The sequence below is a fragment of the Coregonus lavaretus genome (assembly GCF_964263955.1).
Source record: "Coregonus lavaretus genome assembly, chromosome: 13".
Lineage (NCBI taxonomy): Eukaryota > Metazoa > Chordata > Actinopteri > Salmoniformes > Salmonidae > Coregonus > Coregonus lavaretus.
Genome location: NC_140000.1, coordinates 8,310,008 through 8,441,773, shown reverse-complemented (window position 1 = coordinate 8,441,773; position 131,766 = coordinate 8,310,008). Strand labels below are relative to the sequence as shown.

The following is a 131,766-nucleotide window of genomic DNA, read 5'->3' as shown; positions in this document are numbered from 1 at the left end:
CCTCTCACAGTTGAAGTGTACCTATGATAAAAATTACAGACCTCTACATGCTTTGTAAGTAGGAAAACCTGCAAAATCGGCAGTGTATCAAATACTTGTTCTCTCCACTGTATATCTGAGATACTCCATTTAGTTTGATATGTTAGGTTTTGTATGGTATGTGTTAATCCATTATCCATTTCATGTATGTTACGGTTTAGAATTTGTATGATATGTACCAAATTGCAATTCGTACAATATGGGACAAATTTTCTAAAAACGTACAATATGTTACGAATTTGTAAAATTTATGAAATGTTACGAATTCCAATTTCTTGTTGCTAACGTTAGCTAGGTGGCTAGGTGGCTAAAGCTAACATTAGCTAGCTCACTGCTGCTACTCACTGTTTATTATCTATGCATAGTCACTTTACCCCTACCTACATGTACAAATTACCTCGACTAACCTGTAACCCCGCACATTGACTCGGTACCGGTACCCCCTGTTTATAGCCTCGTTATTGTTATTTTATTTTGTTACTTTTTATTTTATGTTTTACTTTAGTTTATTTGCACCTGTTGTATTCGGCGCATGTGACATTTTTATATCTTTTTTTATATCTTTTATTTATTTATTTACTATGTTACATCTAGTCTATGAGACCAGTCTGATATGTTCCTATCGCTACATTACATGCATTCTCTGTCTTCAGCTCCTCCACATCTCTCTCACTGGCTGTCACTCTGACCTCCAGTCCTAGAATATGATGTAAAAAGATACAAATAAACTGTTGATGACTTCAAAACCCAACTTAGTTATTTGTTAATTACAGTAATCAAATAACATAAGTTATAGCTGCCTCAATTTACCTGCATTTTCTCCCTCCAGTTCCTCCAGCTTGTTCTTGTAGAACTGTAGTTCATTCTTAGTGACACTCAGCTCCACTCTCTGGTTCACCACCTCTTTCTGCAGCTCTTCCACCTGGCTCTCACTGGCACTCAGTCTGGCCTTCAAACCTGCAATAACATGAAGAGAGGCTTTTTAATCCATACTGAATGAAGAATGTGCAATCCAATCCACTGCAAACATACACTGAAATTCAAATGAATATCCTCTTTCACCTGTGTTCTCTCTCTTCAGTTCCTCCACCTCTCTCTCATTAGCTGTCACTCTGGCCCCCATGGCTGACAGTTCTGCTGCTTGGACTGGAATTATAAGAAAAATGTGAGGGGCTCTTTATCTGATGTATATCAATTTACAAACTAGATCCTTTTCAGATACTGTATATACATAACGTAGTACCTGTTTTCTCACTCTCCAGTTCCTCCACCTTATTCTTGTAGAACTGCAGTTAATTCTTAGTGACACTCATCTCCACTCTCTGGTTCACCACCTCTTTCTGCAGCTCCTCCACCTGGCTCTCACTGGTGCTCAGTCTGGCCCCCATGTTCCTCAGCTCCACTCTCTGTTACACCACAATGTCTCTCAGCTCCTTCAGCTCAGTCCAGATTTCAGGCTGGGTAGTCAACTGTTCAGCATCCCTCTCTCTGCTCTCTCCTCCTTCACTGACCCCTCCTCTCTCTCCCTGAGCCCATGTCCCAGACAGACAGAACAGCAACACCTGCAGAGCTACAGCACCCCTCATTCTGAAACAATGTCTCTTCAGAACTAATGTAGTCTACTGGGCTCAGTCCCCTTCTTTATATACACACTGGTGTTGGTGTCCTCGTGGAACATTTTGGGAACATAGCCAAGGGCTGAGTGATGTAACAGAACACAGGTAAAGATAATTTCATGCCAAGTCATTCAAATGTGCAGTTGTTTAAGGCCATGGGAGAATCCCACCTGTTACTTTGTTACAGCTACCCCTTTATTCCTTAAAGTTTGTATAGAAATCTCTGTGTTTAGTAATGCTTTTTGTTTTGTTTTTGTTTTTTCAACTTCTATTTAATCACGTTGGTCAATTGAGATGCCATTTTTATTTGTATTGACAACCTGGTCAAGAGGCAAGTACACAGCAAAGACAATGTGTAAAGGTAAAATTACAACAAGTTCAGATCAATACACAAACAATCATTATTTTAGTAGATCTCTGTAAAGTATTTTCTGTATTAGTTTGTCAATCTGTTCACAGTTGTGTTTACTACACAATATACAATATAGAATACAATACAGTACAATAGATAGGTAATTGGTATTTTTGCAGTCACAATGTCATTGCTCTATCCCTCATGGCACTTTTATGTTTAACATTTATCTGTGTTTCAGCTCACTGTACACCTGTCTGTATTTCTGTCTGTCTGTCTGTCTGTCTGTCTGTCTCTGTGTGTGTGTCATATCACTTGATGGTTTCATTTCAGAGAGACAAATAATCATGTTATTTTACTAAATGCTATACAGTATATCCGCCTCACTCTGAAATAAATAATTAGTACTGCTAGGTTTTACACAATCAAATGTAACAAATAACTACATTTTTAATAAAGAAATGTAAAAATGCTACATTTGAGACATCAATATTTTTTTTTATGATTTAAAAAATGTTTAAAAACAGTAATCTATTATGTAAAACTTTTGCATTTAGCAGATGCTCTTATCCAGAGCGATTTACAGTAAGTGCATTCATCTTAAGATAACTACGTGAGACAACCAAATATCACAGTCAAATATACAGGATACAACATTCCATTCCAGCTAAATAATTGATATATAACGTTTTGCAACAAAAAAACATTTTTGTACACATCTAAAATTTGAGAAGAGTAATATTTTACACACACATTAAGGTACCCACCCATAAGAAATAATATCTGATGAAAAAACACAAATGTGAAAAATTAGTGGATTTATGGCGCATAGTCGGAACTAGGTAACTCGAATATTTCCGACTTGCTAACTGGTTGAATGCGGCACGTGTATAACTAGCCTACACCAGTTGTCAAGTCAGACATTTTCGAGTTTCCTATTCTGACTAGCATGTTAACGCGGCAATAGGGTTTTGGAAATATACTCTTCAAATGTAGCTCAGGAGTCCATGGTAGTTTATAAATCTTTAAAACATTTCTGACAGGTTTCAAGGACCCAGATTAAGCTTTCTATTTAACAAAATTCAAGATCATGATAATTTGTTTTAATGGGAATGTATTATAATAGGCTTGTCCTGGAGTCATAGGTATATTTTCAGTTTATTTCAGTTTTCGTTTTTGGTCACCTAGATCTAGGTCTATAGCCTAGATGACTGGGTTAACATTAATTGACAAGTGAATTTGTTTTGCTGCTTACCATATTTGAAGGATATAATGCACAAAAAAAACATGTGAAGTTATGAAAAGATCAAGTAGATTTTCCTGTATTAGTCAGGGTTTGATAAATGTGGTTTAACTTCAACGTTCATATTATTCACATTCATTGAAAATATGATGAGTAAAATGTGATTCCCCTATGCCCATTACTTGAGTAGGTGGCTACTTGTCAACATGTGTTCGACCAGTCTATTGGTTAAGAGCCAGACAATGGTAAACGATGTCTGTAAATGGGCGAGTTCGTTTTGCATGGCCCGGTGCCACAGGTAAGTGGCGATTTCACTTAAGGACCAATGGAATGGTCTAAAATGTGCAGACGCGCCCAATTTCTGTCAGTTCGCGGCGGTTCTTATTGGCAGTTGTGTCAGGGCATCTGCATCAAATAAAATTGTTCCTCAATCCTCTTGTTCAAGTCAGTCAGTACGATAAATTATATTTTTTACATAGGCCTAACGGTTTACATTCTATATTTCAATTAAAGTTGTAAAGTTAGATTTATTTAGCTCATCAATCTGTAAGGAACCAGTCATGTTTTTCTACCAGAGCGTTTTGAATCGTCATACAGGCTGCTTCTCCACAATATGGTGAGTAGGCCAAGTTGCTAAAAGATTGCGGTTGATATTTGATATGTAGGCTAGAGAACCGTTTCATTTGGATGAAGGAGCAATATTAATGAAGTATGGGGATAATAGATCATTCGATTCTCATTATGTTTTTGTAACTTTGTCATAATCCTACCCGAGCTCCACGGCATAGCCTAGTTTGACTATTACCTGCTTATCATGCCTACCTAGCCTACTGTATGATCAATTATAGCTAAGTCAGCCTAGACTACTTCATGAAAGATGAATGTAGGCCTACCTTGCAATGAATAAGACACAGTTATAACTCTATTATAATAATGTAACACTATTATAATATTAGTTAGGCCTATCCTATATACATTTATCTAAAATGGTTTTCTGATATTTCTCGTGCTGTTAAATCTAGCTGCTAGTGTCTGGGTCTGGGGTCATGTAAAGGAGAACAGGTGCAACAGCCAGACATAACAATGATAGACCAGGTAAACACAGAGGAAACATAAAGAAAACATTTGTGCTCTTCTCATTGTCAACAGAGACACATCAATGAATGCCGCTCTAGAATTAAACTGAGACGCATAAAATGACAAACTTTTAAACGTTTAGGAAAATATTAGAGAATAGGAGAGAGATCATCAGTCTGAAAGCTTGAAAGAGAAGTTTGATTTCCCCGCCAGCCTCTCAGTCCAGCAATTTCAATGTACCGCGAACCCGAAGAGCGCACGCTCTGCTACTTTTGTCCAATCAGAGCGCTTCAGAGGTTTCCGGTCGACATTACTGTCCAATCATACCGCTTCCAGTGTTTTTTCCATATCAGTGCAGTGAAACGGAGCAGTGCGGGCTATCGCAAGGCAGGCGGGCTATCTGATTGCTGATATCCATTTGTCTGTAATGATGGAAATATCTGTCTGTTGTGTGGTGATTCTAGGCTGGCTGCCACCAAAGGGATAAAGATCCCACGAAAAGATTTCCTGAAAGTCAATGTCCAACGAACATGGTAAGAGATGGTTTGCCTTTGCCTGTTTGTCATTGAAAAACTTTTGCTTCATACATTCGTTTCTGGTGGGATTATCATCATCATCATCCTTGTGTATAGCTAGCTTCAGTGTTCTACAATTGAAAACGTATATAAATATAGGCTACTGTTTAATTTTTAGTTTTTTAATCATTCCTTTCTTAGCCCTGTGCTATAGTAGTCTACATGGATGCCATCATGCCATATCCCATTTGTTGTGCACCTACAGTGATGACATCATGGACTATGTGCTGGTGCGAGTCCCGCCCCCTCTGCCGGGATTGCCCCGCCCCCGTTTCTCCCTCTACCTCTCCTCCCAGCTCCAATATGGTGTCATCATCGTCTTCCACCGCCAGTGTGGGATGCTCCTGGGTAAGAGGGAGAGGAAGAGAGGGGGAGTCATAGAGGGAGAGGAAGAGAGGGGGAGTCATAGAGGGAGAGGGGGGAGTCGTAGAGGGAGAAGAAGAGAGGGGGAGTCGTAGAGGGAGAGGAAGAGAGGGGGAGTCATAGAGGGAGAGGAAGAGATGGGGAGTCATAGAGGGAGAGGAAGAGAGGGGGAGTCATAGAGGGAGAGGGGGGAGTCGTAGAGGGAGAAGAAGAGAGGGGGAGTCGTAGAGGGAGAGGAAGAGAGGGGGAGTCATAGAGGGAGAGGAAGAGATGGGGAGTCATAGAGGGAGAGGAAGAGAGGGGGAGTCATAGAGGGAGAGGAAGAGAGGGGGAGTCATAGAGGGAGAGGAAGAGAGGGGGAGTCATAGAGGGAGAAGAAGAGAGGGGGAGTCAGAGAGGGAGAGGAAGAGAGGGGGAGTCATAGAGGGAGAGGAAGAGAGGGGGAGTCATAGAGGGAGAGGAAGAGAGGGGGAGTCAGAGAGGGGGAGTCATAGAGGGAGAGGAAGAGAGGGGGAGTCATAGAGGGAGAAGAAGAGAGGGGGAGTCAGAGAGGGAGAGGAAGAGAGGGGGAGTCATAGAGGGAGAGGAAGAGAGGGGGAGTCATAGAGGGAGAGGAAGAGAGGGGGAGTCAGAGAGGGGGAGTCATAGAGGGAGAGGAAGAGAGGGGGAGTCATAGAGGGAGAAGAAGAGAGGGGGAGTCAGAGAGGGGGAGTCATAGAGGGAGAAGAAGAGAGGGGGAGTCAGAGAGGGGGAGTCATAGAGGAAGAGGGGGGAGTCGTAGAGGGAGAAGAAGAGAGGGGGAGTCGTAGAGGGAGAGGAAGAGAGGGGGAGTCATAGAGGGAGAGGAAGAGATGGGGAGTCATAGAGGGAGAGGAAGAGAGGGGGAGTCATAGAGGGAGAGGAAGAGAGGGGGAGTCATAGAGGGAGAGGAAGAGAGGGGGAGTCATAGAGGGAGAGGAAGAGAGGGGGAGTCATAGAGGGAGAGGAAGAGAGGGGGAGTCAGAGAGGGGGAGTCATAGAGGGAGAGGAAGAGAGGGGGAGTCATAGAGGGAGAAGAAGAGAGGGGGAGTCAGAGAGGGGGAGTCATAGAGGGAGAAGAAGAGAGGGGGAGTCAGAGAGGGGGAGTCATAGAGGGAGAGGAAGAGGGGGGAGTCATAGAGGGAGAGGAAGAGAGGGGGAGTCAGAGAGGGGGAGTCATAGAGGGAGAGGAAGAGAGGGGGAGTCATAGAGGGAGAAGAAGAGAGGGGGAGTCATAGAGGGAGAGGAAGAGAGGGGGAGTCAGAGAGGGGGAGTCATAGAGGAAGAGGGGGAGTCAGAGGGAGAGGAAGAGGGGGGAGTCGTAGAGGGAGAAGAAGAGAGGGGGAGTCATAGAGGGAGAAGAAGAGAGGGGGAGTCAGAGAGGGGGAGTCATAGAGGGAGAGGAAGAGAGGGGGAGTCAGAGAGGGGGAGTCATAGAGGGAGAGGAAGAGAGGGGGAGTCATAGAGGGAGAAGAAGAGAGGGGGAGTCAGAGAGGGGGAGTCATAGAGGGAGAGGAAGAGAGGGGGAGTCAGAGAGGGGGAGTCATAGAGGAAGAGGGGGAGTCAGAGGGAGAGGAAGAGGGGGGAGTCGTAGAGGGAGAAGAAGAGAGGGGGAGTCGTAGAGGGAGAGGAAGAGAGGGGGAGTCATAAAGGGAGAGGGGGAGTCGTAGAGGAAGAGGGGGAGTCATAGAGGGAGAGGATAAAAGAGGGGGAGTCATAGAGGGAGAGGGGGAGTCATAGAGGGAGAGGAAAAGAGGGGGAGTCATTGAGGGAGAGGAAGAGGGGGGAGTCGTAGAGGGAGAAGAAGAGAGGGGGAGTCGTAGAGGGAGAGGGGGAGTCATAGAGGGAGAGGAAGAGAGGGGGAGTCATAGAGGGAGAGGGAGAGGAAGAGGGGGGAGTCATAGAGGGAGAGGGGGAGTCATAGAGGGAGAGGAAAAGAGGGGGAGTCATAGAGGGAGAGGAAGAGAGGGGGAGTCATAGATGGAGAAGAATAGAGGGGGAGTCATAGAGGGAGAAGGAGAGAGGGGGAGTCAGAGAAGGAGAGAGGGGGAGTCATAGAGGGAATGCGAGGGAGGGAGAGAGGGAAGGGGAAAGAGAGGGGGAGTGAGTAGGAAAAGAGAAGGTTGGAGAGAGGGATGGTGCAGGTAGGGGAGAATAGGAGGTGTGGAAAAGACAGTAGTGTGACAGTAGAGTTATGACCTCTGACCTGTGGTGTGACACAAGAGTTATGACCACTGACCTGTAGTGTGACAGGAGAGTTATGACCTCTGACATTAGGGTGACAGGAGAGTTATGACCTCTGACCTGTAGTGTGACAGGAGAGTTATGACCTCTGACCTATAGTGTGACAGGAGAGTTATGACCTCTGACCTATAGTGTGACAGGAGAGTTATGACCTCTGACCTATAGTGTGACAGGAGAGTTATGACCTCTGACCTATAGTGTGTGTGTTTCCAGAGGAGATCCAGCAAATCCTGGACAGACTAGCCAAGACCAGAACCATCCAGAAGATCGACGTGGATGAGCCTGACAGGTGGGTACAACAAACCCTGTTTCTCAACTCTCATGTTCTTCCAGGGGGAGAGAGAGTTGTCTGGCGAGGGCGCTGACACAAAATGTCTGCCATGAATTAGGATCTCTCTCTCTCTCTCGCTCTCTTTCCCTCAGACATGCTCTTTCTCTTCCTGACGCGTTGTCTCTCCTGGAGGAAAGTGGGTGGGCCGCGCACCCCTTCTTTGGAGAAATGCATTCTGGGTACGCCATACCCAGCCCCAATACACTAATACAGGTACATCAGACAGTGGCTCAAATGACTGTGTGTGTGTGTGTGTATGTGTGGTAAATTGACACATCTCGTCTTTCTCTGATCTCTTGTTCTGTTCCTCTTCTTGTCTGTCAGCTGGGTGGAGAGTTTAGGAGGGATGCCACTCCTGAACGCCCCCTGCTTCTGAGTCCAGGAACTCCCCCTCAGGACGGTGAGAGAGGAGGGGGGAGTTCAATACATTAAGGGGAATGGGAGTGGAGGAAAGGAAGAGTGGTCATGAGTTAAATGGTAATCCATTGGGTTTCCTTTATTGTTGTTTATGGTCTTATCCCTCATTCATTCCCAGGTATCACGGCATCTCCAGACTCCATCACTCTGATAGAGACTGAACCCATCACCATCCCCTCAGCAGAGGTACACCTGTCAATCAGTACAGCTGTCAATCAAACTAACCTTCCAATCAAACCATCTCTCTCTCTCGCTGGCAGTTTGAAGGGGCGGAGCTCACTGAGGTCACACATCAAGACATGGGGATGATTGACTTGCTGATGGACCAGTTGGATCACTTCCCAGAGGGTGAGTGACAGGTGAATTCTCCTCTGTCCCTGCCGCCTGTACACAGGGCAGCTGTAAAAATGAGTCTGTGTTTCAGGAGAGATGGAGACAGAGCGAGAGAGGGGCCCAGAGAGAGAAGAGGGGGAGAGAGAAGGAGAATCTGTGGGAGAAGGGGACTTGGAGAGAGAGGGAGAAAGTGAACAAGAAATAGAAAGAGACAGAGAAGAAGAGATAGAGAGGACAAGAGAGCTGATTGGATCCCTTATTGGGTAGGTTAATGTATACTGACACACTCACACACACACACAGTAACTTTGGTTCCTGCTGTCTCCTCTGTCAGACTGCCGCCCACCACCCTATCCAGCGAGGACCCCACAGTGCTGCCTGATGAGGAGACAGAGTTGCTGCCCATGGAGATGTCTGCAGCGCTGGCAGAGGAGAGGACCCCAGTGTCTGTTCCTCTGCCCCCTTCCACACCCGGTGAACCAGAGGAGAGAAGGATGGATGGAGAGAGGGAGAGATGGAGAGATAGCCCCACCCTACAGGATGTTACTCCCCCAATGAAGCGACCTCGCAGGAGGCAGCTGCTCTTCATCGACCAGGAAACACAGATTACCCAGGAGGCACTGCAGCAACAGATAGACAACACGCTCATACAGACCAGGCCCCTGGTACACACACACACACACACACACACACACAAATACATACACACACACATTTGAACTATACACCCAAAACTGTTATCATTTACAAGGTATTCATAAACAAGTTAATCAGTTAGTGAAAGTGTGAGAGTAATTAAGATGTGTGTTCCAGGTTGTAATCAGTGGTCTCTCTAAGAGAACAGTGTCTCCAGCTGATCTCCTTGGTAACCCATGCACCAGTGAGTATCAACTCTCATACTCTCTCTTTCTCACTGTTAAACAACCTTTAATCAACACTGAAATAATGTTAGGTCTCTATTCCTCCTCAGCCCTCCCTCCGGAGCTGCTGTTGCCATGGAAACAGGTGGCGGTCGTCACAGCGCTCACTGGCTCCGCCCTGCTGGTAGGGAGGACAGAGACAGACTCGGAGTCAGAGAGAGAGAGGGATAGAGAGAGAGTGATGGAGGCAGCGGAGGAGGGAGACAGAGAGCAGGAGGAAGAGCTCAGCTCTAAAGAGGTGAGGAGGGATCAAACCGTTTTTTAGGTGACTACACATGTGTGCACCTAATAACTGGACAATGACAATATCGACAATTATCCCTGTGTGTGTAGGTACCTAGAGAGTTGGCAGAGTCAGGCCTGTCCCAGCCTGATGTTTCCAGTAAGATATTACAATACTGTAGTATAATTCCATAGATCATTCATATGGCTGGGGGACTGCAAGATGCTTGGTCATCTTGCAGACAGTGCTCCCTCTCCATCTCAAGATAGATGTTAACTCTGTGTGTTCCTCCAGCTCGGTCGCCGCTGTCCCTGGAGGGCTCTGATAGAGACATGTCCCGGGAGATCTCCCCTCTGGACACACCCGAGAGCAGAGGGTGAGAGGAGAGGGAGGAGAAGAGTGGGGAGAGGGGAGGAAGGGAGTTGTATATTGTGTGCAACTGGTAGTTACATACATGATAATGTAATATTGTGTTGTGTTCAGGTCTCCTGTCCCCAGGTCTGTGTCCAAACTGATGGACATTCCAGAGGAGGGCGAGGGACCGCTGGAGAGAGAGCCAGAGCACATACCCCTGGCTGACCTATCAGCAGAGCTACTGGAGTAATAATCTAGCTATTACATCGTCAAATTATAGTTTTTTTTTTCTTCTTCTAAAGAGCTCACTCACCCTCTTTCTGTGTGTTTATCCAGCACAGTGACAGAGCCTCTTGAGGATCATGAAGGGGTGCTGTTCCACTCTCTGCTGCCCCCACTGGCCCAACGCAGTAGTGTCACTCACTCATTCTGGACCCTACTGGGTAAGACAATGCAGATGTGTGTGTGTGTGTTTGTGTGTGTGTAACAGTCAGATGTGTGTGTGTGTGTTTGTGTGTGTGTAACAGTCAGATGTGTGTGTGTTCTCTACAGAGATGGTAACTGCCAGGAGACTATGTGTGCAGCAGGATGAACCTTATGGTGACATCATCATTTCACCTGGACCCAACTACGAGGAGGGGAATGAGAGTGTGTAACACACACACACACACACACACACACAACTGGAGATACTGTTTCTTCAAAGATGACTTTCAAATAGATCTCACACAGATAGTTTGATTGTGGTAACAAAAAGAGACGACAGTTGACCTGTTCCTCTTTGCTTATCGTAATTTAGGAGTTGCGTTTTTGTTGGTCATTTATCAGAACCTCTTATCCAAAGCAGCTTACAGTAGTGAGTACACACATTTGTCTTACTGGTCCCCAGTGGGAATCGAACCCACAATCCTGGCATTGCAAGCGCCATGCTCTACCAACTAAGCCACACAGGATATTTTGTAAAGTTTTTAAAGTTTTAAAGCAGGTTTTGCTTTGTCTTATTATATTATGTGACTAAAGACTGAAGACTGAATTTAATATTCAATATCACATTTAAAAAAAGCATTTTAAATGACTTTTCCGCCATTTCTATTTACATAGTATTTTTACCTAATCTTTGCCTGTGCTGACATGTAAAGGGCTTAGTGTGTTTCAGTGTTGCTGTTTTTTAAAACTTGTTACAGGTGTTTGTTTCTGTGAATAAACATGTAAAACTATTTCTCTGTGCTGTGTTTGTGTCTGGCAGACCCAAGTCAAAATCTAAAGGAGTTAAAAGTAGAATTTTATGTACAATGTACTCATGATGAACCACAATTGGAAGAAAAACATTTAATTGAATGATTAATAGCTTATATAGACTATAGCACATGAGTTTTCACAAATCATCTCTTGTACTGTACACAGATGGCCGACCGGTAGTTGGACATTAACTCTACACATTTCATGCACTTTAAACGTTGGTACAATGCTGTATTAATAATGAGACGGGACACCAAAGTGTTAGCTTCAGGAAGGTCTTTAGTAAGATAAAACCAGATACAGAACATCATTGGTACTGCATTACATCATGCTACACCTCCTTTTAGTTATAGCAGAGGAAGACACAACACATTTTAGAAATATGGTAAAAATCTTAATAAATATATTTAGTGTTAGCTTCAGGAATGTCTTTAGTAAGATAAGTACTGTAGTACAGCATGCTACAAACGCCATAAAACCTGAACTTGTCTATTGTGTACATCTGTGTAAATCACTCATAATGAATGGCTATAAAATCAAGGCATGTTACAAACAAATATAATCGTTTTATAGATCATTTACACTGTTACAAATGTATGGATTACAAAATTTCCCCACAGACACAGTTGTCGTTTTCTTTCATTCACTTGACAGAAGACATCGTCCTCAGAGTAACATAATGAATACAATAATAAAGAATGTAAAACTGTTCTATATTGTTCTGTTCTGGCTCTGACAGGCCTGTGGGACTGGTATGTTTCCCTGCCTGAGGTGGCGCTCTTGGGCTGTGGCAGGAGATCTCTGGGAGGGGGGAGGGGGGACAGTTGCGCCCCTGGTCATTCCTATACTTTCTGTCCCATGCCACTCTACTTCCCAGTAACAACACCCAGTAAGAAAAATAATAATAATACGCCATTTAGCAGACGCTTTTATCCAAAGCGACTTACAGTCATTTGTGCATACATTTTTACATATGGGTGGTCCCGAGGATCGAACCCACTACCCTGGCGTTACAAGCGCCATGCTCTACCAATTGAGCTACGGTGGCCTACACAAAACCTGTGGCCAGCATTGAAATCTGTCTGGGTGAACAGGATTAGGGTTGAATGGCGGGAACCCGGTTACCGAGATTTACCGCCCCAAAACCACTCCCTTTTCCCGGGATAAATAACTGCGAGAAACCGGTAAATTATAATAAATTATTTATGTGAACAGCATGCCATGAAATGGAACTGTTAAATGATATGCAATGTCTAAATCTGACTTCTCTACAGCGTCTGCATGATGAATCAACGCTCAGGGTGGGGACAGACAGCCCATCTCAGTATGGAGCGCAGTTCACAATGCATGTAGACCTATCATCTCATCATGGTAACTCCTTGTGACAGGTAGGCCTACATTTTCTGCAGCATAGCCTATGCTACAGTAATATAAAGACCGAATGCCCGTCTAATTTACCCATCTCCATCTGGCTTTTTGAAAGATTATACTTTTTTCAATTGCAGCTGCATAGTTTTAAAACAGCCTACCACTCGAATATCGTTGCTTGAAATCAGTGCACGCGCGAGCACTCTCGCCCAGTCTTTCTCTCTCTCCATCAACTCCATTCAAATTGCATCCAAAATAGATAATCCTGTTCTCGATTGATATATAGCCCTATATATAGATGTCGTAGCCTACCTCTTTCAGGGAATACATTAAATCCAGTATTAGCCTTATATTTAGTTAATTAATTATGGGTTATGCATAAAAGCGTCTAATTTACAGTATATACTTTTTCTCTTGCGCAATACGCACACACCTGTGCTCCGCTGGCCTCGCCTTAAACAACGCTCATTAGCTCTTGCAATCCCATGCAGGAAAAGCTAGACTAGAATAGCTAGCTGGACATTATATGTTTAGCATTTCTTATACCAATAAACTATTCGAAGAGGGACATAAGCTCTTTTTTGCTGATTGTTAAGTACAGCAGCCAATAGAACTCACGGGTAATTTGAAAGAAGAGCGAACGCGTGCGATGGCGGTAGGCTATAGCAGTTATTTATTCAGACCCATAATCATTCAATCTTCGTGAAGAGAAATTAAAGCATTCTGCATCCAATTCTAGTCCTATATTATTCAAGTGTCATTAGAATGATGAAGATAAGGACAACAAAACGTATTTCATTTAACTGTTGAAAGCAAGGAAGGAATAAAGCAACAATAGAGAGAAAGCGGAGGTAGGCTAATAACATTAGGGGAAATATTATGAAAGGTATATATGCGACAGCCTACTAATTATACAAATAGGCCCTATTATATTTCAAAATTAAAATCAAATTCACTAGCCTATACTTGTAACTTTGTTGGCCGCATGTGCTGCATCAGAATCGCAAGTTCTCTTCTTCTTTATCATGGTTTGAACAATGTGCGTAATTCCAGTCCATATAATACAATATAATACAGCACAGTACAGTAATACAGTTCACACTAAAAAAGATTAGCCTACTGGATCTAGTTTCATTTATTTACCCAAGAGAGCATATAGCTAGCTACATCTATGGGCTTTTATGTTTTTCTGTCGTGCGTAATGTGCAGTAGCCTATATCATACATGTATTGGATAACAGCAACCCTAATCAGGATATGGTTGCTCCTCTGTCTACACAAAACCTGTGGCCAGCGTTGAAATCTGTCTGGATGATCAGAATACCGTTGCTCCTCTGTCTCCCGTCACCTTTCTGTTCCCCTCCGACAGGGAGAGGTGTCAGTGGGCTGTGTTTGGGTCCAGTGTCAGCTCATAGGCATCTGATGAGGGAGACAGAGAGACTAATTACATTACAAATAATTACATGTTTTGAGTGTATTTTTGACAAATATGTTTGATTGATAGTGATCATGAGATCCTATGTACTATTCATTAATGAAATAACTGACAAGAGAGTTCCCAGAATACCTCCTTCTAAATATGATCTCCCTTAACTCACTGTGTGTGTTTTTGTGCTGGTCAGGTCTATAAAACAAACATAATTACACACTTACATTTCTTCAGGCCAGATACTTGTAGATACCAGTGCTCTGCATGATTGTTCACACTGTAGGAGAAAGAGATTCACAGTGACACAAACAGCATGTGTTTGAAGTTCAGTGTGGAAAATAAACACCTTAACAGGAGGCCTATACTGTTCTAGAACTGTCAGGAGGAATCAATGATTTGTACACATACCTTATTTAACTAAAATACTCATTTTACATCCATACATTGTATTTCTACCTGAGTTTTACATTACAGTCTGGATGCTCCAGTGCAGCAGAGAGAATCTTCACTCCTGAGTCTCCTACGTGACTGTAGTCCAGATTCAGCTCTCTCAGGTGTGAGGGGTTTGAACTCAGTGCTGAGGCCAAGGAAGCACAGCCTTCCTCTGTGACTCCACATAATGACAAACTGCAGGAAGAGAACATTCAATGAAGGATTTGGACTCACCTAGTGGCATAGCTGCACCCCATGTCAAATATGATCACCGGTATTCAGTTGACCAATTATTGCACAAAAGTATGAAGCCATTAATACAATTAAGGGGCCATTGTCATTCACATTCAAACATACAATGTTTATAAAAAAAAAAATCCTATGTCACATAATACTTTACACTCCAATTGTACACACGTAAGAACTTCCAGTTTACAGTGTGGACTCCCCAGTCCAGCAGAGAGCAGCTTCACTCCTCATTATTTTTCAGGTTCAGCTCTCTCAGTTGAGAAGAGCTGAGAGTAGAGGCCAGTGCTTCACAGCATTTTTCTGTCAGGTTGCAACCCATCAGTCTGTATAAGAAATGAAGACAAAGACATGGATTTACTTTTAGTTTTTTCAGTATCAAACCATTAGCTACACAAGCATCTGATTACAAATAATATGCAATGAGAGCGATTAGAGTATTATACAGTAATATAGAGTCTACATAGTTGTGTCAGTGTCACAATCTACAGTAACGTCAGTAATTGTGTCTCTGTTTTAATCTCCAAGATAATTAATAACAAAATAATGATGAAGACTTAAAGCACTGATAGGTGGGAAAAAGAAACCATGGAGTGATGAAACTGGCTCTGCAGTGGAGATTCACCCTGGTAAATATCTTACTTCAGCAGATCATTCGAAACTAGGAGATATGAAATATAAGACATTACAACAATGTGAGATTGCTTCTCTTACAGTACATACAGTGAGGGAAAAAAGTATTTGATCCCCTGCTGATTTTGTACGTTTGCCCACTGACAAAGAAATGATCAGTCTATAATTTTAATGGTAGGTTTATTTGAACAGTGAGAGACAGAATAACAACAACAAAATCCAGAAAAACGCATGTCAAAAATGTTATAAATTGATTTGCATTTTAATGAGGGAAATAAGTATTTGACCCCCTCTCAATCAGAAAGATTTCTGGCTCCCAGGTGTCTTTTATACAGGTAATGAGCTGAGATTAGGAGCACACTCTTAAAGGGAGTGCTCCTAATCTCAGCTTGTTACCTGTATAAAAGACACATGTCCACAGAAGCAATCAATCAATCAGATTCCAAACTCTCCACCATGGCCAAGACCAAAGAGCTCTCCAAGGATGTAAGGGACAAGATTGTAGACCTACACAAGGCTGGAATGGGCTACAAGACCATCGCCAAGCAGCTTGGTGAGAAGGTGACAACAGTTGGTGCGATTATTCGCAAATGGAAGAAACACAAAAGAACTGTCAATCTCCCTCTGCCTGGGGCTCCATGCAAGATCTCACCTCGTGGAGTTGCAATGATCATGAGAACGGTAAGGAATCAGCCCAGAACTACACGGGAGGATCTTGTCAATGATCCCAAGGCAGCTGGGACCATAGTCACCAAGAAAACAATTGCTAACACACTACGCCGTGAAGGACTGAAATCCTGCAGCGCCCGCAAGGTCCCCCTGCTCAAGAAAGCACATATACAGGCCCGTCTGAAGTTTGCCAATGAACATCTGAATGATTCAGAGGAGAACTGGGTGAAAGTGTTGTGGTCAGATGAGACCAAAATCGAGCTCTTTGGCATCAACTCAACTCGCCGTGTTTGGAGGAGGAGGAATGCTGCCTATGACCCCAAGAACACCATCCCCACCGTCAAACATGGAGGTGGAAACATTATGCTTTGGGGGTGTTTTTCTGCTAAGGGGACAGGACAACTTCACCGCATCAAAGGGACGATGGACGGGGCCACGTACCGTCAAATCTTGGGTGAGAACCTCCTTCCCTCAGCCAGGGCATTGAAAATGGGTCGTGGATGGGTATTCCAGCATGACAATGACCCAAAACACACGGCCAAGGCAACAAAGGAGTGGCTCAAGAAGAAGCACATTAAGGTCCTGGAGTGGCCTAGCCAGTCTCCAGACCTTAATCCCATAGAAAATCTGTGGAGGGAGCTGAAGGTTCGAGTTGCCAAACGTCAGCCTCGAAACCTTAATGACTTGGAGAAGATCTGCAAAGAGGAGTGGGACAAAATCCCTCCTGAGATGTGTGCAAACCTGATGGCCAACTACAAGAAACGTCTGTGTTAGTAGACCTCGTAACAGAGTCTGATTGGACTCCAGAGAGAGGCTGAGAAGGAAGCGGATGAAGAGGTCCATGTGTCCATTCTCACTCTTCAGAGCGTTATCCACTGCACTCTTATGGAGGATGGTTGCAGAGATTTCATTGGACGTCAGAGGGTCATTGGGCGTGGTTTCCTGTTCTGCCATCAGATTTACATTGTTGTTGTTGAACGTGAGAAAGACATACAGAGCAGCTAGAAATTCCTGGATGCTCAGATGCACAAAGCAGTACACCTTTGTCTGGTTCAGCCCACACTCCTCTCTGAAGATCTGTGTACACACTCCGGAGTACACTGATGCTTCTCCAACATCGATGCCATACTCACTCAGGTCTTCCTCGTAGAAGATCAGGTTGCCCTTTTCCAGCTGTTGAAAGGCTAGCTTCCCCAGTGCCAGAATGATATTTTCATTTAATGGTGGTTCCATCTTGTTCGCTAGTGTACTTCAGATTCATCTGTGTGGTCTGAAACATCAGGAAGTGTGTGCACATTTGAGTCAGCGTTTTGGGCATCTTCCCACTCTTTGCTTAAACTAAAAGTATCTCCAGAACAGAGGATTAAATCCAACAGAATAATGGAATGTGGCACATGATGTAGAGGCTTCTTGATGACTTCATGTGTGTGATGATTCTTCTGGCCTGGTTTGGATCAGTCATTCTCTTGATGAAGTACTCATCCTTCTGTGGGTCATTGAACTCTTCGCACCCATGTTACCTGGTCAACACAATCTGGAGGAATGCGATTGGCTGGTGCAGGTCGGGAGTTAATCCAGATGTGAGCATAGGGAAGCAGACTTCCCTGGATGAGGTTTGTCAACAGCACATCCGCTGAGGTTGGCTTTGTGACATCACGCCAGGTCTTGCTCTCAAAATCTAAAGGAAGACGGCATTCATCCAAACCATCAAGGACAAACACAACATTGTACTTCTTGAAGTCTGAGATTCCAGATCCTTTGATCTCTACAAAAAAAGTGAAGAAGAAGTTCCATCAAACTCTTTTCCTCCATAATATTCAGCTCCTGAAAAGGGAGTGAAAAGATGAGCTGGACATCCTGGTTTTCATTTTCTTCCACTCAGTCCAGAATGAACTTCTGCACAGAGACCGTTTTTCCAATGCCAGCGATTTCCTTTGTCAGCACAGTTCTGATATCCTTGTCTTGTCCAGTTAATGGTTTGAAGATGTCATTGCATTTGATTGCCATCTTGTGTGTCTGGTCTCTGGCATGCTATCTCAATCTGTCTCACCTCATGTTCATTGTTGACTTCTCCACTTCCACCCTCTGTGATGTAGAGCTCTGAATAGATCTTATTGAGAAGTGTTGGGTTTCCTTGCTTAGCTATACCTTCAAACAAATACTCAGACCGCATCTTCAGATGAGATTTTAGGTTATGTTGGCACAAAGCAAGCTCTCCATAGTGACCTATCAATGCAGAAAGGTTTCATATGAAAACGTTAACATCATGCAGGAAGAGTGTAGTATATAAACAAGTTAAAGTGACTCCCTTATCAATATGTGAATCACGCTGTCATTCCTTTTTCATGCAGACAAACTTTGATAGTAAATTGGAAGTATTTCCACAACTTGGTTAGAAGTTATGGAGAAGAATCTGGGGCAAATATATGCTTTAAAAACTGTGGGAAAACAGCTTCAAGTGTGGAAACATATTTCTATACCATTCCAATAAACTGGAAATCTCTGATGACATCCAACAACTCTTTGCAAACTGCAGAATACACAAATGAATCTTCCTACAACACTTGACTTCTAATATGTTGGTATTTCTCAGTGAATGAGAGAGTATAGGACTTCTCTCAACTCAGTGTAGACATAAAATCAATATTAAAATAGATAGCTCTTACTTTTCTCCAGTGTGTCAGCAAGCTCTTTCTGGTTCATGCTCTTCAGGACATGAATTCTGATCTTCAGAATTGAACAAATACACAACATGAACAACTCTGTGACCTCGATTAATTGAATACACAAATTGAGTCAGACCAGTTGACCAAGATGAATGAATTGCTTTCGCAAACTTGAGCGGGTCGAATAAAATCAGTCTTGTACAAAACGAGTCAGACAAAAACAGTTGAATCAAACAGATTGATCAAGCTGATCAAATGAGCAACCTGAATGAGACAGATGAAACTTCCAACTTCACCAAAACTGAATGAATCACAGCCGCTCAAGCAAACCATTCACCCCCACAGGCTGAGCAGACCTACTCGATCTAACGTTTTCTCTATATATTGCAGCACTTGCGGCTATTTCACTTCTGTTCACCTACTCAGGATGATCAGCGCTACTTCCAATTATTACATCACCTACTCAGGATGATCAGCGCTACTTCCAATTATTACATCACCTACTCAGGATGATCAAAACTACTTTTTCCTAGCGGCCTTCTCTAATTATTGCATCACCTCCACAGGATGAGCAGAACTCTTTTAAACGTATGTACAGCCTACCCGAGCAGCCTCTAACGATGCACTTCCTCAACACGTTAGAGCGGTAACCATAGGCAACCTATTCACACAGTCCCTCTGGATTTCTAACCTTAGCCGTCCAAAAGCTGTATTCATAGGCACCTGTCTATGCAGTCCTCTAGTGCTATATTTTCTTAATATACCTAGAGCGGTATTCACAGGATTTTGAACTTATATACAACGCCTATCCATAGGACGTAATTAGCAAGCCACCTGCCCGTTCAGTCCTCTGGAGTGCTATCCTTAGCTTCTCCAAAGTGATAGCCACAGGATTTAAACTTAAATACAACCATCAACAATATTCAACAATCAATAACATGGCATGCATGCTTATTTCTCATTCCAACAAAAACTCTGTACTTTTCCTAAATGTAGCCCTTACTACTGGAGAACCCCTGGTACCTGACCTTTAGAATCAACTGAGCAAATCACACAATTTATATGCTAAAAGTAAGAACGTACCTTACATCCAGGGGTGGTGTGTTCATTAGGGCGATATGGGCGACGCACTGCCAAACGGGAAAAGGAAGGGATTTTTTTTCTAATCAATTATATCACGGCAACAGTAGTTATCAGTGTTCTAATCTAGACGTCTGATCTGCCACTAAATGTCCAATCAGGCTAAAGTCGTGCTTCAAATGGCCCCGCCCCTTTTGGGGCGATTTCAGTCAGGTTGAAAATCGCCCAGGAGTCTCTCATAGACTATCATGTAAAATCTTTTTTTTTTCAAATATCAGAGCTTTCAATACAATCTCTATGGGTTCCGGGAGGGCTTGCACTTACGCGCTTTCATCATACGTAACATAAGTAACCATGAACATAACTAAGAAAAGAGCGGGTAGCAGCGTCAATCAATTCACGTACAACTGTCAAGATGGCTAGCTTTGCGAGGCAAAGATGAAACTGAGGGCTCCACCAACCCTGGTATTTTTCTTGGACTTGTCAACTTTGTGGCACAATTAGATGAGGTGTTTGATGACCATCTTAAAAATGCTAAAGTTTTCAAGGGCACATCAAAGACCATTCAAAACGAGCTACTGGAGTGTATGCTAGCGGTCATGAGGGAACATATTGTGGAGGAGGTGAAGTCGGCGAACTTCGTAGCTATCCAAGCTGACGAGACCACGGACGTTTCTACACAGACACAGCTGGTGCTTGTGCTGAGGTACATAGATAGCAACCACAAAGTGCAGGAGCGCTTTTTTGAGTTCCTTCCCATCTCGGAATCAACCTCAGTCTCAATCGCCAGTGTGCTTTTGGAGAGACTGAACGGTCTTTTTGCCGACGACGAGAAAGTCAAACTCATTGCGCAAGCTTACGATGGAGCCAGTGTGATGAGGGGAGAGAAGGCTGGTGTGCAGCAAAAGGTGCGTGAGCATTTCAAGAATGCCCATTACGTGCATTGCTATGCGCATCAGCTGAATTTGATCATGCAGCAAGCTAGAACAGTTTCAGTACAAGTAATGTAGCCTCTCTCTCTCTTTGTCCCTCCCTGTCTGTCTCTTTAACACACACACGCCCAAATCAGTTCACAGTTGATGTTGTTTAAAATAAAAAATATAAAAAATCTGTTCATGTTCATTTTTACAAATCTATACAATTGGCCAGAATATGGTTGTTCATTTTTACAAAGCCATACAGATAGCTGTGTTTACCTTTTCTATAAATTATTTTCAAATTCTGTTTTCAGGCAAAATGTCTATCACTGTTCATTTTCACAAATCTATACAAGAGGGCAGAATATGGAAGTCTATAAAAATGTCTTATTACCAATAACTTGCATCAATGTTTTCAGTAGCCTCTATCAAAAGCTCCTGCTTGCTTGTTGTGAATTATGCTCAGGTGCACATATTTCCAATTCAACCATGAGGCCTTTTTGAAGCAAGTAATGTGTATATCAGTATTGACTTATATGCTGCCCGTCTTCATGTTGTTGCTGGACATATCTTTTTTAAAATGTGTGTAGGTCACCTAAATCATCAGAAAAATTGCCCCCCCTGAGATTTTTTTCAGGAGCCGCCACTGCTTACATCTGTTTACAGTGGCCACCGTATTTGTGTGATTCGTCCAGCCTCCTCCAGTTGGCGCAGCACCCCTATGGTCTCTTTTTCCAGTCCCTTCGTGGTCGCCAATTATGTTGTAGAAAATTGTCCTTAAACTTCTTAAAAAATCAAAGTACTTCCAGAGTTTTTGTAGAATTAACATAGACTTTATTACACAAGCAATAGAGCCGAGCTGGTCTGCAGAGCAACTAACTTCCCACCACTCAGCTCTCAGTTTATATACAGTTCTATTCCTGCTCATTTTACATACTATTTAGCTTAATCCCTCCCTGTTTAGTTCCTCCACCATTGTTTCCAAATCTTCACCTTTTGACCGCTCCGCCCACTTTCTTAGTTTATGATAGTGGCGAAATCTGACTTCTCTTCCTTCTACTTATTCAGTCTCCTCCTTCTATGTATTCAGTTTGGAAACAATAGTTGCGGGACCAATGCTTGGTGAGCTCGGCATCGCTCTAGGCATGCTGATCAAAGCGTAGCCATTAACTAGCTATAATTATTCAGCACTACCAAAACTTTATGAAGCTGGTTACTAGCTAGCATAGAAGCTGTAGCTAGCTGTCTGCAAAAGTGAACAACTATTTTCCCTCTCTGTGAGAAGAAAATTGTCAAAAACAAGGTAATGAAAGCGGTACCTTATGACATTGCATTGCTAGGTACCCAATCAGAATGTATTTCTTGATTTTAACTACTAAATATTACATAATTACATCCCCCCTCCCTCCCCCTCCTCAGATCATGAGTGCACAAGGTATAATAGCCTTGGACCCAGTGTGCACTACTGGCAGGCCTGGACGTGCTACATTGGCAAAACCGGGCATGGTAATTAATAATAATAATAATAATAATAATAATAATAATAATAATAATAATAATAATAATAATTTTGGGGGTGCTTATATTTATCATGTTACACACAAGCGTGTAATGAAAATGTGTTTTATTGCATATCCCAACTCCCCCTGAGACACCCGCAGGGAGTGGGGTCACAGCCAGGATCGCCATTGTAAAGCGCCCCGGGAGCAATTAGGGTTAAGTGACATGCTCAAGGCAACAGATTATTTTTATGGGGAAACAAAACTTGGGGGGGCACAAATTCTATCTGGAGGGGCCATGCCCGGCTTTGCCACCCCATAGCACCGGCACTGATTGTCCACAAAGCATAATCCTGCCACAAATACATGGTAAGATTACTTAAAAAGGACACCACAAATCAGTTATTAACAGAATATGCCCCTAACGTCAACAATACACCTTAAATAAATAAAACATTGATTTTAGAAAATGATGAACTCAAAATGGATAATTTGATTATTCTAGCTAGTAAATAGTTCCTGAAATACTCAAAAGGGCCAGGTCCCCAGCAAGCAAAATTTGGCATGTGACTTCTATCTAATTTACAACAACAACAAAAAAAATGTTTAGAACATGCCATATAACTATACTATATAACTACCAATTGGTCTACCAACAAGTCATCATGGAAAATAAGTACTATTTTATACATCCTTTTCTGGTTACTAAAAAGACGTGAACAAAACCTGACCATGACGTCAGAAAATCTATCATAATGACGTCATGGAAACCAGTTTTGCCCACTGGGTCAGTACCAACAGACAGTCAGTGGGTTAGTATTGCGGCCCTCCATGTACGGCCCGGGGCAGAGGCATAAGGAACACGGGGAGATGAAGCTGCACCATGAGGAGTGGAGGAGAGCCATGCTGTCTGCATCATAGAAGGACACCCTCTCCCTGTCACAGTCTAGGTACAGCCCCACCCTACGAGGCCAGGACTGGGCCTCAGCCTGAGTACCTGGGTCAGCACCAGCAGCCATCAGGGGCGTCTCCACACCATCATGGCTGAACACCAGGCCCTTCTCAGGCTTCAGGTGCAACATTATCTCCCTCTCTGGAGACAGGACAGGCTCTTTGCCGGAATCTTCCTTCACCTTCAGCCCCACCCCCCAGTCCAGCTTCCCCCCCACCTCCACTTCCCAGTAGTGCTGCCCTGTCTGGACGGTCTCTGTGGAGATGACGGTGTTGGTGGCGGCGGCGTAGTCACGGTAGTAGTTGAAGCCGAAGCCGCCCTTCCGGTCTGCGTGCCTGACACTGGCCCCACCCTCTGATAGCTTTAAACAGGGATCATCACTGCTGCTAAGGGTGAGGCGCTCAGGAACTGAGGGGAAGAGTTCAACAGACAGAGAGAAAGATGGCGTTAGACACACACACTTTCCCCTGTTGTCTCCCTCACCTGGTTTCCCTAGTCAGTCTTCATTCTCACCTGGTTTCCCCTGTCAGTCCTCATTCTCACCTGGTTTCCCCAGTCAGTCCTCACTTTCACCTGGTTTCCCCAGTCAGTCCTCACTCTCACCTGGTTTCCCCAGTCAGTCCTCAATCTCACCTGGTTTGACGACCTTTAGCATCTCCTTCCACATGCAGAAGGGCAGGTGAGTCTCGTAGAGGCCGAGAGTGAGGGAGTCAGGGGTCACACACAGACTTCTAACCCTTGACCTGTACCTGAGACAGACAGGGTTGAAACCACCACAATAAGTTCACCTTATTGGAGATAGACTGGCTAGAACAAACATTTCCTATCAAAGCAATGCTTCATCATGGGGACACTGGTGGCCATATTGGTCTAAAAGACACAACACATCTCTCAGAAGGCAATACAGGGCCTATACATATATTTGCTGATGTCATTGTGTTCATGTATGTATATTTAATGTTTCTGCACTTACTCAGGTTTTGCTGTGTCCTTCATCTTCATCCCCTCAACAACAGGAAGGCCTTTCTCACTCCACCACTGTGAACACACACACACACCAATCAAATCACTTATTATGAAAGACAGACTACAAGACAACCCGTAACTAGACTCTGTGAGACTCCTCCCACCTCTAGAAAGTGGTCAGACTCAGGTATCTCCAGAGCAGACTGCAGAGTCACTTCCATCTCCCTCCCAATCATCAGCCTGTTCTCGATCACACAATCATTCTTCAGCATGGCCGCCACAGCTTTCTTCTCATCCCTCTCCAGCTCCTCCTTCACCTCCTCCTCCCTCCTCCTCAGGAACTGGTGCAGCTCCTCAAAGCAGGAGGAGATGTGAGCCGACAGGCTTTTAGACTTCTCCTGTGATGGGGGAGAAATGTTTGACTGTAGGACACACCATTTTCTTCAAGCTTTACTAAAGTCAAATTCACAGGTTAGTAAATGATTCAATACAATAATACATACAATACAACTTTATTGTCAATTAGTTACAGCCAACAGAAATGTGTTTTCTGCTCCATTCTCAACCCCCCCAAGACAGCACACATCACAGATACAGTTGAGACGAGCACATGGTCAAGCTGCAGTGCAGCACCCCTGGATGGATAGCATGTTTTGTCGTTAAGGGCCTTGCTGAAGGGCACAATGGTAAGGGAATGTCTTGAGGATGTGAACCCAGCAGCCCTCCAGTTGCCAGATCAATTCAGTTAGTTTAGGCTAAGATGAAATCTATTAGCGTGGTTGATTGTTCGGACCAACTGGGGACATTTCGTTAGTCCCCACGAGGTCAAATGCTATTTCTAGTGGGTTTAGGGTTAAGGTTAGAATTAGTGTTAGGGTTAGAATTACGTTAAGGGTTAGGGTTAGGACCTAGGGTTAGGTTTAGAGTTAGGGTTAAGGTTAGGTTTTTGGGTTAAGGTTAGGGTTATGGTTAAGGTTAGGGTTAGGGTTAGGGTTAGGGTTAGGGTTAGGGGTTAGAGAAAATAGGATTTTGAATGGGACTGAATTGTATGTCCCCACAAGGTTAGCTGTACAATACTGTGTGTGTGTGTGTGTGTGTGTGTGTGTGTGAGAGAGAGAGAGTGAGAGAGAGAGAGAGAGAGAGAGAGAGAGAGAGAGGGGGGGGGGGGGGTAGCGAGAGACTCAGGGAGAGAGAGCTGTAGAGAGACTCAGGGAGTGAGTGAGTGAGAGAGAGAGAGAGAGAGAGAGAGAGAGAAGGGTAGAGAGAGAATCAGGGAGGGACTGAGAGAGTGAGAGAGAGAGAGAGAGAGAGAGAGAGAGAGAGAGAGAGAAAGAGACGCCCTCACCTGGGTCTTTATGATCTCAAAGGCCTGCTGTTGGTTCAGTCCTTCCATTTCACGGTTCTCCTTCACCAGGAACCCAAGAGCTCCCTTCAGAACATTCTAACAACACAGAGACCAGGATTCAATCAAATGCCCGCCTACCAAGCGGGCAAAACATTTTAGTGGCCCCCTCTTGACGGCGGAGAGAAACATTTACGTTTTTAAGTTCATTTCCTGCAATTCTACACATTTTCCCATGGAGTGTAGAGACAATTTTCCAGTTTTAAAGCCTTTTACATTTTTGCAGCGTTAAAGCTTATTTCCTGCAATTCTACACATTTTACCATGACTTATGCTGTGAGAGTGACTAAGAAAATCAATGGAGGCACCCTGGATGTCAGGACCCCTGGGCATGTGCCCTGTGTGCCCGGTCAGTATTTGTCTATGATTACTACAAGTTTAGATAATGGGGTAGACTAACTTACCAATGAGTGACTGTCAGTGACTGACAAAACAAGATACAAACTGCTGATGCGCAACCACATTTTGAACTTACACTTTGTGTATTCTACTATTCGAACTCTCAACAGTAAGTTGAGATCTCGAATGAGTTCCTAAAAAAATGTAACTATAATAATAATAATAATAATTATTATTATAAAAATAATTATTATTATAATAATTTTGGGGTTGGGGGTAGGGATGAAAATGTCTGTCAATTTTGCTGCCGACTATCTGACCCTCATTAACCAGTCAACAAACGGTTAAATATTTTCCAACCAGAAAATAACGTGACAAACAGAAAATACAATCAGAGATCTGTATATAATGACGAGATGCTTATGTTTCTGCCCTGACAATGGGAGTGGTCCCAAGGCGGAAAGGCAATCGACAAATTTAGGCCCAAAATACGATCATAGAAACGCATTGGACCTCTCGCTTTGCCTCTTCCTCTCTGATACTATGCATGCATACAAGGAGCAGACATGTTTCATTAACAGCTTAATGGAAACATGCAACGATAGCAAGCCTATCGTCTTACAGTCAAAAGGCTATAGTCTATTATTGAACATGCAACTCCTGTAATGAAGCAGCTAATTAGCAGCTAAACGTCATTTTCAAACATTTGCCAAAATGCAATTAGCAGAAAACACAGTTCTTAACAGCGCACCTAATGCGAGCAGTTCCATATGTGACTGAGATGAAAACCTCCATTAGTAATTTAGAAAGAGGGGGAATCTAATAGCAACTACTGTGATGGGTTGCTAATATGACTAGGATTGTGGCTTTGGCTTCTGGACAACGAAAGAAAGTTGATATGAAAACCAATAGAACAGGAGAGAAATGCTGGTTAATGGCGTGAGGAAGCCTTTATAAAATAATTGCCTCCACGTTTCTAGGGATGGATTTTCGCAAGGCTACTTTGAAGCAAGGTAAGACATGACTCATTATTTGAAGTAAAGTAAAACGTTAAGGTTTCAAACAATTATAATGCCTCAAGCTCACATTGCAAAGTGGTGGTTGACGCGCTGATAGTCAACGGTAGGCAGGCTATAGCCTATGCATCCAAATGGTGAATGGGAGGCACTCTTTACGAGTTGAGATTGAGAAATAAAAATAGCTCCTTTTGAATCGTGAGAAATAAAAATAGCTCCTTTTGAATCGTGGCCACAAGTTTTTAACTTGCGATTGCATTTAGAATTGTTATTTGTTGCGCAATGACTGTGCTTACAAAAGCAGGTTTCACTCCTTGGTAGGCGATTCCACTCCACAAACAAGGCTCTCTGTATGCTGTGATAAATGTGGTAAATAAAATGCATGAGGACTAACGAAAGTACACACGCACCAATTTAATTCCACAAAATTATGCAAATTAACCTATAGACCGATAAGCATGACCTGTCCAATGTATTTTCGGTGGCTAACCGATTAACCGCTAACATCCCTAGTCGGGGGCCCCCTAGCGGCCGGGGACCCTAAGTGACTGCTTATGTAGTTTATGCCTTTAGCCGGCTCTGGTGTGTTGTCTACAATGCACCACCTTTGACATTTAAAGGTAATTTCCGCTTGAGCTGACATCAGCAGCGTTTACTGTGAATGCGATCTCTGTAGACGTCTGGATAATTGTTTTTAAAAGGTGCATTGTCGGTGTGCAATGCGCTTGTCTACAAAGCAATGTGCCTCTGATTGAATCCAGGCCAGAGAGCCAACAGAGCTCTAGAACAGACACATACCACAACACTCCTTATGACAGAAAGAATGCATGGCATGTAGCCTATTTTTGGCATGGGTGTAAGGATGTGTACATATTTACTGATTATATTTATGACAGAGAGAGAGCGAGAGAGCGCAAGATTGAAAGAGAGAGATTAAAAAGAGATTAAGAGAGAAAGAGACTTTGCAGGTTTTATCCAGTTACTGTTGTGTAGAACCTTGAAACACAGATTGAGGAAATTCAACATATATAGACTTGGAAACCTACAGGCAAGCAAAGTTATATAATAATCACCTCTTACCATTTTAAGAGGTTCACACAGTAGTATAAGTACAATTATGAGGTTTAAAAAGAACTGTGCTGGCCATAGACCTACACACCTTACTGATCTTTGCTGCCTCTTTCACGGGTGTGAACGTGTGTCCCCGGTGCTTTTCTCCATCCCTGCAGATCACACACACCAACCTCTGGTCTGTCTCACAGAACAACTTGAACTTCTCTTCGTGCTCCAGACACACCAGTTCTGCGGCTACAGTGCGTCCCTGCGTTGCCTTTGGTCCCCTCGCTGCAAGGCCGCTCTCCTCCTCCTCTCGGGCCGCATCTGCCATATTGGTCAAGACACGGTGAGCCCGGAGATCCTTCAGGCTGAAGGGGCCCCGGCACTCTGGGCAGCGGCTCTGGCTCTTCGCTGAGCTCTGCCGCAGGTGAGAGCTGATGCAGGGGCGGCAGAAGGTGTGGTCGCACGGCAGACTCACCGGGTCAGTGAAAACGCACAAACACACTGGGCACTGGAGCTGCACAGACAGGACTGATGTCATATCTGTATTGAAGTTCTCTCTCTCTTTCTTTGAAAACCTCACTTTCTTGATCCTTGGTGTTCAACAGGTGAAGAAAGACATTAAAGTTTCACTTCTGATTCCCTTTGTTCAGAGTTCATACTTTCACATGACAACACACTCTCTCACACCCTGTAAAACCGGCTGGACTGGAAATGTTCATGTTGGGGCCATCTGTTTAGGCCTACCTAGTCTTAGATAAGAGGTACCACAGAGAAACCTGTTGCCTCTGCCAGGCTATTGGTTCGTTCCTAGGCTAACTAGCAACTTTTTAAAGCAACACAATACCATAGTGTAACACTCTATAGTGTGTCCCATCAGGCTATCCTCCTGGACAAGCTTATCCTATTGAGGCCCAAGATAGAGCCAGTCAGCATACTACACCAATCCATCCACTTAATAAAAAAGCTAAATAATGTAGGCGAGATCAGCATTAGACAGACTTCTATTAGCAATCTTTAAAGAGAAAAGGAGTGATCTAAACAAGTTTGACTCTCCCATGGAATTAAACACCCCAAACTTTGAAGGACATTGAAGGACATTGTATTAACTAATATTTTACCTGTGTTCTGTTACATCACACAGTCCTTTGATATGATCTCAAAATGTTCCACCGAGGACACCTGTTAAATTCCGTATTGGTTCAACAACACCAGTGTGTACAGTGCCTTCAGAAAGTATTCAACCCACTTGACTTTTTCCACATTTTGTTGTGTTACAAAGTGGGATAAAAATGGATTTAATTTCATTTTTTTGTCAAAGATCTACACAAAATACTCTGTCAAAGTGGAAGAAAAATTCAAACATTTGTACAAAATAAAACAACCAATATATCTTGATTAGATAAGAATTCAACCTCCTGAGTCAATACATGTTAGAATAACCTTTGGCAGCAATTACAGCAGAGAGTCTTTCTGGGTAAGTCTCTAAGAGTTTTCCAGACCTGGATTGTGCAACATTTGCCCATTATTATTTTCAAAATTCTTCAAGCTCTGTCAAATTGGTTGTTGATCATTGCTAGACAACCATTTTCAGGTCTTGCCATAGTGTAGACTTTCTAGCAGATTTAAGAAACATTCACTGTCTTCTTGGTAAGCAACTCCAGTGTATATTTGTCCTTGTGTTTTAGGTCATTGTCCTGCTGAAAGGGGACAATCTCCCTCTGTGCATAGCTCCATTCTGTTTATTTTTATCCTGGAAAAACTCCCCAGTCCTTAACTACTGTATTCCAAACATACCCATAACATGATGCAGCCACCACTATGCTTGAAAATATGGAAAGTAGTACTTAGTAATGTGTTGCATTGGATTTGCCCCAAACATAACACTTTGTATTCAAGACAAAAAGTGAATTGCTTTGCCACATTTTTTTGCAGTATTACTTTAGTGCCTTGTTGCAAACAGGATGCGTTTTGGAATATTTGTATTCTGTACTGGCTTCCTTCTTTTCACTCCGTTAATTAGGTTAGTATTGTGGAATAACTACAATGTTGATCTATCCTCAGTTTTCTCCTATCACAGCCATTAAACTCTGTAACTGTTTTAATAAAGTCCCCATTGGAATCATGGTGAAATCTCTAAGCAGTTTCCTTCCTCTCCGGCAACTGAGTTAGGAAGGATACCTGTATCTTTGTAGTGACTGGGTGTATTGATACCCCATCCAAAGAGTAATTAATAACTTCACCATGCTCAAAGGGGTATTCAATGTCAGCTTTTTAATTTTTTTTACCCATCTACCAATAGGTGGCCTTCTTTGCGAGGCATTGAAAACCTCCCTGGTCTTTGTGGTTGAATTTGTGTTTGAAATCACTGCTTGACTGAGGGACCTTACAGATAATTGTATGTGTGGGGTACAGAGATGAGGTAGTCATTCAAAAATAATGTTAAACACTATTATTGCACAGAGTCCATGCAACTTATTATGTGACTTGTTAAGCCAATTTTTACTCCTGAAATAATTTAGGTTTGCCATAACTCAAGACATTTCAGCTTTAATTTTTAATTAGTTTGTAAAAATTTAAAAGAACATAATTCCACTTTGACATGATGGGGTATTGTGTGTAGGCCAGTGACAACAAAACTCAATTAAAAAATGGTTTTATTCAGGCTGTAACACAACAAAATGTGGAAAAAGTCAAAGGGTGTGAATACTTTCTGAAGGCACTGTATACAGTGCATTCGGGAAAGTATTCAGACCCCTTTACTTTTTCCACAGTTTGTTACGTTACAGCCTTATTAAAAATTTTATTAAATTAGTTATTTTCCTCATTAATCTACACACAATAACCCATAATGAAAAAGTGAAAACAGGTTTTTAGAAATGCTTGCAAATGTATAAAAAACGTATTTACATAAGTATTCAGACCTTTTGATATGAGACTCAAAATTGAGCTCAGGTGCATCCTGTTTCCATTGATCATCCTTGAGATGTTTCTACAACTTGGAGTCCACCTGTGGTAAATTCAATTGATTGGACATCATTTGGAAAGGCACACACCAGTCTATATAAGGTCCCACAGATCTGTGTATCGTCCCACAGCATGTCAGAGCAAAAACCAAGCCATGAGGTCGAAGGAATAGTCCGTAGAGCTCTGAGACAGGATTGTGTCGATACACAGATCTGGGGAAGGGTACCAAAAAATTTCTGCAGCATTGAAGGTCCCCAAGAACACAGTGGCCTCCATCATTCTTAAATGGAAGAAGTTTGGAACCACCAAGACTCTTCCTAGAGCTGGCCGCCGGGCCAAACTGAGCAATCGGGGGAGAAGGGCCTTGGTAAGGGAGGTGACCAAGAACCCAATGGTCAATCTGACAGAGCTCCAGAGTTCCTCTGTGGAGATGGGAGAACCTTCCAGAAGGACAACCATCTCTGCAGCACTCCACCAATCATCTCTGGAGAGACCTGAAAATAGCTGTGCAGCAACGCTCCCCACCCAACCTGACAGAGCTTGAGAAGATCTGCAGAGAAGAATGAGAAAAACTCCCCAAATACAGGTGTGCCAAGCTTGTAGCGTCATACCCAAGAAGACTCAAGGCTGGAATCGCTGCCAAAGGTGCTTCAACAAAGTACTGAGTAAAGGGTCTGAATACTTATGTAAATGTGATATTTCCGTTTTTTTTTTTTTTAAATACATTTGCCAAAAAAAATTAACCTGTTTTTGCTTTGTCATTATGGGGCATGGGGTCAGGAAGAGAGAGGAGAGGTCAGAGAGAAAGAGAATGACATCACTCATCTACAACACTCAACTGGGTTACAATGAAGGGGAGAGAGCAGGGAGAGAGAATTTGAACTGGGGAGCCCAAGGACTGATGCTACAGAGATGACCCACGGACAGGCGACCAACCAGACCACCACCACCCCTGACATCTGAGCTGAAAGAGCTGAGAGAAATGGTGGTGAAACAGAGAGTGGAGCGGAGGAACCGTACATAGTCTAGTCACATCAGTGTTAGACCTTACAGAATCAGAATCACCTTTATTCAAATACATTTCCATGTACAGGAATTTGACTGTGTGAAATGGTGTTGCCACAATAAACGGAATACACAGACAATAAACGGAATACACAGACAATAAACGGAATACACAGACAATAAACAGAATACACAGACAATAAACGGAATACACAGACAATAAACAGAATACACAGACAATAAACGGAATACACAGACAAACGGAATACACAGACAATGTTTCTTCCTATATGGAGAGTTTTTATGGCTGTTATTTGTCGCGATTCTTGCCCAGGTTGTCTCTAAACATTTGATTTGCAATGCATTTTTTGAAAGCATTATACATAGTATAACATTACACTGATTCTTTTTTTGCCCTATAATGTTTTTTTTTTTTATTGCCCATTATTTCAGCCCAAGCAGCTGCAGAACTGTCCACCATGGGGGCCAGAGTAACAGCTAGTGAGAGAGAGGTGGAGGAGCTGAAGAGAGAGAATGCAGGTAACAAACATACAGTATGTCTGACTATGAACAAGGGATTTGTTTTCATTGGTTGAAATAAGGATCACCTGATGTTTGTTTTGTTCCTCATGCGCCCAGTACAAGCGGCAGAACTGTCAGCCATGGGGACCAGGATGACAGCCAGAGAGAAAGAGGTGGAGCTAGAGAGAAAATGCAGGTGTAGTGCTGAATAATATGTAACAATCTACGTTTAATAAATAGTAAAACCATGTCCAATCATTGTGAGTTTAGCTGACTAAGATCAAGAAATGGTCATGAGGAGCAAACACTAAAGACAAATGTATTTAATTAAACAGATACAAGTTACCACAGAGATAATACATCCATATCGATGGCACCTAAGTTCTCCTCAGAGGACAACTTTCAGATAGGTACCAAACATGGATGCAATAGTGTTCTTCTAACACACATTTCTGTAGTCAATTCTCTGGTTACTGTTAGAGAGAGAAATAAATGTTGTCCTCTTAACCGGGGAGGGCTGTCCAGACCCTAAAAGTATTGTGTTTTGTTGGACCATTTGCAATGAGGCCAGAGGGGACAGAGAGCACACAAGTTATGGCCGGGCCTACACAGGTAAGACAAACAGATGTTCAGAAAAGTCTCATCTGTCACCTTGTCTTGCAAAAAATAGTACCTGCTATTTCTTATAGAAATGGGAGCATAGAATACATTTCTCAAAAATGCTCAATATTGGTCTGGATCGTTTATCCTTGTTGCATGGTTTTCACAAAATGTTTCTCCCCGGTGTTCAGAGACCAAAGGTGTCTTTCTTTGTTAGTTTAAGTAACACTGCGGGACCCTTCAATACTGACACCACCCTGGTCCACACCAATGTCGTCACCAACATCAGCCAAGCCTACAGCCTGGTTACAGGTACTGCTTACACACTGAATAAAAATATAAACGCAATATATACGTGTTGGTCCCATGTTTCATGAGCTGAAATAAAAGATCCCAGAAATCTTCCATACGCACAAAAAGCTTATTGCTCTCAAATTTTGTGCACACATTTCTTTACATCACTGTTAGTGAGCATTTCTCCTTTGCCAAGATAATCCATCCACCTGACAGGTGTGGCATATCAAGAAGCTGATTTAACAGCATGATCATTACACAGGTGCACCTTGTGCTGGGGACAATAAAAGGCCACTCTAAAATGTACAGTTTTGTCACACAACAACATGCCACAGATGTCTCAAGTTGAGGGAGCGTGCAATTGGCATGCTGACTGCAGGAATGTCCACCAGTGATGTTACCAGAGAATTGAATGTTCATTTCTGTAACATAAGCTGCCTCCAAAGTCATTTTAGAGAATTTGGCACTATGTCCAACCAGCCTCACATCCGCAGACCATGTGTAACCACGCCAGCCCAGGACCTCAACATCCGGCTTCTTCACCTGCGGGATGGTCTGAGATGAGACAGCTGATGAAACTGTGGGTTTTCACAACCAAATAATTTCTGCACAAACTGTCATAAACCATCTCAGGGAAGCTCATCTGCGTGCTCATCGTCCTCAATAGGATCTTGACCTGACTGCAGTTCGGCGTCGTAACCGACATCAGTGGACAAATGCTCACCTTCGATGGCAACTGGCACACTGGAGAAGTGTGCTCTTCATGGATGAATCCCGGTTTTAACTGTAACAGGCAGATGGCATCATGTGGGCGAGCTGTTTGCTGATGTCAACGTTGTGAAGAGTGCCCCATGGTGGCGGTGGGGTTATGGTATGGGCAGGCATAAGCTACGGACAACGAACACAATTGCATTTTATCGATTGCAATTTGAATCCAGAGATACCATGACGAGATCCTGAGGCCCATTGTCGTGCCCTTCATCTGCCGCCATCACCTAATGTTTCAGCATGATAATGCACGGCCCCATATCGCAAGGATTTGTACACTATTCCTGGCAGCTGAAAATGTCCCAGTTCTTCCATGGCCTGCATAATCACCAGACATGTCACCCATTGAGCATCTTAAGGATGCTCTGGATCGACGTGTACGACAGCGTGTTCCAGTTCCCACCAATATCCAGCAACTTCGCACAGCCATTGAAGAGGAGTTGGACAAAATTCCACAGGCCACAATCAACAGCCTGATCAACTCTATGCGAAGGAGATGTGTCGCGCTGTGTGAGGCAAATGGTGGTCACACCAGATACGGACTGGTTTATCTGATCCACACCCCTACCTTTTGTTTTTAAGGTATATGTGACCAACATATGCATAACTGTATTCCCAGTCATGTGAAATCCATTGGTTAGGGCCTAATGAATTTATTTCAATTGACTGATTTCAGTATATGAACTGTAACTCAGTAGAATCTTTGAAATTGTTGCATTTATATTTTTGTTCAGTGTACATGTATGAAGAACCATGTCCACAGGGCCCCATCTACAGACACTGAGACCAACATCACTACCAGACTGCTCCAGTGTCTATGAGAGACAGACAGTATTGATCCCTCTGTCTTCCCTCTGATACAGGTGTCTTCACAGCTCCAGTGAGAGCAGTCTACTACTTCTGATTCAGCACCATGATACCAGCAGCTCAACATTGGGGTCATCTGAGTTCATGGACATACGTTTTGTTCAATAATCAACCGGGTTTAATGTGGGCACAACAGTACATTAGTACTGGGGGTTTTGAGAATGTATCCAGTGATGTGACTCTAGAGCTGGAAGAGGGGGACTTGGTCTACATGAGTCTCCCCTCAGGCAATAGGCTCATTGATAGTTACAATAAACACAGCACCTTCGGTGGCTTCCTGCTCTTCCTCGTGTGAGGGAAACACTACTACAGCTGTAATGAGCCCAAATGTTATCAAAGCCTGGGGTACGCTGAAATCTTTCTGTATAAAACATCATCATTAAAAACTGTGTGTTGAATGTGTGGAAAACAGGATTTTATTCAGTTGTGAGAAGAATACAGATTGGTCTGAATTCACAGACACAGTCAAATACAAGTGGGCATATAGACAAAACAGTAAAGAATTACAATACTAAAATACCTCAGCAATTGGCAGCATAACATTTCAGAAAACAAGATGGAGGGGAGGAAGAAAAGAGAAAGGGGGAGAGAGACTCTTGTGGGTGCAGGTGTCCCCAGGTTAGCATGGTGTGTCCTTACAGCAGTCTTCTTCTACACTCAGAGAGGAGACAAGAGTTATAGAGTGGTCTCTTCCAGCTGTCTTCCCTCTGCACTCCAAGAGAGATAAGATGAAGAAATAGAGGGATGAGATGTAGGTATAGAGTGTGGTTCACTATAGTAGTCTCCAGAAGAAGAGAGAGGGGGATGAGATGGAGGTATAGAGTGTGGTTCACTATAGTAGTCTCCAGAAGAAGAGAGAGGGGGATGAGATGGAGGTATAGAGTGTGGTTCGCTATAGTAGTCTCCAGAAGAGAGAGGGGGATGAGATGGAGGTATAGAGTAGTGTGGTTCACTATAGTAGTCTCCAGAAGAAGAGAGAGGGGGATGAGATGGAGGTATAGAGTGTGGTTCGCTATAGTAGTCTCCAGAAGAAGAGAGAGGGGGATGAGATGGAGGTATAGAGTAGTGTGGTTCACTATAGTAGTCTCCAGAAGAAGAGAGAGGGGGATGAGATGGAGGTATAGAGTGTGGTTCACTATAGTAGTCTCCAGAAGAGAGAGGGGGATGAGATGGAGGTATAGAGTGTGGTTCACTATAGTAGTCTCCAGAAGAAGAGAGAGGGTGATGAGATGGAGGTATAGAGTGTGGTTCACTATAGTAGTCTCCAGAAGAAGAGAGAGGGGTATGAGATGGAGGTATAGAGTGTGGTTCGCTATAGTAGTCTCCAGAAGAAGAGAGAGGGGGATGAGATGGAGGTATAGAGTGTGGTTCACTATAGTAGTCTCCAGAAGAGAGAGGGGGATGAGATGGAGGTATAGAGTGTGGTTCACTATAGTAGTCTCCAGAAGAAGAGAGAGGGGATGAGATGGAGGTATAGAGTGTGGTTCACTATAGTAGTCTCCAGAAGAAGAGAGAGGGGGATGAGATGGAGGTATAGAGTGTGGTTCACTATAGTAGTCTCCAGAAGAAGAGAGAGGGGGATGAGATGGAGGTATAGAGTGTGGTTCACTATAGTAGTCTCCTTTGGTCCCCTCGCTGCAAGGCCGCTCTCCTCCTCCTCTCAGGCCGCATCTGCCATATTGGTCAAGACACGGTGAGCCCGGAGATCCTTCAGGCTGAAGGGGCCCCGGCACTCTGGGCAGCGGCTCTGGCTCTTCGCTGAGCTCTGCCGCAGGTGAGAGCTGATGCAGGGGCGGCAGAAGGTGTGGTCGCACGGCAGACTCACCGGGTCAGTGAAAACGCACAAACACACTGGGCACTGGAGCTGCACAGACAGGACTGATGTCATATCTGTATTGAAGTTCTCTCTCTCTTTCTTTGAAAACCTCACTTTCTTGATCCTTGGTGTTCAACAGGTGAAGAAAGACATTAAAGTTTCACTTCTGATTCCCTTTGTTCAGAGTTCATACTTTCACATGACAACACACTCTCTCACACCCTGTAAAACCGGCTGGACTGGAAATGTTCATGTTGGGGCCATCTGTTTAGGCCTACCTAGTCTTAGATAAGAGGTACCACAGAGAAACCTGTTGCCTCTGCCAGGCTATTGGTTCGTTCCTAGGCTAACTAGCAACTTTTTAAAGCAACACAATACCATAGTGTAACACTCTATAGTGTGTCCCATCAGGCTATCCTCCTGGACAAGCTTATCCTATTGAGGCCCAAGATAGAGCCAGTCAGCATACTACACCAATCCATCCACTTAATAAAAAAGCTAAATAATGTAGGCGAGATCAGCATTAGACAGACTTCTATTAGCAATCTTTAAAGAGAAAAGGAGTGATCTAAACAAGTTTGACTCTCCCATGGAATTAAACACCCCAAACTTTGAAGGACATTGAAGGACATTGTATTAACTAATATTTTACCTGTGTTCTGTTACATCACACAGTCCTTTGATATGATCTCAAAATGTTCCACCGAGGACACCTGTTAAATTCCGTATTGGTTCAACAACACCAGTGTGTACAGTGCCTTCAGAAAGTATTCAACCCACTTGACTTTTTCCACATTATGTTGTGTTACAAAGTGGGATAAAAATGGATTTAATTTCATTTTTTTGTCAAAGATCTACACAAAATACTCTGTCAAAGTGGAAGAAAAATTCAAACATTTGTACAAAATAAAACAACCAATATATCTTGATTAGATAAGAATTCAACCTCCTGAGTCAATACATGTTAGAATAACCTTTGGCAGCAATTACAGCAGAGAGTCTTTCTGGGTAAGTCTCTAAGAGTTTTCCAGACCTGGATTGTGCAACATTTGCCCATTATTATTTTCAAAATTCTTCAAGCTCTGTCAAATTGGTTGTTGATCATTGCTAGACAACCATTTTCAGGTCTTGCCATAGTGTAGACTTTCTAGCAGATTTAAGAAACATTCACTGTCTTCTTGGTAAGCAACTCCAGTGTATATTTGTCCTTGTGTTTTAGGTTATTGTCCTGCTGAAAGGGGACAATCTCCCTCTGTGCATAGCTCCATTCTGTTTATTTTTATCCTGGAAAAACTCCCCAGTCCTTAACTACTGTATTCCAAACATACCCATAACATGATGCAGCCACCACTATGCTTGAAAATATGGAAAGTAGTACTTAGTAATGTGTTGCATTGGATTTGCCCCAAAAATAACACTTTGTATTCAAGACAAAAAGTGAATTGCTTTGCCACATTTTTTTGCAGTATTACTTTAGTGCCTTGTTGCAAACAGGATGCGTTTTGGAATATTTGTATTCTGTACTGGCTTCCTTCTTTTCACTCCGTTAATTAGGTTAGTATTGTGGAATAACTACAATGTTGATCTATCCTCAGTTTTCTCCTATCACAGCCATTAAACTCTGTAACTGTTTTAATAAAGTCCCCATTGGAATCATGGTGAAATCTCTAAGCAGTTTCCTTCCTCTCCGGCAACTGAGTTAGGAAGGATACCTGTATCTTTGTAGTGACTGGGTGTATTGATACCCCATCCAAAGAGTAATTAATAACTTCACCATGCTCAAAGGGGTCTTCAATGTCAGCTTTTTAATTTTTTTTACCCATCTACCAATAGGTGGCCTTCTTTGCGAGGCATTGAAAACCTCCCTGGTCTTTGTGGTTGAATTTGTGTTTGAAATCACTGCTTGACTGAGGGACCTTACAGATAATTGTATGTGTGGGGTACAGAGATGAGGTAGTCATTCAAAAATAATGTTAAACACTATTATTGCACAGAGTCCATGCAACTTATTATGTGACTTGTTAAGCCAATTTTTACTCCTGAAATAATTTAGGTTTGCCATAACTCAAGACATTTCAGCTTTAATTTTTAATTAGTTTGTAAAAATTTAAAAGAACATAATTCCACTTTGACATGATGGGGTATTGTGTGTAGGCCAGTGACAACAAAACTCAATTAAAAAATGGTTTTATTCAGGCTGTAACACAACAAAATGTGGAAAAAGTCAAAGGGTGTGAATACTTTCTGAAGGCACTGTATACAGTGCATTCGGGAAAGTATTCAGACCCCTTTACTTTTTCCACAGTTTGTTACGTTACAGCCTTATTAAAATTTTTATTAAATTAGTTATTTTCCTCATTAATCTACACACAATAACCCATAATGAAAAAGTGAAAACAGGTTTTTAGAAATGCTTGCAAATGTATAAAAAACGTATTTACATAAGTATTCAGACCTTTTGATATGAGACTCAAAATTGAGCTCAGGTGCATCCTGTTTCCATTGATCATCCTTGAGATGTTTCTACAACTTGGAGTCCACCTGTGGTAAATTCAATTGATTGGACATCATTTGGAAAGGCACACACCAGTCTATATAAGGTCCCACAGATCTGTGTATCGTCCCACAGCATGTCAGAGCAAAAACCAAGCCATGAGGTCGAAGGAATAGTCCGTAGAGCTCTGAGACAGGATTGTGTCGATACACAGATCTGGGGAAGGGTACCAAAAAAATTCTGCAGCATTGAAGGTCCCCAAGAACACAGTGGCCTCCATCATTCTTAAATGGAAGAAGTTTGGAACCACCAAGACTCTTCCTAGAGCTGGCCGCCGGGCCAAACTGAGCAATCGGGGGAGAAGGGCCTTGGTAAGGGAGGTGACCAAGAACCCAATGGTCACTCTGACAGAGCTCCAGAGTTCCTCTGTGGAGATGGGAGAACCTTCCAGAAGGACAACCATCTCTGCAGCACTCCACCAATCATCTCTGGAGAGACCTGAAAATAGCTGTGCAGCAACGCTCCCCACCCAACCTGACAGAGCTTGAGAAGATCTGCAGAGAAGAATGAGAAAAACTCCCCAAATACAGGTGTGCCAAGCTTGTAGCGTCATACCCAAGAAGACTCAAGGCTGGAATCGCTGCCAAAGGTGCTTCAACAAAGTACTGAGTAAAGGGTCTGAATACTTATGTAAATGTAATATTTCCATTTTTTTATTTTTAATACATTTGCCAAAAAAAATTCACCTGTTTTTGCTTTGTCATTATGGGGCATGGGGTCAGGAAGAGAGAGGAGAGGTCAGAGAGAAAGTTAATGACATCACTCATCTACAACACTCAACTGGGTTACAGTGAAGGGGAGAGAGCAGGGAGAGAGAATTTGAACTGGGGAGCCCAAGGACTGATGCTACAGAGATGACCCACGGACAGGCAACCAACCAGACCACCACCACCCCTGACATCTGGGCTGAGCTGAAAGAGCTGAGAGAAATGGTGGTGAAACAGAGAGTGGAGCGGAGGAACCGTACATAGTCTAGTCACATCAGTGTTAGACCTTACAGAATCAGAATCACCTTAATTCAAATACATTTCCATGTACAGGAATTTGACTGTGTGAAATGGTGTTGCCACAATAAACAGAATACACAGACAAACGGAATACACAGACAATAAACGGAATACACAGACAATAAATGGAATATACAGACAATAAAAGTAATACACAGACAATAAACAGAATGAACAGATAATAAACAGAATATACAGACAATAAACAGAATATACATTAGGCCTACTCCCTTCGCCAGTCTTGTTCCTCCCAAGGTTTCTTCCTATATGGAGAGTTTTTATTGCTGTTATTTGTCGCGATTCTTGCCCAGGTTGTCTCTAAACATTTGATTTGCAATGCATTTTTTGAAAGCATTATACATAGTATAACATTACACTGATTCTTTTTTTGCCCTATAATGTTTTTTTTTTTTATTGCCCATTATTTCAGCCCAAGCAGCTGCAGAACTGTCCACCATGGGGGCCAGAGTAACAGCTAGTGAGAGAGAGGTGGAGGAGCTGAAGAGAGAGAATGCAGGTAACAAACATACAGTATGTCTGACTATGAACAAGGGATTTGTTTTCATTGGTTGAAATAAGGATCACCTGATGTTTGTTTTGTTCCTCATGCGCCCAGTACAAGCGGCAGAACTGTCAGCCATGGGGACCAGGATGACAACCAGAGAGAAAGAGGTGGAGCTAGAGAGAAAATGCAGGTGTAGTGCTGAATAATATGTAACAATCTACGTTTAATAAATAGTAAAACCATGTGCAATCATTGTGAGTTTAGCTGACTAAGATCAAGAAATGGTCATGAGGAGCAAACACTAAAGACAAATGTATTTAATTAATATTGGATCATGAATGGATTCACTTACAAGGCATAAAGTTTAAGATACAAGGCAATACTGACATTAACAAAGCATAATTCTAGGCATACAGATCCTAAGGGTAACTTACAAGACAAAGCATGATGTAATCAGACCCACTAGGCTACAGGCCTATGGGCTAACCTAATAGAGGGAAGCATTTTCAAACAACCTTTTTCCATGAGCAGGATACAAGATAAGAGGGAGCAGAAATTACTTTCATTCCATGCATACCAGATCTGACTTGTTTATGTTCCTAAATCAATTGTGGACCAATCCACAGACCAAACCAAAGAAAATAAAAATAAGATATCCAATCAGATTGGACAGTGTTGAGAGTTGACCCTAAACAGATACAAGTTACCACAGAGATAATACATCCATATCGATGGCACCTAAGTTCTCCTCAGAGGACAACTTTCAGATAGGTACCAAACATGGATGCAATAGTGTTCTTCTAACACACATTTCTGTAGTCAATTCTCTGGTTACTGTTAGAGAGAGAAATAAATGTTGTCCTCTTAACCGGGGAGGGCTGTCCAGACCCTAAAAGTATTTTGTTTTGTTGGACCATTTGCAATGAGGCCAGAGGGGACAGAGAGCACACAAGTTATGGCCGGGCCTACACAGGTAAGACAAACAGATGTTCAGAAAAGTCTCATTTGTCACCTTGTCTTGCAAAAAATAGTACCTGCTATTTCTTATAGAAATGGGAGCATAGAATACATTTCTCAAAAATGCTCAATATTGGTCTGGATCGTTTATCCTTGTTGAATGGTTTTCACAAAATGTTTCTCCCCGGTGTTCAGAGACCAAAGGTGTCTTTCTCTGTTAGTTTAAGTAACACTGCGGGACCCTTCAATACTGACACCACCCTGGTCCACACCAATGTCGTCACCAACATCAGCCAAGCCTACAGCCTGGTTACAGGTACTGCTTACACCAATGTACACTGAACAAAAATATAAACGCAATATATACGTGTTGGTCCCATGTTTCATGAGCTGAAATAAAAGATCCCAGAAATCTTCCATACGCACAAAAAGCTTATTGCTCTCAAATTTTGTGCACACATTTCTTTACATCCCTGTTAGTGAGCATTTCTCCTTTGCCAAGATAATCCATCCACCTGACAGGTGTGGCATATCAAGAAGCTGATTTAACAGCATGATCATTACACAGGTGCACCTTGTGCTGGGGACAATAAAAGGCCACTCTAAAATGTACAGTTTTGTCACACAACAACATGCCACAGATGTCTCAAGTTGAGGGAGCGTGCAATTGGCATGCTGACTGCAGGAATGTCCACCAGTGATGTTACCAGAGAATTGAATGTTCATTTCTGTAACATAAGCTGCCTCCAAAGTCATTTTAGAGAATTTGGCACTATGTCCAACCAGCCTCACATCAGCAGACCATGTGTAACCACGCCAGCCCAGGACCTCAACATCCGGCTTCTTCACCTGCGGGATGGTCTGAGATGAGACAGCTGATGAAACTGTGGGTTTTCACAACCAAATAATTTCTGCACAAACTGTCAGAAACCATCTCAGGGAAGCTCATCTGCGTACTCATCGTCCTCAATAGGATCTTGACCTGACTGCAGTTCGGCGTCGTAACCGACATCAGTGGACAAATGCTCACCTTCGATGGCAACTGGCACGCTGGAGAAGTGTGCTCTTCATGGATGAATCCCGGTTTTAACTGTAACAGGCAGATGGCATCATGTGGGCGAGCAGTTTGCTGATGTCAACGTTGTGAAGAGTGCCCTATGGTGGCGGTGGGGTTATGGTATGGGCAGGCATAAGCTACGGACAACGAACACAATTGCATTTTATCGATTGCAATTTGAATCCAGAGATACCATGACGAGATCCTGAGGCCCATTGTCGTGCCCTTCATCTGCCGCCATCACCTAATGTTTCAGCATGATAATGCACGGCCCCATATCGCAAGGATTTGTACACTATTCCTGGCAGCTGAAAATGTCCCAGTTCTTCCATGGCCTGCATAATCACCAGACATGTCACCCATTGAGCATCTTAGGGATGCTCTGGATCGACGTGTACGACAGCGTGTTCCAGTTCCCACCAATATCCAGCAACTTCGCACAGCCATTGAAGAGGAGTTGGACAACATTCCACAGGCCACAATCAACAGCCTGATCAACTCTATGCGAAGGAGATGTGTCGCGCTGCATGAGGCAAATGGTGGTCACACCAGATACGGACTGGTTTATCTGATCCACACCCCTACCTTTTGTTTTTAAGGTATATGTGACCAACATATGCATAACTGTATTCCCAGTCATGTGAAATCCATTGGTTAGGGCCTAATGAATTTATTTCAATTGACTGATTTCAGTATATGAACTGTAACTCAGTAGAATCTTTGAAATTGTTGCGTTTATATTTTTGTTCAGTGTACATGTATGAAGAACCATGTCCACAGGGCCCCATCTACAGACACTGAGACCAACATCACTACCAGACTGCTCCAGTGTCTATGAGAGACAGACAGTATTGATCCCTCTGTCTTCCCTCTGATGCAGGTGTCTTCACAGCTCCAGTGAGAGCAGTCTACTACTTCTGATTCAGCACCATGATACCAGCAGCTCAACATTGGGGTCATCTGAGTTCATGGACATACGTTTTGTTCAATAATCAACCGGGTTTAATGTGGGCACAACAGTACATTAGTACTGGGGGTTTTGAGAATGTATCCAGTGATGTGACTCTAGAGCTGGAAGAGGGGGACTTGGTCTACATGAGTCTCCCCTCAGGCAATAGGCTCATTGATAGTTACAATAAACACAGCACCTTCGGTGGCTTCCTGCTCTTCCTCGTGTGAGGGAAACACTATTACAGCTGTAATGAGCCCAAATGATATAAAAGCCTGGGGTACGCTGAAATCTTTCTGTATAAAACATCATCATTAAAAACTGTGTGTTGAATGTGTGGAAAACAGGATTTTATTCAGTTGTGAGAAGAACACAGATTGGTCTGAATTCACAGACACAGTCAAATACAAGTGGGCATATAGACAAAACAGTAAATAATTACAATACTAAAATAGCTCAGCAATTGGCAGCATAACATTTCAGAAAACAAGATGGAGGGATCACGTGACCCTTGAACGAGATGGCCGCATGAACTAGGAGCTCCGCACAAGTAGTTTCCAATTCCTAATCTTACCTCCACTTCAAGTTTAAACTCATTTAGCTTTAGTCAAAAAGTCATGGCGGCTTCAAAAGGCAACACTACAGGGGACATTTTTACCCGGACTCGAGTACTAGCGACGGAAAAAGCCTCCAAGAAGCAGCTAGCTTCAGAAAAAGCTAGCGCCATTAGCCAGGAGAAAGAGGACCCGTCCCCCCCCGAGGCCCAACGAATGCCAACCTCGCACTCTGTCGAAGACATCTTTTCTGAGCTGAGATCCCAACGTACAGAACTCAACACTAAACTAGATGCCATTAACGCTCAGCTCAGTGCGATAGGGGGCAAGGTGACAATCCTGGAAAATGCCTTGCCTGACATAAACAACAAGATAACCATAAACGCGGGGCGCCTGGGCGAGGCAGAGGGGCGAATCCTATCCACGGAAAACTTATTGACAGACGCCATGGAAACAATAGCATATGCTAAAAAAAAAATAGAGCAGCTGGAAGAGAAAACAGAGGACCTGGAAAACAGGGGGCGAAGGAATAATTGTGTTCTATTAAATCTGGGCGAAAAAGAAGAGGGAAACATGCCACTGATCCGCTACCTGCAAGACAAACTTCCCGAGTGGCTCCACCTGTCCACCGACAGGCCCATAGAACTCGAGAGAGCTCACCGAGCACTGAGGCCCCCACCAGCAGCCAGACAACCACCGCGCCCAATCACCATACGTTTCCTGAGATTCACCGACAAGGAACGAGTCCTACAGGCGGCGAAAACCAACACCATTACAGTGGGAAACGCCAAACTCACCTTACTCCAGGACCTGTCAGCTGGAATACGCCGAAAGCGCCGAGAGTTTGACGAGGTGAAGAAATGCTCCATTGACCGAGGCATCTTTAGGGGATTCAAATACCCAAACGAGCTCAGGATTCTTCACCAAGGAGCCCTGCGACACTTCAAAACTCCCGAAGAGGCAAAACGTTTTTTGAAAGACAACCCCGGTCAATGAGAAATGGACCATTGACTAAATGCGATTAATGTGATTACTGTTATTACTAAAGGAGGTAAGACAACTTATAGCCGATATCCAAAGACCCACCGCCCTGCTAAATTTCATTATAGCCGTCCAATCTATATTTATGTTCCTTTAGCTGAGAGGGATAGGCCCCATATTATAACTTAGGCCTACTGTATGTAGGCTGGGCTATTGATTTTATTTTCTCCCTTTCTTAATGTGGTCTGGACGGGGGCTACGTTGTCAGTTACTCAATGCGGGCGGAGAGTTACTCAATGCGGGCGGAGAGGATGAGGCATTTCTTTGGTGGGGAGGGGGAGACGTTGTGCGTTGCTAACTGTTCCCGGTCTTTTTTTTTTGTTGGAACACAGAATTGTGACTGAGCGGGGAGGTAATAGATCCAACGGGATATGTCGAGTTGTTTGGGAACTTGGCTGGGGTGTTCAGAGATTGTTATTTTATGTAAACCATTTATTTTCCTTTTATGTGAACGCAGCTGTAACTACGATCCACCTTTACCCAGAGATGACTTGCACTAAAGTTCGATTACTGTTCGATGACGATGACTAGTACCTTAAATCTATTGACATGGAACTGCCACGGTCTAGGCCATGCAATAAAACGGAAAAAGATACTATGTGCTCTAAAAAAGGAAAAAGCAGACATCGCGCTATTGCAAGAGACACACCTCTGTGATGCTGAACATGCCAAACTCCGCAGAGCTTGGGTGGGACAGGTGTATTTCTCATCTTTCAAATCCAACAGTAGAGGTACAGCAATACTTATCCATAAGAATGTTCCATTCATAATTGACAAAAACATATCTGATCCGGAGGGGAGATTTATCTTGATAACTGGGTCACTGTATGGGCAACCAATTACTATCTTAAACATATACGCCCCTAACACAGATACTCCTGCTTTTATGTCGAAAATGATAACTCTGTTCAATGAGCATTGTGTTTCCTTTGGAGTGTTGGCCGGAGATTTTAATTGTACCCTGAACCCAACCCTAGACAAATCATCTCAAATCACCACCACAAATCCTAGATCTGCAAAGATGTTGAACTCTCTTACTAAAGAGATGGGACTGATAGATATCTGGAGAGAGACTAATAGCTCAGCTATGGACTATACATACTACTCTAATGTCCATAACACCTACTCCCGTATAGATTACATTTTTATCCCAAAGAGTTTCATAAATTCAGCCACGTGTACAATCGGACCCATAGCGCTTTCGGATCACGCCTTTGTCCACCTCCGCTTTGACCTCTGCAAAAACATCCCGAGATCAAAGAGCTGGAAATTCAACACCTCCATGCTATCAAACGAAGCATTCCATACATTGGTAACTACATGGATAGACAACTACACACAAGACAACAAAGATTCTCCTGTTTCTCCGGCCACAATGTGGGACGCTGCTAAAGCCACACTAAGAGGTCATCTAATTGCATATGCTTCCTCTAAGAAAAAAGCAATGGAAGCACACAGGCTAGATCTGGAGAGGGAGCTGGAACGCTGTGAAAAAGTACATAAACAATCCCCAGACAGCACCTCCTGGAGTCAACTTAAAGCAGCCAAAGCCAAACTGAATTTGGACTATACTCGGGAGATTAAAAAAAAAGTTTTCTTTACTAAACAGAAATACCATGAGTATAGCAATAGGCCTAGTAGATTGCTTGCTTATCAATTAAAAAAAGAGCAGTCAGAGCGTACAATTATGGCTATCCGAACAGCAGAGGATGAGGTCACATATGATCCAAAAAAGATCAATTTAACTTTTCATGATTTTTACTGCAAACTATATACCTCTGAGAGAAAACACACGGAGGCAGAACTCCACTCCTTCCTAGAGGGAATCTCGCTACCTAAACTATCAGAGACCGACCAAGAAGATCTCAACTCCCCCTTCACTCCTGAGGAGATCCTGGAGGCAATTACCTCCATGCCACCTAACAAGTCCCCAGGCCCAGATGGATTCCCCAGAGAGTTCTACAAAGCTTTTTGGCCCCAGCTTAGCCCTATTTTCATGCCAATGCTGGAGGATTTTTGCAAAAACGGAGTTCTCCCAGACTCAATGCACACAGCTCGCATTACAGTGTTGCTCAAAAAAGACAAGGATCCCCTATCCTGCTCCTCCTTCCGGCCCATAAGCTTGTTGGATTTCGACTACAAAATAATCACCAAATTGCTCGCCAAAAGACTAAACACTCTTCTTCCCAAAATAATAAAAGCGGACCAGACGGGATTTATTAGAGACAGATACTCTTCTGATAACATTCGCCGTCTTTTTGATATTATTGATCAAGTAAACGCACAGAAGACCCCTGTCCTGCTGGCTTCACTGGATGCTGAGAAGGCGTTCGACAGGATGGAGTGGAGCTTTCTGTTCTCAGTCTTAGAGAAGTTCAACATGGGCCCAAACTTTATTAAATGGATCAAATCACTATACTCTCATCCAAATGCCATGGTGACTACTAACGGACTGAACTCTGACAGATTCCCTTTGGGACGGGGCACAAGACAAGGGTGCTCGCTGTCCCCCCTGCTCTACTTGTTGGGGGCGGAGCCTCTGGCAGAGTTGATAAGGAGCAATCCAAGTGTTATGGGTGTTCCTGCAGGCGGCCTGCAGCACAAGATTTCGCTTTACGCGGATGATGTCTTGCTCTACATATCCAACCCTGAGAAATCCCTTCCTCCCATCTTAGATACAATTGCTCAGTATGGCACGTTTTCAGGTTATAAGATTAATTTTAACAAATCCACTGTCTGCCCTCTCAATATTATACTCACCAGTGCTATGAAGACACTATGCCCATTCCAATGGAAGACACAGGGGTTTCAATACCTTGGGATATTCATAACACCAGATCTGAATAGGCTTTTCAAAGAGAATTATCTTCCACTCCTGGATCAAATCAAGAACAACCTCCAAACCTGGATCTCCCTCCCAATTAGCTTAGTAGGAAGAATTAATGTAATCCGTATGAACATCCTCCCTAGACTGAACTATTTATTTCAGATGCTCCCATGCTATCTCCCAGCTTCCTTTTTCAAAACAATTAACCAAAGCATCACCAAATTTATATGGGGCAATAAAAAACCTAGGATCAAGCTTTCCACTCTATCGAAACCTGAATCTAAGGGTGGTCTTGCCCTTCCCTCCCTTCAATTGTACTACTGGTCTGCCCAAATCCGCAACATGCTAACATGGATCACAAACAGACAAGAGTCAACGTGGAGCCAGATAGAAGCCCAATCTTGTGGTTCATTGCCACTAAGCTCAACTATATTCATTGATAACTTTAGTGAAGTGGGCAACATAGCCAAAACATTTGTGATTTACAGTACCCTACGAGCGTGGAGGGACTGTAAGAAATACTTGGGCATCTCCTCCCAAATATGTTCTCACTCGCCTATAGTAGGCAACCCAGACTTGCCAAAAGCCCTGAGAGATGCCAACTTTAATCTTTGGCATACTCTAGGAATCAGGACCTTTTCAGACCTATTTCATCAGAAGACCACTACACTGAAATCCTTTCAAGAGCTCTGCAATGAATTCAATGTGCCAAGATCCCATTTTTTTAAATATCTACAAATTAGACATGTCATCTCCTCATTTACTTCCAAGAGGAGGTTTAGAACTCAGTTGAATGAAGTTGAAACCCTTCTTGTCACAGCACAATCCATTAAAGGCAAAATATCCTATATCTATAGACTCCTTTCTGAGAAAGGAGGATCCTCCTTTACTCCTTTGAAAATAATATGGGAAAAGGACCTTGGTCTGACTATCAGTGACGAGTTATGGGCGGAGGTTTGCGACAGGGTATACTGCTCCTCTACTAATGTAAAAATGAAAGAATCTAATTACAAATTTTTGTACAAATTTTATTACACTCCCCTGAGACTCCATAAAATGAAAACAGACATTTCTCCTAATTGTAACAGATGTACCTCTGAAAGTGGAACCTATATGCATGTATTTTGGAGCTGCAGAGAGATTGCCAGATTTTGGCAATCTATACATACTGCTGCACAGAAAATACTAGATGTACAGTTTGATATGACCCCGTGTCTCTATCTTCTTAATGCCCAGCAGGACTTTGTTCTTGATCCTGACAGAAAAAATTTGCTCATGACCATTACATACTTTGCTAAGAAATGTATTCTTCTATTGTGGGCCTCTAATACTTCTCCTACATTTAAAATGTGGATTGACCAGATTGTTGACTTTCTCCCCCTTGAAAAGCTCACTTATGACCTCCACAAGAGACAGCCCAAGTTTGATAGACTCTGGTCTCCACTACTCAACTATATTTCAAATTGGACAGAGTGAATGGGGGAATCAGGGAGATGGGCAGATGCGTGTTGTGTAAGGTGCTGTAAAACCTAAAAACTAATTATTGGCTCGTCATCTCAGCTAAGGCTGGAAATAGCTAATAAGAACCTTGATAGTGCTGCTGCAAGTTCTATAATTTAAATTTTGTTATAATTATTATTTGTGTGTGTATGTATGTATGTATGTATGTATATATATGTATGTATATATATATATACATATATAAAACATTTTTTTTTATTATTATTATTCTTTTAATTTTTTTCTTTTTTAATTCACATCTGTGAATGTGGAATGTGTTTGGTTGGTTGATTGAAAACTTAATAAAACTTTAAATTGAAAAAAAAAAAAAAAAAAAGAAAAAAAAAAAGAAAACAAGATGGAGGGGAGGAAGAAAAGAGAAAGGGGGAGAGAGACTCTTGTGGGTGCAGGTGTCCCCAGGTTAGCATGGTGTGTCCTTACAGCAGTCTTCTTCTACACTCAGAGAGGAGACAAGAGTTATAGAGTGGTCTCTTCCAGCTGTCTTCCCTCTGCACTCCAAGAGAGATAAGATGAAGAAATAGAGGGATGAGATGTAGGTATAGAGTGTGGTTCACTATAGTAGTCTCCAGAAGAAGAGCGAGGGGGATGAGATGGAGGTATAGAGTGTGGTTCACTATAGTAGTCTCCAGAAGAGAGAGGGGGATGAGATGGAGGTATAGAGTGTGGTTCACTATAGTAGTCTCCAGAAGAGAGAGGGGGATGAGATGGAGGTATAGAGTGTGGTTCGCTATAGTAGTCTCCAGAAGAAGAGAGGGGGATGAGATGGAGGTATAGAGTGTGGTTCACTATAGTAGTCTCCAGAAGAGAGAGGGGGATGAGATGGAGGTATAGAGTGTGGTTCGCTATAGTAGTCTCCAGAAGAAGAGCGAGGGGGATGAGATGGAGGTATAGAGTAGTGTGGTTCACTATAGTAGTCTCCAGAAGAGAGAGGGGGATGAGATGGAGGTATAGAGTAGTGTGGTTCACTATAGTAGTCTCCAGAAGAAGAGAGAGGGGGATGAGATGGAGGTATAGAGTGTGGTTCACTATAGTAGTCTCCAGAAGAAGAGAGAGGGGGATGAGATGGAGGTATAGAGTGTGGTTCGCTATAGTAGTCTCCAGAAGAGAGAGGGGGATGAGATGGAGGTATAGAGTAGTGTGGTTCACTATAGTAGTCTCCAGAAGAAGAGAGAGGGGGATGAGATGGAGGTATAGAGTGTGGTTCGCTATAGTAGTCTCCAGAAGAAGAGAGAGGGGGATGAGATGGAGGTATAGAGTGTGGTTCGCTATAGTAGTCTCCAGAAGAAGAGAGAGGGGGATGAGATGGAGGTATAGAGTAGTGTGGTTCACTATAGTAGTCTCCAGAAGAAGAGAGAGGGGGATGAGATGGAGGTATAGAGTGTGGTTCACTATAGTAGTCTCCAGAAGAAGAGAGAGGGTGATGAGATGGAGGTATAGAGTGTGGTTCACTATAGTAGTCTCCAGAAGAAGAGAGAGGGGTATGAGATGGAGGTATAGAGTGTGGTTCGCTATAGTAGTCTCCAGAAGAGAGAGGGGGATGAGATGGAGGTATAGAGTGTGGTTCGCTATAGTAGTCTCCAGAAGAAGAGAGAGGGGGATGAGATGGAGGTATAGAGTGTGGTTCACTATAGTAGTCTCCAGAAGAGAGAGGGGGATGAGATGGAGGTATAGAGTGTGGTTCACTATAGTAGTCTCCAGAAGAAGAGAGAGGGGGATGAGATGGAGGTATAGAGTGTGGTTCGCTATAGTAGTCTCCAGAAGAAGAGAGAGGGGGATGAGATGGAGGTATAGAGTAGTGTGGTTCACTATAGTAGTCTCCAGAAGAAGAGAGAGGGGGATGAGATGGAGGTATAGAGTGTGGTTCACTATAGTAGTCTCCAGAAGAGAGAGGGGGATGAGATGGAGGTATAGAGTGTGGTTCACTATAGTAGTCTCCAGAAGAAGAGAGAGGGGGATGAGATGGAGGTATAGAGTGTGGTTCGCTATAGTAGTCTCCAGAAGAGAGAGGGGGATGAGATGGAGGTATAGAGTGTGGTTCACTATAGTAGTCTCCTTTGGTCCCCTCGCTGCAAGGCCGCTCTCCTCCTCCTCTCGGGCCGCATCTGCCATATTGGTCAAGACACGGTGAGCCCGGAGATCCTTCAGGCTGAAGGGGCCCCGGCACTCTGGGCAGCGGCTCTGGCTCTTCGCTGAGCTCTGCCGCAGGTGAGAGCTGATGCAGGGGCGGCAGAAGGTGTGGTCGCACGGCAGACTCACCGGGTCAGTGAAAACGCACAAACACACTGGGCACTGGAGCTGCACAGACAGGACTGATGTCATATCTGTATTGAAGTTCTCTCTCTCTTTCTTTGAAAACCTCACTTTCTTGATCCTTGGTGTTCAACAGGTGAAGAAAGACATTAAAGTTTCACTTCTGATTCCCTTTGTTCAGAGTTCATACTTTCACATGACAACACACTCTCTCACACCCTGTAAAACCGGCTGGACTGGAAATGTTCATGTTGGGGCCATCTGTTTAGGCCTACCTAGTCTTAGATAAGAGGTACCACAGAGAAACCTGTTGCCTCTGCCAGGCTATTGGTTCGTTCCTAGGCTAACTAGCAACTTTTTAAAGCAACACAATACCATAGTGTAACACTCTATAGTGTGTCCCATCAGGCTATCCTCCTGGACAAGCTTATCCTATTGAGGCCCAAGATAGAGCCAGTCAGCATACTACACCAATCCATCCACTTAATAAAAAAGCTAAATAATGTAGGCGAGATCAGCATTAGACAGACTTCTATTAGCAATCTTTAAAGAGAAAAGGAATGATCTAAACAAGTTTGACTCTCCCATGGAATTAAACACCCCAAACTTTGAAGGACATTGTATTAACTAATATTTTACCTGTGTTCTGTTACATCACACAGTCCTTTGATATGATCTCAAAATGTTCCACCGAGGACACCTGTTAAATTCCGTATTGGTTCAACAACACCAGTGTGTACAGTGCCTTCAGAAAGTATTCAACCCACTTGACTTTTTCCACATTTTGTTGTGTTACAAAGTGGGATAAAAATGGATTTAATTTCATTTTTTTGTCAAAGATCTACACAAAATACTCTGTCAAAGTGGAAGAAAAATTCAAACATTTGTACAAAATAAAACAACCAATATATCTTGATTAGATAAGAATTCAACCTCCTGAGTCAATACATGTTAGAATCACCTTTGGCAGCAATTACAGCAGAGAGTCTTTCTGGGTAAGTCTCTAAGAGTTTTCCAGACCTGGATTGTGCAACATTTGCCCATTATTATTTTCAAAATTCTTCAAGCTCTGTCAAATTGGTTGTTGATCATTGCAAGACAACCATTTTCAGGTCTTGCCATAGTGTAGATTTTCTAGCAGATTTAAGAAACATTCACTGTCTTCTTGGTAAGCAACTCCAGTGTATATTTGTCCTTGTGTTTTAGGTCATTGTCCTGCTGAAAGGGGACAATCTCCCTCTGTGCATAGCTCCATTCTGTTTATTTTTTATCCTGGAAAAACTCCCCAGTCCTTAACTACTGTATTCCAAACATACCCATAACATGATGCAGCCACCACTATGCTTGAAAATATGGAAAGTAGTACTTAGTAATGTGTTGCATTGGATTTGCCCCAAAAATAACACTTTGTATTCAAGACAAAAAGTGAATTGCTTTGCCACATTTTTTTGCAGTATTACTTTAGTGCCTTGTTGCAAACAGGATGCGTTTTGGAATATTTGTATTCTGTACTGGCTTCCTTCTTTTCACTCCGTTAATTAGGTTAGTATTGTGGAATAACTACAATGTTGATCTATCCTCAGTTTTCTCCTATCACAGCCATTAAACTCTGTAACTGTTTTAATAAAGTCCCCATTGGAATCATGGTGAAATCTCTAAGCAGTTTCCTTCCTCTCCGGCAACTGAGTTAGGAAGGATACCTGTATCTTTGTAGTGACTGGGTGTATTGATACCCCATCCAAAGAGTAATTAATAACTTCACCATGCTCAAAGGGGTATTCAATGTCAGCTTTTTATTTTTTTTTACCCATCTACCAATAGGTGGCCTTCTTTGCGAGGCATTGAAAACCTCCCTGGTCTTTGTGGTTGAATTTGTGTTTGAAATCACTGCTTGACTGAGGGACCTTACAGATAATTGTATGTGTGGGGTACAGAGATGAGGTAGTCATTCAAAAATAATGTTAAACACTATTATTGCACAGAGTCCATGCAACTTATTATGTGACTTGTTAAGCCAATTTTTACTCCTGAAATAATTTAGGTTTGCCATAACTCAAGACATTTCAGCTTTAATTTTTAATTAGTTTGTAAAAATTTCAAAGAACATAATTCCACTTTGACATGATGGGGTATTGTGTGTAGGCCAGTGACAACAAAACTCAATTAAAAAATGGTTTTATTCAGGCTGTAACACAACAAAATGTGGAAAAAGTCAAAGGGTGTGAATACTTTCTGAAGGCACTGTATAAAGTGCATTCGGGAAAGTATTCAGACCCCTTTACTTTTTCCACAGTTTGTTACGTTACAGCCTTATTAAAAAATTGATTAAATTAGTTATTTTCCTCATTAATCTACACACAATACCCCATAATGAAAAAGTGAAAACAGGTTTTTAGAAATGCTTGCAAATGTATAAAAAACGTATTTACATAAGTATTCAGACCTTTTGATATGAGACTCAAAATTGAGCTCAGGTGCATCCTGTTTCCATTGATCATCCTTGAGATGTTTCTACAACTTGGAGTCCACCTGTGGTAAATTCAATTGATTGGACATCATTTGGAAAGGCACACACCAGTCTATATAAGGTCCCACAGTTGACAGTGCATGTCAGAGCAAAAACCAAGCCATGAGGTCGAAGGAATAGTCCGTAGAGCTCTGAGACAGGATTGTGTCGATACACAGATCTGGGGAAGGGTACCAAAAAAATTCTGCAGCATTGAAGGTCCCCAAGAACACAGTGGCCTCCATCATTCTTAAATGGAAGAAGTTTGGAACCACCAAGACTCTTCCTAGAGCTGGCCGCCGGGCCAAACTGAGCAATCGGGGGAGAAGGGCCTTGGTAAGGGAGGTGACCAAGAACCCAATGGTCACTCTGACAGAGCTCCAGAGTTCCTCTGTGGAGATGGGAGAACCTTCCAGAAGGACAACCATCTCTGCAGCACTCCACCAATCATCTCTGGAGAGACCTGAAAATAGCTGTGCAGCAACGCTCCCCATCCAACCTGACAGAGCTTGAGAAGATCTGCAGAGAAGAATGAGAAAAACTCCCCAAATACAGGTGTGCCAAGCTTGTAGCGTCATACCCAAGAAGACTCAAGGCTGGAATCGCTGCCAAAGGTGCTTCAACAAAGTACTGAGTAAAGGGTCTGAATACTTATGTAAATGTGATATTTCCATTTTTTTATTTTTAATACATTTGCCAAAAAAAATTCACCTGTTTTTGCTTTGTCATTATGGGGCATGGGGTCAGGAAGAGAGAGGAGAGGTCAGAGAGAAAGATAATGACATCACTCATCTACAACACTCAACTGGGTTACAGTGAAGGGGAGAGAGCAGGGAGAGAGAATTTGAACTGGGGAGCCCAAGGACTGATGCTACAGAGATGACCCACGGACAGGCAACCAACCAGACCACCACCACCCCTGACATCTGGGCTGAGCTGAAAGAGCTGAGAGAAATGGTGGTGAAACAGAGAGTGGAGCGGAGGAACCGTACATAGTCTAGTCACATCAGTGTTAGACCTTACAGAATCAGAATCACCTTAATTCAAATACATTTCCATGTACAGGAATTTGACTGTGTGAAATGGTGTTGCCACAATAAACAGAATACACAGACAAACGGAATACACAGACAATAAACGGAATACACAGACAATAAATGGAATATACAGACAATAAAAGTAATACACAGACAATAAACAGAATGAACAGATAATAAACAGAATATACAGACAATAAACAGAATATACATTAGGCCTACTCCCTTCGCAAGTCTTGTTCCTCCCAAGGTTTCTTCCTATATGGAGAGTTTTTATTGCTGTTATTTGTCGCGATTCTTGCCCAGGTTGTCTCTAAACATTTGATTTGCAATGCATTTTTTGAAAGCATTATACATAGTATAACATTACACTGATTCTTTTTTTGCCCTATAATGTTTTTTTTTTTTATTGCCCATTATTTCAGCCCAAGCAGCTGCAGAACTGTCCACCATGGGGGCCAGAGTAACAGCTAGTGAGAGAGAGGTGGAGGAGCTGAAGAGAGAGAATGCAGGTAACAAACATACAGTATGTCTGACTATGAACAAGGGATTTGTTTTCATTGGTTGAAATAAGGATCACCTGATGTTTGTTTTGTTCCTCATGCGCCCAGTACAAGCGGCAGAACTGTCAGCCATGGGGACCAGGATGACAGCCAGAGAGAAAGAGGTGGAGCTAGAGAGAAAATGCAGGTGTAGTGCTGAATAATATGTAACAATCTACGTTTAATAAATAGTAAAACCATGTCCAATCATTGTGAGTTTAGCTGACTAAGATCAAGAAATGGTCATGAGGAGCAAACACTAAAGACAAATGTATTTAATTAATATTGGATCATGAATGGATTCACTTACAAGGCATAAAGTTTAAGATACAAGGCAATACTGACATTAACAAAGCATAATTCTAGGCATACAGATCCTAAGGGTAACTTACAAGACAAAGCATGATGTAATCAGACCCACTAGGCTACAGGCCTATGGGCTAACCTAATAGAGGGAAGCATTTTCAAACAACCTTTTTCCATGAGCAGGATACAAGATAAGAGGGAGCAGAAATTACTTTCATTCCATGCATACCAGATCTGAGTTGTTTATGTTCCTAAATCAATTGTGGACCAATCCACAGACCAAACCAAAGAAAATAAAAATAAGATATCCAATCAGATTGGACAGTGTTGAGAGTTGACCCTAAACAGATACAAGTTACCACAGAGATAATACATCCATATCGATGGCACCTAAGTTCTCCTCAGAGGACAACTTTCAGATAGGTACCAAACATGGATGCAATAGTGTTCTTCTAACACACATTTCTGTAGTCAATTCTCTGGTTACTGTTAGAGAGAGAAATAAATGTTGTCCTCTTAACCGGGGAGGGCTGTCCAGACCCTAAAAGTATTTTGTTTTGTTGGACCATTTGCAATGAGGCCAGAGGGGACAGAGAGCACACAAGTTATGGCCGGGCCTACACAGGTAAAACAAACAGATGTTCAGAAAAGTCTCATCTGTCACCTTGTCTTGCAAAAAATAGTACCTGCTATTTCTTATAGAAATGGGAGCATAGAATACATTTCTCAAAAATGCTCAATATTGGTCTGGATCGTTTATCCTTGTTGAATGGTTTTCACAAAATGTTTCTCCCCGGTGTTCAGAGACCAAAGGTGTCTTTCTTTGTTAGTTTAAGTAACACTGCGGGACCCTTCAATACTGACACCACCCTGGTCCACACCAATGTCGTCACCAACATCAGCCAAGCCTACAGCCTGGTTACAGGTACTGCTTACACCAATGTACACTGAACAAAAATATAAACGCAATATATACGTGTTGGTCCCATGTTTCATGAGCTGAAATAAAAGATCCCAGAAATCTTCCATACGCACAAAAAGCTTATTGCTCTCAAATTTTGTGCACACATTTCTTTACATCCCTGTTAGTGAGCATTTCTCCTTTGCCAAGATAATCCATCCACCTGACAGGTGTGGCATATCAAGAAGCTGATTTAACAGCATGATCATTACACAGGTGCACCTTGTGCTGGGGACAATAAAAGGCCACTCTAAAATGTACAGTTTTGTCACACAACAACATGCCACAGATGTCTCAAGTTGAGGGAGCGTGCAATTGGCATGCTGACTGCAGGAATGTCCACCAGTGATGTTACCAGAGAATTGAATGTTCATTTCTGTAACATAAGCTGCCTCCAAAGTCATTTTAGAGAATTTGGCACTATGTCCAACCAGCCTCACATCAGCAGACCATGTGTAACCACGCCAGCCCAGGACCTCAACATCCGGCTTCTTCACCTGCGGGATGGTCTGAGATGAGACAGCTGATGAAACTGTGGGTTTTCACAACCAAATAATTTCTGCACAAACTGTCAGAAACCATCTCAGGGAAGCTCATCTGCGTGCTCATCGTCCTCAATAGGATCTTGACCTGACTGCAGTTCGGCGTCGTAACCGACATCAGTGGACAAATGCTCACCTTCGATGGCAACTGGCACGCTGGAGAAGTGTGCTCTTCATGGATGAATCCCGGTTTTAACTGTAACAGGCAGATGGCATCATGTGGGCGAGCAGTTTGCTGATGTCAACGTTGTGAAGAGTGCCCCATGGTGGCGGTGGGGTTATGGTATGGGCAGGCATAAGCTACGGACAACGAACACAATTGCATTTTATCGATTGCAATTTGAATCCAGAGATACCATGACGAGATCCTGAGGCCCATTGTCGTGCCCTTCATCTGCCGCCATCACCTAATGTTTCACCATGATAATGCACGGCCCCATATCGCAAGGATTTGTACACTATTCCTGGCAGCTGAAAATGTCCCAGTTCTTCCATGGCCTGCATAATCACCAGACATGTCACCCATTGAGCATCTTAGGGATGCTCTGGATCGACGTGTACGACAGCGTGTTCCAGTTCCCACCAATATCCAGCAACTTCGCACAGCCATTGAAGAGGAGTTGGACAACATTCCACAGGCCACAATCAACAGCCTGATCAACTCTATGCGAAGGAGATGTGTCGCGCTGCATGAGGCAAATGGTGGTCACACCAGATACGGACTGGTTTATCTGATCCACACCCCTACCTTTTGTTTTTAAGGTATATGTGACCAACATATGCATAACTGTATTCCCAGTCATGTGAAATCCATTGGTTAGGGCCTAATGAATTTATTTCAATTGACTGATTTCAGTATATGAACTGTAACTCAGTAGAATCTTTGAAATTGTTGCGTTTATATTTTTGTTCAGTGTACATGTATGAAGAACCATGTCCACAGGGCCCCATCTACAGACACTGAGACCAACATCACTACCAGGCTGCTCCAGTGTCTATGAGAGACAGACAGTATTGATCCCTCTGTCTTCCCTCTGATGCAGGTGTCTTCACAGCTCCAGTGAGAGCAGTCTACTACTTCTGATTCAGCACCATGATACCAGCAGCTCAACATTGGGGTCATCTGAGTTCATGGACATACGTTTTGTTCAATAATCAACCGGGTTTAATGTGGGCACAACAGTACATTAGTACTGGGGGTTTTGAGAATGTATCCAGTGATGTGACTCTAGAGCTGGAAGAGGGGGACTTGGTCTACATGAGTCTCCCCTCAGGCAATAGGCTCATTGATAGTTACAATAAACACAGCACCTTCGGTGGCTTCCTGCTCTTCCTCGTGTGAGGGAAACACTATTACAGCTGTAATGAGCCCAAATGATATAAAAGCCTGGGGTACGCTGAAATCTTTCTGTATAAAACATCATCATTAAAAACTGTGTGTTGAATGTGTGGAAAACAGGATTTTATTCAGTTGTGAGAAGAACACAGTTTGGTCTGAATTCACAGACACAGTCAAATACAAGTGGGCATATAGACAAAACAGTAAAGAATTACAATACTAAAATACCTCAGCAATTGGCAGCATAACATTTCAGAAAACAAGATGGAGGGGAGGAAGAAAAGAGAAAGGGGGAGAGAGACTCTTGTGGGTGCAGGTGTCCCCAGGTTAGCATGGTGTGTCCTTACAGCAGTCTTCTTCTACACTCAGAGAGGAGACAAGAGTTATAGAGTGGTCTCTTCCAGCTGTCTTCCCTCTGCACTCCAAGAGAGATAAGATGAAGAAATAGAGGGATGAGATGTAGGTATAGAGTGTGGTTCATTATAGTAGTCTCCAGAAGAAGAGAGAGGGGGATGAGATGGAGGTATAGAGTGTGGTTCACTATAGTAGTCTCCAGAAGAAGAGAGAGGGGGATGAGATGGAGGTATAGAGTAGTGTGGTTCACTATAGTAGTCTCCAGAAGAAGAGAGAGGGGGATGAGATGGAGGTATAGAGTGTGGTTCACTATAGTAGTCTCCAGAAGAGAGAGGGGGATGAGATGGAGGTATAGAGTAGTGTGGTTCACTATAGTAGTCTCCAGAAGAGAGAGGGGGATGAGATGGAGGTATAGAGTGTGGTTCACTATAGTAGTCTCCAGAAGAGAGAGGGGGATGAGATGGAGGTATAGAGTGTGGTTCGCTATAGTAGTCTCCAGAAGAAGAGAGAGGGGGATGAGATGGAGGTATAGAGTAGTGTGGTTCACTATAGTAGTCTCCAGAAGAAGAGAGAGGGGGATGAGATGGAGGTAGAGTGTGGTTCGCTATAGTAGTCTCCAGAAGAAGAGAGAGGGGGATGAGATGGAGGTATAGAGTAGCGTGGTTCACTATAGTAGTCTCCAGAAGAAGAGAGAGGGGGATGAGATGGAGGTATAGAGTGTGGTTCACTATAGTAGTCTCCAGAAGAAGAGAGAGGGGGATGAGATGGAGGTATAGAGTGTGGTTCGCTATAGTAGTCTCCAGAAGAGAGAGGGGGATGAGATGGAGGTATAGAGTGTGGTTCGCTATAGTAGTCTCCAGAAGAGAGAGGGGGATGAGATGGAGGTATAGAGTGTGGTTCGCTATAGTAGTCTCCAGAAGAGAGAGGGGGATGAGATGGAGGTAGAGTGTGGTTCGCTATAGTAGTCTCCAGAAGAAGAGAGAGGGGGATGAGATGGAGGTATAGAGTAGTGTGGTTCACTATAGTAGTCTCCAGAAGAAGAGAGAGGGGGATGAGATGGAGGTATAGAGTAGTGTGGTTCACTATACTAGTCTCCAGAAGAAGAGAGAGGGGGATGAGATGGAGGTATAGAGTGTGGTTCACTATAGTAGTCTCCAGAAGAAGAGAGAGGGGGATGAGATGGAGGTATAGAGTGTGGTTCGCTATAGTAGTCTCCAGAAGAAGAGAGAGGGGGATGAGATGGAGGTATAGAGTGTGGTTCACTATAGTAGTCTCCAGAAGAAGAGAGAGGGGGATGAGATGGAGGTAGAGGGTGGCCTCTTAAAGCAGTCTTCCTCTGCACTCTGTTGAGCCACAGCAGCACAGCAGCTCCTTGCCCTCCACACTGCCAACCTCGTAGTTATAGTCCCACGTCAACTCTGTCCCTGCCCGGATACGCCTGCACACACACGTTAGTAGATGACTCAAAATGGTCAACATTCACAAGTGCTCAGCACAAAACCACACATCAAATAATACATGTGTCTTTATCAGAGTAACAGGGTCTTACCACATCTACAGTGGGGAGAACAAGTATTTGATACACTGCCGATTTTGCAGGTTTTCCTACTTACAAAGCATGTAGAGGTCTGTAATTTTAAAAATCCAGAAAATCACATTGTATGATTTTTAAGTAATTAATTTGCATTTTATTGCATGACATAAGTATTTGATCACCTACCAACCAGTAAGAATTCCGGCTCTCACAGACCTGTTAGTTTTTCTTTAAGAAGCCCTCCTGTTCTCCACTCATTACCTGTATTAACTGCACCTGTTTGAACTCGTTACCTGTATAAAAGACACCTGTCCACACACTCAATCAAACAGACTCCAACCTCTCCACAATGGCCAAGACCAGAGAGCTGTGTAAGGACATCAGGGATAAAATTGTAGACCTGCACAAGGCTGGGATGGGCTACAGGACAATAGGCAAGCAGCTTGGTTAGAAGGCAACAACTGTTGGCGCAATTATTAGAAAATGGAAGAAGTTCAAGATGACGGTCAATCACCCTCGGTCTGGGGCTCCATGCAAGATCTCACCTCGTGGGGCATCAATGATCATGAGGAAGGTGAGGGATCAGCTCAGAACTACACGGCAGGACCTGGTCAATGACCTGAAGAGAGCTGGGACCACAGTCTCAAAGAAAACCATTAGTAACACACTACGTCGTCATGGATTAAAATCCTGCAGCGCACGCAAGGTCCCCCTGCTCAAGCCAGCGCATGTCCAGGCCCATCTGAAGTTTGCCAATGACCATCTGGATGATCCAGAGGAGGAATGGGAGAAGGTCATGGGGTCTGATGAGACAAAAATATAGCTTTTTGGTCTAAACTCCACTCGGCGTGTTTGGGGGAAGAAGAAGGATGAGTACAACCCCAAGAACACCATCTCAACCGTGAAGCATGAAGGTGGAAACATCATTATTTGGGGATGCTTTTCTGCAAAGGGGACAGGACGACTGCACCGTATTGAGGGGAGGATGGATGAGGCCATGTATCGCGAGATCTTGGCCAACAACCTCCTTCCCTCAGTAAGAGCATTGAAGATGGGTCGTGGCTGGGTCTTCCAGCATGACAACGACCCGAAACACACAGCCAGGGCAACTAAGGAGTGGCTCCGTAAGAAGCATCTCAAGGTCCTGGAGTGGCCTAGCCAGTCTCCAGACCTGAACCCAATAGAAAATCTTTGGAGGGAGCTGAAAGTCCGTATTGCCCAGCGACAGCCCCGAAACCTGAATGATCTAGAGAAGGTCTGTATGGAGGAGTGGGCCAAAATCCCTGCTGCAGTGTGTGCAAACCTGGTCAAGACCTACAGGAAACGTATGATCTCTGTAATTGCAAACAAAGGTTTCTGTACCAAATATTAAGTTCTGCTTTTCTGATGTATCAAATACTTATGTCATGCAATCAAAAGCAAATTAATTACTTAAAAATCATACAATGTGATTTTCTGGATTTTTGTTTTAGATTCCGTCTCTCACAGTTGAAGTGTACCTATGATAAAAATGACAGACCTCTACATGCTTTGTAAGTAGGAAAACCTGCAAAATCGGCAGTGTATCAAATACTTGTTCTCATTTTTACATTTACATTTTAGTAATTTAGCAGACGCTCTTATCCAGAGCAACTTACAGTTAGTGAGTGCATACATTATTATTATATAATTATTTGTTTCATACCCCCCGTGGGAATCGAACCCACAACCCTGGCGTTGCAAACGCCATGCTCTACCAACTGAGCTACATCCCTGCCGGCCATTCCCTCCCCTACCCTGGACGACGCTGGGCCAATTGTGCGCCACCCCATGGGTCTCCCGGTCGCGGCCGGCTATGACAGAGCCTGGATTCGAACCAGGATCTCTAGTGGCACAGCTATTAGACCACTGCACCACTCGGGAGGCCACTGTATGTAACCATGTCTAATACAGAACACTCACTTGCTGGCGAAGAAGGCCACCCAGGGGAAACGCAGGTCGTGTGTGTCTACAAACACATTCTGGACAAACAGGTTAGCACTGCAGCTATGCTGTAAGGAGGAGCGATGAGAGGGAGGGAGGGAGAGAGGAGAGAGAGCTTCATTCCCTTTGTCAAATTACATTTGACTCCACTTAATTAAACACATGCCAGGGTTTCCGTTAGGAAAATGTGTCGCCGTATGCATTGGGTGCGTAACCTGAGTAGGGCGTCCACCCACGGTGCTCAGAATCACAGAAATCACATTTAGAATATGATCATTCATATTAACAGAACATGAAAGTCCAGGATACAACGATATGCGGTCCTTCCCAAATTCTGATGTGCACTTTGAACACGTTAGAATACATTTCCACATTTTCTTTTCCTCAGCCAACAAGACTAGTAAAAAACAACACTATCCTATGTCAATCTACTATAGTAGAAAAGTTTAGGCTACCTATTCTATTGGTCAGCTTGTCGAGAAAGAAATAGCCTATTCCAAACAGACTCTGGGACAGTTGTGGGACGATAGTTGTGGAAAGTTTAGCTTCACATTATAAGCACAGCAATGCGTACAAGGCAGTAGGCTACGCGCAAATGTTCGTTCCATAATGCAATTAGTGGTAAAACACTTGTCAAAAGGGCACTGCATATGAGAGCGATTTCATGTGACAGAGATGAAAATATCAGTTAGAAATGTAGAAAGAGAGGAGATCTAACAGGCTTCTTCGAAGCAAGGTAAGACATGCCTCATATGTATTAAAACTTTCAGGTTTCAAACGATTAAGTATGTTTTTAAAATGCATACTGCCTCCAGTTCATTGCAAAGTGGTGTGTGGCGCACTGATGAAGCCTGCCTTCCGTTGCTGTTTGATACCGGTGTTCAAAACAACTGGGAACTCGGAAATCTCCGACCAGACTTCAGTGCGTTCAAAACAACTGGGAACTGGAGAAAAAAGTAGCTCCAACTGGGAAACATCGTTTTGAATGGTCATCCAACTCGGGCCTCTTTCTAGAGCTGCGACTTTCCGACCTGAAGATCACGGACGTCATGATTTAACCTCGTATTTTTCAGAGTTCACACTTGTCTTGAAAGCACCACAGGATGCTGCAGCAGCAGCTGTCTGACAGATTCTCCACTCAAAGGCTCTGTATCTGTATACTGTACACGTGTGAAAAATAAAATAAATAACGAATATACTGTACACGCGCCAATTTCATTTCACTAAATTATACAAATGTACCTATAGACCGATAAGCATGACCAGTCAAATGTATTTCCATCGACTGGTATTTCCATCAATGAATAGGCTAAAAAGCATTATTTCGCAATGGGATTATTTCTTCTCCCGGATAATTGGCCGGCGGCAATTTTATTTATCGGCTTTTCTATGTATTTAAAATCGGACAAAAGCCAGCTATTACCGGCTAATGGAAACTCTGACACACACGTAACACTCACGTTGAGGTAGCGTCCCAGGTTTCCCTCCAGCTTGGCGTCAATGATGTAGCAGGACTCCTCGCCATCGAAGAACTGCCGTGTGTTTTTAGGTCCACTGTCTCCCGCGTCCCCACCCTTACCCTGCGCCCCTCCGTGGCCCCCCGGGCCTCCCCCTGGCCCTATCCCAGCCCCTCCAGTCTTAACCATCAGGCCATGGGAGTTCTTCAGGGCAATGCCACGCGTGGACTTCACAGCCACCTGCCTCTTCACCGCACCTGAGACAGGAGGCAAGGAGAGGGAGGAGAGGAGGCAAGGAGAGGGAGGAGAGGAGGCAAGGAGAGGGAGGAGGAGAGGGGAGGAGAGGAGGCAAGGAGAGGGGAGGAGAGGAGGCAAGGAGAGGGGAGGAGAGGAGGCAAGGAGAGGGGAGGAGGCAAGGAGGCAAGGAGAGGGAGGAGGGGAGGCAAGGAGAGGGAGGAGGGGAGGCAAGGAGAGGGAGGAGAGGAGGATGAAGGGTCAATTCAGGGAAAAGCACCACAGGAACAGGTCTGGCAATACCTGATATAAAGCACAGAGATCTATGAACCCACCGCCCCAATTTCCCCCTCTCCTCACCTTGCATGCGTTTTCCCCTCCCCCCATTCTTCTTCTTCCCCCCTGCCCCCTCAACCCCTACCTCTTTCCCCACCCTGCGTGCCTTTCCCTCACCCCATTCTCCCCCCCTCCAATTTCCTCCTAAACCGATGCACGTTTCCCTTCCGCCTTCCTGTTCTCCCCCTACTTCCCCCCTCCTCACCCTGTGTGCGTTTCTCTCTCTCCTTGTTGTCGTCAGATCCAGAGCTGATGGTCTGGACGTCATCACTGTCCGACAGCGTCATCACATCCTGTCTCTTCACTCCCTCCGTCTTCACCGATTGGTTACCGCTGGGGGCGCAAAAACACACAATTACCTTACAGACTCACTCAACGTTATCTAATGTTATTCATATGGCACATTTTACCAAGTACATTTGACATTGTGCAACACAGGCCTAAAAGAGCCAAGCCAGGGTTAAATAGGTTGAAATTACATTTCACAATCTTTCATTACGTACCTTTTGTGGTCTCCGGGCTCCTAGAACAGAGAACACATGAGAAGGTGTATCAGTATCCAATCACAGCACCGGAACACAATCACTCCTTAATAAACATGAGAAGGAATCAATCATTACATGAGAGGGTGTCCAATCAGAACACCAGGAGATGAAAGCAAGAGATCGAAGCTGATCGATTTCTCCTAATATATGTAATAGGATCTACACAAAATAGCTGAGGTGGATATGGACTCCTCTCTTCCCCCTCTCTCTCACCTTCTTCTCTATCTTCAGTCCCTCCATCTTAACAGTGGCCTGGGAGGTAGAGGGTTGGTTGGTGAGCCAGGATGCTACTTTACTCTTCCCACTCTCCTCCGGCATGGGGGGCGGCTTCCTGTCCTCCTTTCCCCCCACTGACACACTCATCCCATCCTTACTGTCCTGGCTCCCTGGATGGGGGGAGGGAGACAGGATGAGGAGGGAGGAGGTGACAGAAAATATAAATATTATTTTAGATCACACTGCAACATGGAAAAATGTTAAATGCAGCTGTTTTTCTCAATATCAAATATATCTGGGTAACTATTAAGTACCTTACTGTGATTGTTTCCAATTGAAATAGTAAAAACATCTATATATTGTTTCTAGAAAATTGCAATTTCTCAAGCAAGAATCTTGCTAGGACTGTCTGGGAGTATTTGTATTTTTGTATTCATTAAGGATCCCCAGTAGCTCTTGCCGAGTGGGGAGGGGAAAACAGAAAACGAGCTGTTATTGGCAGAGACGTTTGGAACTCTTTCTTATTAACTAATTTACCGCCCAGTGATGTCACCAAGCAGGACAAAACTCCATCCCACCACAACAGGCTGACATTTCAGGCGGTCTTGTCAAATAGCTCTTACACTAAAAGGGCATTATCATTCTTTTCACAATTTCACAGTATTATTTCAACCTCTTAAGTGTGGAAATATATATAAAACACAGGAAAATCACATTTCTGACTGCACCGGGCCTTTAACATAATTTCTTACTGCCATGTCATTATTACAGTTCCAGCCTTACAACTGAGGGTTGAAGTTAAGTGCACACACACCTTCCTTGGCGCCCTTGGCCTGGCGGCGAGTGGTGTAGCTCCTCCACACAGAGCTGGAGCTGTAGTAGGGGTCCTTCACAAACGTGTCGTCTGAACTTTTGTCGTTGTTCGACTCCTCATCACTATCCCCATCCTTAGAGGAGTCACCACCAGCACCCCGCGCTGATGGAGAGAAGGAAGTCGTAAAACGGTAAATGGAGTTATTTGAGACTCTAGGTGAATCCTAAATGGCACCATAATCCCTATATAGTGCACTACTTTGGCTCTGGTCAAAAGTAAAAGCCAGACTCTTTCTAGACTATTAAACAGTGACCCCTCACCTTTGCCAGCGGGGTTGGCAGCATTGGTTCTCTGGGGGGGTTTGGGAAGGGGCTTGTTCTGCAAAGCCAGGGAGGAGGAGGGGGGGTTCTTCAGCCTGGACATGTCCACCCCGCTCCCGTCGCTGTCTGAGCAGTGGGCCTCACTCTCATACCCTTCCTTGAAGTTCTCCACACTCTCTATGTGGTCCAGGTTAGCAAAGTACTCATCACCCATCTCCAGACCCTCCTTGTCGGCAAAGTCATCTGTCAGAATCTTACCTGGGAGAGAGGAGAGGGAGAAGAGCGTAAGGGAGGAGAGAGAAGAGAGAGAGAAGAGAGTGAGGGAGGAGAGAGGGAAAAGAGAGTGAGGGAGGGAGAGAAGAGAGTGAGGGAGAAGAGGGATGAGAGGGGAGACAGAGTGCCATCACAGCAACAAGATTTGTGACCTGTTGCCACAAGAAAAGTGCAACCAGTGAAGAACAAACACCATTGTAAATACAACCTATATTTATGTTGATTTATTTTGTACTTTATACATCATTATAACACTGCACATAGCCATAATATGACCTTTGAAATGTCTATTCCTTTGAAACTTGAGTGTAATGTTTACTGTTCATTTTGATTGTTTATTTCACTTGCTTTGGCAATGTAAACATATGTTTCCCCATGCCAATAAAGTCCTTTGAATTGAGATGAGAGGAGAGAGGAGAGAGAGGAGAGAGGGAGAGAGGAGAGATAGAGAGAGGGAGAGAGGGAGAGAGGGAGAGAGGAGAGAGGAGAGAGGGAGAGAGAGGAGAGAGGGAGAGAGGAGAGAGGAGAGAGGAGAGAGGAGAGAGAGGGAGAGAGAAGAGAGGGGAGAGAGGGTAGAGAGGGGAGAGAGGAGAGAGGGAGAGAGGAGAAAACGGGAGGTAAAGGATGTAGGAAACTTGCTATGTTGTTTTTCATTCTGCATACATCTGTAGGCATGTAAACAATGACATACACTTATAAGGAGCCATGTGCTGTTATGAATGCTTATGACAAGTCTTAATATGCAGTCCACTTCCTACATGCAATGTGAATACCGGTACATACTGTTATCCATGTGTAAAGCCTGCTATAACACTGTTCTGTCCCCTCCTCCAGCTAGTGACGTACCGGCGTAGATGCAGACGAAGGATCCCTTGGCCACATCGTCCAGACAGCGGATGCCCCAGCCTTTGTTCTGGGTCTTAAAGAGCTGCAGCCTCACCTGCAGACCGTGCTGCACCAGACGGTTACTACACATCTGACTACAACACTTACACCGCTTATTACACTCATATATCCTGAGAGAGAGGAGAGGAGGAGAGAGAGAGAGAGAGATTAGTACGAGGGACGTCTGTATTTGTGACTGTGTGTGTGTTTGTGTGTGTCTGTCTCTCACCCGGTGGGCAAACACTCCTCCAGTCTCTTTTGTGTGTATCCAGCAGCGTGGTTGATCTGTGCTCCAGGAGTACAGGCTGTGGCCTGCAGGGTCAGCTGGTGACACGAACACTTGGACCTGCAGAACACATACACACAATCCCAATTTCAACACTTTAAATTGACTAAATGAGTTAATCACTGATTTAACAATTGGACAGGTGAAATCTATGTAGTGGAAGCCATGCAGAAGACAGAGCCCAGATGAGGGGTCACAGAAGGGTCAGAGTGATAGTACTGACCTGTCCCTGCAGCCGTCGGTACAGTCACAGCCCACCAGGAACTCTGGACTGGTGTTTATGAACACTCCGTCTTCAGGGATACGCTCCTTACCTGGTAACACACAGATACCCATCAGTTACTGACGTCTTCAGGAATTACACTTATTCCACATTGTTAGGTTACAGCCTTATTCTAAAATTGATTAAATTGTTTTTTTCCCCTCATCAATCTACACACAATACCCCATAGTGACAAAGCAAAAACTGTTTTTTATAAATTTTTGCTAATTTATAAAAATAAAATCATGAAATATGACATTTACATAATTATTCAGACCCTTTACTCAGTACTTTGTTGAAGCACCTTTGGCAGCAATTACAGCCTTGAGCCTTCTTGGGTATGACGCTACAAGCTTGGCACACCTGTATTTGGGGAGTTTCTCCCATTCTTCTCTGCATAACCGCTCAAGCTCTGTCAGGTTGGATGGGGAGCGTCGCTGCACAGCTATTTTCAGGTCTCTCCAGAGATGTTCGATCGGGTTCAAGTCCGGGCTCTGGCTAGGCCACTCAAGGACATTTAGAGACTTGTCCCGAAGCCACTCCTGCGTTGTCTTGGCTGTGTGCTTAGGGTCGTTGTCCTGTTGGAAGGTGAACCTTCGCCCCAGTCTGAGGTCCTGAGCGCTCCGGAGCAGGTTTTCATCAATGATCTCTCTGTACTTTGCTCCATTAATCTTTGCCTTGATCCTGACTAGTCTCCTAGTCCCTGCCACTGAAAAACATCCCCACAGCATGATGCTGCCACCACCATGCTTCACCGTAGGGATGGTGCCAGGTTTCCTCCAGACATGACCCTTGCATTCAGGCCAAAGAGTTCCATCTTGGTTTCATCAGACCAGAGAATCTTGTTTCTCATGGTCTGAGAGTCTTTAGGTGCCTTTTGGCAAACTCCAAGCGGGCTGTCATGTGCCTTTTACTGAGGAGTGGCTTCCGTCTGGCCACTCTACCATAAAGGCCTGATTGGTGGAGTGCTGCAGAAATGGTTTTCCTTCTGGAAGGTTATCCCATCTCCACAGAGGAACTCTAGAGCTCTGTCAGTGACCATCAGGTTCTTGGTCACCTCCCTGACCAAGGCCCTTCTCCCCCGATTGCTCAGTTTGGCTGGGCGGCCAGCTCTAGGAAGAGTCTTGGTGGTTCCAAGCTTCTTCCATTTAAGAATGATGGAGGCCACTATGTTCTTGGGGACTTTCAATGCTGCAGAAATGTTTTGCTACCCTTCCCCAGATCTGTGTATCGACACAATCCTGTCTCGGAGCTCTAAGGACAACTCCTTCGACCTCATGGCTTGGTTTTTGCTCTGACATGCACTGTCAACTGAGGAATCTTATGTAGACAGGCGTGCCTTTCCAAATCATGTACAATCAATTGAATTTACCACAGGTGGACTCCAATCAAGTTGTAGAAACAGCGCAAGGATTATCAATGGAAACAGGATGCACCTGTGCTCAATTTCGAGTCTCATAGCAAAGGGTCTGAATACTTACGTAAATGAGGTATCTGTTTTTTGTTTTTAATAAATTTGCAAAAATATGAAAAAAACTGTTCTCGCTTTGTCATTATGGGGTATTGTGTGTAGATTGCTGAGGAAATGGGTTTATTAAACCATTTTAGAATAAGGCTGTAACGTAAGAAAATGTGGAAAAAGTCAAGGGGTCTGAATAGTTTCCGAAGGCACTGTATTCACCATAGAATTAGAACTTCACTAATCCCATTCATCCCAATATTCTAGTTTTATGACTTCATCTCGACTGAATATCAAATGACTCCCTTTTGCTTAGTGTTGTGTAGCTAGCGCACCACCATTGGCTCGAACTATACAGGAAGACCTAGGGCTCTGATGGGTAATCATTTGATTGAGGCCTGTACAGTAACTCAAGGCCTATATACTGATTAAGTAATCCCCCCTCCCATCCTCCTCACTGTAGGCCACATCGGGCGGCGGTGTGACGTCGATCTCATTGACGCAGGACAGGGGAATGTCCTCGCGGCCGTTGGTGATGTCTCGGATGTAGTAGTAAGGCTTCTGGGGCTGGAAGCGCCGGTCGACCAGGACGTAGGGATCCAAGCAGAACATCTCCAGGAAGATAAAGTCACAGCGCGTCTGGAAGAGGTAGCGCTGGATCTCCGCCATGCTGCGCAGACACAGCCCACATGGAGACTTGTAGATCACATGGAACGACATCTGACGAGGGAGGAGGGGGGGATTTGGGGTGAGAGATAGTTAATACCAAAATCTGTCCCCCCTATAATGATCCCAACCGTGCTTCCTGAAAGATAAAATACTTCTCAAAGCTATTTTTCTCTGTCTTTACCTTGCGATTGACTCTCCGTCGCCCCGTCATGCGTCTGAACTCGTACAGTAGAGGGGTGAGCAGGGGGTTCCTGCCCCGGTGCATATCTGCTCTGGAGGGCCGGATACGGTTGAGACAGGCAGGCTGGCAGGTGTGAGGCAGGTAGAAGATGCGGTCTGTGGGGGCGCGGTACGAGGGCTCGTGGGGAATCCGGTCGTTACTGAAGGTGTATGGGGTCACTGTGGGTGCAGGGGCAGTCGGAGGGGCTTGGGGAGGAGGGGGCAGGGACTGCTGCTGGTGTTGCATAGGCTGTTGGGCCGTGAGAGTCTGGATGTTGCCAGTCTGAAGGACATACATTCTGGAGAGGAAGCGGGAGAGTGAAGATAGAGTTATGAATAGATTCCTATAAAACGTTGCATATTTGTGAGTGTGGCTGTTTAGTAAGAGATTCTGTTTATTTTTATTTTTATGATCATATATTTTCCTGTCCCCCCTCCCTCACCTGGATGAGTTTCCAGGAGAACCAGTTGAAGGCTGGGGCTGTATGGCTTTAGGGGCGTGGCTATTACTGGCCAGTCCAGAGCGAGAGCCTCCTTGAGGGGGAACGTACGGAGAAGTACTCTTCTTAGCCATCTGATACTTAGGACTGTTGAGGGGGTGGGGGGAGAGAGAAAGAAAGAGGAAGAGGAACAGGAGGGAGGGAGGAGCGATCAGGGAGAAAAAGGGGTAAATGTAGCAGCGAGGGGGGAGAGAGAATGTCGATTTTCAAGGAATGTCACAAGGTTTACACTGTGTGATTCTGTGTGTGTGTGTTACTCACTCTGTTCGTGCGGGCTGATTGGGCTGGGAGGGTGTAGGAGGGATGGAGGAGGGTGGGGAGAGGGGATGGAGGGATTTAGTGGGGGTCCCGCTGGGGGTTGTGCTGTTCCCCCCACTGTGATACTGGACCACTGGGCCCTTGGTCCTCAATGCTCCTACAGAGACACAGATAAAATGGTGAAGTAGAGATTAGAGTTATCCAATGAAGTAGAGATTAGAGTTATCCAATGAAGGACAGGCCAAGGTTCCATCAGGTACAGTATAATATGTGATCCCGCTGGGTTATTAAAGATGGATTGATTGGTGAAGTGATTGGTTTGTTTGTCCATATATTGATTGGTTAATTGATTGATTGACTAGAGGGAGTGTTACCCATGTTGGGGCGTGTCCTCTGCTGGCCAGCCATCTTCTTCTCCTGGGTGTTGGCACAGTTGGTCTTCAGGTTGAACATGGGCTCCAGCCTGGTTGAACCGCGGTAGATCCACTCACTACGCTTGTCATCCTGGAGGAGAGAAACAGTAGATAGATTACCACAGAGAATCACTTTCATTCATTCAATTGCTTTTTTATCTTATCCACCTTATTTTCATATTTTGTTGAGTGTCAAGTCTGCTGAAGTAGTATAAAAACGTGATTCAAAACAAGAAACTCAAATAAAATACTTTACAATGGTATCCCTGATAATAAAATATGGTGTGACCATCATGTTAAATCATCAGACTATAAATAACGTAACGTTTGGTGGTAATCAAATCCCAGTGATGATGTCATCATACCAGGAAGAGGATCTTGACGAGGCTGCCATCCACCTCCTCCACTCTGCTCCTCCACCACGTCCCCTCCCACTCTGTCTTGATGACCTGGCCTGCCTTCAGCAGCACCATGGGCCTGTTGGGGTACGAGGTTATATACTCCTCTATGAAGTCTTTACACGACGCATCCTCTATGTCCTCCCATGTACGCTTCACTGGGGGAGGAGAGAGAGAGTGAGGGGGGGAAGAGAAAAGATGATGGGGGAGAGATAGAGAAGATGATGGTGGGGAGAAAGAGGGGTAGGGGAGAGTGAGAAGATGTGAAGATTATAAGCTATGGTCACATCCCAAAACCAGATTGACAGGAAAGAGAGGAGATCAAGAGAAGGAAAGAGAGAGGACATGAAGACAGAAAGGAGGGTTCTTACTTGGTCTGCAGACAGGGTAGAGCTCAGGCAGGGTCACGTAGGAGGCATAACCGTCGTCAAAGAAGATCAGGAACCTGAAACACACATAGACAACTGTTGAAACACCTCCGCAACCCTTCACCAAACACACAGAGGATATTTGAAACATGCTCACACACACAGCTTCTCACCTCATGCGGTTCTTGTTGTTGGGCATCTCTGCTACGATGCCCGCGTAGAGCCAGACCTGGTTGCCGTCCTTGTACTTGGCGACCACCCTGGCTCCCACGTATAGCCTCTCCAGGGTGGGGTGGTAGTGAAACGCTATGTGGTTCCCAGACAGTAGACTCTTCCCCTTGTTCTCAAACTTCACCTTGTACTTACTGTAACCATTACCTACAAACACACACATTCTTAATGTCAAACTTCACCCTGTGCGTGTGTGTGTGGAGAGGTCTGTGTGTGTGTGGAGAGGTCTGTGTGTGTGTGTGTGTGGAGAGGTCTGTGTGTGTGTGTGGAGAGGTCTGTGTGTGTGTGTGTGGAGAGGTCTGTGTGTGTGTGTGTGGAGAGGTCTGTGTGTGTGTGTATGTATGTATGTCTCACCGACAGGGTTGATGGCGATGAGCATTCCGCTGTGCCAGGTCTTGGTGCGTTTCTTTCCCAGAAGACTCATCTCCAGTTTGATCTCATCATCCTTCAGGGAGGGGTTAGGCTGGGTGGGTGTGTTCCTGGGTGTGGCCTGGGACACAAACACCGCTGGCATGGGTACCGGGCCACCTACACACACACACAAAAAAACGCATGTGAACTTTTGTGCAGTATGTACACACACAAAGACAAGAGAGAACGCCACCTAGTGACCCGGAGGAATACATCAATCACACAGACATATAGAATGGCACATTTGTGCTATTACCTGGCTGTTGTATAGCAGGGCCGGAAGAAGGGTTTTTGTTGACTGTCTGGGCCAGCTTCAACACCTGCTGGGAGGAACGCTGGAGCGCTGCCGACGCCTCCTTAAACTGCAGGACACACGTACGCGCACACACAAACATAATTAACACATACATATGGATATTGTTCAAACTTAATTCTGGCTTTCACCTACCACCTGTGTATGTATGGGGGGGGGGGGTAGTGAGGAAGGGATAGAGAGAGAGAGAGAGAGAGAGACAGGGAAGGGAGAGAAAGCGAAAGAGAGACAGGGAGGAAGAGAGACAGAGAGGAAGAGAGACAGATAGGAAGAGAGGAAGAGAGACAGGGAGGAAGAGAGACAGATAGGAAGAGAGACAGATAGGAAGAGAGACAGGGAGGAAGAGAGAGAGGATGAGCTTCAACACCGGCTGGGAGGAACACTGGAAAGCTGTAGATAACAGGGTCAATTAATACACATTCAATTAACACGCGTGTGTGTGTGACTAATTCTCTGTTCTCACCATTGCATCCTGGACAGGTATCCCAGGTTTCTTGGGTGGAACCACTGTGAGAGGAAAGAGGTCAGAGAAGAGACAGGAAAGAAACAAGGTTAGACATTCGCTCCTGTGTTTTATACTGGAGCTGCCCTTCTGGACAGGTTTCCTTTGATAAACATATTGTTTATCTCACTGGGAGTAAATGTCAGTACGTACGTAAGCCCACAGCGATGACATCATCATCGTCATCATCATCGTCAATTTCTATTACATCAGAGGACAGAGCCCCTCCCACTCCGCCCTCATCCTCTGAAGAGCTCTCCTTGTAGACCAGCCCCATCTTACTGTAGGTGGACTTCACCAGAGCCTCACACTCCACTATGGACCTGACACACACACACACACACACAATGGAGAGAATCACACAGACGTTAACACGCACACACCAGTCCTATTTTACAGTAAGCCGGGCCTCACATTCTTCTATAGACCTGACACACACACACACACACACACACACAGGAGAAACACACAAACATCAACATCTTTCACATCTCCCTAAAGTCTTCCACTCTACTATGGACCTGAGAGAGAAACAAACAAAACATAATGATCATCCCCCCACACACACTCACTGGTTGGCGTTGTTGAAGAGTTTGTCCACCACCTCCTCTTCCTTCTCTTTGTTCTCCACCCATTCCTTGAGCTCAGCAAGCTGGGCCTTCCTCTGGCGGACTGCCTCGCTCCTCTCCACCTCCTCCTCTATCCACTTACTCAGCTCCTCCAGAGACACACCCAGCTCCTCCTCCAGACCAGAGTCCCAGCCCTCCACCTCCATCCTGGGGGTACAGAGAGGGAACGGGGGGGGGGCAGGCAGAGAGAACGACGATCACATGAAATTGAAAACACTTGCAATGCATGACCTTTGTTACAATATAAACTACCTAGGGTGATATTTCAAGAGATTGTTGAGACATGGGGAAGTATGGGGAGAGACACACAGGGAGGGAGAGTAAGAAAGCAATGGGAGTAGTGGAGAAGGGGAGGAGGCAGCGAGAGAACAGACTGAGTGAAGACGAGGCAAAGAAAGTGAGAGAGATTTTGTGGTCCTCTGTAGCTCAGCTGGTAGAGCACGGCGCTTGTAACGCCAAGGTAGTGGGTTCGATCCCCGGGACCACCCATACACAAAAATGTATGCACGCATGACTGTAAGTCGCTTTGGATAAAAGCGTCTGCTAAATGGCATATTATTATTATTATTATTTTATTTATTATAGAGTTAGTTAAGATTACATTGTTGCTGGTGTTAGCCAGCTAGCTAGCTAGCCAACTACACAGTATCCTGAAACCTGTTTTAGTTTCATGGCCGATTAAACACGTTGGGCCTAAAACTCACCTGTACAATCTCTTGAAATATCACCCTAGGTAGTTGATATTGTCACAAAGGTCATGCATTGCAAGTGTTTTCAATTTCATGTGATCGTCGCATTGTTTTGAAATGAGGGAACACTGTGCCTGACTATGAAGGGACATTGACACTCAACTGTCGGGGCAGCAGGTAGCTTAGTGGTTAAGAGCGTGGTGCAGTAACCGAAAGGTCGCTGGTTCTAATCCCCGAGCCGACTAGATGAAACATCTGTCGATGTGCCCTTGAGCAAGGCACTTAACCCTAATTGCTCCTGTAAGTCGCTCTGGATAAGAGCGTCTGCTAAATGACTAAAATGTAAAATGTAAGTGCTCATGTCATGTTAGTTGTAGTCTTGAATATTCTAAAATAACGTATTTAACTAATCATAGAAGGTCAAAATAAACATGAAACTCTCGTTAATTTGGAATGAAACCTATTGTCATCAAAAACCTTTAACACCATTTGTAAATCCTACAACATTTTTTTTTTTTTTTTTCTACAACCACCAAACGTTACATCGTCAAAAGGTTAGCACAGCGGTGCGCGGAGAAGACGCGTTTAGCAGTCAAAAATATTGTACTGTAGTAGTATTAAATGAAATTCCTGGGCGAATGCAGTTTTTAAAGTAAGCATTTGTGAACATAATCACAGTGGATGTTCATTTATCGGATAAGTTGTGTTTATTCAAACAATCTTGCCAACTCGTAAGTTACCTTGTAAGCAAGCTAACGTTACTGTGCTGGGGAGGCAGACTAGCTAGCAATTTAGCTAGCTATGCTAACAAGCTACATCCAGTTCAGTCTTTTGTAGTTGGCTCCTCGTAGTGTCCTCTAAATCTATATCCACTCACAGTATAATGCATCTGCAACTAAAAAAAATTTCATGAATCGAGACAATTTTTATTGGAAGTTAATGAACTCACCCATCATTATTGTCCATTATCCAGGCATTCAGCGAGAAAGCTGCAGACCACTCACAATACCCCCCGCATTCAACTTCTTCTCCTGTGGCTTTCCGGCAGACTAGACGCTGTGTTGCATATTGCTGCCCTTACAGGTCGGAGTGCGTATTACACCATCTAACCCTACACCTATACACTATCCCCAAAAACCCATCACCCCATCCCTCTACTTTGGCCCTAAACGATCCTACATCAGGCAGTCGGCCTGGGATGATGGAACGCCTTCTCTCAAAACTTCCTGTAGATCTTCTGCACTAAAATCTCTCGCACTAAAGTTTCTCTGCTGCTGCAACTACCATCTATCCAGTGGTGGAAAAAGTACTAAATTCTCATACTTGAGTAAAAGTAAAAATACCTTAATAGAAAATGACTCAAGTAAAAGTGAAAGTCACCCAGTAAAATATTACTTGAGTAAAAGTCTAAAAGTATTTCGTTTTAAATAAGTACAAGTAAATGTAGTTGCTAAAATATACTTAAGTATCAAAAGTAAAAGTACAAATAATTACAAATTCCTTATATTAAGCAAACCAGATGGCATAATTGTCTTTTATTTATTTATTTACGGATAGCCAGGGTCACACTCCAACACTCAGACATAATTTAAAAACAAAGCATTTGTGTTTAGTGAGTCCACCAGATCAGAGGCAGTAGGGATGACCAGGAATGTTCTTTTGATAAGTGTGCGAATTGGACAATTTTCTGTCCTGCTAAGCATTCAAAATGTAACAAGTACTTTTGGGTGTCAAGGAAAATGTATGGAGTAAAAAGTACATCATTTTCTATAGGAATGTAGTGAAGTAAAAGTAAAAATTGTCAAAAATATAAATAGTAAAGTACAGATACCCAAAAAAACTACTTAAGTAGTACTTTAAAGTATTTTTACTTAAGTACTTTACACCACTGCATCTATCTTCTGTGATTTCCGCTCCATCAGTGCAGTGCAGTTGATCACAATGGCTATTACGCAAGAAATCCAACCTTACTAAAACTCATCCTTTCTGGCTCTCTCTCCAGGCCTACTCACTGGGTGCCTCCCAGTCGACTCACTGACCCTTGGGCTATCCTCTACTCTCTTCACTGCCTCAGCATAGGAAACTTTCTGCCCCACTCAAACTCTGGCAATCTCAACCTGTCTCTCTCTCACAGGGTACTTCGGATCCCCAGCTGCATGGGCACCCCCATAGTTGACACACTGTGCTTTCTCTATCCCAACTGTACACTCCCTCTAACTATGCCCTCCTGCACATTTCTCACATCGTGGGATCTCCCTTCTATACACTGCTGCAATGTGTCCGAATCCTTGGCACCTAAAGCACCGAAGTGGGTTCAGAACATAGGCCCTCACAGAATAGCAAATATAAGCTAACCTGACCTTATCAGGTAGAAACTCTGTGTCAAAGCTCAACAAGACAGACAGGGTATTCTCAGTCTCGCCATTGCCACCGGGTCTATGTCTCACCAAACGGCGGGCGTCACAAACACTAGGAATAAAACAAAAAAATAGCTTTTTGAACGGTCATCCAACTCGGAATTCCAAGTCGGAAACTCGGGCATCTAGTCTAGAACTCCAACTTTCCAACCTGAAGATCACTGACGTCATGATTTGACCTCGTTTTTTTCCCAGAGTTCCCAGTTGTCTTGAAAGCACCATTAATGCTGCATTCGTAACCAAGTGGGAGGTGGGAATTTACCAGTTCTAAAGTTGTCAATACCAGTTGGATGCATTGACGTGTTTTGAACTCATTGAGAAACGCTGATTGGCTAATGGCCAACAAGCTGCGTAAACCATACACTAAAAGTTCAGCTATCATGCTTGTAAATAAATTATGGTGTTCAAAAACCATACTAATAGACTTGGAATTCCGAGTTGGATAACCGTAAAAAAAAAAATCCCAGTCGGAGCTCGTTTTTTTAGTTCTCAGTTGTCTTGAACGCACTGAAGTCAGAAGTCAGAGATTTCCGAATTCCCAGTTCCCAGTTGTTTTGAACGCGGCAAAACCACATTATGGTCGCGTTCCTCTGCTCAGACACTGCATGCATCACCCAATGCATCAACCAATGGTTGCATGCCACGTCATTGACTGTGCCGTCGGGCACCAGATTGCTATAACATATGATGTGGTTAAATGATCGTAAAATAGCTATCCAGGCGTTGTAAGATCTGGCATGCGTCAGCAATGCCTGGGCAGAGGTTCAACGTCTGGTACGTTCCGTGACTCTTTTTAGTGAACGGTTCTTTTTACAGTCTATGGTGTGGCCTTATCAGTATGGGTGTTACCATTTGAAATAGCAAAACCTGTGCAGCACACCGTACGGTAAAGTATTTCAACTGGCCATTCATGCCGCGTTCACGTTCTCGACTTGCTAACTGGTTGTAGTTATACACGTGCCGCGTTCAACGAATCAGCAAGTCGGAAATGTCAGAGTTTCCTAGTTCCGACTAGCATGTGAACGCAGCATCAGTACAGTACCGTTTCCATTAAACGTTGCACACTGTTCTGTCATACTGATTAAGTCAGTCTGATCGAATTTGGCATGCTCTGTGACCCCAAAATCTTCCCATTACCTCATCCCTTACTTTTAACTCCCACTAATTATTGGCAATTAAAGTGCATTGTCTTTATTCAAAATGACATTAAATCATCTACCATCCTCTGACCAGCTCCCTCTGCTCAAGCCATGAACTGACCCTCTCCATCTTCAGAGGATGCAGCTTTCAAAGACTTGGCCTCTATTGGTTGACCTGTCATGATATTATATTACTGTATATTGCTAGATAGTTTTTTGCTCATCAAGCGCTTTGAGATTCTATGGAAAGCGCTATAGAAATGTACTTTATTATTATTATTATAACCTAGACTGCATATTGTAAAAACATCACAAATGAAACAGATATTCAAGTATGCCATTTATTGTGATGTCATTTTTCTCATGGCATAGCCTATTTATTTTAATGGAAAGCAGATGTGAATATGACAGTGGCTGATTAGGATGACAAAAACTCAAGTGGGGGTCATTCCCACGTTTAGCTCACTCTGGTCCATGACATGCTGACAACTGATTTGTTCCCACATTTATAGACTTTCCCAAAAGCACATTGCCTAAACATAAACTGTACTGTAACAACTTGAAATCCTCATGGTCCCATTTGCTCCTGTTTTCCAGGTTATCATGTTGTGTGATGTTCATCTTCAGACCTGCAGACCGATGAATTCTCCAAACTTTTAAGTATCACTCCCTTCATGTGCTTTCTGCTCCTCCTGATTCCCACAAGTCCAACTACGAAACCAAACTTCCCACCTTCAGCACACTAGCCACAGTCGGGCTAGGGTTCTTCCACTATGATCACATTATTTCCTGCCCATTATGGAGTGAGGTCAGTCCTCAGTTTGTTCCTCCGTAGTCTGGTATGCGGCGACAGAGATGGCGCTGTAGGGGTTCAGGACCATCTGGGCACAGCGCACTATGGTGAACAGCAGGAAGGAACAGAGCAGGAAGAAAAAGAAGAGGGCAAAGCCCAGGTCCACATCCACCTCCATCCTGGCCACCGGCAGGAGAGGAGGGTCCATGACTTATCGTATCCAAATGACACTGATGCAGACTGACAAAGGTAAAAAATATAGGTTGAAAAAAATGTTAAAAAGTGTCCTTTGCTGCTTGGTGTTGGACAACACTGGAGTCCTTTCACACACTCTCTCTCTCTCTCTCTCTCTCTCTCTCTCTCTCTCTCTCTCTCTCTCTCTCTCTCTCTCTCTCTCTCTCTCTCTCTCTCGTCCGTCCTTGCCTTTGTGTCTATCTACTTGTTCTAACAACCTACAACCCTTGTTGTAGTTTGTTCTAATAAAGGGTCTTCATGCTGTCAATGCTTGTCTCTAGAAGACGTCTCTTTAGTCTTCTCTCTATCTACGTCATGTTAGGATCTGTTTTCCTGTTCAGTTTAAGTTAAGTTGTGTGTATATCCTCTTGCTTCAATGCCTTTCCCTCGGGACCATACTGCTCAGGGTCCAGCTCTCTCCCTCTCTCTCTCTTTCTCTCTCTCTCTCTCTCTCTCTCTCTCTCTCTCTCTCTCTCTCTCTCTCTCTCTCTCTCTCTCTCTCTCTCTCTCTCTCTCTCTCTCTCTCTCTCTCTCTCTCTCTCTCTCTCTCTCTCTCTCTCTCGCTCTCGCTCTCTCTCTCTCTCTCTCTCGCTCTCTCTCTCTCGCTCTCCTCTCTCCCCCTCTCCCTCGATCTCTCTCTTATTTGCATAGGGTCGATTTACTCTCCACTTGTGTGAGTCTCTCTCTAGTGGCATCGGAGTACAGGAGGCAATCTGCATCTTTTTGGTCAGGATCAGTTTCCACCACCCTTTCAAGTGAATTGCCACCAAGGCATCATATCCTTTTTCTATTACTCTACCTTTATTTTGTCCTGATCAGCTTTTCTTTCATTTTGATTGTTTTGTGGTCAAACTAAGTCTAAATTCTATATCTATAGCAGGCAGTTTACATGGATTACACTTTTTCCAGATCTATGACTCTCTCTCTCTCTCTCTCTCTCTCTCTCTCTCTCTCTCTCTCTCTCTCTCTCTCTCTCTCTCTCTCTCTCTCTCTCTCTCTCTCTCTCTCTCTGCTATGAGTCCTACTCAATGGACCCTACTTTATCCCCCATGCCCTCTACTCTACCCCCCTACTTTATCACCCAATGTCCCTACCACCCTACACAATCCACTCTACTGTAGGCCAGCTATTCTATGGGCTTCAGCATGCAGAGGACACGTGTACTCTCACCTGTGTCAGGTAGTGTTATATCTATAGGAAGGTGAAGGTGCATTACAGTGTGTAAACACCTCAGCAAAACACCAACACACAACACAGCTACAATGTTTCCTCTCCATACTGTATATACATACACATCCGAATGGACGAATACACACAGGCGCAGAGGTCTAATTAGTTTGTTTGTTTATCCACCGATTTACAGTCGTTTACTTTGTTTCTCCCTTCCACCCAAGTCTACGTTTCCACCACAGTGTAGGCATCATGCCACGTGCTGTACCCCCTGGTCCTGCCTCCTGCACCTCCTGCTGATTGTTGTTGCCTCCTGGGGAGATCCAGAGCCCTGCCTGGTGCCTGGACTGAATCCTGCTGGGTGTTCTAATCTCAGTTAAGACCTGATCGTCACCAAACCCCTCCTTAACTATTCATGGGACACAGGTGCCAAGTGTGACTGAGTACGTCCATCCGTTTGTCCATCCCCAGGGCGGTTGGGAGTGGCATCCAGGAAAGGGGAAGAGGTGTCAGTGACCAGAGAGAGGGAGGAGAGTGTGAGAGAGAGAGAGAGAGAGAGAGAGAGAGAGAGAGAGAGACAGAGAGAGACAGAGAGAGACAGAGAGAATTGAGGAGTAGGGGAATAATTATCTTGTCAAATTCATCATGTTCAGACCACTAATGATGTCACACAGTCTGGATGTCACACAGAAGAGCGTAAGATGTAACAAACATCCAGGTACAACCCCACCAGAGTGATACTAATGCCCAACCTGAGAAGGAAGGAGTAATCCTATCTGCCCTACACTAACACCTCCAGCATTCCATCCGTTTTCACCCCCAGGCTGTGAACGAGAGAAGAGGAGTGGGGGATGAGGGGAGAGGAAACTGATCCTTGGAGATGGCCATGGATCTCTGTGTTTCTCTGACCACTGATAAAGTAGGAAGGGATGGAAATGGATACAACCCAATCAAGGCAGAGTTGGATTTTGTTTCTTTGCCAATTAAGTAACACAGACCTGATCACCGACAACGATGAGACAGCCTATAGGGAGGAGGTCAGAGACCTGGCCGTGTGGTGCCAGGACAACAACCTCTCCCTCAACGTGACCAAGACAAAGGAGATGATTGTGGACTACAGGAAAAAAAAGAGGACTGAGCACGCCCCCATTCTCATCGACGGGGTTGTAGTGGAACAGGTTGAGAGCTTCAAGTTCCTTGGTGTCCACATCACCAACGAACTATCATGGTCCAAACACACCAAGACAGTCGTGAAGAGGGCACGACAAAGCCTATTCCCCCTCAGGAGACTGAAAAGATTTGGCATGGGTCCTCAGATCCTCAAAAAATTCTACAGCTGCACCATCGAGAGCATCCTGACTGGTTGCATCACCGCCTTGTATGGCAACTGCTTGGCCTCCGACCGCAAGGCACTACAGAGGGTAGTGCGTACGGCCCAGTACATCACTGGGGCCAAGCTTCCTGCCATCCAGGACCTCTATACCAGGCGGTGTCAGAGGAAGGCCCTCAAAATTGTCAAAGACTCCAGCCACCCTAGTCATAGACTGTTCTCTCTGCTACCGCACGGCAAGCGGTACCGGAGTGCCAAGTCTAGGTCCAAAATACTTCTCAACAGCTTCTACCCCCAAGCCACAAGACTCCTGAACAGCTAATCATGGCTACCCGGACTATTTGCACTGCCCCCCCACCCCATCCTTTTTACGCTGCTGCTACTCTGTTAATTATTTATGCATAGTCACTTTAACTGTACCCACATGTACATATTACTTCAACTACCTCAACTAGCCGGTGCCCCCGCACATTGACTCTGCACCAGTACCCCCCTGTATATATAGCCTCCCTACTGTTATTTTATTTTACTTCTGCTCTTTTTTTCTCAACACTTTTTTTGTTATTGTTTTATTTTTACTTTTTTTGTTAGAAATAAATGCACTGTTGGTTAAGGGCTGTAAGTAAGCATTTCACTGTAATGTCTGCTCCTATTGTATTCGGCGCATGTGACCAATCAATTTGATTTGATTTGATTTGATGTGAAGAAGTGAATAGATGGATGATAGATGGATTGATAGATGGTAGGTGGATGGATATCACTTAATACAGTTGCAGCAAGTTTAGAACCTTTGCTGCATAATCGGTTAAAGTATATTATAATGGTGCGTCTTTGTTTATGTGTGTGTGTGGTGGTCTTCGTGTGTGTGTGCACATAGGGAAGTAGAAACTACTGCATCTTGGGTCTATCAACTCTTACTCCACCTAGTGTTCATCCATGTGTACTACACCCCTTTTCCTACAGCAGTGTCTGAACATCACACTGACCAAAGCAACATCGTCATTCAACTACTTTATTTTGATGCTTAATGTATTTACAGCTGAATTCAGACAAGCAACACACACACACACACCACAAGAGACACAACCCAGACACCAATGATCCTCCCCTTGTACCCACACACACTCATCAGCAACACACACACACACACTCACACACACACACACACACAGCCCTTCTACTGGCAAGGAATGTGCAGGACTGCATTCAGAATCACATGGTTTGGACTATACAGTCTACAATTACATGTTTCTACTATTCCGTCCTGTGTTTTGGAGGTGTGTCTCGCATGGCAGTTGCAAGTGATGATGTCATCCTGAACTACCTATGAGGCCCCGAAGGAGAGGACAGGAAGAGCAGAACGTGGATAGAAAAGAGTATCATGCATTCAGGTAGACCATAACAGACCATGCATTCACCCAAAAGGCCATCCAGACAGACACATGGACCAGAGAAGAGGAGGCTGGTGCGAGGAGCTATAGGAGGGTTGGCTCATTATAATGGCTGGAATGGAATAAATGGAACGCAGTGAAATATGGTTTCCATATGTTTGATGTGTTTGATACTGCTCCATTTATTCCATTCCAGCCATTACAATGAGCCTGTCCTCCCATACCTCCTCCCACCAGCCTCCTCTGGACCAGAGCTATAGAGGCACTCATCCATGCCCTTCGGAGGGTGGAATGTGGTGTTGGTGGGAGGGGGGGATGGATCATTCATGGAGGTCTCTGATTGGTCTCAGACTGAGGTGGGGACAGGATCTTCTTTCTTTCCTGGTTCAGAGGTTGTGTTGAGGGCCACGTCCTGTTTCAGCTCCTTCCCTGGCTCCTTAGTCCTACAGGTCAGAGGGCACAGGCAGTCCGTCTCATCAATGGAACTACATGGCATGAAAACTCATTGATCCTGCTGTATGTCATACTCCCTCTGTTGTTAGCACTGTATTTTATAGCAGTTTACTCAATCATCCAGCAGAGGTCACTTTCTCCTATAGACTTCCTGGCACTGTACATCCATACAGTCAATAATATGGAGGTAACACTACATTTACTATGATACACTAAATAACTGCATGGATTTGTGCTTGTTGGGAAACATCTCAATGGTAGATCTGTGTGTAAAAGAACCAAACGACAACAAAGAATAAAGGTATGGAGAAGACAGACAGATAGACTGACTGACAGACAGACAGACTAACACAGACAGACGGACGGACGGACGGACTGACTGACAGACAGACTGCCAGACAGACAGACAGACAGACAGAGAGACTGACTGACAGACAGACAGACAGACAGACAGACAGACAGACAGACAGACAGACAGACAGACAGACAGACAGACAGAGATACTGACTGACAGACAGACAGACAGACTGAAAATAGAATGAAGAAAAGTAAACAGACTAAATAAAGCATCTATCAAATCATCTATTGTAATAATAATTAAAAGGCTTCAAAGTTCAGTAAATGTTTTGGAGGGAATGATGGAGTGAACGGATCAATGACTCAACAGAGGAGTGTGACGTAGAAAGTTTCTACGTCACACTCCTCTGTTGAGTCATTGATCCGTTCACTCCATCATTCCCTCGAAAACATTTACTGAACTTTGAAGCCTTTTAATTATTATCTACTAGAAACTCACTGGGCACAGAAGACAATTCAACGTCGATTCAACGTTGGTTCAACATCATTTCATTGAGGATGGCTCACCCCTCACAGTTCTGGGTGACTTTAACCTCCCTACGTCTACCTTTGACTCATTTCTCTCTGCCTCCTTCTTTCCACTCCTCTCCTCTTTTGACCTCACCCTCTCACCGTCCCCCCCTACTCACAAGGCAGGCAATACGCTTGACCTCATCTTTACTAGATGCTGTTCTTCTACTAATCTCAATGCAACTCCCCTCCATGTCTCTGACCACTACTTTGTATCCTTCTCTCTCTCGCTCTCCTCCAACACTACTCACTCTGCCCCTACTCAGATGGTAATGTGCCGTCGCAACCTTCGCTCTCTCTCTCCCGCTACTCTCTCCTCTTCCATCCTATCATCTCCTCCCTATGCTCAATTCTTCTCCCTCCAATCTCCTGATTCTGCCTCCTCAACCCTCCTCTCCTCCCTTTCTGCATCCTTTGACTCTCTATGTCCCCTATCCTCCCGGCCGGCTCGGTCCTCCCCTCCTGCTCCGTGGCTTGACGACTCATTGCGAGCTCACAGAACAGGGCTCCGAGCAGCCGAGCGGAAATGGAGGAAAACTAGACTCCCTGCGGACCTGGCATCTTTTCACTCCCTCCTCTCTACATTTTCTTCCTCTGTTTCTGCTGCTAAAGCCACTTTCTACCACTCTAAATTCCAAGCATCTGCCTCTAACCCTAGGAAGCTCTTTGCCACCTTCTCCTCCCTGCTGAATCCTCCTCCCCCTCACCCCCTCTTCCCTCTCTGTGGATGACTTCGTCAACCATTTTGAAAAGAAGGTTGACGACATCCGATCATCGTTTGTTAAGTCAAATGACACTGCTGGTCCTGCTCACACTGCCCTACCCTATGCTTTGACTTCTTTCTCCCCTCTCTCTCCAGATGAAATCTTGCGACTTGTGACGGCCGGCCGCCCAACAACCTGCCCGCTTGACCCTATCCCCTCCTCTCTTCTCCAGACCATCTCCGGTGACCTTCTCCCTTACCTCACCTCGCTCATCAACTCATCCTTGACTGCTGGCTATGTCTCTTCCGTCTTCAAGAGAGCGAGAGTTGCACCCCTTCTCAAAAAACCTGCACTCGATCCCTCCGATGTCAACAACTACAGACCAGTATCCCTTCTTTCTTTTCTCTCCAAAACTCTTGAGAGTGCCGTCTTTAGCCAACTCTCTTGATATCACTCTCAGAATGACCTTCTTGATCCAAACCAGTCAGGCTTCAAGACTGGTCATTCAACTGAGACTGCTCTTCTCTGTGTCACGGAGGCTCTCCGCACTGCTAAAGCTAACTCTCTCTCCTCTGCTCTTGTCCTTCTAGACCTGTCTGCTTCCTTTGATACTGTGAACCATCAGATCCTCCTCTCCACCCTCTCCGAGTTGGGCATCTCCGGCGCGGCTCACTCTTGGATTGCGTCCTACCTGACCGGTCGCTCCTACCAAGTGGCGTGGCGAGAATCTGTCTCCGCACCACGTGCTCTCACCACTGGTGTCCCCCAGGGCTCAGTTCTAGGCCCTCTCCTATTCTCGCTATACACCAAGTCACTTGGCTCTGTCATATCCTCACATGGCCTCTCCTATCATTGCTACGCAGACGACACACAACTAATCTTCTCCTTTCCCCCTTCTGATAACCAGGTGGCGAATCGCATCTCTGCATGTCTGGCAGACATGTCAGTGTGAATGACGGATCACCACCTCAAGCTGAACCTCGGCAAGACGGAGCTGCTCTTCCTCCCGGGGAAGGACTGCCCGTTCCATGATCTCGCCATCACGGTTGACAACTCCGTTGTGTCCTCCTTCCAGATTGCAAAGAGCCTTGGCGTGACCCTGGACAACACCCTGTCGTTCTCCGCTAACATCAAGGCGGTGACCCAATCCTGTAGGTTCATGCTCTACAACATTCGGAGAGTACGACCCTGCCTTACACATGAAGCGGCACAGGTCCTAATACAGGCACTTGTCATCTCCCGTCTGGATTACTGCAACTCGCTGTTGGCTGGGCTCCCTGCCTGTGCCATTAAACCCCTACAACTCATCCAGAATGCCGCAGCCCGTCTGGTGTTCAACCTTCCCAAGTTCTCTCACGTCACCCCGCTCCTCCGCACACTCCACTGGCTTCCAGTTGAAGCTTGCATCTGCTACAAGACCATGGTGCTTGCCTACGGAGCTGTGAGGGGAACGGCACCTCCGTACCTTCAGGCTCTCATCAGTCCCTACACCCAAACGAGGGCATTGCGTTCATCCACCTCTGGCCTGCTGGCCCCCCTACCTCTGCGGAAGCACAGTTCCCGCTCAGCCCAGTCAAAACTGTTCGCTGCTCTGGCACCCCAATGGTGGAACAAGCTCCCTCACGACGCCAGGACAGCGGAGTCACTCACCACCTTCCGGAGACACTTGAAACCCCACCTCTTTAAGGAATACCTGGAATAGTATAAAGTAATCCTTCTACCCCCCCCTTACCCCACCCCAAAGAAAGAAAAAAAAAACATATTGTAAAGTGGTTATCCCACTGGCTATAAGGTGAATGCACCAATTTGTAAGTCACTCTGGATAAGAGCGTCTGCTAAATGACGTAAATGTAAATGTAAATGACGTGGAAACAACATTGATTCAACCAGTGTGTGCCCAGTGGGAAGCTACAGCATTAAAAAGTTATTGGGAGGGAGAAAACGTGTTATAATTAGTCCAACACTGAATTTAAAGACACAACAATCTAAACAGATGACTTGTGAAATTTCCTAGAATAACAGGATTACAGGAATGGATTAGGATTCTTTAGGATAATACATAAATGATGTTGGAATTTCTAGAGTCCCAGTCCAGAAAACAACTCCTAGCCCCGACCAGTTTGGTGTTTGCAGATCTTAAGGAATTAGATAGGTAAATCAAATGCTAAAAGTAAAATGAGCTCAACTGAGACCAATTTTAACGACACATCTATGCGCTTTCTTCAGATCTGGAGGCTACACACCAAGGTTTAGGGGAGCTAGGAGTTATCTCTAGCCAGGGACAGACTGTTAGAATCGAAGGCAGATGATGGGGAGTCAAATCAGGGAGTAGGGTTAAAGGGTTGAAGGTCAAAGGTCATAATCTGATTGGTGACCTGGGCACGGGGGCGGGCCGGACGCTGGGCAGGACGTCCCAGCTAGAGGTGGAGCTGTCGTGATGAAAACACAGTGTCATGTGACCAGGAAACACAAACAATCACATCATAGACAGACACAATCACGTTAAAAGGGCAACAATCATGCCCCAAACCGACCCTTCATCCTTCTCCTCAGCACATTTTGTAGATCTGAAATAATTAGATAGTTATTGACAGTATGGTGTGGGCTGGGTGAACCTTTTGCCACATTCCTTACACCTATCCAATCATCTCAGATCTTAGTCTCATTCCCAACCACGTGTCTTTGGCATTAAGCCTGGCAAGCGAGACTGTTGGATCTAAATGTACAGTGCATAATGTAGGGACAAAGGGTTGATTAAGAATGGGGCAATTATCACACAGTCAAAGCAATCAGACGGTAGAGGATGAAGTTGCCCTGAGCACTGATCTAAGGTCAGTTGTGTGTTTTTACCTCCTGATGGTTACGGTTAGGATTGGAGTAACAAACTGATCCTAGACCTGAGCATATATGCCGGGGAATCTACCAATCACTGGTGGTTAACATAGTAACGTTTTTTTGAACAGGGTTCAAATTACACATTGACTCTTGGAGGTCCACTGATGGGGGAGCCCACATATATATATTTTTTAACAATTCAAGGGGTGCCAAAACTTTAATTATAGGAGTGGCTAGCATCTCCAGACATCCCTGTAATTGGAACCCTGTCATATAGAACACTGGCAGTAGTATTTATTTGGTTTATGAACATGTAGTATTGGTCATGTATGCAGTAGGTATCAGGTATTATGGAGGATTCCACCTGTTTACCAAGACCCTTTCATTGTGCAGGTGTTTGAAAAATCTGCCAAGAGAGATGTGAAGATTGAGACACCAAAGAACAAAAAGAAACCCAGGACATTTTGGATCAAAGCATACCACAGTTTCATACTGCACTATGATAAACACAGGTAACCAGCATAACAATAGTCTGGTTGACCATACTGTTTCAACTTCAGATAACTCTGTTGTAATAGCACTCAGGCAGGCTAGTAAGCTAAGAAACCCCATTTAACAGCTCAGTGCCTTACCGTATAGTCTTCACTATGAAGCGAATGATGACAGCCAGACCAACGCAGCCGCACAGAGCTCCTATTACTATCGCTGTGATCTCGCCTGAGACAGACATAGATAGAGAAATATTACAACTAATACATCAAACATGAAAATATATACATTCACCAGAGGCCTACATTAATAATGAATAAACTATGAATGTCCACGTCTTACCGGCAGTGTACACCTTCACTGATTCTGCAAATGGGAAAAGGAATATGTTATTTAGAGCACTGTCTTATTACCTGGACTTCTGTCATAAGGCCTACAGAATAACAGGCATAACGGTTTGACATGATAATGATATGAAGCCTGTATGACAGAGGGTTCATGTAAAATACTACTGTGCTACTTTGTTTATGCAGTCGACGTACTGTAATTCATTTGGAATTAATGTTCAATTAACATTTAGTAGGCCTACAGGGAAATGATTACATATCTATGGTGTGTTCTGTAGTCTTTGGAATGAGTGTTGTCCACAGGCGGCTGGTGGTATCTTAATTGGAGAGGATGGGCGGGATGGAATGGTATCAAACACGCGGTTTCCATGAGTTTGATACCATTCCATTCACTCCACCCCAGCCATTATTATGAGCCGTCCTCCTCTCACCAGCTTCCTGTGGTGTTGTCATAGGCCTCCCTCTCAGTTTAATCAGCCATGGGCAACACTTTGCACAACTTCTTTCTCCTTTGTCTTTGTGATCTGCTCTTTTTCTCTTTCTTTCTCTCTCTCTCTCTCTCTCTCTCTCTCTCTCTCTCTCTCTCTCTCTCTCTCTCTCTCTCTCTCTCTCTCTCTCTCTCTCTCTCTCTCTCCCTCTCCCTCTACCTCTCTCTCTCGCTCTCTCGCTCTCTCTCCCTCTACCTCTCTCTCTCTTTCTCTCCCTCCATCTCTCTCTCTCTCACTCACACTCTCTCTCTCTCTCCCTCCTCTCTCTCTCTCACTCCATCTCTCGCTCTTCCTCTCTTGTCATGTGACAACAATAGTGTCAGTGTTTAGAGAACAGATTTTGCAAAAACGAATCAGCCAACTGGTAAACAAACAGACCTCCCTCTCATTTACAACTCCTCTCTCTCTATCTCTCTCTCTATCTCTCTCTCTTTCTCCCTATCGCTCCCGCAATCCCCCCCCTGTCTCTCTCCTTTTCTCTGCCCCCCCTCCTTATCCCCCTCTTTATCTCTTTCACAGTCAGTAACCCTTGACATTTCCACAGTTCTCACCATATTCCTCTCTTTGCTACGCTAGTGCTTAGTGCTAGCCTTTCTCCACATGTCCACCCCGAGCCCCACACCGTGTCCACTAATACTGTTTGGTGAAATGTTATTAGTGGTCACGGTGCGAGGCTCGCCCGCCCCATGCTCTTCTTGCTGATGCTGCTGTTAGCTACGAGGCTAGCACTTGCCCTGCTGCTGTTAACATGTTAGCATTATGCCAGTCTCTCTGACACCTGTCTTAATGAATGGGGACATGGGTGTTCATTGTGTTCTGAGGGTCAGAGTGGTTGCGTTAGAGAACATAGAGAGAGATAGCAGGGGAGTGAAACACTGGAGCAAGGCTGTTCCTAATGCACTGTTTACAAAGGGATGTTCTGTGTGAATAAAATACGCCATGGTGAAAGGTCATCTCTCCTTCTTTCACCCTCTCTATCTATCCCCCCCTACCTAATGGGAAAGATGAGAGGATGGTCCGGTCGTTAAGTGGTTGAGGTGTACGGTAGTTGTCCTGCATGACGACACGGTCAGCATCCTCCTTACTGGCATACAGCACTGTCTCCAGCTTCATCATCTGAGGAAGAAGGGAGGACAGAGAGGAGGAAGAGAGGAAGAAAAGGAAGACAGGAGGGAAGAGAGGAGGAATGGGAGGAAGGGAAGGAAGACAGGAGGGAAGAGAGGAGGAATGGGAGGAAGGGAAGGAAGACAGGAGGGAAGAGAGGAGGAATGAGAGGAAGGGAAGGAAGACAGGAGGGAAGAGAGGAGGAATGGGAGGAAGGGAAGGAAGACAGGAGGGAAGAGAGGAGGAATGAGAGGAAGGGAAGGAAGACAGGAGGGAAGAGAGGAGGAATGGGAGGAAGAGAAGGAAGACAGGAGGGAAGAGGGGGAGAAGAGAAGAGGAGGACATAGTGATGCTTTGAATTCAAGCAAAGTGCATAAGTATCTCACCATCACACACACACACACACCTTCCCTCACCTGTGTGTGTGAGATTTTGACGGTCTCTGTGAAGAGGGTCCAGAGGACACTCTGGAAGCAGGGAGGGGTGGTGAGTGAGCCATTGTATCGGTAGTACCGCCCCAGGTCAGAGGGCAGGAGGGACTGGACATCAAAGGCTGGGATGGACACACTCTGACCTGACCACGGAGGGAGGAACGGAGGGAGGAATGGAGGGAGGAATGGAGGGATGAAGGTTAGAGGAGAGGTACAGGGTTTGATTCCTGGGGGCTCACAGCGGTGCTGTTTGGCACTTCCATAAGAAACCAGAGAATCCCCATAAACTACTGTAGTCGTGGATACCAATGTAATTTGAACGGTAAAATTGCTAGAAGGTAGCTGTAATAATAATGCTGATTGGTTAAAGTGTACTTTGATTGACAGCTGTCTCACCTGCGTGTCTGACGCGACCCAGGTAGTTGAGAATGTTCCAAAAAGCCGGGTTAGCCTCCTCACCTGTCTGACAGATCACACATCTTCCCTTTAGGTCAAGTCTACATGCTTTACTATACATTCAGAAAGCCTTTCTTACTAATCTGGTGATGTGAAGATTTTCCAACTGAAGAAATATAACGTAAATAAAAGGAATTTGTAACCAATTGTAAAGAATACAAATACAACACTTTTGAAGTATGTAATGTATCCAGTGGTTGATGTGATTGTCAGTTAGTTGTGATGTAATAGTCCTACCTCTATGAGGACTCCCAGTACTGCCAGTCCATCCTGCTGGGTCATAGCCACTGACATGTTAGGGTACAGCTCTGAGTTGTAGTGCACCACGTGTAGCTACACAGAGAGGGAACATGGTTAGCTGCTTCATTCGTTTACATAGGGGTCAGATGGAAGAAAGAGAGAGTCAGGGAGAGGGAATGAGAGCGTGATCGAGAGAGGGAGGGGGGATATACAAAGAGAAAGGGAGTGAGTAAATGAGATAGAGACTAATTGTAATAGTGTGTAACCAAAGCATGGAGCGTCTCGTCCATGTTTTCAAACTTGTATTTATTGTGGCTCCTCTTTCCTTCTCCCCTCTCCCGCTTCTCTCTCTCTTTCTCTCCGTCTCTCGCTGTCCCTCCCCCTCTCGCTCTCTCTCTCTCTCTCTCTCTCTCTCTCTCTGTCCCTCCTTCTCACTCTCTCTCTCTGTAGGCATACCTGTGCAGTAGCAGATGGACAGGATCTGAGTTAATCGTCCAAACTCTGAACTGAAAATGCACACACACACGCATGCCAACATGTCCACTTGTTTCTCACCGATGTACAGGAGTATCTAGATTACCAATGGATGGATTAGTCTACTTTTGTTCAAAGCTCGTACATCAACAAACAGAGTTTAGCAATACATCCGTCTACCCTCTCTCACTCTTTCGCTCACTCTCTCTCTCTCTTTCTATCTCTCTTTCACTCACACAAATTCTCCAACCCCCTCCACTCTCCCCATTCTCTATTATTTTCATTCTCCCCATTCACTCAAGCTTTCACTCTTTCATTTTTCTCTCTCTCTCTCTCTCTCTCTCTCTCTCTCTCTCTCTCTCTCTCTCTCTCTCTCTCTCTCTCTCTCTCTCTCTCTCTCTCTCTCTCTCTCTCTCTCTCTCTCTCTCTCTCTCTCTCTCTCTCTCTCTCTCTCTCTCTCTCCATCACTCACTCCATCACCTCTCCAGCCATTTTTGCAGATCCACTGCATGTTCTACATTCCCTTCATTCCCTTCCCACAGAGAACTGTTCCAAGTTCCAAAAGAGAGAGTGTGTGTGTGTGTGTGTGTGTGTGTGTGTTGTTGCGGTACAGTAAATACACTGCCAACATTAGTAAGTTGGTTCCCCTTCCTGTGTATACTGTGTATACTGTAGGTGTTTGAGAGGCTTTTATTTGGCATGCTTGCCAGTTGAAATCTATTTCTAATCCTGAAGTATTTACAACAATTTCAATCAGATTTAATTCCACTCCCCAATTAATTAACATAATTCAAACACTTATTCTCCAATAACTTTTATTTTCAGGTTTGTTTTCTCCTACTATGGCTAGTGTAAACCAGATTAGTTAAAAGTCTGGATTGCTGTTTAGTCTTTTTGTATAATATTTAATAGGATTATAGTATGGTTTCTCAACTGAAGTGCTTAATACTGCAACCTGCCTGGATATACAATTTGGCACGTACACATGTCCTTACCCATGCAGGCGTAGAAACACACACGTGCGTGTGCACACACACACACACACTCGTGCACTCTCACCCACCAATACCCCTCACACCCCGCCCCCCTCCAAACACACACACACACATTGTGACTCACCTCTGCAGAGGTATTCTGACTGTTGATGGTGTGTTCGCTGCCCCCAGCCCCCGGGGCTCCATTGCCCCAGTGCAGGTGCATCTGGACGGCCGTGAACTGCCAGGGCAGCCCCTCTACACCCATCCAGTCTGGGAGAGGAACCATCACTGTGAGGGAGGGAAAGCATGGTTGCTGTAGTTACCTGTATGTCTGTTGTTAGTGATGAAGTCAGTATGCTTGCTGTAGTTACCTGTATGTCTGTTGTTAGTCATGGAGTCAGCATGGTTGCTGTAGTTACATGTATGTCTGTTGTTAGTCATGGAGTCAGTATGCTTGCTGTAGTTACCTTTATGTATGTTGTTAGTAATGGAGTCAGCATGGTTGCTGTAGTTACATGTATGTCTGTTGTTAGTCATGGAGTCAGCATGGTTGCAGTAGTTACAAATATGTCTGTTGTTAGTCATGGAGTCAGTATGCTTGCTGTAGTTACCTGTATGTATGTTGTTAGTAATGGAGTCAGCATGGTTGCTGTAGTTACATGTATGTTGTTAGTGATGGTGTCAGCATGGTTGCTGTAGTTACCTGTATGTTGTTAGTGATGGAGTCAGCATGGTTGCTGTAGTTACCTGTATGTTGTTAGTGATGGCGTCAGCATGGTTTCTGTAGTTACCTGTATGTATGTTGTTAGTGATGGAGTCAGCATGGTTGCTGTAGTTACCTGTATGTCTGTTGTTAGTGATGGAGTCAGCATGGTTGCTGTAGTTACTTGTATGTATGTTGTTAGTGATGGAGTCAGCATGGTTGCTGTAGTTCCCTGTATGTTGTTAGTGATGGAGTCAGCATGATTGCTGTAGTTACCTTTATGTTGTTGTTAGTGATGGAGTCAGTATGCTTGCTGCAGTTACCTGTATGTATGTTGTTAGTGATGGAGTAAGCATGGTTGCTATAGTTACCTGTATGTTGTTAGTGATGGTGTCAGAATGTTTGCTGTAGTTACCTGTATGTCTGTTGTTAGTGATGGAGTCAGCATGGTTGCTGTAGTTACCTGTATGTCTGTTGTTAGTGATGGAGTCAGCATGGTTGTTGTAGTTACCTGTATGTTGTTAGTGATGGAGTCAGCATGGTTTCTGCAGTTACCTATATGTATGTTGTTAGTGATGGAGTCAGCATGGTTGCTGTAGTTACATGAATGTCTGCTGTTAGTGATGGAGTCAGCATGGTTGCTGTAGTTACCTGTATGTCTGTTGTTAGTGATGGAGTCAGCATGGTTGCTGTAGTTACCTGTTTGTTGTTAGTGGTGTTGTCATCATGTTTGCTGTAGTTACCTGTATGTCTGTTGTTAGTGATGGAGTCAGCATGGTTGCTGTAGTTAACTGTATGTCTGATGTTAGTGATGGAGTCAGCATGGTTGCTGTAGTTCCCTGTATGTTGTTAGTGATGGAGTCAGCATGGTTGCTGTAGTTACCTGTATGTTGTTAGTGATAGAGTCAGCATGATTACTGTAGTTACCTTTATGTTTGTTGTTAGTGAAGGAGTCAGTATGCTTGCTGCAGTTACCTGTATGTCTGTTGTTAGTGATGGAGTAAGCATGGTTGCTATAGTTACCTGTATGTTGTTAGTGATGGTGTCAGAATGTTTGCTGTACTTACCTGTATGTCTGTTGTTAGTGATGGAGTCAGCATGGTTGCTGTAGTTACCTGTATGTATGTTGTTAGTGATGGAGTCAGCATGGTTGCTGTAGTTCCCTGTATGTTGTTAGTGATGGAGTCAGCATGGTTGCTGTAGTTACCTGTCTGTTGTTAGTGATGGAGTCAGCATGGTTGCTGTAGTTACCTGTATGTTGTTAGTGATGGCGTCAGCATGGTTTCAGTAGTCACCTATATGTATGTTGTTAGTGATGGAGTCAGCATGGTTGCTGTAGTTACCTGAATGTCTGCTGTTAGTGATGGAGTCAGCATGGTTGCTGTAGTTACCTGTATGTCTGTTGTTAGTGATGGAGTCAGCATGGTTGCTGTAGTTACCTGTATGTTGTTAGTGATTGTGTCATCATGTTTGCTGTAGTTACCTGTATGTCTGTTGTTAGTGATGGAGTCAGCATGGTTGCTGTAGTTAACTGTATGTCTGATGTTAGTGATGGAGTCAGCATGGTTGCTGTAGTTCCCTGTATGTTGTTAGTGATGGAGTCAGCATGGTTGATGTAGTTACCTGTCTGTTGTTAGTGATGGAGTCAGCATGGTTGCTGTAGTTACCTGTATGTTGTTAGTGATGGAGTCAGCATGGTTGCTGTAGTTACATGTCTGTTGTTAGTGATGGAGTCAGCATGGTTGCTGTAGTTACCTGTATGTTGTTAGTGATGACGTCAGCATGGTTTCTGTAGTTACCTGTATGTATGTTGTTAGTGATGGAGTGAGCATGGTTGCTGTAGTTACCTGCATGTCTGTTTTTAGTGATGGAGTCAGCCTGGTTGCTGTAGTTACCTGTATGTATGTTGTTAGTCATGGAGTCAGCATGGTTGCTGTAGTTACCTGTATGTATGTTGTTAGTGATGGAGTCAGTATGCTTGCTGTAGTTACCTGTATGTATGTTGTTAGTGATGGAATCAGCATGGTTGCTGTAGTTACCTGTATGTCTGTTGTTAGTGATGGAGTCAGCATGGTTGCTGTAGTTCCCTGTATGTTGTTAGTGATGGAGTCAGCATGGTTGCTGTAGTTACCTGTGTGTATTTTGCTAGTGATGGAGTCAGCATGGTTGCTGTAGTTACCTGTATGTCTGTTTTTAGTGATGGAGTCAGCATGGTTGCTGTAGTTACCTGTCTGTCTGTTGTTAGTGATGGAGTCAGCATGGTTGCTGTAGTTACCTGTATGTTGTTAGTGATGTAGTCAGCATGGGTGCTGTAGTTATCTGTATGTCTGGTGTTAGTGATGGAGTCAGTATGCTTGCTGTAGTTACCTGTATGTATGTTGTTAGAAATGGAGTCAGCATGGTTGCTGTAGTTACATGTATGTCTGTTGTTAGTCATGGAGGCAGCATGGTTGCAGTAGTTACCTGTATGTCTGTTGTTAGTAAAGGAGTCAGCATGGTTGCTGTAGTTACCTGTATGTCTGTTGTTAGTCATGGAGTCAGCATGGTTGCAGTAGTTACAAATATGTCTGTTGTTAGTCATGGAGTCAGCATGATTGCTGTAGTTACCTTTATGTTTGTTGTTAGTGATGGAGTCAGTATGCTTGCTGCAGTTACCTGTATGTAAGTTGTTAGTGATGGAGTCAGCGTGGTTGCTGTAGTTACCTGTATGTTGTTAGTGATGGTGTCAGCATGGTTTCTGTAGTTACCTATATGTATGTTGTTAGTGATGGAGTCAGCATGGTTGCTGTAGTTCCCTGTATGTTGTTAGTGATGGAGTCAGCATGGTTGCTGTAGTTACCTGTGTGTATGTTGCTAGTGATGGAGTCAGCATGGTTGCTGTAGTTACCTGTATGTCTGTTGTTAGTGATGGAGTCAGCATGGTTGCTGTAGTTACCTTTATGTATGTTGTTAGTGATGGAGTCAGCATGGTTCCTGTAGTTACGTGTATGTTGTTAGTGATGGAGTCAGCATGGTTGCTGTAGTTACCTGTCTGTCTGTTGTTAGTGATGGAGACAGCATGGTTGCTGTAGTTACCTGTATGTTGTTAGTGATGGAGTCAGCATGGTTGCTGTAGTTACCTGTATGTCTGTTGTTAGTGATGGCATCAGCATGGTTGCTGTAGTTACCTGTATGTCTGTTGTTAGTGATGGAGTCAGCATGGTTGCTGTAGTTCCCTGTATGTTGTTAGTGATGGAGTCAGCATGGTTGCTGTAGTTACCTGTCTGTTTTTAGTGATGGAGTCAACCTGGTTGCTGTAGTTACAAGCATGTATGTTGTTAGTGATGGAGTCAGCATGGTTGCTGTAGTTACCTGTATGTATGTTGTTAGTGATGGAGTCAGTATGCTTGCTGTAGTTACCTGTATGTAAGTTGTTAGTGATGGAATCAACATGGTTGCTGTAGTTACATGTATGTTGTTAGTGATGGAGTCAGCATGGTTGATGTAGTTACCTGTGTGTATGTTGCTAGTGATGGAGTCAGCATGGTTGCTGTAGTTACCTGTATGTCTGTTGTTAGTGATGGAGTCAGCATGGTTGCTGTAGTTACCTTTATGTATGTTGTTAGTGATGGAGTCAGCATGGTTCCTGTAGTTACCTGTATGTTGTTAGTGATGGAGTCAGCATGGTTGCTGTAGTTACCTGTATGTCTGTTGTTAGTGATGGAGTCAGCATGGTTGCTGTAGTTACCTGTATGTTGTTAGTGATGTAGTCAGCATTGTTGCTGTAGTTACCTGTATGTCTGTTGTTAGTGATGGAGTCAGTATGCTTGCTGTAGTTACCTGTATGTATGTTGTTAGTCATGGAGTCAGCATGGTTGCAGTAGTTACAAATATGTCTGTTGTTAGTCATGGAGTCAGTATGCTTGCTGTAGTTACCTGTATGTATGTTGTTAGTAATTGAGTCAGCATGGTTGCTGTAGTTACATGTATGTTGTTAGTGATGGAGTCAGTATGCTTGCTGCAGTTACCTGTATGTCTGTTGTTAGTGATGGAGTAAGCATGGTTGCTATAGTTACCTGTATGTTGTTAGTGATGGAGTCAGCATGGTTGATGTAGTTACCTGTATGTCTGTTGTTAGTGATGGAGTCAGCATGGCTGCTGTAGTTACCTGTATGTCTGTTGTTAGTGATGGAGTCAGCATGGTTGCCGTAGTTCCCTGTATGTTGTTAGTGATGGAGTCAGCATGGTTGCTGTAGTTACCTGTATGTTGTTAGTGATGGAGTCAGCATGGTTGCTGTAGTTACCTGTATGTTGTTAGTGATGGCGTCAGCATGGTTTCAGTAGTTACCTATATGTATGTTGTTAGTGATGGAGTCAGCATGGTTGCTGTAGTTACCTGAATGTCTGCTGTTAGTGATGGAGTCAGCATGGTTGCTGTAGTTACCTGTATGTCTGTTGTTAGTGATGGAGTCAGCATGGTTGCTGTAGTTACCTGTATGTTGTTAGTGATGGTGTCATCATGTTTGCTGTAGTTACCTGTATGTCTGTTGTTAGTGATGGAGTCAGCATGGTTGCTGTAGTTAACTGTATGTCTGATGTTAGTGATGGAGTCAGCATGGTTGATGTAGTTCCCTGTATGTTGTTAGTGATGGAGTCAGCATGGTTGATGTAGTTACCTGTCTGTAGTTAGTGATGGAGTCAGCATGGTTGCTGTAGTTACCTGTATGTTGTTAGTGATGGCGTCAGCATGGTTTCTGTAGTTACCTGTATGTATGTTGTTAGTGATGGAGTGAGCATGGTTGCTGTAGTTACCTGCATGTCTGTTTTTAGTGACGGAGTCAGCCTGGCTGCTGTAGTTACCTGTATGTATGTTGTTAGTGATGGAGTCAGCATGGTTGCTGTAGTTACCTGTATGTATGTTGTTAGTGATGTAGTCAGTATGCTTGCTGTAGTTACCTGTATGTCTGTTGTTAGTGATGGAATCAGCATGGTTGCTGTGGTTACCTGTATGTTGTTAGTGATGGTGTCAGCATGGTTGCTGTAGTTACCTGTATGTATGTTGTTAGTGATGGAGTCAGCATGGTTGCTGTAGTTCCCTGTATGTTGTTAGTGATGGAGTCAGCATGGTTGCTGTAGTTACCTGTATGTCTGTTGTTAGTGATGGAGTCAGCATGGTTGCTGTAGTTCCCTGTATGTTGTTAGTGATGGAGTCAGCATGGTTGCTGTAGTTACCTGTATGTATGTTGTTAGTGATGGAGTCAGCATGGTTGCCGTAGTTCCCTGTATGTTGTTAGTGATGGAGTCAGCATGGTTGATGTAGTTACATGTCTGTTGTTAGTGATGGAGTCAGCATGGTTGCTGTAGTTACCTGTATGTTGTTAGTGATGGCGTCATCATGGTTTCAGTAGTTACCTATATGTATGTTGTTAGTGATGGAGTCAGCATGGTTCCTGTAGTTACCTGTATGTTGTTAGTGATGGCGTCATCATGGTTTCAGTAGTTACCTATATGTATGTTGTTAGTGATGGAGTCAGCATGGTTGCTGTAGTTACCAGAATGTCTGCTGTTAGTGATGGAGTCAGCATGGTTGCTGTAGTTAACTGTATGTCTGTTGTTAGTGATGGAGTCAGCATGGTTGCTGTAGTTACCTGTATGTTGTTAGTGATGGTGTCATCATGTTTGCTGTAGTTACCTGTATGTCTGTTGTTAGTGATGGAGTCAGCATGGTTGCTGTAGTTAACTGTATGTCTGATGTTAGTGATGGAGTCAGCATGGTTGCTGTAGTTCCCTGTATGTTGTTAGTGATGGAGTCAGCATGGTTGATGTAGTTACCTGTATGTTGTTAGTGATGGAGTCAGCATGGTTGCTGTAGTTACCTGTATGTTGTTAGTGATGGCGTCAGCATGGTTTCTGTAGTTACCTGTATGTATGTTGTTAGTGATGGCGTCAGCATGGTTTCTGTAGTTACCTGTATGTATGTTGTTAGTGATGGAGTCAGTATGCTTGCTGTAGTTACCTGTATGTAAGTTGTTAGTGATGGAATCAACATGGTTGCTGTAGTTACATGTATGTTGTTAGTGATGGAGTCAGCATGGTTGATGTAGTTACCTGTGTGTATGTTGCTAGTGATGGAGTCAGCATGGTTGCTGTAGTTACCTGTATGTCTGTTGTTAGTGATGGAGTCAGCATGGTTGCTGTAGTTACCTTTATGTATGTTGTTAGTGATGGAGTCAGCATGGTTCCTGTAGTTACCTGTATGTTGTTAGTGATGGAGTCAGCATGGTTGCTGTAGTTACCTGTATGTCTGTTGTTAGTGATGGAGTCAGCATGGTTGCTGTAGTTACCTGTATGTTGTTAGTGATGTAGTCAGCATTGTTGCTGTAGTTACCTGTATGTCTGTTGTTAGTGATGGAGTCAGTATGCTTGCTGTAGTTACCTGTATGTATGTTGTTAGTAATGGAGTCAGCATGGTTGCTGTAGTTACATGTATGTATGTTGTTAGTCATGGAGTCAGCATGGTTGCAGTAGTTACAAATATGTCTGTTGTTAGTCATGGAGTCAGTATGCTTGCTGTAGTTACCTGTATGTATGTTGTTAGTAATTGAGTCAGCATGGTTGCTGTAGTTACATGTATGTAGTTAGTGATGGAGTCAGTATGCTTGCTGCAGTTACCTGTATGTCTGTTGTTAGTGATGGAGTAAGCATGGTTGCTATAGTTACCTGTATGTTGTTAGTGATGGAGTCAGCATGGTTGATGTAGTTACCTGTATGTCTGTTGTTAGTGATGGAGTCAGCATGGCTGCTGTAGTTACCTGTATGTCTGTTGTTAGTGATGGAGTCAGCATGGTTGCCGTAGTTCCCTGTATGTTGTTAGTGATGGAGTCAGCATGGTTGCTGTAGTTACCTGTATGTTGTTAGTGATGGAGTCAGCATGGTTGCTGTAGTTACCTGTATGTTGTTAGTGATGGCGTCAGCATGGTTTCAGTAGTTACCTATATGTATGTTGTTAGTGATGGAGTCAGCATGGTTGCTGTAGTTACCTGAATGTCTGCTGTTAGTGATGGAGTCAGCATGGTTGCTGTAGTTACCTGTATGTCTGTTGTTAGTGATGGAGTCAGCATGGTTGCTGTAGTTACCTGTATGTTGTTAGTGATGGTGTCATCATGTTTGCTGTAGTTACCTGTATGTCTGTTGTTAGTGATGGAGTCAGCATGGTTGCTGTAGTTAACTGTATGTCTGATGTTAGTGATGGAGTCAGCATGGTTGATGTAGTTCCCTGTATGTTGTTAGTGATGGAGTCAGCATGGTTGATGTAGTTACCTGTCTGTAGTTAGTGATGGAGTCAGCATGGTTGCTGTAGTTACCTGTATGTTGTTAGTGATGGCGTCAGCATGGTTTCTGTAGTTACCTGTATGTATGTTGTTAGTGATGGAGTGAGCATGGTTGCTGTAGTTACCTGCATGTCTGTTTTTAGTGACGGAGTCAGCCTGGCTGCTGTAGTTACCTGTATGTATGTTGTTAGTGATGGAGTCAGCATGGTTGCTGTAGTTACCTGTATGTATGTTGTTAGTGATGTAGTCAGTATGCTTGCTGTAGTTACCTGTATGTCTGTTGTTAGTGATGGAATCAGCATGGTTGCTGTGGTTACCTGTATGTTGTTAGTGATGGTGTCAGCATGGTTGCTGTAGTTACCTGTATGTATGTTGTTAGTGATGGAGTCAGCATGGTTGCTGTAGTTCCCTGTATGTTGTTAGTGATGGAGTCAGCATGGTTGCTGTAATTACCTGTATGTCTGTTGTTAGTGATGGAGTCAGCATGGTTGCTGTAGTTCCCTGTATGTTGTTAGTGATGGAGTCAGCATGGTTGCTGTAGTTACCTGTATGTATGTTGTTAGTGATGGAGTCAGCATGGTTGCCGTAGTTCCCTGTATGTTGTTAGTGATGGAGTCAGCATGGTTGATGTAGTTACATGTCTGTTGTTAGTGATGGAGTCAGCATGGTTGCTGTAGTTACCTGTATGTTGTTAGTGATGGCGTCATCATGGTTTCAGTAGTTACCTATATGTATGTTGTTAGTGATGGAGTCAGCATGGTTCCTGTAGTTACCTGTATGTTGTTAGTGATGGCGTCATCATGGTTTCAGTAGTTACCTGTATGTATGTTGTTAGTGATGGCGTCAGCATGGTTTCTGTAGTTACCTGTATGTATGTTGTTAGTGATGGAGTCAGTATGCTTGCTGTAGTTACCTGTATGTAAGTTGTTAGTGATGGAATCAACATGGTTGCTGTAGTTACATGTATGTTGTTAGTGATGGAGTCAGCATGGTTGATGTAGTTACCTGTGTGTATGTTGCTAGTGATGGAGTCAGCATGGTTGCTGTAGTTACCTGTATGTCTGTTGTTAGTGATGGAGTCAGCATGGTTGCTGTAGTTACCTTTATGTATGTTGTTAGTGATGGAGTCAGCATGGTTCCTGTAGTTACCTGTATGTTGTTAGTGATGGAGTCAGCATGGTTGCTGTAGTTACCTGTATGTCTGTTGTTAGTGATGGAGTCAGCATGGTTGCTGTAGTTACCTGTATGTTGTTAGTGATGTAGTCAGCATTGTTGCTGTAGTTACCTGTATGTCTGTTGTTAGTGATGGAGTCAGTATGCTTGCTGTAGTTACCTGTATGTATGTTGTTAGTAATGGAGTCAGCATGGTTGCTGTAGTTACATGTATGTATGTTGTTAGTCATGGAGTCAGCATGGTTGCAGTAGTTACAAATATGTCTGTTGTTAGTCATGGAGTCAGTATGCTTGCTGTAGTTACCTGTATGTATGTTGTTAGTAATTGAGTCAGCATGGTTGCTGTAGTTACATGTATGTTGTTAGTGATGGAGTCAGTATGCTTGCTGCAGTTACCTGTATGTCTGTTGTTAGTGATGGAGTAAGCATGGTTGCTATAGTTACCTGTATGTTGTTAGTGATGGAGTCAGCATGGTTGATGTAGTTACCTGTATGTCTGTTGTTAGTGATGGAGTCAGCATGGCTGCTGTAGTTACCTGTATGTCTGTTGTTAGTGATGGAGTCAGCATGGTTGCCGTAGTTCCCTGTATGTTGTTAGTGATGGAGTCAGCATGGTTGCTGTAGTTACCTGTATGTTGTTAGTGATGGAGTCAGCATGGTTGCTGTAGTTACCTGTATGTTGTTAGTGATGGCGTCAGCATGGTTTCAGTAGTTACCTATATGTATGTTGTTAGTGATGGAGTCAGCATGGTTGCTGTAGTTACCTGAATGTCTGCTGTTAGTGATGGAGTCAGCATGGTTGCTGTAGTTACCTGTATGTCTGTTGTTAGTGATGGAGTCAGCATGGTTGCTGTAGTTACCTGTATGTTGTTAGTGATGGTGTCATCATGTTTGCTGTAGTTACCTGTATGTCTGTTGTTAGTGATGGAGTCAGCATGGTTGCTGTAGTTAACTGTATGTCTGATGTTAGTGATGGAGTCAGCATGGTTGATGTAGTTCCCTGTATGTTGTTAGTGATGGAGTCAGCATGGTTGATGTAGTTACCTGTCTGTAGTTAGTGATGGAGTCAGCATGGTTGCTGTAGTTACCTGTATGTTGTTAGTGATGGCGTCAGCATGGTTTCTGTAGTTACCTGTATGTATGTTGTTAGTGATGGAGTGAGCATGGTTGCTGTAGTTACCTGCATGTCTGTTTTTAGTGACGGAGTCAGCCTGGCTGCTGTAGTTACCTGTATGTATGTTGTTAGTGATGGAGTCAGCATGGTTGCTGTAGTTACCTGTATGTATGTTGTTAGTGATGTAGTCAGTATGCTTGCTGTAGTTACCTGTATGTCTGTTGTTAGTGATGGAATCAGCATGGTTGCTGTGGTTACCTGTATGTTGTTAGTGATGGTGTCAGCATGGTTGCTGTAGTTCCCTGTATGTTGTTAGTGATGGAGTCAGCATGGTTGATGTAGTTACCTGTCTGTTGTTAGTGATGGAGTCAGCATGGTTGCTGTAGTTACCTGTATGTTGTTAGTGATGGAGTCAGCATGGTTGCTGTAGTTACATGTCTGTTGTTAGTGATGGAGTCAGCATGGTTGCTGTAGTTACCTGTATGTTGTTAGTGATGACGTCAGCATGGTTTCTGTAGTTACCTGTATGTATGTTGTTAGTGATGGAGTGAGCATGGTTGCTGTAGTTACCTGCATGTCTGTTTTTAGTGATGGAGTCAGCCTGGTTGCTGTAGTTACCTGTATGTATGTTGTTAGTCATGGAGTCAGCATGGTTGCTGTAGTTACCTGTATGTATGTTGTTAGTGATGGAGTCAGTATGCTTGCTGTAGTTACCTGTATGTATGTTGTTAGTGATGGAATCAGCATGGTTGCTGTAGTTACCTGTATGTCTGTTGTTAGTGATGGAGTCAGCATGGTTGCTGTAGTTCCCTGTATGTTGTTAGTGATGGAGTCAGCATGGTTGCTGTAGTTACCTGTGTGTATTTTGCTAGTGATGGAGTCAGCATGGTTGCTGTAGTTACCTGTATGTCTGTTTTTAGTGATGGAGTCAGCATGGTTGCTGTAGTTACCTGTCTGTCTGTTGTTAGTGATGGAGTCAGCATGGTTGCTGTAGTTACCTGTATGTTGTTAGTGATGTAGTCAGCATGGGTGCTGTAGTTATCTGTATGTCTGGTGTTAGTGATGGAGTCAGTATGCTTGCTGTAGTTACCTGTATGTATGTTGTTAGAAATGGAGTCAGCATGGTTGCTGTAGTTACATGTATGTCTGTTGTTAGTCATGGAGGCAGCATGGTTGCAGTAGTTACCTGTATGTCTGTTGTTAGTAAAGGAGTCAGCATGGTTGCTGTAGTTACCTGTATGTCTGTTGTTAGTCATGGAGTCAGCATGGTTGCAGTAGTTACAAATATGTCTGTTGTTAGTCATGGAGTCAGCATGATTGCTGTAGTTACCTTTATGTTTGTTGTTAGTGATGGAGTCAGTATGCTTGCTGCAGTTACCTGTATGTAAGTTGTTAGTGATGGAGTCAGCGTGGTTGCTGTAGTTACCTGTATGTTGTTAGTGATGGTGTCAGCATGGTTTCTGTAGTTACCTATATGTATGTTGTTAGTGATGGAGTCAGCATGGTTGCTGTAGTTCCCTGTATGTTGTTAGTGATGGAGTCAGCATGGTTGCTGTAGTTACCTGTGTGTATGTTGCTAGTGATGGAGTCAGCATGGTTGCTGTAGTTACCTGTATGTCTGTTGTTAGTGATGGAGTCAGCATGGTTGCTGTAGTTACCTTTATGTATGTTGTTAGTGATGGAGTCAGCATGGTTCCTGTAGTTACGTGTATGTTGTTAGTGATGGAGTCAGCATGGTTGCTGTAGTTACCTGTCTGTCTGTTGTTAGTGATGGAGACAGCATGGTTGCTGTAGTTACCTGTATGTTGTTAGTGATGGAGTCAGCATGGTTGCTGTAGTTACCTGTATGTCTGTTGTTAGTGATGGCATCAGCATGGTTGCTGTAGTTACCTGTATGTCTGTTGTTAGTGATGGAGTCAGCATGGTTGCTGTAGTTCCCTGTATGTTGTTAGTGATGGAGTCAGCATGGTTGCTGTAGTTACCTGTCTGTTTTTAGTGATGGAGTCAACCTGGTTGCTGTAGTTACAAGCATGTATGTTGTTAGTGATGGAGTCAGCATGGTTGCTGTAGTTACCTGTATGTATGTTGTTAGTGATGGAGTCAGTATGCTTGCTGTAGTTACCTGTATGTAAGTTGTTAGTGATGGAATCAACATGGTTGCTGTAGTTACATGTATGTTGTTAGTGATGGAGTCAGCATGGTTGATGTAGTTACCTGTGTGTATGTTGCTAGTGATGGAGTCAGCATGGTTGCTGTAGTTACCTGTATGTCTGTTGTTAGTGATGGAGTCAGCATGGTTGCTGTAGTTACCTTTATGTATGTTGTTAGTGATGGAGTCAGCATGGTTCCTGTAGTTACCTGTATGTTGTTAGTGATGGAGTCAGCATGGTTGCTGTAGTTACCTGTATGTCTGTTGTTAGTGATGGAGTCAGCATGGTTGCTGTAGTTACCTGTATGTTGTTAGTGATGTAGTCAGCATTGTTGCTGTAGTTACCTGTATGTCTGTTGTTAGTGATGGAGTCAGTATGCTTGCTGTAGTTACCTGTATGTATGTTGTTAGTCATGGAGTCAGCATGGTTGCAGTAGTTACAAATATGTCTGTTGTTAGTCATGGAGTCAGTATGCTTGCTGTAGTTACCTGTATGTATGTTGTTAGTAATTGAGTCAGCATGGTTGCTGTAGTTACATGTATGTTGTTAGTGATGGAGTCAGTATGCTTGCTGCAGTTACCTGTATGTCTGTTGTTAGTGATGGAGTAAGCATGGTTGCTATAGTTACCTGTATGTTGTTAGTGATGGAGTCAGCATGGTTGATGTAGTTACCTGTATGTCTGTTGTTAGTGATGGAGTCAGCATGGCTGCTGTAGTTACCTGTATGTCTGTTGTTAGTGATGGAGTCAGCATGGTTGCCGTAGTTCCCTGTATGTTGTTAGTGATGGAGTCAGCATGGTTGCTGTAGTTACCTGTATGTTGTTAGTGATGGAGTCAGCATGGTTGCTGTAGTTACCTGTATGTTGTTAGTGATGGCGTCAGCATGGTTTCAGTAGTTACCTATATGTATGTTGTTAGTGATGGAGTCAGCATGGTTGCTGTAGTTACCTGAATGTCTGCTGTTAGTGATGGAGTCAGCATGGTTGCTGTAGTTACCTGTATGTCTGTTGTTAGTGATGGAGTCAGCATGGTTGCTGTAGTTACCTGTATGTTGTTAGTGATGGTGTCATCATGTTTGCTGTAGTTACCTGTATGTCTGTTGTTAGTGATGGAGTCAGCATGGTTGCTGTAGTTAACTGTATGTCTGATGTTAGTGATGGAGTCAGCATGGTTGATGTAGTTCCCTGTATGTTGTTAGTGATGGAGTCAGCATGGTTGATGTAGTTACCTGTCTGTAGTTAGTGATGGAGTCAGCATGGTTGCTGTAGTTACCTGTATGTTGTTAGTGATGGCGTCAGCATGGTTTCTGTAGTTACCTGTATGTATGTTGTTAGTGATGGAGTGAGCATGGTTGCTGTAGTTACCTGCATGTCTGTTTTTAGTGACGGAGTCAGCCTGGCTGCTGTAGTTACCTGTATGTATGTTGTTAGTGATGGAGTCAGCATGGTTGCTGTAGTTACCTGTATGTATGTTGTTAGTGATGTAGTCAGTATGCTTGCTGTAGTTACCTGTATGTCTGTTGTTAGTGATGGAATCAGCATGGTTGCTGTGGTTACCTGTATGTTGTTAGTGATGGTGTCAGCATGGTTGCTGTAGTTACCTGTATGTATGTTGTTAGTGATGGAGTCAGCATGGTTGCTGTAGTTCCCTGTATGTTGTTAGTGATGGAGTCAGCATGGTTGCTGTAGTTACCTGTATGTCTGTTGTTAGTGATGGAGTCAGCATGGTTGCTGTAGTTCCCTGTATGTTGTTAGTGATGGAGTCAGCATGGTTGCTGTAGTTACCTGTATGTATGTTGTTAGTGATGGAGTCAGCATGGTTGCCGTAGTTCCCTGTATGTTGTTAGTGATGGAGTCAGCATGGTTGATGTAGTTACATGTCTGTTGTTAGTGATGGAGTCAGCATGGTTGCTGTAGTTACCTGTATGTTGTTAGTGATGGCGTCATCATGGTTTCAGTAGTTACCTATATGTATGTTGTTAGTGATGGAGTCAGCATGGTTCCTGTAGTTACCTGTATGTTGTTAGTGATGGCGTCATCATGGTTTCAGTAGTTACCTATATGTATGTTGTTAGTGATGGAGTCAGCATGGTTGCTGTAGTTACCAGAATGTCTGCTGTTAGTGATGGAGTCAGCATGGTTGCTGTAGTTAACTGTATGTCTGTTGTTAGTGATGGAGTCAGCATGGTTGCTGTAGTTACCTGTATGTTGTTAGTGATGGTGTCATCATGTTTGCTGTAGTTACCTGTATGTCTGTTGTTAGTGATGGAGTCAGCATGGTTGCTGTAGTTAACTGTATGTCTGATGTTAGTGATGGAGTCAGCATGGTTGCTGTAGTTCCCTGTATGTTGTTAGTGATGGAGTCAGCATGGTTGATGTAGTTACCTGTATGTTGTTAGTGATGGAGTCAGCATGGTTGCTGTAGTTACCTGTATGTTGTTAGTGATGGCGTCAGCATGGTTTCTGTAGTTACCTGTATGTATGTTGTTAGTGATGGCGTCAGCATGGTTTCTGTAGTTACCTGTATGTATGTTGTTAGTGATGGAGTCAGTATGCTTGCTGTAGTTACCTGTATGTAAGTTGTTAGTGATGGAATCAACATGGTTGCTGTAGTTACATGTATGTTGTTAGTGATGGAGTCAGCATGGTTGATGTAGTTACCTGTGTGTATGTTGCTAGTGATGGAGTCAGCATGGTTGCTGTAGTTACCTGTATGTCTGTTGTTAGTGATGGAGTCAGCATGGTTGCTGTAGTTACCTTTATGTATGTTGTTAGTGATGGAGTCAGCATGGTTCCTGTAGTTACCTGTATGTTGTTAGTGATGGAGTCAGCATGGTTGCTGTAGTTACCTGTATGTCTGTTGTTAGTGATGGAGTCAGCATGGTTGCTGTAGTTACCTGTATGTTGTTAGTGATGTAGTCAGCATTGTTGCTGTAGTTACCTGTATGTCTGTTGTTAGTGATGGAGTCAGTATGCTTGCTGTAGTTACCTGTATGTATGTTGTTAGTAATGGAGTCAGCATGGTTGCTGTAGTTACATGTATGTATGTTGTTAGTCATGGAGTCAGCATGGTTGCAGTAGTTACAAATATGTCTGTTGTTAGTCATGGAGTCAGTATGCTTGCTGTAGTTACCTGTATGTATGTTGTTAGTAATTGAGTCAGCATGGTTGCTGTAGTTACATGTATGTAGTTAGTGATGGAGTCAGTATGCTTGCTGCAGTTACCTGTATGTCTGTTGTTAGTGATGGAGTAAGCATGGTTGCTATAGTTACCTGTATGTTGTTAGTGATGGAGTCAGCATGGTTGATGTAGTTACCTGTATGTCTGTTGTTAGTGATGGAGTCAGCATGGCTGCTGTAGTTACCTGTATGTCTGTTGTTAGTGATGGAGTCAGCATGGTTGCCGTAGTTCCCTGTATGTTGTTAGTGATGGAGTCAGCATGGTTGCTGTAGTTACCTGTATGTTGTTAGTGATGGAGTCAGCATGGTTGCTGTAGTTACCTGTATGTTGTTAGTGATGGCGTCAGCATGGTTTCAGTAGTTACCTATATGTATGTTGTTAGTGATGGAGTCAGCATGGTTGCTGTAGTTACCTGAATGTCTGCTGTTAGTGATGGAGTCAGCATGGTTGCTGTAGTTACCTGTATGTCTGTTGTTAGTGATGGAGTCAGCATGGTTGCTGTAGTTACCTGTATGTTGTTAGTGATGGTGTCATCATGTTTGCTGTAGTTACCTGTATGTCTGTTGTTAGTGATGGAGTCAGCATGGTTGCTGTAGTTAACTGTATGTCTGATGTTAGTGATGGAGTCAGCATGGTTGATGTAGTTCCCTGTATGTTGTTAGTGATGGAGTCAGCATGGTTGATGTAGTTACCTGTCTGTAGTTAGTGATGGAGTCAGCATGGTTGCTGTAGTTACCTGTATGTTGTTAGTGATGGCGTCAGCATGGTTTCTGTAGTTACCTGTATGTATGTTGTTAGTGATGGAGTGAGCATGGTTGCTGTAGTTACCTGCATGTCTGTTTTTAGTGACGGAGTCAGCCTGGCTGCTGTAGTTACCTGTATGTATGTTGTTAGTGATGGAGTCAGCATGGTTGCTGTAGTTACCTGTATGTATGTTGTTAGTGATGTAGTCAGTATGCTTGCTGTAGTTACCTGTATGTCTGTTGTTAGTGATGGAATCAGCATGGTTGCTGTGGTTACCTGTATGTTGTTAGTGATGGTGTCAGCATGGTTGCTGTAGTTACCTGTATGTATGTTGTTAGTGATGGAGTCAGCATGGTTGCTGTAGTTCCCTGTATGTTGTTAGTGATGGAGTCAGCATGGTTGCTGTAATTACCTGTATGTCTGTTGTTAGTGATGGAGTCAGCATGGTTGCTGTAGTTCCCTGTATGTTGTTAGTGATGGAGTCAGCATGGTTGCTGTAGTTACCTGTATGTATGTTGTTAGTGATGGAGTCAGCATGGTTGCCGTAGTTCCCTGTATGTTGTTAGTGATGGAGTCAGCATGGTTGATGTAGTTACATGTCTGTTGTTAGTGATGGAGTCAGCATGGTTGCTGTAGTTACCTGTATGTTGTTAGTGATGGCGTCATCATGGTTTCAGTAGTTACCTATATGTATGTTGTTAGTGATGGAGTCAGCATGGTTCCTGTAGTTACCTGTATGTTGTTAGTGATGGCGTCATCATGGTTTCAGTAGTTACCTGTATGTATGTTGTTAGTGATGGCGTCAGCATGGTTTCTGTAGTTACCTGTATGTATGTTGTTAGTGATGGAGTCAGTATGCTTGCTGTAGTTACCTGTATGTAAGTTGTTAGTGATGGAATCAACATGGTTGCTGTAGTTACATGTATGTTGTTAGTGATGGAGTCAGCATGGTTGATGTAGTTACCTGTGTGTATGTTGCTAGTGATGGAGTCAGCATGGTTGCTGTAGTTACCTGTATGTCTGTTGTTAGTGATGGAGTCAGCATGGTTGCTGTAGTTACCTTTATGTATGTTGTTAGTGATGGAGTCAGCATGGTTCCTGTAGTTACCTGTATGTTGTTAGTGATGGAGTCAGCATGGTTGCTGTAGTTACCTGTATGTCTGTTGTTAGTGATGGAGTCAGCATGGTTGCTGTAGTTACCTGTATGTTGTTAGTGATGTAGTCAGCATTGTTGCTGTAGTTACCTGTATGTCTGTTGTTAGTGATGGAGTCAGTATGCTTGCTGTAGTTACCTGTATGTATGTTGTTAGTAATGGAGTCAGCATGGTTGCTGTAGTTACATGTATGTATGTTGTTAGTCATGGAGTCAGCATGGTTGCAGTAGTTACAAATATGTCTGTTGTTAGTCATGGAGTCAGTATGCTTGCTGTAGTTACCTGTATGTATGTTGTTAGTAATTGAGTCAGCATGGTTGCTGTAGTTACATGTATGTTGTTAGTGATGGAGTCAGTATGCTTGCTGCAGTTACCTGTATGTCTGTTGTTAGTGATGGAGTAAGCATGGTTGCTATAGTTACCTGTATGTTGTTAGTGATGGAGTCAGCATGGTTGATGTAGTTACCTGTATGTCTGTTGTTAGTGATGGAGTCAGCATGGCTGCTGTAGTTACCTGTATGTCTGTTGTTAGTGATGGAGTCAGCATGGTTGCCGTAGTTCCCTGTATGTTGTTAGTGATGGAGTCAGCATGGTTGCTGTAGTTACCTGTATGTTGTTAGTGATGGAGTCAGCATGGTTGCTGTAGTTACCTGTATGTTGTTAGTGATGGCGTCAGCATGGTTTCAGTAGTTACCTATATGTATGTTGTTAGTGATGGAGTCAGCATGGTTGCTGTAGTTACCTGAATGTCTGCTGTTAGTGATGGAGTCAGCATGGTTGCTGTAGTTACCTGTATGTCTGTTGTTAGTGATGGAGTCAGCATGGTTGCTGTAGTTACCTGTATGTTGTTAGTGATGGTGTCATCATGTTTGCTGTAGTTACCTGTATGTCTGTTGTTAGTGATGGAGTCAGCATGGTTGCTGTAGTTAACTGTATGTCTGATGTTAGTGATGGAGTCAGCATGGTTGATGTAGTTCCCTGTATGTTGTTAGTGATGGAGTCAGCATGGTTGATGTAGTTACCTGTCTGTAGTTAGTGATGGAGTCAGCATGGTTGCTGTAGTTACCTGTATGTTGTTAGTGATGGCGTCAGCATGGTTTCTGTAGTTACCTGTATGTATGTTGTTAGTGATGGAGTGAGCATGGTTGCTGTAGTTACCTGCATGTCTGTTTTTAGTGACGGAGTCAGCCTGGCTGCTGTAGTTACCTGTATGTATGTTGTTAGTGATGGAGTCAGCATGGTTGCTGTAGTTACCTGTATGTATGTTGTTAGTGATGTAGTCAGTATGCTTGCTGTAGTTACCTGTATGTCTGTTGTTAGTGATGGAATCAGCATGGTTGCTGTGGTTACCTGTATGTTGTTAGTGATGGTGTCAGCATGGTTGCTGTAGTTACCTGTATGTATGTTGTTAGTGATGGAGTCAGCATGGTTGCTGTAGTTCCCTGTATGTTGTTAGTGATGGAGTCAGCATGGTTGCTGTAGTTACCTGTATGTCTGTTGTTAGTGATGGAGTCAGCATGGTTGCTGTAGTTCCCTGTATGTTGTTAGTGATGGAGTCAGCATGGTTGCTGTAGTTACCTGTATGTATGTTGTTAGTGATGGAGTCAGCATGGTTGCCGTAGTTCCCTGTATGTTGTTAGTGATGGAGTCAGCATGGTTGATGTAGTTACATGTCTGTTGTTAGTGATGGAGTCAGCATGGTTGCTGTAGTTACCTGTATGTTGTTAGTGATGGCGTCATCATGGTTTCAGTAGTTACCTATATGTATGTTGTTAGTGATGGAGTCAGCATGGTTCCTGTAGTTACCTGTATGTTGTTAGTGATGGCGTCATCATGGTTTCAGTAGTTACCTATATGTATGTTGTTAGTGATGGAGTCAGCATGGTTGCTGTAGTTACCAGAATGTCTGCTGTTAGTGATGGAGTCAGCATGGTTGCTGTAGTTAACTGTATGTCTGTTGTTAGTGATGGAGTCAGCATGGTTGCTGTAGTTACCTGTATGTTGTTAGTGATGGTGTCATCATGTTTGCTGTAGTTACCTGTATGTCTGTTGTTAGTGATGGAGTCAGCATGGTTGCTGTAGTTAACTGTATGTCTGATGTTAGTGATGGAGTCAGCATGGTTGCTGTAGTTCCCTGTATGTTGTTAGTGATGGAGTCAGCATGGTTGATGTAGTTACCTGTATGTTGTTAGTGATGGAGTCAGCATGGTTGCTGTAGTTACCTGTATGTTGTTAGTGATGGCGTCAGCATGGTTTCTGTAGTTACCTGTATGTATGTTGTTAGTGATGGAGTGAGCATGGTTGCTGTAGTTACCTGCATGTCTGTTTTTAGTGATGGAGTCAGCCTGGTTGCTGTAGTTACCTGTATGTATGTTGTTAGTGATGGAGTCAGTATGCTTGCTGTAGTTACCTGTATGTCTGTTGTTAGTGATGGAATCAGCATGGTTGCTGTAGTTACCTGTATGTTGTTAGTGATGTAGTCAGCATGGTTGCTGTAGTTACCTGTATGTCTGTTGTTAGTGATGGAGTCAGTATGCTTGCTGTAGTTACCAGTATGTATGTTGTTAGAAATGTAGTCAGCATGGTTGCTGTAGTTACATGTATGTCTGTTGTTAGTCATGGAGTCAGCATGGTTGCAGTAGTTACAAATATGTCTGTTGTTAGTCATGGAGTCAGCATGATTGCTGTAGTTACCTTTATGTTTGTTGTTAGTGATGGAGTCAGTATGCTTGCTGCAGTTACATTTATGTTGTTAGTGATGGTGTCAGCATGGTTGATGTAGTTACCTGTATGTTGTTAGTGATGGAGTCAGCATGGTTGCTGTAGTTACCTGTATGTTGTTAGTGATGGCGTCAGCATGGTTTCTGTAGTTACCTGTATGTATGTTGTTAGTGATGGAGTCAGCATTGTTGCTGTAGTTACCTGTATGTCTGTTGTTAGTGATGGAGTCAGCATGGTTGCTGTAGTTACCTGTATGTTGTTAGTGATGGAGTCAGCATGATTGCTATAGTTACCTTTATGTTTGTTGTTAGTGATGGAGTCAGTATGCTTGCTGCAGTTATCTGTATGTCTGTTGTTAGTCATGGAGTAAGCATGGTTGCTATAGTTACCTGTATGTTGTTAGTGATGGTGTCAGAATGTTTGCTGTAGTTACCTGTATGTATGTTGTTAGTGATGGAGTCAGCACGGTTGCTGTAGTTACCTGTATGTATGTTGTTAGTGATGGAGTCAGCATGGTTGCCGTAGTTCCCTGTATGTTGTTAGTGATGGAGTCAGCATGGTTGCTGTAGTTACCTGTCTGTTGTTAGTGATGGAGTCAGCATGGTTGCTGTAGTTACCTGTATGTTGTTAGTGATGGCGTCATCATGGTTTCAGTAGTTACCTATATGTATGTTGTTAGTGATGGAGTCAGCATGGTTGCTGTAGTTACCTGAATGTCTGCTGTTAGTGATGGAGTCAGCATGGTTGCTGTAGTTAACTGTATGTCTGTTGTTAGTGATGGAGTCAGCATGGTTGCTGTAGTTACCTGTATGTTGTTAGTGATGGTGTCATCATGTTTGCTGTAGTTACCTGTATGTCTGTTGTTAGTGATGGAGTCAGCATGGTTGCTGTAGTTACCTGTCTGTTGTTAGTGATGGAGTCAGCATGGTTGCTGTAGTTACCTGTATGTATGTTGTTAGTGATGGCGTCAGCATGGTTTCTGTAGTTACCTGTATGTATGTTGTTAGTGATGGAGTGAGCATGGTTGCTGTAGTTACCTGCATGTCTGTTTTTAGTGATGGAGTCAGCCTGGTTGCTGTAGTTACCTGTATGTATGTTGTTAGTGATGGAGTCAGCATGGTTGCTGTAGTTACCTGTATGTCTGTTGTTAGTGATGGAGTCAGCATGGTTGCTGTAGTTACCTGTCTGTTGTTAGTGATGGAGTCAGCATGGTTGCTGTAGTTACATGTATGTTGTTAGTGATGGCGTCAGCATGGTTTCTGTAGTTACCTGTATGTATGTTGTTAGTGATGGAGTGAGCATGGTTGCTGTAGTTACCTGCATGTCTGTTTTTAGTGATGGAGTCAGCCTGGTTGCTGTAGTTACCTGTATGTATGTTGTTAGTGATGGAGTCAGCATGGTTGCTGTAGTTACCTGTATGTATGTTGTTAGTGATGGAGTCAGTATGCTTGCTGTAGTTACCTGTATGTCTGTTGTTAGTGATGGAATCAGCATGGTTGCTGTAGTTACATGTATGTCTGTTGTTAGTCATGGAGTCAGCATGGTTGCAGTAGTTACAAATATGTCTGTTGTTAGTCATGGATTCAGCATGATTGCTGTAGTTACCTTTATGTTTGTTGTTAGTGATGGAGTCAGTATGCTTGATGCAGTTACATTTATGTTGTTAGTGATGGTGTCAGCATGGTTGCTGTAGTTACCTGTATGTTGTTAGTGATGGAGTCAGCATTGTTGCTGTAGTTACCTGTATGTTGTTAGTGATGGCGTCAGCATGGTTTCTGTAGTTACCTGTATGTATGTTGTTAGTGATGGAGTCAGCATTGTTGCTGTAGTTACCTGTATGTCTGTTGTTAGTGATGGAGTCAGCATGGTTGCTGTAGTTACCTGTATGTTGTTAGTGATGGAGTCATCATGATTGCTGTAGTTACCTTTATGTTTGTTGTTAGTGATGGAGTCAGTATGCTTGCTGCAGTTACCTGTATGTCTGTTGTTAGTGATGGAGTAAGCATGGTTGCTATAGTTACCTGTATGTTGTTAGTGATGGTGTCAGAATGTTTGCTGTAGTTACCTGTATGTATGTTGTTAGTGATGGAGTCAGCACGGTTGCTGTAGTTACCTGTATGTATGTTGTTAGTGATGGAGTCAGCATGGTTGCCGTAGTTCCCTGTATGTTGTTAGTGATGGAGTCAGCATGGTTGCTGTAGTTACCTGTCTGTTGTTAGTGATGGAGTCAGCATGGTTGCTGTAGTTACCTGTATGTTGTTAGTGATGGCGTCATCATGGTTTCAGTAGTTACCTATATGTATGTTGTTAGTGATGGAGTCAGCATGGTTGCTGTAGTTACCTGAATGTCTGCTGTTAGTGATGGAGTCAGCATGGTTGCTGTAGTTAACTGTATGTCTGTTGTTAGTGATGGAGTCAGCATGGTTGCTGTAGTTACCTGTATGTTGTTAGTGATGGTGTCATCATGTTTGCTGTAGTTACCTGTATGTCTGTTGTTAGTGATGGAGTCAGCATGGTTGCTGTAGTTAACTGTATGTCTGATGTTAGTGATGGAGTCAGCATGGTTGCTGTAGTTCCCTGTATGTTGTTAATGATGGAGTCAGCATGGTTGATGTAGTTACCTGTCTGTTGTTAGTGATGGAGTCAGCATGGTTGCTGTAGTTACCTGTATGTTGTTAGTGATGGCGTCAGCATGGTTTCTGTAGTTACCTGTATGTATGTTGTTAGTGATGGAGTGAGCATGGTTGCTGTAGTTACCTGCATGTCTGTTGTTAGTGATGGAATCAGCATGGTTGCTGTAGTTACCTGTATGTTGTTAGTGATGGAGTCAGCATGGTTGATGTAGTTACCTGTCTGTTGTTAGTGATGGAGTCAGCATGGTTGCTGTAGTTACCTGTATGTTGTTAGTGATGGCGTCAGCATGGTTTCTGTAGTTACCTGTATGTATGTTGTTAGTGATGGAGTCAGTATGCTTGCTGTAGTTACCTGTATGTCTGTTGTTAGTGATGGAATCAGCATGGTTGCTGTAGTTACCTGTATGTTGTTAGTGATGGTGTCAGCATGGTTGCTGTAGTTACCTGTATGTATGTTGTTAGTGATGGAGTCAGCATGGTTGCTATAGTTACATGTATGTAGTTAATGATGGAGTCAGCATGGTTGCTGTAGTTACCTGTATGTTGTTAGTGATGTTGTCAGCATGGTTTCTGTAGTATCCTGTATCTATGTTGTTAGTAATGGAGTCAGCATGGTTGCTGTAGTTACCTGTATGTCTGTTGTTTGTGATGGAGTCAGCATGGTTTGTTAGTGATGGAGTCAGCATGGTTGCTGTAGTTACCTGTATGTTGTTAGTGATGGTGTCAGCATGGATTCTGTAGTTACCTGTATGTATGTTGTTAGTGATGGAGTCAGCATGGTTGCTGTTGTTACCTGTATGTTGTTAGTGATGGAGTCAGCATGGTTGCTGTAGTTACCTGTATGTTGTTAGTGATAGCGTCACCATGGTTTCTGTAGTTACCTGTATGTATGTTGTTAGTGATGGAGTCAGCATGGTTGCTGTAGTTACCTGTATGTTGTTAGTGATGGTGTCATTATGGTTTCTGTAGTTACCTCTATGTATGTTGTTAGTAATGGAGTCATTATGGCTGCTGTAGTTACCTGTATGTATGTTGTTAGTGATAGAGTCAGCATTGTTTCTGTAGTTACGTGTATGGCTGTTGTTACTGATGGAGTCATCATGGTTGCTGTAGTTACCTGTATGTCTGTTGTTTGTGATGGAGTCAGCATGGTTTGTTAGTGATGGAGTCAGCATGGTTGCTGTAGTTACCTGTATGTTGTTAATATTGGTGTCAGCATGTTTGATGTAGTTACCTGTATGTATGTTGTTAGTGATGGAGTCAGCTTGGTTGCTGTAGTTACTTGTGTGTCTGTTGTTAGTGATGGAGTCAGCATGGTTGCTGTAGTTACCTGTATGTATGTTGTTAGTTATGGAGTCAGCATGGTTCCTGTAGTTACCTGTATGTAGTTAATGATGGAGTCAGCATGGTTGCTGTAGTTACCTGTATGTATGTTGTTAGTGATGGAGTCAGCATGGTTGCTGTAGTTACCTGTATGTTGTTAGTGATGTTGTCAGCATGGTTTCTGTAGTATACTGTATCTATGTTGTTAGTAATGGAGTCAGCATGGTGGCTGTAGTTACCTGTATGTCTGTTGTTAGTGATGAAGTCAGCATTGTTTCTGTAGTTACCTTTATGGCTGTTGTTACTGATGGAGTCAGCATGGTTGCTGTAGTTACCTGTATGTCTGTTGTTCGTGATGGAGTCAGCATGGTTTGTTAGTGATGGTGTCAGCATGGTTGCTGTAGTTACCTGTATGTTGTTAGTGATGGTGTCAGCATGGATTCTGTAGTTACCTGTATGTATGTTGTTAGTGATGGAGTCAGCATGGTTGTTGTAGTTACCTGTATGTATGTTGTTAGTGATGGAGTCAGCATGGTTGCTGTATTACCTGTATGTTGTTAGTGACGGAGTCAGCATGGTTGCTGTAGTTACCTGTATGTCTGTTGTTACTGATGGAGTCAGCATGGTTGCTGTAGTTACCTGTATGTATGTTGTTTGTGATGGAGTCAGCATGGTTGCTGTAGTTACCTGTATGTCTGTTGTTAGTGATGAAGTCAGCATGGTTGCTGTAGTTACCTGTATGTCCATTGTTGTAGAGGCTGAAGGGTTTGTTGCCATGCTGGCCATAACCCAGGGGTGTCAGAGGGCCCAGGCTGGGGTCATACTGGGTCTGGACCGTTGCCACGTCAACCGGAGACTGGGCCTTACCACCACAGTCTGGGAAGTACTCCGCCCACTTGGATTGGCCTACTGATCCTGAGGGGGAGGGGAAGGGAAGAGAGTGACCAAAACATGACACATATTGTGACTCTCTATCAGTGATGTACCACACACATTAAGCATGGCCAGTCATTTCATATTGACCTCTTGACCTATCACATTACCACCCTGCTCATCCTGTCTTTCACACTCATCCTCTGTACTTGACCTGCTCTGACTAAGGACAATTGCCTAATGAGCATCATCACCCTGACGAACACACACCCAGACACACAACACACACACACATATACAGTACACAAACAAACACACTTACACACACACAAAGACTTATTAGCCAACGAAGAAAGGCCCAATTAAATCTTACATGATTATGTTACACTAATATAGAGTAAGAGATACAGTAGTAGAAAGGGTTAGAATACTAATTCTAGAATGTTTGGGAGTGAGTGTGTCCAGTAGTATTAGAAGGTTTGAAAGCTTGGGAGAGAGGGAGTATGTAAATGTGTAGGATCTTAATTTGATCACTCTTTTGTTGCTGAGAATTTTCCTGCACCGCAGGAAATGCAGATGAACTTCGTGATTTACATAAATTCACTGAAAACCTGCACTAACACACAGTTACAGTGCCTTCAGAAAGTATTCACACCCCTTGACTTTTTTCACATGTTGTTACTGTAAGGGATCGGGGGTTGGCTGGGTCTAGACAGAGTCTGACACTTCCCCGATCTACAGAGAGGGGGAGTCATCAGACTCGATCTGGTTCACCTGAGTTCTGAGCACACCTGTCAGTAATTAGTGTAGGATATAAGGTGTGCTCAGAAGCTCAGTCGGTGCGAGGTATTGTTCCATTGTGACTTGCTAAGCGTTTTGTTCCGAGAGAGAGAGAGAGAGAGTTTGTTGTTTTTGATTACCCGTGTATCCGACCTGTGCCTTGTTGTTTGACTCCCCGAATTGCTTAATCCTCTGCTTGTTTATCCCAGTGATTACCGTACTCTGACCCTGTGCCTGTGCCCTCGACTACGACTACGCCCGCTCCCTTGGTACCTCTGCCTGTCTCTGCCTGGCCCGGTTTTGACCACAGCCCGCCCGACTACGATTAAGCTATTCCCTTGTCTGTACTCTAATAAAGCATCGCTATTCTGCGATTGGATCTTACCACTCTGTCCGAGTATTCATTACAGTTACATTACAGCCTGAATTTAAAATGGAGTAAATTGAGATGTTTCTTGTCACTGTCCTACACAATACCCCATAATGTCAAAGTGGAATTATGTTTTTAGAAATGTTTACAAATTAATGAAAAATGAAAAGCTCAAATGTCTTGAGTCAATAAGTATTCAACCCCTTTTGTCATGGCAAGCCTAAATGAGTTCAGGATAATTGTTTTGCCACCACCAAGAAATATTATGGACTAAGGAAGAAAACCGCTCATGGATTTCAATAGTGAGGCCAATAGTAACTTTAAAACAGTTACAGAGTTTAATGGCTGTGATAGGAGAAAACTGAGGATGGGTCAACAACATTGTAGTTACTCCACAATACTAACCTAATTGACAGAGTGAAATGAAGGAAGCCTGTACAGAATGCAAATATTCCAAAACATGCATCCTGTTTGCAACAAGGCACTAAAGTCATACTGCAAAAAAAACATTTTGTCCTGAATACAAAGTATTATGTTTGGGACAAATCCAGTACAACACCTTACTGAGTACCACTCTCCATATTGTCAAGCATAGTTGTGGCTGTATCATGTTATGGGTATGCTTGTAATCGTTAAGGACTGGGGAATTTTTCAGGATGAAAAAGAAATGGAATGGAGCTAAGCAAAGGCAAAATCCTAGAGGAAAATCTGGTTTAGTCTGCTTTCCACCAGACACTGGGAGATTAATTCACCTTTCAGCAGGATAATAATCTAAAACACAAGGCCAAATCTACACTGGAGTTGCTTACCAAGAAGACAGTGAATGTTCCTGAGTGGCCGAGATACAGTTTTGACTTAAATCTACTTTATCTATGGCAAGACTGGAGAATGGTTGTCAAGCAACAATCAACAACCAATTTGACAGAGCTTGAAGAATTTTGAAAAGAATAATGGGCAAATGTTGCACAATTCAGGTGTGGAAAGCTCTTAGAGACTTACCCAGAAAGACTCACAGCTGTAATCGCTGCCAAAGGTGCTTCAACAAAGTAATGACTCAATACTTATATAAATGTGATTTCTGTATTTCATTTTCAATAAATTGGCAACAATTTATGAAAACATGTTTTCAATTTGTCATTATGGTGTATTATTATGTGTAGATGGGTGAGAAAAAAACATATTTAATCCATTTTGAATTCAGGCTGTAACACAACAAAATGTGGAATACTTTAAGGGGTATGAATACTATCTGAAGGCAATATTGCACTTTTCATGTAACATACTTTTGTCCAGCTAATAGCCTAACCACCGGTCAAGCAATATTATGGACTAAAAGTTCTAATCTTGTTGCTGCAGGATTATTTTGCTACAACAATACTGGTCAAATTAAGATCCTATGTCTGTATGGAGTATCAGAATGTTAGAATACTGGATGGTGTGTGTGTGTGTGTGTGTGTGTGTGTGTGTGTGTGTGTGTGTGTGTGTGTGTGTGTGTGTGTGTGTGTGTGTGTGTGTGTGTGCGCGCGAGAGAGAGTGTATACAGGAGTGTAAAGTCAGTGGTCAGTCATGAGGTGGTGCATTATATTCACAGTGGTGAGCACACACACACAAACATCCTTCTTCAACACTAATTGGAGGGGAGAGAGAAACAGGGGAGCAGAGAGAGGGAGACTGATAGGTGCACAGACAGACGTTCTGGGCACAGAGAGAAAGAGAGATGCAAACAGAGAGAGAGAGAGAGAGAGAGACAGGGGTAGAGGGGATTCAGACTAGAGAGACTGAGGGAAGACAGGAGAGGGGGTCAGAGAGGTGGAATAATGAAAGGACATGTAGAGAATGAGAGAGTGACAAGCAAGAGAAAGAATTTGAATTTGAGAGTAGGCAGAAAAGAGGAGAGGAGGGATGGTAGTAAAGGGCAGGGGCAGGAACACAACTTAGACTCAAACCACCACAATTACAAGAAGCCTTTCAAGACAATCAGAAACAAGTATTTAACAATGCCATAGTATAATTAAGCAATGAGGCCCGAGGGGGTGTGGTACATGGCCAATATACCACGGCTAAGTGCTATTCTTATGCACAACGCAACGCAGAGTGCCTGGATACGGCCCTTAGCCGTGGTATATTGGCCATATACCACAAACCCCCGAGGTGCCTTATTGCTATTATAAAATGGTTACAAACGTAATTAGAACAGTAAAAATAAATGTTTTGTCATACCCGGGGTATACCCCTCATATACCACGGCTTTCAGCCAATCAGCATTCAGGGCATGAACCACCCAGTTTATAACAGTTAATAATACAGAATACACAGACGGTTCATAGTCAGTGTGGCCCCACATTTCATAACCCAGGCATTCAGTCAGCAGTCAGATCTCAATATGAGGTCTCCTCTCCAACCCTCAGTGTGCCCTAGCCTGCTACGGAGGTCAGTCCTCTACTCTCCATGCCAATGTCAATCAGTGTGAGGGTATCCTTTCTACATTAGTGCTATATTTACGCACACACACACACACACACACACACACACACACACACACACACACACACACACTCTGTCTCTCACACTCCACCCTAGTGTTTATCTGCAGTGGGCTCAGGGGGATTTTACTTTCCTAGGGGGATTAGAGAGAGACATTTCTACACCATCACTATCCCCCCAGCTACCACAAAAAAAGTTATGTGAACCATATGTTTGTTAGAGCTTGGTGAGAGCATGGTTGTCCTATGGTTATTTTGCATACAATCTTCCCACAACTTTCTGAGAATGGTGCAGGATAGTTGTTTGGCTTTGGAACGTTTTCAGCACATTTAAGGAACTTTATTTTCTTGGTATTTCATTACTTTAAAGGCGCAATCAGCAGTTGCTACATCCATTTTTGGACTTATAAATTAATGATATGCACCCATTGATTCTTGAAGAATATAACTTATAAATGCCTCATGAGCTTAGTTCAAATGTCACAACCCATCAGAACCCCAAATATAAGCTTGTTTTACTCCAATGTTTGTAAACAAAGTAACCGTTCAGAGAATGTTCTAAGAATGTTATTTAAAACGTATACATTCCGTTCTCAGCATCGATAAAACTCTCTCTATCCTCTATCTAGCTAAGTGTGTTCAGTTGTGTTGGCTGCGCCCACTAATTGGCCACACCTGATCTTAATGACTACTTGTTTCCTTTGCATGGGGTCTGTTTGAATAGACTAAAATTAACAGCTTTGTATGAGTTTAAAAAATGTATCATTTGAGCTCCATCCTGGTGGCGCAGTGGATTAATTCCATGGATAGAGAACAGAAAAGGATTGGTTCGAATCTCACTGATCCCTCACTGTGTCATAATTAAAATAAATGTGTTTGCATGAATAATGCCTAAGAAAATGAAAAAAAGTTAACCGTAATAAGCTAGCAGTGTTATTTAAAGTTTTATTGAAACATTCCCAGTGAAAGTTTTAAGGAAGTTATTAAAAAACCTCCAAATAACCTATAATTTTAATTCTCAGAGCGTTAATAAAGCCTCCCAGGAAAACGTTCAACCCACTGGGCACCGACGTCAGTTCAACGTCTAGTTTTGATTTACATTTGGTTGTTGTCAACTAACGTGAATTAAACGTGAAATCAACAAAACATTTCACCATGTCATTGGATTTAGGTTAAAAGTTTAATTTAAAAAAATACGAAATGCCCTAACGTTGATGACTCAACCAGTTTTTGCCCAGTGGGAAGGAACCAGAGTAAAACTTTATCAGAACCTCCCTGCAACATAAAAACAGGCAACATTTTCACTTATGTTAAAAAATGTTCAGTTTTACTTGTCAGAAAACATATGACAATGTCAAACCAAAAACATACGTTCCCACAACTTCCAAGGAACCAAATGTGCTAGCTGGGCCTACACACACACACATACACATGCACACTCCCCTCCCCCGGCCTGTACCTCTAATCCGTCCTCTATCCCCCTCCTTGCCCACCGCCCCCAAAAAAGGAGAAAAACTTGTCCTGCAGCTCCACAGTTGGTTGTCATGGAGGTCCCCATGGTTACAATGGAGAGAATATTCCGTCATTCTGCCCTTCTCTACCTCTCATAGCGCTGCCACTGTCCCCAATGTGGATGGGAACAATGCCACACACTCACACAAACACACACACACAACGCCATACAAAGAGCCGCAGTGCCTGTGAGTGAGCCAGCCACAGAATGCCACAGATCCCCTCACACACACCAACACAACACAACTCCTCAGGACCAGTTACTTTAACAGTATATCCAGTCCTATAGAACACTGAGAAAAACAGAATGTCAGCTAGACCTGGACACATGCCCTGGTTAGAAGACATACTGTACTGGACTGTACTGCATGTGAATAGAAAAGCTCTGTGTGAACTTACTGAATGCATACAGAGTGGTAGTGTGTACACTCAGGGCCATTCAGGTCTACAGTGTCATTGTCCACATGATAGGCAGCCAGTGTTCCTCAGCCTGGACAGTACAATTAACACACAGGGTTATTGTGTGGCATAACAATGCTGCTAAAACACGTCTTTCCATCTCTTCATCCTCCTCGTGCACCTGCCACTTATCTTGTTTTCCTCCCCCTCTCTAGCTCTCTTTCCCTCTTCTGCACCCCCATTTCCCTCCCTCCCTCCATCCCCCACTCCTCATTTCTGTTTCTCCCATGCCAGGAGAGCGAGAGAGAGAGAGCGAGAGAGAGAGAGAGAGAGAGAGAGAGAGAGAGAGAGAGAGAGAGAGAGAGAGAGAGAGAGAGAGAGAGAGAGAGAGAGAGAGAGAGAGAGAGAGAGAGAGAGAGAGAGAGAGAGAGAGAGAGAGAGAGAGAGAGCGAGAGAGAGTGCGAGAGAGAGAGAGCGCGAGAGAGAGTGCGAGAGAGAGAGAGCGCGAGAGAGAGAGAGCGAGCGTGAGCGAGAGAGAGAGAGAGTGCGAGAGAGAGAGAGAGAGAGAGAGAGAGAGAGAGAGAGAGAGAGAGAGAGAGAGAGAGAGAGAGAGAGAGAGAGAGAGAGAGAGAGAGAGAGAGAGAAATAATGTACAGTAGGTGAGCTGATGTATAAGCCTCCTGAGTGGCGCAGTGGTCTAAGGCACTGCATCACAGTGCTAACTGTGCCACTAGAGATCCTGGTTCGAATCCAGGCACTCCCTGTCACAGCCGGCCGCGACCGGGAGACTCATGGGCGGCGCACAATTGGCCCAGCGTCGTCCAGGGTAGGGGAGGGAATGGCCAGCAGGGATGTAGCTCAGTTGATAGAGCATGGCGTTTGCAACACCAGGGTTGTGGGTTCGATTCCCACGGGGGGCCAGTATCAAAAAAATAAAATAATAATAATGTATTCACTAACTGTAAGTCGCTCTGGATAAGAGCGTCTGCTAAATGACTAAAATGTAAATAAGTGACAGACAGACAGACAGAGACTATACTGTTGTATTTATGTAGTGTTTAGCGGCAGGGATAATATTCCTACTGTGATCTACACTTACTTTATGAGTTATAATAACATAGTTATGAATCAACTTAAATACCTTTTGGTTATTGAGAGAGATGTTCTTACCTGTGTACGTCCAGTACGTCACTGAAAGAGGGGAAATAAAATCATGTTTCTTCATTGTCATTCTCACAACAACACATTACAGCAGTTATCAACAATTACATTCACCAAATTATTCATCATATTATCAGCAAGTGACATTTTCAATATGAACAGGTGTCTTCAATATGAACAGGTGTCTATATATCTGAACTACTATATACAGTATATCTGAACTACTATATACAGTATATCTGAACTACTTTCACTATACTGTTCCTTGTTCAACTTGTTCTACTACTGATGCTACTACTTATTACTACTACTACTACTACCACCTCCACCACCACTGTTCTACTGTTATTACTACTACTACTAGTTTCTTCAACCACCACTACTACTACTACTTCTACCACTACCACCTCCACCACCACTGTTCTACTGTTATTACTACTAGTTTCTTCAACCACCACTACCACCACTACTACCACTACTACCACTACCACCTCCACCACCACTGTTCTACTGTTATTACTACTACTACTAGTTTCTTCAACCACCACTACCACCACCACCTCCACCACCACCACCTCCAACAACACTACCACCACCACCTACATTTACGTAATTTAGCAGACACTCTTATCCAGAGCGACTTACAGTTAGTGAGTGCATAAATTATTTTTTTATTTTTCATACTGGCCCCCCGTGGGAATCGAACCCACAACCCTGGCATTGCAAACGCCATGCTCTACCAACTGAGTTACATCCCTGCCGGCCATTCCCTCCCCTACCCTGGACGACACTGGGCCAATTGTGCGCCGCCCCATGGGTCTCCCGGTCGCGGCCGGCTACGGATTCGAACCAGGATCTCTAGTGGCACAGCTAGCACTGAGATGCAGTGCCTTAGACCACTGCACCACCAAGCCCCCTTCCACCACATCTACCACCACCACTACCACTACCACCACCACCACCATCATCACCACCACCACGACCACCACCACTACCACCACTAGCACCCCCACCGCGACACTCTTAGAAAAGAAGGCGCTATCTAGAACCTAAAAGGGTTCTTCAGCTGTCCCTATATGAGAACCCTTTGAATACCCCTTGTTGGTTCCACAGAGGAACCCAAAATGGTTATATCTGGAACCAAAAAGGGGGTTTTACCTGAAACCAAAAAGGGTTCTGCTATGGGGACAGCCGAAGAACCCTTTTGGAACCCTTTTTTCTAAGAGTGTACTACTACAACAACAAACAATAACCAAAACAAACTATCTTAATGCTGATTAACGTCTTACCGGCGGCACCTGTGGTGGTTGTCCATTGCCAAAACACAAGTATTAGAGGCAGAGAGAGACCCACCAAGTCCATGTTAGCCCTCCTCTCCCATACACAACCACAGATGAGCGGACGGACAGAGAGATAGAGAGGGGAAGAGAGAGAGAGAGATAGAGAGAGAGAGAGAGAGAGAGAGAGAGAGAGAGAGAGAGAGAGAGAAAGAGAGATGGAGAGAGACCGGGGCTCCTGAAATTAGCTCAGAGTGTGTGCGTTACACACTGGGTCCCCTCTGTCATTCAAAGTAGCAGTTTAGGTCTCAGTAAAGTAGAGATGGAGAGGAAAAGAGCAAAGGAGTGATTGAGTGAGAGAGAGAGCCAAGAGAGAAATAAATGAAGAATGAAAGGGGGGACAAGTGAGTGGGCATGAGTCCAGTCTTGGTCACTGAAAAGCTCAGTGAGAGAGAGAGACAGAGAGAGAGAGACAGAGAGAGAGAGAGAGAGAGAGAGAGAGAGAGAGAGAGAGAGAGAGAGCGAGAGAGAGAGAGAGAGAGAGAGAGAGAGAGAGAGAGAGAGAGAGAGAGAGAGAGAGAGAGAGAGAGAGAGAGAGAGAGAGAGAGAGAGAGAGAGAGAGAGAGAGAGAGAGAGAGAGAGAGAGAGAGAGAGAGAGAAAAATGAAAGAGTGAAAGCTTGAGTGAATGGGGAGAATTAAAATAATAATAGAGAATGGGGAGAGTGGAGGCACAGCCAGAAGAGGACTGGCCACCCCTCATAGCCTGGTTCCTCTCTAGGTTTCTTCCTAGGTTTTCGCCTTTCTAGGGAGTTTTTCCTAGCCACCGTGCTTCTACACCTGCATTACTAGCTGTTTGGGGTTTAGGCTGGGTTTCTGTACAGCACTTCGAGATATTAGCTGATGTAAGAAGGGCTATATAAAATAAAATTGATTGATTGATTGATTGAGGGGGTTGGAGAATTTGTGTGAGTGAAAGAGAGATAGAAAGAGAGAGAGAGAGTGAGCGAAAGAGTGAGAGAGGGTAGACGGATGTATTGCTAAACTCTGTTTGTTGATGTACGAGCTTTGAACAAAAGTAGACTAATCCATCCATTGGTAATCTAGATACTCCTGTACATCGGTGAGAAACAAGTGGACATGTTGGCATGCGTGTGTGTGTGCATTTTCAGTTCAATGCAACATTTCTCTGAAAAATCTCTCTTTAGCGTTTGCATGAAGCACTGGGCAGCAGGACAGAGTATGACAGAGGGAGACAGAGGGAGACAGAGGGAGGGATGGGGAGAGACAGACCTGCTTTAGGACCCAGAGGGATGGGGAGAGACAGACCTGCTTTAGGACCCAGAGGGATGGAGAGAGACAGACCTGCTTTAGGACCCAGAGGGATGGGGAGAGACAGACCTACTTTAGGACCCATGACTCCTATCTGGTGCCAGATTGGCTTCTTCATGACCAATATACTAGTGTTTGAAAAGATAGTAATAATCCACATCCAAAGCAATGACTAAAGACATTAACTTACCTTGGGAAGGGTGACACACACACACACACACACACACACACACACACACAAAGATTCACGCTATACACATCACAACTGCTGCTACCAGACTCTTATTTACTGTTGCTAATACTGCCTAATTTAAACACTTGCCTCCCAATCCCCCCTTCCCAGATACATGTGTAAATATTGTACTATAAATTGTGCCTTCCTGTATACTTATGCTAAAATGTTGATTTTATTATACTGAACCATTTACTTTATGTTCGTATTATTATATTTTATTATTTATTTTTGGTGTTGCGTTGTCGAGAAGGAACCTGCAAGTAAGCATTTCGATGGACGGTGTATATCGTGTTTCGGTATCCTGTCCACACAACTAATAAAACTTGAAACTTGAAAGTGAGAACAGCGCCCTCTAGCGCTGAGAGTAGAGCTGGCTAGTAGAGTAGTCTGCTCTGTGCTCCGTTTGGGCCGTAGCCTGCTTCGGCAGGTGCTGCACAGCTTGGTAAAAGCTGATGACTGGACAAAATACCCCGGTAGAAGAGATGACACTGATACACTGCAACATTGTTTCACGGTGCAGACAGTTGGCAAGTGGCAAGAACAATTGTGTTTCGTTGTGTGCAGCAGCAACAGGACATTTGTACAATGTATCCATATCCTTGACGCGTTAAAACAATTCTAGACGCCAGGGGGAGCCCTATTCACACAATATTGTGGATGGAGTTCTATCAACAATACAAAGGACACTTCGGGTCCTCTCTGTTTTGCCAGGAAATGTACATATATATATTTTTTTTTAAATGTCTGCTATTTGTATATTATATTTTTGGGGAGATATTATTTCCATAAAACCACTGAATATGGCTAGAATATTGCTATATATAATGCTGACCGCTAGTCTGTTGCGGCGAGATATGTACGATGGTTTGGGGCTCATGTGAATGCCTGGACCACCAAAATATTTGGACGTTTTCTATTATGTTCATGTGTTGTCTTGGTAGGCGTAAATTTAACAACTAGGCCTAGAGCTAAAGCCTATGACTTTTCATCTCTCGTATAAACGGTAATATTTTTACTACGCCCATTAATAATAACCTACATCCTCTCCTCCGCTTTCTCTTTCAGCACGGTGTAGTTGTTCGTTCAAACGTGCAAGCGTTGAATAATGTTATGCAATTGCCATGACCTCTAACAGCTTTCTATTGGCCCGGCAACATCATAGGGGGCGTGGTGAATGCATTTCTCCCTAAACCATTGGTTACACATGTAAGGGTGGCGTGGCTTCTGGGTTTCATTCACAAATCTCTGCTTGAGCGCCTCTTGTTCATGTGCGCGAGGAACATAAAGAACCCAGCAAGTCTACAGAGCGACACGTTTCCCGATCAGCAGTGTGTATTTGCCCTCCATTAGTTTATTCCTGCCGTCGTCATCATATCATCAGAACATAGATAGATAGATGATAGATAGATAGATAGATAGATAGATAGATAGATAGATAGATAGATAGATAGATAGATAGATAGATAGATAGATAGATAGATAGATAGATAGATAGATAGATAGATAGATAGATAGATAGATAGATAGATAGATAGACAGACAGAGACGAAATAGATACATTCCTGTGTGTTCTTATGCTTGCCTGACTGTTGTTATGGAATGTGATCTCCCCCAGCCAAACAGTGTGCAGGTGCCAGGTGCAGACCACGTGAGAACACACAGCCTGGAGAGAGAGAGAAGGCTAGTTAGTGTCTGATGTCCCCCTCTAGTCCTCTGGCTTGGCTGTCTAGTAGGAGCCTGATACAGCACTGTTAAACTGGGATAGAGAGGGAACAGAGGGAAGGAGAGGAGAGAGTGTATTCAGGGTTTGCTGTTTACATAGCCCTTCTGTATAGCTTTCTTCAAAGGGGTATACTACAAAACAGAATCAAGAAATTAGCCAGCTAACTTTTACATTTAAAAAAAAGATAATCTTGAAATGGGCATGGTCGTATTGACTCAACAACAAAGAACACATATCTAAGTTTAGCTTTCTTAATTAACCAGAAAATCAACAGTAATTTCTGGCTATTTATCAAAGTTAGCTGGCTAACTAATTGATTCTGCATTGTAGTACCCTTCAGGTTTATCAGTTTACTGTGATGGCGTCTGAGCTGCCACTGCCCTCATTGACCTGGCCTCTAGTCCTACCTACAGACACCCACCACACCTTTACCACACATATCCTTTAGCCAGACCTTTTACAACTGTCAACAATGGACGTAAACTCATCGCACCCAAAATGTGACACCTACGTGCATCAACGTTCTACACTCATGGCGTCTCAGCCTTTTCTAACCAAGGAAGTTTTCTAGGTTCCAGTCTTTCTAGTTTCCTTCTTAAGCTCTGACCCTCTGGCATATGTTAGTTCCTATGAGTCACAGTCAACTTGTATTACACCCATACCTGTACTCTACTCCATTACTTACACCAGTACTACACATTCTATAGGCCTACACAACCATTTACTTACACCAACTACAGCTTTACTACACTGGAACTCTCATTTCTATCACAGTGAGAGCACCTGTCACTCAACCAGTTGTCCTGTCATCTTTGATCCTGGCTTTCTCCCTTACTGTCAGCCACCCAGTCATCCCAAAATAGAAAAAGATTAGATTATATCTAAGATTTTCATATTGACTGAGCTGATATCACTGATCACTGTTTCTGGCTTAGCACCCAGCCGAAGAACATTTAACCAAGAAACACTACCGTAACTCCTCTGTCTACTATGTTATTGAGCTTTCACACAATCAGTCATCAGCTGCTAGCAAGGCCCCGGCTCAAGGTCTATAGAGCCTATAGGAACTCACTGCCCCTGGTTGAGAATGCCGGAAAACACACAGACCCTAGAGATGGGGGAAGGGTGGAGAGGGGGATGGGGAGAGAGGGGGATGGGGAGAGAAGGATGATGAGAGAGAGAGATTTTCCTTTTTGTACTTTATTTGCACACCGTTACAACACAGTATATAGTCT

At 43.8% G+C, this 131,766-nt stretch overlaps 4 protein-coding genes across 4 annotated transcripts; 1 reads left to right on the top strand and 3 right to left on the bottom strand.

Annotated features, from left to right (window-relative positions):
* Positions 1-5,117: 5,117 nt before the first annotated feature.
* Positions 5,118-10,761, top strand: LOC311139336 (meiotic recombination protein REC8 homolog; the record flags this gene model as incomplete). Its single annotated transcript, XM_084174210.1, has 12 exons — positions 5,118-5,250; positions 7,741-7,820; positions 8,183-8,258; positions 8,394-8,469; positions 8,943-9,273; positions 9,422-9,488; positions 9,579-9,652; positions 9,862-9,910; positions 10,046-10,127; positions 10,250-10,351; positions 10,442-10,548; positions 10,658-10,761. The coding sequence occupies 12 exons, from the start codon at positions 5,118-5,120 to the stop codon at positions 10,759-10,761; spliced, it is 1,281 nt and encodes a 426-aa protein (XP_084030336.1).
* A 12,309-nt stretch (positions 10,762-23,070) lies between these two features.
* Positions 23,071-28,554, bottom strand: LOC311139335 (zinc-binding protein A33-like; the record flags this gene model as incomplete). Its single annotated transcript, XM_084174209.1, has 6 exons — positions 23,071-23,642; positions 23,868-23,983; positions 24,208-24,272; positions 24,365-24,598; positions 25,546-25,641; positions 28,117-28,554. The coding sequence occupies 6 exons, from the start codon at positions 28,552-28,554 to the stop codon at positions 23,071-23,073; spliced, it is 1,521 nt and encodes a 506-aa protein (XP_084030335.1).
* Positions 28,555-59,410: 30,856 nt separating this feature from the next.
* On the bottom strand, positions 59,411-76,851 carry LOC311140263 (histone-lysine N-methyltransferase SETDB1-B-like). Its single transcript, XM_084175234.1, has 25 exons — positions 76,794-76,851; positions 75,099-75,302; positions 74,680-74,849; positions 74,488-74,531; positions 73,968-74,073; positions 73,655-73,828; positions 73,243-73,447; positions 73,073-73,146; positions 72,669-72,859; positions 72,265-72,394; positions 71,894-72,047; positions 71,576-71,719; positions 71,095-71,431; positions 70,703-70,964; positions 68,747-68,837; positions 68,467-68,583; positions 68,199-68,368; positions 67,080-67,337; positions 66,760-66,921; positions 65,943-66,115; positions 65,688-65,707; positions 65,390-65,517; positions 64,618-64,871; positions 63,137-63,225; positions 59,411-61,099 (listed from the first exon to the last, which is right to left on the bottom strand). The coding sequence occupies exons 1-25, from the start codon at positions 76,808-76,810 to the stop codon at positions 60,982-60,984; spliced, it is 3,792 nt and encodes a 1,263-aa protein (XP_084031360.1). The 5' UTR covers positions 76,811-76,851; the 3' UTR covers positions 59,411-60,981.
* Positions 76,852-84,664: 7,813 nt separating this feature from the next.
* LOC311140275 (carbonic anhydrase 14-like) lies at positions 84,665-127,328 on the bottom strand (the record flags this gene model as incomplete). Its single annotated transcript, XM_084175254.1, has 12 exons — positions 84,665-84,761; positions 88,718-88,771; positions 89,810-89,894; positions 90,009-90,032; positions 91,494-91,617; positions 92,022-92,179; positions 92,433-92,499; positions 92,730-92,825; positions 94,326-94,471; positions 119,124-119,303; positions 125,976-125,996; positions 127,256-127,328. The coding sequence occupies 12 exons, from the start codon at positions 127,326-127,328 to the stop codon at positions 84,665-84,667; spliced, it is 1,125 nt and encodes a 374-aa protein (XP_084031380.1).
* Positions 127,329-131,766: the final 4,438 nt, after the last annotated feature.

Excerpts from the sequence above, each read along its gene's own strand:
- LOC311140263 (XM_084175234.1), bottom strand. Across the intron at positions 65,708-65,942 it reads GACTGAAGATAGAGAAGAAG|GAGCCCGGAGACCACAAAAG; the intron begins GTGAGAGAGAGG and ends TCTCTGTTCTAG. Across the intron at positions 61,100-63,136 it reads GTGGCCTTCTTCGCCAGCAA|GCGTATCCGGGCAGGGACAG; the intron begins GTGAGTGTTCTG and ends GTGTGTGTGCAG.